Consider the following 130,268-nt stretch of genomic DNA (forward strand, 5'->3'; position numbering starts at 1 on the left):
TGCTGTACTAATTATTGCTTTTTAATGGCAGCTTTTGTTCTAGACTCACCTGAAAACTCAAGCAGAGCTGGTCTCTCACTTAGCTCTCTGCACACCTTTCTCTGCCTTTACACTGCTATCAGTCCCTGCTAGGGAAGGCAGTCTGTAACCTGCAGTCCAAACTTGATGTTGGCCTCATCCCACTCTACTACACTTCCCTCCCTAGTTATTTGTCCCCAATAACTTGGTCCCTCCCTAGTTATTTGTTCCCAATAACTTGGTCCCTCCCTAGTTATTTGTTCCCAATAACTTGGTCCCTCCCTAGTTATTTGTTCCCAATAACTTGGTCCCTCCCTAGTTATTTGTTCCCAATAACTTGGTCCCTCCCTAGTTATTTGTTCCCAATAACTTGGTCCCTCCCTAGTTATTTGTTCCCAATAACTTGGTTCCTTGGTTAATTTTCTCAAATAAATTCCAAGCCCAGTCTAGCCTATTTTCTATACCTCTACCTGCAGTCATGTGTATTGGTAAACTATTGTTTATTTATTCCAATGTTGGCTTAGTTGTTCTCCTTTATAAATATAATGTTCTGTATGACTGATGTTATTCTGTTTAAGGACCTCCATCCAAAATCGTACCTTCTCCTTATTTCTTATACTACAGCCCCACCTTTATCAGCCTTCATGACCTGGATCTCAGCATCACTAGTGAATTTTACTAACACATTTTATTTTCTTCTACAGGATAATTATAGAACTGTAATGGCCCCCATTTTTGCTAATAGTGTGTTTGTACACTGGAAGAGCAAGTATGTTTACTATTGTGCTTTTTTTCCATCTTTTTTGGCAAAGTATATAGATTTCATTGATTATATATTTTTTTTAATTTGGAGTAGTGATAATAATTTGCTAGTAGGCCTCCGGAAAAATATTTGAATAAAACATCTAAATTCCTGAATTTGCTTTCACTATAAACAGTTACAGTATAGTATTCTTAGATATTAAACTTGGAAAATGTCTGTCAAATGAAAAGTTATTTACTACAGTTGCAAGGAAAGCTGTTATCAGTAATAGCTGTTTATGTTACGGTAGCATGCAGATAGTGAGGATTAGTGGGGCTAACCAAAAATGATTTTGATTTTGAAACAGAAATGGTCAGTCTAAAAGTAATGTACAAAAAAAAGGAATACTTAATGGCCAGTGACATTAGAATAAGGAAGAAAACATCAGTATAAACCACTGACTGATAAAGATGAAGAAGATGTTAGCCCCTCTCTGATGGGTGTTAATGATGAAAACAAGTATATTAACTTATACGCTTGACACTCAATTTGTGATATTGTGATAAATAACTGGTGGATTCTGGATGAAGATCCTATAGTATATAAAGTGGTGAGTGCAGCACCCATTATTATAAATAAAAATTGTTACAGCATTAAGAATATTCTGGAAAGACAGAAATGGGAGACAGAAGGAAGTGATTTAAGAATAAGATGAACATACTTATCCAATATGTGCAATCAATTCAGATTTGTAGCAAACATTCCTTCTTTTTTATGTTTGAATACTGGAATAGGTTAGGCTGCACCAAAATATCACAACTGTAGTACTTTTAATGTAATGTATGCTGCTGCGTGTCTAGCATGCTAGCCATTTTAAGTTGGCAGGATTACTAGGAAACTGAATTCAGGAATATATGAACACTGCTATGCAATATAAAAGAAGAGTGGTCAACATTATTTGTATAGACACTTTTAAAATGCACAAGTTTTAAAAGTTTCTATGTATTAAATATTATAGAACCCAATATTAGGGGCAGAAATGCTAAGAACATGTCAGACACCAAGGAATAAGAGTGGCTAATAATGTTAAATGCCACACATTCGGCAAGCTTAAATGACCATATTAATTTTATATGTGTTTTAAATAAACAGAGGCTTGAGACCAAGTACATGAACTGTTTTTCAAGAAGGGACATGACTGGAAGTGTCTTACAATAAGTGATTTTAAAGAATGGATATGAACGGATGTGTTTTAGATTATGTCATTTTTTTACTATTTTATGAGCTGAGTTTTATCTGGTAGTCAGAGTCTTAAGAGTCTGTATGTGAACATATGAAAGTCCTCACCTCTATGTGTAATAAAGTGTTGGTTTAAAGGAAGAATAAAGCGGATTTAAGAGTTTTTCTTGTTTTTATTTTATTTTATTTTTTATTTTACAGTTAAATAACAAATTAATGTACTTATAGCTTTAAAAACAATTCTGACAGGAGAATATTTGAACAAAACAAATGCAATGCAGGTTTTTACTTTCCTGATGTAGAGATACTCATAACTATTTCATTTTAGTTTAAAAACATGCATACAACAGTAGTCTTATTACAGGTTAATTGCCTGAAGCCTATAAGGCATATCCAAACAAGCTGATATCCCTCCCTATTCAGCCTAATATTATTCTCTTGGGAGACATTAACTGTCCCTCCATTAACTAGGAAATACACCAATTCAAAAAATATGTACAAAGATTTTTGTACTTCATTAATCTTAACTCCCCAGACCGACTGGTTCAAGTCCCAACTAGAAGTTCAGAAAGAGTGGTCTTGGTTTACACCATTGTGAACATCCTACGCTCATAGGGTACTGATTATATTGTCAGTCACTCAAATTGTGACTGAACAGCACAATATTGAACCCAAAAGGCTTAAAGAAAGGAACACTGAATGATGCACAGAAAAAAAACATTAAAATAAATAAACACACAAAACACTTATTTTTTGGGAGGGAAGAAGACTCCCTGCATCCCCTATGTGATGGGTGTGCTCCCATATACTCTGCTGATTATATATATCAAATCTGAGATCAAATTACAGTGGGAAAAGGAGAAATACCTCAATCCCTATTGTGCTGTGACCCTGCACAAAGGCAGTACTGTTCCATTCGATCTTATGCTACTGTTACATTCTTCGAGCCTTTTGGGTTTGATATTGTGCTACTTGCTCATTTGAGCACTTAACTATATAAGTGATACTACATCACTGGTCATATCTGACCATCATTTAGTGACACTCACTATGAGGATGAAATCTGGCTTACCACAAAACCCTTTGGTCTTTAGCGAATACTCAAAGATAAACCTAATCCAGTTAACTGATGACCGGATGAAATTTAAGCAATCTTATCACCTTGATGACCCTGTCTGACATGCTGACACATTTGTGGATACTTTCTATGTCCACATCAAAGCATATAATGTGGCATCTCTCCCCATTAGTCATAAATTCTTCCCAAATACCATAGGCTACTACACTATAAACTACTTAAATCCAAAACTAAAAAATTTATTGAAACTTTCCAAATATTTAAACCAGAAAGATATGCTACAGTACTCCTTCTACTACAAGATGGCGACATACACCCCAACCCAGGCCCAGAAAATAATAAAACCACAACACATAAAAATCATACCAAACCCTTCTCTCCCTCTTCCTCCATACCCACTAACCAACTATCCATAGCCCACCTCAATATACGTAGCATCTGTAATAAAATTAGTCTACTCCATGCCCTACTTGAAATACACAACTTTGACATCTTATGCTTAACAGAAACCTGGCTAAAACCTGTAATTAAAGACATTGAGATTACCCCACCTGGTTATAGCATTGTAAGACATGATCGCTCCACCAAGAAAGGTGGAGGAGTAGCAATTATATATAGAACTAACCTAAAACTTACTCTTCTTGACCTTTCCTTCTCCCAAAACTACAATGCTGAAATAATTTGCTCAAAATACAAATCAACAATAGTAAAGCAATAAACATCATCTGTGCATATATCCCCCCAGGAAATAACATCCCTACCCTAGAACACATTCTAGAACATATCTCTAACAAACTTCCTCAAGAAACACTATTTCTTGGGGACTTTAACATCGATTGGATATCATGTAGCAACATTAACCCTACTTCTCATATAAACCTAAATGGTTTTAAACAACTCATTAATGGTCCGACCAGAACCAACAAAAAAACCAAAAAGGAAACCACCTTGGACTGGATCCTTACTAACTCCCCCCTACAAAACTACCAAACTGGCATCCTTCCTGACGACATTAGTGATCACTCCCTCATTTACGTAGTCAGAGCCAAAACTAACCTAAACTTTCCTACCACTCACAAAACACTATACTCCAAAAAAAATTTTATTCCTGAACAGTTTCAAACAGAACTTTCACAATATAACTGGACCCTCTAAAACACCTCACACTTAACAAAGCCGTTGAATACTTCAATTCAGCATTCCTTGCAATCCTAAATCAACATGCCCCAAGTCGCACTACTAGAACAAAGACTAAGACAGCACCCTGGCTAACCTCCAATACTAAGCATAAAATTATTCTCAGAAATAAATCTTGGAATAAATGGCGTTCCTCTAGAAACCCAACAGATCATCAAACCTTTAGAGAGCTCAGAAACAGTACCAAAAAGCTATCATAACAGATAAAAGAATTTTACTTTAAACTACAACAATCCACCAATAAAGAACCAAAAAATTCTGGTCTACTATTAACAATCTAATTACCCCAGGCAAATTAATAACACCCAATCCCCAGGACTTAGACCCGAAGACTCTACTTTAATAGCCAATAATTTCAATACTTTCTTTACTTCATCCATACAAAGTCTTGCTAACCACCTATCTCCTGATACCTCTCAACTGCTCTTAAGTAGCTTCAATGACTCTCTTCCTCTCCTTCAACTACAACCCATACCCACCTCTTATATACAATCTCTATTACACAAACTTAAACCCACTACCCCTCAGCAGACAAGCTTCCTGCTGAATTCCTGCAAGTAGCAGCTAAAGCTATTGCCTATCCTGTCTCTATTCTAATAAACAGATCCATAAAAGAAAGTGCTTTCCCAGCAATTTGGAAAATATCACACATAATACCCTTACACAAAGGAGGCAAATCTACCGACCTTTCTAACTTTCGCCCAATTGCACTGTTATCTCCTCTAGCAAAAATTATGGAAAAATGTATACATAAACAACTACTAAACCATCTCCTCCTTAACAACCTACTAGCTGACACCCAACATGGATTTAGGCCTTCACATAGTACTACCACTGCACTACTCTCTTTCACCAATACCATCAACTGTAACCGTAATAACAACAAACTAACCTCTTCTCTATTTCTAGACCTGTCAAAAGCCTTCGATATGGTAAATCATACACTTCTTCTCCACATACTGAAATCCCTTGCCTTGGATGACTCTTCTTTAACCTGGTTCTCATCATATCTAGATGATCGACATCAAGCAGTACTCTGGAAAAATTCTCTATCTACTCTATTACCCATCTCATTAGGAGTACCACAGGGATCTATACTAGGCCCACTTTTATTCTCCATCTTTATTAATGATCTCCAATCATCTATCCAAAACACTACCTGCATACAATATGCAGATGATTCCACTTTAATCTGTACAGCCTCCTCTCAACCAGAACTCCAATCCCTTACACAAGCTACCTTTTCAACCGTTGAACAATGGTTCTCTAAAAGATGTCTTCTCCTTAACCCCAAGAAAACAAAACTATTACTTTTTTCACCTACACATAAATCTACTCAACTACATTTTACTATCACTGCAAGTGATAACTCTCATATTACTCCTGACTCCACTACAAAACTGCTTGGTGTTACTATTGATAACAATCTTAGCTTTGACCACCACATTAATAACACAATAAAAACAGTTAATAAAAAGATTGGTTCACTATACAGAATAAAACCCTTCCTTACACCTAAGGCATGGACTACTTTAGCACAATCACATCTTATCTCTACCCTTCTGTATGCATCCTCGATCTACACTAATCTATCTAAAGGTAACCTTAGGAAACTGTCTACATCCTACCACAACATAGCTCGATTTGCCACTGCATCTCAATATAGAACTCACCACTGCATAAACTTAAAACTTCTACACTGGCTGGAACTTCCTAACAAGATTATCTATCAACAACTCTTAATAGCACATAAAATTTTATATCAACCCTCAAAAACACCTGCTCTTAGCAACCTCTTGACTCCCTATAATAATTTAAAACAACTACGCTCCTCCCAAAAGCTACAAGTTAACATGACCAGAATTTCAAACTCTGCAGGCAACTGCCTTTTCTCCAACTCAGTTGGCAAAATATGGAATAACCTTCCCTTACATATCTCCTCTCTAGCCACTTTTCCTTGCTTTAAAAAGCAACTTCTTTCACATCTGAATAACTTCTGGCTCTGCTCTTGTACCAATCCAGACTAACCTACTTTCATCTTTCAACTATATTTGCATTTTATTTAACACTCTAAATCTCTCTCTCAAATCATAAATAACATTATGATTCTACTGTTACTAAAAAAAAAAAAAAAAAAAAAAAAATTATTATTTTTATTTTCATGTTTTTAATTACATAATTTGTATTACATAGTTAGTATTATCTATTTGTTATTAGAATAGCATCACCTGACCTGAACTAATTTCCTTGTATTATTGCTCTTTGCCTATATCACAAGTGTCTTTTTTACATGTATTTCTATAAACATGCTTTAATCTGTGGAGCTTTTCTCCCTGGGCCTCCACTGAAAATGGACAATGATCCAGTTGGACTAGCCCGGTCAACAAATGTAAAATAAATAAATAAATAAAAATAAATACAATGCTAAATTCAAGAATAACCCCTAAGGTTGAACCCTAGTATAATAAAAGGAAGAAACTCATAGTCTGTAAAACCAAACCTAATACCACATCATCTAGAGAAAAACTCAAAAAGATCAACAAAAAACTCAGAATAAAAGTCAAATCTTCCAAAAGTAAGTATGAATTGAAAATTGTTTCTTTTGTCAAGGACAACCGCAAGGTCTTTTTCACCTATGTCAGAAACCTTACAGGTAATTCCCATCAAGGGTCTATGTTTAGTCATCAAATGGACTAAACATCGAATGGCTAATCACTGAATGCAAATCAGCAAATGTTCATTCATCATGTTCACTTCATCAAACCTGTGAGATGGAAAAAGTAACTAGTTGGCCAACACTTCCCCATCTCACAAATGGCAGCATTTCAAACCCCCACATGTGGGTCAGACTAATCACCAGGGATATTTTTATTTTAGATCTAAGGACGTTATCATCCCTTTCTACTTTTCCTTCATCAGGCCCATAGCAGAATAAAACAGCCCTTTTGTTATGTACCTGTCCAAGCATAGGTTCAGCTTGAGAGACCACAGTATTTTCACACTTAGATAATCAAAAGCATTACTTCATTGATTTACCCAGACCACCTTAAAGTGCTCTCTCTCTCTCTTTCTGTGTCTTACAGATCTTGAGATGTGACCTCTGGCTAGTCTACAAAGCCTCAAAGGATACACTCCTATTTGATCTCCTGTATACCCACAAAGCTAATAACACTCTCAGTACCCACTCAGGAAATTTTAACTTCCACTGAAAAATAAATAGGACCTATTGATGAGAAAGATTTATTCCCAGAAAATTCTTCTTTTATGGAACAGACTTCTTTGGGATGTAAAGCACTTCCTTCAGGTGTAAAGCAAAGTTTTCCCTTACCCTCTTTAAGCATAGTCTGGATGAATGAATGGGCAAGTGCCAATGCACCCTGGGTCATGTCAATGGGTAGCTATGATTTGGGGTATTGTGGCAAGGCCACTAAGGAACTTCTGGATCCACAGGCTGGTATTGACATACATACCTCTGAACTATATTCTTATTTTCCCTTTAGTACTTGATTCCCCCCTCTTCTGCAATACTTTAGCCTTTGACAACGCCTCAAAATAAATCCTGTTTCTTCTTTCTTAAATCACTTTCTGTCTTATATCTACCATATTTTAAACTACATTTTCATATTATCCCATCCCCTACTATCCCTTTTGAAGAAATGTCTGTCTTTCCTAATACCTTTCATTTTCTACTATCCATTTCTTAAATCCCTCTTTTTTTAACACATAAGTAAGAAAGAGCCAGTGTCTCATTTTTACTTCATTGTCCCTCATATTTATATTAGTCTTTATTGGTGCATGATCTGAAATTCTTATTGGATATATGTCAAAGCTTTTATTTCAATACCCATGCTCATGTGAAATGCAATTTCTATCTAGTCCTAGCGCAGTTTTTGTTCCTAGGGGAATAATATGCAAATTATGTCTGAGCTCCTGCTAATATACTCACCTTTCATTTCAAATATTTTCATATATATCATCATAAATCAGTCACGTTTGTTATTTTCCCCTTCTAGGTCCCCCTAATACATCTTCAGTATTGCAAATCAGATTTCAGTTCACAATCATAAACAATATTTGATATAGAAAATTCATTATTTCCCTGCAAATTCTCTTATGTTCTATAATAGTAGTTTTAAGTGGACTATAAATACATGCCAGTGTAATCCTCCTTCCCTGCCAATAAATATAATTGCCACAAATCTATTTTTGTCTTTCCTCTCCTCTTCTATTACTATTGGAGCTCCTACAATCAGTATTATCATTCCTGTTGCCTTTGTCCATGATATACAACTGAAGATCCATTCTAAAGTCCTTTCTTTACCAGATTCACATGCTCATTTCTATCTAAATGCATCTCCTGTGCTATTTGCACCCTACACTTCATAATATAATTAAGTAGTCTTTGCTTTTTGTATATATTTGCAGTGTCATTGACATTCCATGATAAAACTGAAAAGACAGTTATTCTTTAAAGAAGCTATTACTTTCACATATTCTGCATGACAGTTCTTTAAATCTTTGTTTGCATCTTGCAACTTAAATGCATACTTTAATACACGGTAGACTAATCTTATATGGAGTCACAGCTTCTCATTTCTTTTTGAACCAATGTCACATTTTCCCAGAATTTTTGCTTCAATAAAACATTAAATAAACAAGAAACTAAATACATTTTGAAACCTCCCAATCCATTTTAACTCACAGCAGACACATAAAACTATATATTTGTCCTAAAAAGGGAAGTTACCCCTTACCTGTTCATATACGGGGTATAGCCCTAAATAGACAGCTACGCCCACATACTTTACATATTCTAAAGCTATGTTTAATCAAGCTAAAAAGTGCATGCTATCCCCTTTGCTCCTCCTTACACAGATACAATCTATCCTTGTCCAATCTATCTTTCCCTCCCAGATGTGAAAAACAGCTTGCACTGTCTACCCTTCAACAAATAAACTAAATTATGCACTTTATATTTAATATATGAGTACTAAGGCTGCCAGGATTGCAACTACCTACAAATGTATTTACTTCTCTCAGTATCAAGCTTTCATTTATTTTCACTGAACTGCTTGTCAGTTCCCCTTTAAATACTAATCATGAAGTTTCTTATACAAATGCCTCAGAGAACATTCTTCTATAACTATAGATTAATGTCTACAGCTGCTACCTTTTGTTGATGTAAAAGAAGAACAGCTAATAGCTTTACTTATGCAAGGAATAGCTATTTTTTAAGTAATGGAAAACTTCAATTTTTAATGTTTTCCATTTTCTAGCCTGTTTTATTAAAAAAATCCCTTGCCGGTAGCACAAATTAAAAACATTAATCTATAATGCTACTTATATAAAAACATGGGAATTTATTATATTTTAATACACATAGAACATGATCAGTGCACATTCACTTCTTTTCCCAGCAAGTCAAGATCCCAACATTATATTACTTATATCCAGCATTTATTTTGTTACAGTATAAACCATGGATACATTACAATTAAGAAAAAATACTTTCTTATTTTAATATCAATAGCATAAAACGCAATCACTAATGAGACCTCAATCTCACTTTTAAAATATTTATAGGATCATGGGTTCATAGGTGGTTACTGGGCTATTGACCAGAAGGTCTTTATAAACCTAGCCATGTGTGCCCAATATAATACTAGAGAAACCCAGTACATAGGATCTTGCCTCAACTTGAGATCTTAGTTAACAACGACTGCCCATATCTAGGAGTGTTATAGCAGAAATCCCCGTCAGGAATTTATAGCTTCCCATCCAGTCATCCAGGCTATGCTTAAACCGGGTCATAGAGGGGCTTTGTTTGATGTGAACTGGTAGCCTATTTCAGAGGAGTGGCAACCTCTGAGAGACATATCTTTCTCCAGCAGGTCCTATTTATGCCGCAGGCCAAGTTAAGTTCCTCGGAGTGGGTGACCCTTGTCCCATTTGACTTGCGGATGTGCGGCATTTCCATTAGGTTTGGATCCAAGATTGCTCTTTAGGCCAGGCACAAGTCTCTTCTAAGTAGTCTGCATGCTACTGAGTACAGTGACAGTAACTCCAATCTGTCAATGTATGACATATGTTGGAGATCTTGAATTTTCCTGGTTAGAAATCTCTGAGGTCTGTCAAGTTGCTGTAGGTGCCTGATAAGGTATATACCAAACGGAGCACTGTACTCAACAATTGGCCTGATGAGGTTTGAGTACAGGGGTGTTATGACATCTTTTTTATTTATATCACAGACAAGGTTTAAGTCTTTAGAATGGACAATTCTGGTACTGTTTGTTTTGTTGATATGCAAGAAGTCCATTAGAGTGGGGTCTGACAATGCCCTGTATGCTAGGCATAGATCTCCCCTCAAAAGCCTGTAGGAGACAGTATTGGTTCAAGGGTTTGGAGAGCTCCTATATCCTTATTTATAAGGTCCATAAAAATTCTTTCTATGGTCTTACAGATAAAGCTGGTTAAGCTTATGGATCTGTAGTTCCCAGGGTCTGTTGCTGTACTCAGTTTATGATGGGGGATGATGGTTGCTGTTTTCCATTTAGCACGGACAAAACCAGTACTCAGGCTGTGTTTGAAGAGAGTACCAAATGGAGTTGCTAGCTCATGTTTTAGCCCATTTAAAATGCAACCTGAGATGCCATCTGGTCCCATAGAGGCTGTATTTTTGACCTTGTAGAGAGCATAATGACTTGCTCTTTGAAGATGCAAGGTGGGGGAGATGTAGAAAGAATGCTTTATGGAATGTTTGGAGGGGACGGGGTGGTGAAATTTTCACCAAACTTGTCAGCTAATAGGTTAGCTATTTTCTCAGGATTAATGTGTGTGATCCCATCCACAGGTAGTTCAACACACCTCTGGGTCCTAAATTTTAGTTTATGATTATAGCTGAAGAATGCCTTATGGCTATCCTTAGCTATAGTTGCCAATTTTTTTTTCGAAGTTCTCCTTAGATGATTTTAGAAGTTTTCTTGCTTGTTTGTTCAAGTAGAGGAGGGTGGTCTTCCAGTGATGGGATCTCTCTGTTATTCTTAAACAGCAACTTCTTTCTCCTGTTGTATAACTTATTAATGCTAGATGTCCACCAAGGAGGCTTGTTTTTTTCTTGAGGATCTTGTTTTGATCCTATCAGGTACAGCTGTGGCAATACATCTGTATAAGTGTTTGTACAAGGCATTTGTGTATACCTTAGTATACTTGTCAATGCCATCTGTGGGAACAGGAGCTAGGAAGTTATTTATGGCATCCCTTAGGAGGGTATAATTAGCTTTGGTGGAATGTTTTAGCCTGAGTTCACCTAAGAGTGGTTCAGGTGTTATAACTACTTCAAATGTGATTGATTTGTGATCAGATTTAGCCAGTGAGGGTCCTATACTTATGGTGATTTAACGGCTGGCCATGTTAGTGAGGACCGGGTCAAGAATATTTGTGCCCCTAGTGGGGTTGCATACTATTTGTTCTAGGGCATTAATGTTAAAACAGTCCAGGAACCTGTGTGCGAGCATGTTGGTACTCATATAAGATTCCCAGTCAATGGAGAGATATAGTTAAAATCGCCCATGACTAGAGTGTTTGGTTGTAATTTGATTGAGTCAAGGAGGTCCAAATAAACAGCATGGGTATCTTGGTTCATTGAAGGGGGCCTATAGCTAACGTTGACTTGAAGGGGGCATCTTACCCACAGTTATTTGAACTTGGAGTAAGTCCATGGAGTTTTCCTGTCTAATCAGTCTAGAGGTGTATTTATCTTTGATGACGATAGACACTCCTTCTGTTCTCACATGTTCATTTTGTGGTCTGAAATTGTAGAAGGGATTGTAGCCTTGCAAGGCTGGGGTACTGTCTGCGGCCCTGAACCAAGTTTCTGTGACTGCACAGATTTCAGCAGCCTTTAGGGAGAGGACTCCTTCAGTTTCTGATTTAAACTCCTAGCATTTAGCAGCATAACCTTGAATTTATTTGTGAGTGATATTTTCATGTCAGAAATTTTATTCTTATGACCTTGCCTAAAAAAGGGACTACAGGGGAGGCAAGTGCCTTACCAACATTGTATATATATATATATATATATATATATATATATATATATATATATATATATATGTAGATCTACTTAAATTGATTTAATACCATTTATGTCGATGTGCATAATGTTGAAACAAACTGATCGACATTATACACGTCAACATGATACTATGCATATGCTGAGAATGAATCAGGGCTCATGTAAAACTTAAAAAAAAAACACAAAGTAATCAGCATTTTTTGCAGGAGGGAAAGCCCTCTACACACCACATGTGGGGGCGGTACCCCCCACAACCCTGCCAATTAGATATACTAACTGAGATTGCACAGTCCCCAGAGAAAAGGGTATATTCCCCTACTCAGGCATTGCCAATCTGGCATGTCTCTTGACCGTCTGTTTAGTTGACTAAATTGTATCAAACAGATATCAACCAAAGTAACATTCAACAAAGTTACTAGGACCCATATATACATATATATATATATATATATATATATATATATATATATATATATATATATATATATAAGTAACAGAGATGCAAAGGGCAGTGCCCTGCAAAAATGCTTTAACGGTGCAACAGGTTTCAAAATTTAGCTTTCTGCCTCTTAATTTGCCTATAGTTTTAGGTCTTACAAATAACTCTGTAGAAATTTGAAGGTTTATTACTATAAAACTTTTGGACTGAACATTTCTTAGAGAAGATATATATTTGTCAGCATAAATGCTTTCAGTGACCCCACTGCTGCACCTTATGTTTGTAACTAACATACACAGTCATATTTAAACACATTAAATTTCAATATGAATTTCACAATGGTCATTACGTGCTTGATAAAACACTTAAGAATCAGTAAAATCAGTACTGATGTCTGTGTATAGAAAAGAGTGTAAAGTGATCTCAAGACTATCAAGTGGAATATTTGAATTTTTTTGTCATCTGTCTCTAACAGAATGTGTGTACCTCACTGTGAAAGACAAAGTAATTTACATTTAATCATGTGATACCTGCACAATTGAAAATGTCTGTAGTGTAATAGATAATACTTTGTCAGTTGTAAACCAGGGTTACTGTGGTCTAGAGTCTAACTTCTCCAACATACAGACCCTGGAATTAAAATAAACTAGAATAAAAAGTTTGTGTAGAGCAGACTGGAGATCTTATATGGAAGTTGTAAGCATCACGCCTGTATCTAAATCAACTGTTTCTGTGTTATTTTTCTGCTTATTTACACCCAGTTCTCATTGCTTTGGGCGTGAGCAGATTGACTGGTGAATTAACAGTCACACATGCACTCATAGCTGCTCAGCGTCGGTAGTGATTTCCTTCAGAGTTTTCAGGAGTTGTGAATTATCCATGGGGAACTTAATGATTCAGTGCATCTTGTTTTGCAAAGAACTAATGATTTGCTGTTGTTTAAGTAAATGGGTAGGCTATCAGATATTAATTCATTGGCCCCAATTTGTCAGAGGTGATATTTTACGTGTTTATTGTAGCTATTAGGACAGGCACATTATAATAAAGACAGAAGGGTAAAAAGTTTATTAAGCAACGTTTTCTTCTTCATGTGTGGCTATGTTTTGAATTGACTCTAGCTAAGTGAACTATTAAATTATTATTTCTAGTATTTAAACCATGATTTACTAAACCATCTCCAAGTGTTGCAGAAAAAAACTCATCCTTAGTGCATTTATATACCAATATTAAACCAGCCCTTAATAGCCTATGAGCTTTTAAAAACAATGATAAGTTTTCTAGTCTGTTAATGCATGATAAGGGTTCACATCCAATTGTATATTTGGTAAATGTTCTTTGAATGTGCTTAAGCTTACCTAGCAGTGAGATCTGCAACACAAAAAGGAAACCACAATATTCCATCATGGGGTAAATACTGGCAGAAAATAACTTAACCATAACACACTTATCCCTAGAAGTGAAGGTCCTAAAATATTCTTTATTAGTCTGTAACATTTCCTAACAACACAATTCATGCAGAAATCAAAAAGATGACAAAAGATGAATAAACAATTACACCTAAACAAATAGAATTTTCCAGGGCATATGGATAACAATTACCGGTAACACTAAAGTGCACAACAGAACATTTGCTGTTGTTAAATTTCATACTCTTTTGCTGTACCCATGTGGATAACTTATCCAGATAATTTAGCAAACACTGCCGACTCATTAAATCATCCATAAATTTAGTCAAATAATTCTGTTTAAATGTTGAACAATCCCACATAAGCAACATACAGAGCAGATGCCCAAAAACCAACCCCTGGGAAATTCCACATTCAATGGACAGATCTTTTGAAAGTTTATTCTTAGTCGTAAATCTTTTTTAACCCATTTCATTAGAAGCACATTCATATTTGTCCTACTCAGAATATCAGTGAAAACAGAATGTGGAACTGAATAAAAGACCTTAGCCAGACCCAAATAAAGCACATCAATAGCACCTTTGTCTAACTTGTTTATTATATTCTTGTCCAGATTCACCAGTCTTCCAGATATAAATCCATCTTGGTATATATATATCACTACAGAAACTAAATATATGCTTAAATGATAAGCTTAATTTCCTCTCAAAACACTTCCCTAGGATATCTGTCAAACTAATTGATCTGTAATCAAACAATAGTATAACCAATGTGATGTTCTTTACATTTTGGAACAACAATGATCTCCTTCCACATTTTTGGAACAAAACCTTCAGATAAAAATTTCTGAAACAAATAAACCAAACAAGGGTATAAAGAATGACTTATACCTCTCAGAAATAATGTTTCGGGTCATCTGGTCCAGCTACTGAGTTCTTTTTAATACAATCTGATGATAGTTTTATATAGTCTTCCATTAGTGGAGGACAGCTACACACTACCTAGTAAATTTGGCAGAAAATATGAGTGTTTACTATTTATAGAAGATCTACCCCTAAAAAAAATCAACAAATCGGCCATAATCTCAGGGTCAGTTATATACCCAGAACCTTCTGCTACTACCCAACTTGAGACATCATCCAAACCATAGCCTTGTAGATGTCTTTTTTATTATCCAATACATTAGTGGCCAACATTGTTTCATAGACAGTCCTATGTTCATTAACTAATCTTGTAAAATATTTCTTATAGTTTTTGTAAACAGACTTATTTGTCACTGCTGGATGAGCACTAACATGCTTAAACAATTTCCTGTTTTTTTCTTTTGTCTGATTCAATTTTCTCCTCAACTTTGAAGATCTAAAATTCTTCCTTCCTGTAGACATACATGCTGGAATTAAACAATCAGATTGTCTTTTTCACTATGAGAAATATCCCAGTTTTCACAAAGAGTTCTACCTTTCATCTCCGAGTCCCAGTTCCATTGTAGAAGTTCAGTTGTAACAACTGCAAACTCTTATCTATAGATTTTTTTGCCTCTACTCTTTCATTAAGTTTTGGTAAATTAAAATCAATAATTAAAAAAAAATGACACACACATGCTCTGAGTACCCAACCTCTGGAGATGTTCTACAATATTTATTCCTTAATTTATTACAGAGCCAGACTACATCCAGTATCTTACCACCCCAAGTTTTCTCAGTGAAAATCTGAGTATTCCCTAGAGATACTCCTGCTCAGCATCTTATTTTCCAATTTACAAGATGATAAAGATATTGACCAATCAATACTAGAAACATTAAGTCACTAGCAATTATATCAAAGTTCTTCTCAAAACAAATAATTATTTGTTGACTCAACAAAACATCAAATTCTTTAGGTAAATGCATTGAATGATAAAAAGGGCCACATTCTTTCTTCCACCTTCATTGCTTAATTTCACAGACATAAATTAAGACTTCTTATCACGTGAAACTAATACAAAAGAAAACTTTAATGGACACTCCTCTCCTTTAATTAAGCCTGCAAGTATGATATCCAGCAAGCCCTCAGATATTCAGTGGGGTATTACCAAAACATGTTTCAGTTATAAACAGAATTTCAAAAGAATTATTTTCTAAATAAGTCTCCTAGTCAGCTAATTTGTTATTAAGTCTAAATGCATTAGTTATCACACATTTAAGGAGTTCCATTTCCCATCTGCATTAGTCACATCCTCCACCTAAAGCAGATTTAACCAATTTGGTTAAATAAGTACATAGCACACAACTGCCCGAATGACTCAAGTACAACAAGTCATTAGTAAATAACAATATTTGCTATAAAATTTTTACTAAAGTTGAACAGATTTCACATACTGCTTCAAGGATTCTGTTCTAATAAAACTGGTAAATGCTCTATCTTTTAAGTGCATTTTACCTTTAAATCTATGAGCTAGAAAAATGCAACAAAAGGCCAACTTAAATTCATAAATTTTATTTCAAATATGCCAGCCACAGTTTTCTAAAAAATTGACTCACTTGACCAAATTGCATCATTAGACCTATTAGACCAAATTATACAATAGCCACCTGCAACATGTCATGGGTGGCTATTACATAATCTTTTTATACTATCCCACATATCACCCAATGTTCAGCCTCTCAAATAAGAGACTATCTACTGTCTTTGAACACTAGGCAGAATATTCTTAACACCTCTTAACAAGGAATCTTCTATAATTAGGATTTATTTATCTCTCAGTACCAAGGAGTTTATACATAAATTACTACCATGATCACTTGAATGTACTCCAACAGACAAATCATTGGTTAGGTTGATGGAGTTACCACCAAGAACACTATTATTTTTGTTGTTATTTACTAACTGGAAATCATCCATTTTATCTTCCTCACATAAGATGCATGTGCTATTTAAGTTCATAGGTATGTACTAGGCTAATGATCATGGAGCCTTTACAAGCCTAGCCCATGGGATTACTCTGGCATCATGCCACCCAACCTTAGTTCCCAGTGCCTCTGTTGAGTAGAGCCACTGGAGTGATCCCCAGGGTGAATTTTCTATTTCCCATACACTCATCAATATTTCTCTTGAAGAGGGCCAATGAGGAGCTCCGCTTGACATTATGGGAAGTCTATTTCATAACATGGGCAGTCTCTGGGTTATGATCCTGTCCCTCCAGCTTGTTCTGTTGATTGTGGTAATGAGGTTGAGGTCTCTGGAGCGTGTATTGCGGAGAGATTGGGATTTCTTTAGTTGTAGCATTTCTAACAGAGCTGTGTCAGACATGGCTTTGTAAGTCAAGCAGACATCACCTCTAAGTAGGTGATATGAGACAGAGAATAGGTGGAGTTTTTTGAGTCTATCTGTATAGGACAAGTGTTTAAGGCCTAGGATCCTCTTTGTGAGGTACTTTTGCACCTTCTCCAGTTGTTGCAGGTGTCTAGTGAGGTACATGCCAAATGGGGCATTGTACTCGATGATTGGCCTAATGAGGGAAGAGTAGAGGGAGACAATGACCTCTTTCTTCCTGGATGCAAAACCCTTAGTAATGAGATGTGTCACATAGAAGGACTTTCTGACCACAGTAGCAATGTGGTGGTCAAAAGAGAGGCTGCTGTCAACCTGTGTTCCCAGATCTCTTATTATGCCTTCTGTGTTCAGTGGACTACCATTGATGTGGTAATTCATGGGAACCAGGTTTTTCCCAAAGGGGATGACGACACCTTTTTTGGCATTGAGCATAAAGCTATGGTTCTGACACCAGTCGTTGGTCTCAGTGAGATCTTTCTGTAGGATGTCAACATCACTTGGGGAGTTAATTATGGCTCCCAACTTGCAATCATCTGTGAACTTTGTCAGCCAGAGTCCATTTGTGTTGGCCTGCACTTCAGAGAAGTAGATACCAAACAGGAGAGGACACAGGGCCGAACCCTGTGGGACTCCACTTGTTGACTGGTCAGCAGTCTGACTTGGAGTCAGCTACTTTCACACTGTGGGCTCTATCTGTGAGCCAGTTTGGAACCCACCTAGTGATATAGGGGTTGATGCCTAGCTTAGTGAGTTTTTCTATGATTCCTGAGTGGGGAATGGTATCAAAGGCCTTGGACAGATCAAGGTAGGCTGTATGAACCACATTGCCTTCATCCACAGCTCCCCTGACTGACTCAAAGAAGTCAACCAGGTTGAGCAGGCATGATCTACTCTTCATAAAACCAAAATGTGTGGCATCCAGAGTTTGGAGATTCCCTATATCTTTGTTTATTAGATCCATGATGATGCATTACATAGCTTTGCATATCAGACTTGTCAGGCTAATGGGGCGATAGTTCCCAGGGTCTGTAGTCACTCCTCCTGTGTGGAGAGGGGTGACTGCAGCAGTGTATCATTCAGTAGGGACAAAGCCTGAGGTGAGGCTGTGATTGAATGGGGCACACAGGTGAGGTGCCAGTTCACTCTGTAGTTCATGTAGAACACAGCCAGGGATATTGTCAGGTCCCATTGAAACTGTATTATTGGCATTGGAAAGTGTTGTTTTAACCTGTGCAGCAGTAATACTGGGTGCCTGGCAATCTACTGGTATTGTGATCAGTAGGGGGGAGAGAGGGGTAAAGTTGGCACTGAATCTGTTGGCCAGTATATTGGCAATATCTGTTGGCTTGGTATAGGAGGTGCCATTGTGCAACAGCTCTGAGCAAATGTGCCGTGGAAATTCTTTACGCAACTATAGAAGACCTTGTGGTTGTCTTTACTATCTACTGCAATTCTGTTTTCATAGCTAGCTTTAGAGGATTTGATGAGGGATCTCAAGTTTTTGTTGAGGCTGATAAGGGAGTTTTTCCAGTCTTGGGGCTTCACCTTATTTCGCATCAGTTTCCTCCTTAGGAGGAAGTTAACATCAGTTTTATTAGAGCTAACCTTGCAAACATTGCTTTCATTCAAAACAACAATTACATCATCTAACACCTTACTTGAAATAAGTGAATCATTACTAATTTATCTCCATGCAGTGTTCACCATAAAAGCTGCAGAGTTCTACCGTATCGCTGGCAATACCTGTAGTCTGAGCAACATTATCTGACAAAACAAGAACTTATGATCATAATCCCAAATTCTGACTGAGTAGAGATATGAATAACCTTATTACAACTGTGCTTAGAAGTTTGAGTAACATTATTTTTCAAAATCTTAACAACAGGAAATATGCTTTACCCTTTTTACATACCCAGTAAATGTTTTATAAATTATCTCCACATGACACAGAAGCACTGTATATTGTAAGTCAGGCATGCTATGACACCAATTAAGTAGAAACACCAAAGTGTGTGGGTGTTACGGCATTACAAGGAACTTGCATACAAATGCCAAACCTCACAAAAGCATGCCACTTTCCGCAGATGTACAATTCTGTAAATGTCCAATCAAATCTCTAAATGGGCTTGCACAATGGAGTGCATCTATTTTATTTTACATTTTTCACAGATTATCAGTTTGACCAGTCATGTAGTAAAAAAAAAATAATTTTGTATTACTATTCATAATATTTTCTGTTGCTTCCCACTTTTATCTTACATTTTAAAAAATATACACTTAAACAGGTATCATTTTAGCTCTTGCCTTCTTGAAGAATAAAAATTTGTTTTAGACAAATGAATGTATCACCAGGCAAGTTATATATAAGTTATTTTAAAGACAGTATTTTAGATAAATGTCGATATATTCTGACAGTAGTAAGCCCTAATGTTTTTGACAATTTTTTTTAGAAAAAATCTATTTAGATATTACAAAGAATATGCTTTACTATGCCCTTGATTCTGACTTAAAAAAAAAACATTCATACAAGTCTGCAAATCTAAAAACTCAGGACTTTGCCAGATCACATCACTGTAAGTTTATGTCAAAGTGTTTCTCATTGCAATACCTGTCAAACATTCATTAAAAAACACGTTGGGGTAAAATATAGATCCTTTCCAGACCATACCCACATTTTTAGTGCCACCCTACAGTGTTCAGATTTTTAAGCAACTATGGGCAAAATAGAATATCCAAGCATTTCAACATCATCACCACCCCTGCAACATAATTGAAACATCACATTTTTAAACAAACAAGCGAACAGGTAAAAAAATATATTCTGTAACTGGCAACTTACCTACTGGTTTTCATTGCACTGGTGGTCGAATTACTTTAGTGTGAGAATTTAACGTTGCTGTGAGTTTTTCAACAATGTATTGTATTGTTCGAGCTGGTGGTGTGCTTTTTGTGTTTTTTCCCCTTTTCTTCACTGTGGTGTGATAATGGTATGCATAATTTTGGGTTGCATGGGAGCTTGCCCCTGAAAAATTTGTGTTTTTTAGTTTTTTTTACCTCACCATTTTCGGAATTTAATTTTCAATAATCGGTGAGCTGAAAAAAGATCATCAATGGCTTTAAACTGTGACTGTCTGAACCCCTTTCATAGCAGTACTTGTAAGAATTAATTCAAGTTTTTCTGGCCACTAAATGGAAATTGCTTTAAGTTTTGAGGATACCATTGTACTGAGAGGAGTACATTTTTTGGCAGAACGTTATTTGATTTTTTCCCCTTAATTTATTTGTTGTTTATTTATTTGTGGATAGGTGAACTTGACCACCAAACTACCTTTTCAGTCATGACCTTAATGAAAAAATAATTAAAGGAAAAGTACATCAATCCTATTAAAATTATGGTAAATAAAGAAAAAGCAGTATTAATGAAATATATGCAAAGCGAATACATAGTACAAAGAAGTGAAAAGCTATCACATACACATCAAGTAATCCAAAGGAAATAAAGTACAGCTCTTCTAGAGCATGTTCAAACAAACATTGACATATAATGTGAAACAATGAATGGAGATAGCAGTTAGTGAAATTGTCATGCTACAAAACTACTACATTCATATTTATTTTACTGTTGTACTGCTGTTTGCTTTGATGTTTCAGTATTTCCAACAGTGTTAATCCAGTTCAAGCAATTCAAGGTGCTAATAGAGCCTTGACTTGAAGACATTCCTCGCAAGTGTACCTCATTACGAGGAACATACCTCATTTGGGGTCTTAAAAAGTTCACATTCCTCGAAGTTCCTCAAAGTTCCACATTGAAAGGCTCTGTCACACATTCAGTGTTAGGAATTTTTTTAAGTGAAATCCATTGTAAATAGAAATGAATTGTATCAATTCATTAAAAGATCTTCCTTATAAGTAAAAGCAGCATATTTTAACCATCCTATGACCTTACTAGTTGAAGTTGTTAGTAAGCCATTAGCATGTGTTCCACATTTTGCTCATTTGTTCCACATTATGAGGGCTAGTGTTCCTCATTTTAGAGATGGAAGGTTGAGAGCTATGCTTGAAGACCGCACACATCATATCTTTGGCACTGACTATGAGAAGCAAACTCATTTGAATGCAAATTATTTGCTTTTAACAAAGGACTGCAGTGAGAATCATGGATTCTGACTTCTAGACACTTTCAATATTGGCAGGCTAGGTGAATCAGAAGCTCTGTGAGAACTGTGTCACCTCATACCAGATATTGAGAGTTATTCATTATCTGCCTGTCTAGGTTACAGTTAAAATAACATTTAATAATGCCAGTTCAAATAATTTCATTTTTCATTGGTGCACTTGCATTTACAAATGTAAAAAGAGTCTGTGAAGGTGAAGACTGTTCTGCCCCTTCACATGCTGCCTTGTGCTTCAGAAAAAACATCTATAAAGCATAAGGGCTCTTCCAGCTCTTGTGTTCTTATATCTAATGTGAAATAAAGGAAGGAATCCAAAAGTAACAAAATGGCACTAAAAAGTGCTTTAGATTTCCTTGTCTGAGAAGTTTCTGGCCTCAGACATTTGCTACTGCTTTCAGTTCTGGATTTTCCCCTCTCCCAAGACATTGCCCAATGGCTCCTCTACCTTCAATCAAATGGCCCATTTGTTCCAGTGGAATATGAGCTGAGCACTCCCAGACTAGGTGAAAGTCCTCCTGTGGCCCACATGTTCTTGGCCAGGATTCCTCATAAACCCTTCTATCCCTGCTAAGGGTTGGGTAGTAGGATGTGAGCCAGCTTGCTGGTTCTGAAAGGTAGCATAACTTCTCCTGCTGGGATAACCCCTTCCCCCACAAGTTTTCCAACCCTGTAATCACTACCTCCTTAGGGGAAGCATGCCTTCACACACCAGTTTCCCCCTTGGCTTGCAAATGTAGTATGGTGGCATGAGTGTGGTTGGCTTGTAATCATATTAGGAAAAAGTTATTTTTCCCTCCAGATGTCACCATTGTGGTAAGCCAGAGATGCTACCCATCCCCCAGGATGGGTGAGACATTAATGGCTACTCAGTCTCATTTTCCTTGGCCAACTCTTACAGTCACCCAAGCAGATATTCGAACATGGGCAGCCTGAGCTGTAATAAGGGCTTTATCCATCTATGCCACAGAACTTTATTTAAGCTCTGAAGTCCTGAGTGAGATGACATAAAGGTGTCATGTCTTGTTTCATCTGAAAAGAAAATGCATAGGACTGATCCAGAAACATATATTCTACTTCAGGAAATCAAATGACTGCTATAAAAGTTTGAGAATAGGGAGGGTCATTATAGGTGGAATAAGTTGGTCATGATTTAATGACCATATGATTAAAAAAAAGCATTCAATATTATAACATTTGTGTAGCATTTCTTGCTTATGGCTGTGGGGCCACTTAACCATGGGAGTGAGTATATTTTAGAGCATGCTAAGAAAAAAGTCTCTAGACCAAGCATAAGAGGTTTCATGATTACTTGGGGAAAGGTAGGGCCCCCAGAAAGTTGCAGTGGGAGAATAGCTTTTTGCACACAACCAAAGACTTTGTAGTAGATGTCTGAAACAATCTGGCTACCTGTGAAGATATCAATAGCTCACTAGTTGTAGCATCCGTCAGATTTAATCTGAAACATCTGTCTTTGTGGCAATTTTAGCATACAGTTGTGAGTATCTCAAGAGTTAGAGCACTCTTCCTTGATGCTGGAAGTACAGAAAGCTGTAGATTTTAATCCCATTTAGGAAATATTTCAGTACTGGTACTGCAATGCATTCCTGAGGTGGCATCTTTCAAATGAGATGTTAAACCATTTCTCATCTGCCTGAGTTGGTCAGGTGGATGTAAAAGACACCATGGCACTTAACAAGAAAGAGTACAGGTTCTTTAAAACAGTTTTATCTATCTATCGCGATATACACATACATATTTGCATCATTAAATAAACACATTACAAAGAAAATACATATTTATATTGGCATATCCAAACGTTTAACCTCACTCTTACTGCCAATACCAAAATTATATATTTTTTAACATATTTCTTCAAAATCTCTGTTACATAACAATCAAAACAGATCTCTTCATTAAAAGGGTGGGGAATTATATTTAGTTTATTCAAAACAATCATAACATAATCACATAACAAAAATACAATAAATGACTTCATTATTATTTCAAATGAACATAACCGCAGACAGCTATAAATGAAAAGACAATTACTGCTGCAAAACAGCGCATCAATTATTATCACCCTATCAAACTTACATAGTCTGCCAAAGTCTACCTTCCCCTCACCGTTTCCCTCTGTAACAATGTACAAACTCATTATACTAATGACTCTATAACTTCATACTTTGAATAACTCCAACAAATTCCATTAAATCCAACAGCTGGCAACCCATAGTTTTATCACTACTAACCCTTCCACTTAGTTGCTCTAACCATAGTACTGCAAATAACCTTCCAGCATTAAATTCTTCCCTACATGTCTATTCCCACCTACTCCTTACATTATTAGACATACTGTGACATCTCCATCTCTTTACCATAGCCCATCCACAAGGATACATTTCTGCAATAACCCACATCCATATTATCTTTGTGTATTTCTAACACTTGCACCACACATTTTACCTATACATTCTCCCACATAACTGGGCTTCTAACTTTTCTGCTCTTCATCAGTCTTAGTGATTCCTTCTCACTTCATTACTTACCACTTAACCCTCCATTACATTCCCTTCACACCCTTTCAGACAACATCCCCCTGCATAATCACTCCCCACTAACTATCCCATTATCAGTCCTGAACTCTTTCATACTTAACTTACCCACTTCTTAAAACCAAAATATCTAACACTAAAACGTAAGAGACAGAATATATCCAGATGCTGAAAAACCTCAGCTTACTCTATTCTCCAGCTACTTTAGCCTCATATAATACTCAAGCACAATATCGAGAGATGTCCACTCATACCTAGGCCTAAGAGTTGTTAGAACTTCTTTCCTTCCAAAACACGCTTCCACGTGCAGCCAAAATGTATATAACCATTTAACCTAAATATCTAGAGCCTCTGCAAAAAAATAGCTGATTTACATGCTTGGCTCTCCCTCCACTCCCCAGATTTTCTTAATTTCAAAGAAAGATGGCTCACAACATTTATATCCAATGAAGAAGTCATACCTTCTGGTTACAGTATGTTTAGACTAGATCAGAAAAGCAGAAAGGCAGGTAGTGTAGACTAGTGCATTGTAACATCCCTAAATTTAACAATTCAGAACTACTAATCAGCCAACATCAGCTAAACCTGAACAAAGCCATACATATTTTTTTCTATTGTAAATGCACATTTATTAATATAAACATTGTACAAAGTTGTAATCTGCATGCATGGCGTACAGTTTTAAGTTACTCTGAAGGCTTTTACAATATAAAATGAATTCCACATTTATCTGGGCACAATCTTTTCATTTCACTTGTTCAAAGTATTATAGTTTAGTTTCTTATCCATTGTTAAGACAATTAAAATAAAACCAATTCTACTGAACTTACAGACATTTATTTATTTTTCTATCTTAGTCTAACACAGCATTAGCACAACTTGTATAACTTCTTATTCCCCCAAAACTATTTACATCAGAACCACATTTCAGTTTACCTAACTAGAATATTTCCAAGATCTTAATTTGGTTATTTTCTGTAATGTCCATTGTATAGCCAGGTCCAAATTACCCACTTTGTATGCACTTGTCTACTAACCCTCTGGTTATATTTCTGCCTGAGCTCCATTTCCTTAATATGTCCCATAATCTCTTACTTTGTCAATTTTGAGAGAATCTTTGGTTCTCCATTCCCTAATGTTTTCATTTTTTGCTAACAGTAACACTGATATTATGCCATTACTGTATGGTGGTAGTATTTTCACACACCAATCTAAGAGCAGTATGTCCTTGTTTAATCTTGGCTCTTCCCCTGTAATTGGATCAGCACATTTTGTATATCTGTCTGTACTGTTGTAGTGCTATACATTCTCAAAACACATGTTCCCAAGTGCCTCTCAGTCCTGTGCTGCATGTTCAATGTAAGTCTTGGGCATTAGAGAACATTTTACTTAAAGAGGATGACTATGCACTTTTTGGCATTTAGCTTGAGGCCATGATTTTAACACCAGGTATCCATCTCAGTGAGACCCTTCTGGAGGATTTCTGTATCAGCCAGAGAGTCAATTATGGCCCCCAGTTTACAGTCGTCTGCGAACTTGGTCAGTCATAGTCCTCCTGTGCTTGCCTGTACCTCTGAGAAGTGTATACCAAACAGGAGGGGTCCCAGGACTGAGCCCTGGGGGATGCCACTTGTAACCAGTTTAGAGTTGAACCTAGAGCCTGTAACTCTCACCGTGTGGGTTCTATCCGTGAGCCAATTGGCAACCCATCTCGTGATGTAGGGGTTTATGTTCAGGCTGGTGAGCTTGTCTATAATACCAGAATGGGGAATGGTGTCAAAAGCCTTTGAAGTTCTAGGTAGGTTGTGTGGACCTCCTTTCTCTCATCTAAAACCTTGGTAATTGCCTCAAAGAAGTCCACCAGGTTTAGGAGGCATGATCTGCCCTTAACAAAGCCAAACTGGGTAGGGTCCAATGTTTGGAGGTTCCCAATGTCTCTGTTAATGAGTTCCATGATGATGCACTCCATAGGCTTGCAGACCAGGCTAGTCAGGCTTATAGGGTGATAGTTCCTGGGGTCCGTTGTGGCTCCCTCTTTGTGGAGCTGGACAACTGTAGCTGTATGCCACTGTATGGGTACGTAGCATGTAGAGAGGCTGAGTTTGAACAGTGTGTTTAGGTGAGGGGTTAGTTCATTTTGGAGCTTGTGTAAGACACAGCCTGGGACACCGTCTGGTCCCATTGTAGCTGTATTTTTGGCTTTGGATAGGGCTGTTTTAACCTGTGTGTCAGTGATTGCTGGGGCTCTACATTCTTCTGGTATGGTTATGGGCCCTTTAGGGGGTGAGAGGGGGGTGAAGATTGCACTAAACCTGTCTGCCAGAATGTTGGCAATATCAGTCGGTTCAGTGTATTTTGTGCCATTCTGCACTAACTCAGAGCAGATCTGAGAGTTTCCACTTAGGTTCTTGACATAGCTAAAGAATGCTTTGTGGTTATCTTTGGAGTCCTTGGCAATTTTTCTTTTGAAACTAGCCTTGGTTGATTTTATGAGGGATCGTAGTTTCTAGCTGATACTGATCAGGGATGTCTTCCCTTCTTGGGATTTTACTCTTTTCTGTGCTAGTTTCCTCCTTCTATTGTATAGCTTGTTTATGGCAGGGGTCCACCAGACTGGTTTCCTTTTGTTGGAGGAGTGAGTCTTGGTTTGCTTGGGATAGCACGATCCATGCATTCTTGCAGGTGCTCATAGAGTGCCTTTGTAAGGGATTCAGCAGCTTGGACAGCATTGTCCTTTAGCATGGGGGCTGTGAACCTTTTCACCTTGGTGTTAAGTAATGTGGTTTGCTTTGAAAAGTTTTTCATGGTGGTTTCCTTGATTGGGGGTGAGGACGGAATGTTGATATCTAGAGTGATTAGTCTATGGTCTGATCTAACCAGTGAGGGGTTGGCCTCTGGTTGAGAACACCGGTCGCCCATGTTGGTGATGACCAGGTCCAATATGTTGTCACCTCTAGTGGGAGTGTTGACCAGTTGATCCAGGGTGTTTGAGTTTATAAATTCTAGGAAGAGTTGGGCAAGGGAGTTAGTACTTGAGTAGTTCTCCCAGTTAATGTTTGGGTAATTGAAATCACCCAATATTTGGGCATTTTGTAGGACCTTCATATTTTCCAGTGCCTCCAGAAAAGAGGAATGGGGGTTCTGGGTCATGGTGGGTGATCTGTAGCAAGCTACAATTTGAATTGCAGTTTTGCCCATTGTTAGTTGCACATGGATGATCTCTGAGGCATTGTGCTGTGCCACTAACCTGGAGGTGTGGGTATCCTTGATGAATATGGATACACCCCCGCCTTTTGTGTTTCGGTCTGGGTTCTGTGGCCGAAAAGTATGGTATGAGTTATAGCCTGGTAGTGCTGGAGTGCTCTCTGGACCCTTAAACCAGGTTTCTGTTACTGCACAGATATCAATGTTCTCCATACTGAGGAGTGCCTCAAGTGCATGCATTTTGAGGTGTAGACTTCTGGTGTTGAGCAGCATTACCCTCAGTTTTTGGTTACTTGTGCTATTTACGGTGGTGGGTTTGTCTTTTGAGCCTTGCCTAAAAAAGGCACTATGGTGGCGGCAAAAGCCTTGGCCACTGTTCGAAAGCCTAAGGGTGAGAGGTGCAAGCCATCTCTTGTGAAGCAATGTGGCTTGTCGAGCATATCATCCCAGGTGGACAGATATTGGATCCCCTTTGAATGACACCAGAAACTTAGCCAATTGTTGAAATTGATAATTTTTCTTTATACTGTGGCATCATTCTTGGTGAGGGCAGGATGCTACTCAGGATCAGGGTCATACCAGCCTGGCCTACATGATCAGAGAGCTCTTCCATGTCTCTTTTCATGTAGTCCAGGGAGGTTCATCTTAGGTCATTCACACCAACACGGACAATAACAGAGTCATATTTGTACTTGTTCTGGAGTGACCTGAGTGCTTGTGTTATGTGGCAGATCCTGGCACCCGACAGGCAGCTAACTGTAACCTTCTCCTTGTCCAGCCAAGTTGGTGGGACGTCAGTGTGCCTGACTATAGAGTCGCCTATTACTAGTGTGTTGGGTATGTTATTTTGCCTTAGGGGCTGTGATTGCATGGCACAATGATTATGTGAAATATGTGTTTTATGGTTTGTGATGGGGTCTGGAGGTTGCTTGGGTGTCTGCTTTGGAGGTCTCTGCTGCTTTTGCAGATTTTTATTTAGCGCCTCTGAGTATGTTTTCATGTATTTATGTCTGTTATTTGCCGGTGTTGGTTTAGTAGGTCTGTGTGAGACTGGTGGTGTGTTGCAAGTATTTTCTTTCTCCTCTTGACTGTCAGTTCCAGTCTTGGGTTGAGAGAGCTTTGCCTCCAGTTTGGCTGTATAATTGCATCTCTCGAATATATTAGTGCTTGGTGGTAGGAGGCGAGGGTTGTCTGTGTACATGAGGCAGTTGTAACATTGCCTCAAAATGCCCAGATTCACCAGTTGGACTGGAGAGTACACATGTTCCTATAGCAATTCCCCATACCGCATCTAAAATTCCCCCATCTCCCAGAAGAAACAGTCGAATCCTCATGTACCTTGGACTCAAGCAGATTTTTAAAAGATCTATCCTTCCTGTAAACAATCACAGGGGCAGACCCCACTCTTTGTGCAATGTGATGATCATATAATAGAATTTCCCAATTACTCCTAAGGATTCCAGCAACTGCCTCAGCATCCAAATTGAAAGTTTTAATGAAACTAAGCTCCCTATTGGGCTGATCTATTTTAGCTTTATGCAAAACCTCCAGTCTCAAATTGTCTCCATCTGACCTGCCCAAGATAGGCTTGTAAATGCCATCTGCCTGCTTTTTTACTACTTCCTTAGCCACCTTACTCACCAGTCTTCTAGGTTATCCCTTCTTTATAAACATTTGGGAAATAAAATCCACCTCTGCCTTGAAGGCATCATCTTCACTCACCATTCTGGCAGCCCTCATGAGCTGCCCCTTAATAATGGACTTTTTTGTGAATAGGGATGCCAACTATCAAAATCCAGATATGAATTTGAAAAGGTTTGTTTACGATGAATTCCTGAAACTAATCTACCTTTTTCTTTATCTATCTTCAGACTCACATCCAAAAAAGTAATGTGTTCCATACTATAATCAAAGGTAAACTTTAAAAATTCTACTGTACCATTGATGTAATCAAAAAAGATTTTTAATAACTCTTCACTGCTATCCCATACAATAAATATGTCATCCAAAAATTGAGTATAACAAGAAATATACCCATAAATCTCACTGTTAAAGACATATTCTTGTTCCCAATGAGATATGACATGATTTGCAAATATGGGGGCACATGCTGCCCCCATAGCTATACCACTGGCTGGCTTGAAATACTGACCCTCAAAATAAATGTAGTTATTCTTTAGGACAAGTTCCATTAGAACTAACAGCATATTGACAGTGTCCTGATCATACATAGTAACTGAATCTCAAGCCAACTCAGGCCAGTCTCGTGGTATGACTGAAAATAAATTACAACCAATGGTAAGCAAAAAAGTTTATTACAAAGTTGGGCCCTGTTTAGTTTTTCCAGAAAATGCCAGGAATCCTTACAAATATACTCAAAGCACACAAACCTTTTTGCAAATGTGAATCTAAAAACCTACTCATAAAGCAGGTCTTTGCCCGCTTACTATCATCTATGGGCCTAAACTTTGGATTGTTCAGCCCTTTGTGAATTTTAGGGATGCCAAATATATTAGATACCATAGGATGGTCATTCCTTATAAATCTGTATTGGTCCTCATTCAACTGACCTTCCAAAACCATGTCCTCTAGCCTCAAATTAATGGTTCGATTCATAATATTAACCTCATCGAGGGAACTTTCCTCATAAACTTCCTCCATTAGTAGGGTGCTCATGGCATTGGAATAATCACTAGCATCCATTATCACTAAGCCATTGCCCTTATTGAGCTTCATGACACGAGTATTCTGATCTTTCACAATTTCCATGAGCAATTGATGCTCATCCTTAGATAAACTGTATTCAGGAATCTTTTTTATATTACTTAACTGCTTCCTAATGTCATTTTCACAAACTTTCTCATAAATACCAATACAATTATTACTTGCTGGGTTAAATGTACTTGGCTTTCTTAATAACAATCGCCCATCATAGTTTTGAACACCACCAAACCACATTTTACAATTAAGCTTTCGCACAAATAATTTACGGTCAATAAGCACTTGTGCCACATTGCCCCTCCAACTTGGAACAAAAGTTAAAACTTTTGAGAGAAAATTAACATGCTCTGGAGTTAAAGACCTGCTGGAATAATTATATATTTTAAAATCACCACTCATATTGGTTATAACATGTGGTACCAAGTATTTTTCATTCAAAAGGGCTATCAAAACATCCAGCTCGTCTTGCTCATTACTAAACTCTATAACAGATACATCACATTGCTGTTCATAGTTACAAACATCCTCACTCAAGCCCACAGAATCTGCATTTCTACATAAAAATCCTGATTCAACATTTTCCTCCCCAATGACCATATCAGGAAACACACATTGATGTTCACTTTCACAAAACCCCTCAGTTAGAATTTCTGTTGCTGCACATTGCTGTTCAAAGTTAGAAAAATTCACACTCAAGCCTTCAAATTCTACATTTCTACATAAAAATCCCGTTTCAACACTTTTCTTCCCAATAACCATATTAGAAAACACACATTGCTGTTCACTTTCACAAAACCCCTCATTTCCAATTCCTGTTACTATACTAGTCATTGAAAGTCTTGTTTGCACATAGCTACCAGTCTCCTGGCTGACACTTTTAGATCTAAAAGTACTTACAGCTGGAAATTCATAATTCACCAACTTCTTCAGTTCCGCCGGCGATAATTCTGACCTGTCTGTGTCTTCGGTCTTGCCCATTGCCTGCTGTACTCCCTCTGTCCGTCCCCCGAAAAATGAGGCTGCTGCTGCTCTCTTTCTCTCAATCGGTTGGAATGCTGGAAATCACCGCCATTCTGTGACTGCTGCCTCATTTCCTGGTCCTGATATGCATTAGGCAATGATGTCACTTCCTCCTCTCTTCCAACCCCCTGATTGGGCCTGACATTGCTGCTACCATGGTTACCGGGTGAATTTGGATACACCCACCCTTTTTGATATTCATTTATGTCCCTTTTTATTTTGTTATATTTTTGGACAAATATTTCTGAGCTGAAATTGTCCACCTTGTTGAAAATGTTGCAGTAATTTGTTTGAAACTGCTCAAAAACAAGTCCTTTTTGATGAACTCATTATTATCTTCCAAAACTTTAGTTAATCCATCCAGTGCTCGTAAATTATATTTTAGCATTATTTTCATTAAGTCCATCCCTACCTTGTCAAAAAAACAAATGCAATTCTTTCAACATATCTGGATTATTTTCAACCCCATTTGGATATTTCCACATTCTCAGACCCCACGGGACTTGCTGCAACTCAGTATTCCTCTCCAAATATGAATTTTCCAGCTGCAGCCTCTTGTAAGCCATTAAGTCTTTTTCCAAAAAACCAAGCCTGTCAGTCAATGATACATGCCTATGTTGCCCAACATTACCAGAGACCGGACGGGGGACATAAATAAACGTCCATTTTCATCTCCTAAATGCTAGATTATGTCAATGCTCTATCACAACTACCTGACTAACCACTCTCTTGTCTATGCTTTCTGCTCACATATTTCTTTATTCTTACTATCACTCAAGACTAGTATACTCTAACTACATCTTGCCCTATAAACTAACTTTCAGGTTCACTTCCTGCACAAATGCCTCCACCCACATCTACCTTGCTAAGATCAAAGCACTACTACTTTGGAACCATTAATACTGAAAACTGCTTTTGACATTCACTGATTGATTTGTAATGCAATTTTTCCTGATTTTAAGATGTGGTTATTATGTAAGATTTTTTTTTTTTTTTGCATGTATGTCTGTAGATAACTATGTAATTTTTCTACCTGGCACATTGTTTGCCTAATCATGCTAGAGCAACTATAATCTGCTTTATAAAGGTTTTTTTTTTTTTGTTATGGAGATTTTCTCTGTGGGTATCAAATGAAAAGGGATCTCGCATGGTCCAGTTGTACAATCCTAGTAAATAATTGCAATAATAAATAAATACTATCAAAAAATAACTGTATCTCAAAATACCCATAATTATACATGCATGCAGTAAGAAGTAAGCTTAGAGCATGTAAATCACAAAACACTTTTTTTTGCAAGGGGGCACCCCCATGTGGATGCTATGTCCCCCACAACCCCAGCTCTTTATGGATACCAACTACAAGGTCTCTCAATAGTGAGAAAAAGGGATATTTTCCATCCCCACTATTATAGTGATCTTTCACCGGGGTAGTTGATTAATCTATCAGTCAAATACAGTTGACTTGACAGAACAGCAGTCAACAGAGCCAAAAACAATATGGAGGCATCCATATACATAAGTGTATATAATGATGTAATGTCTTTGTGCATGTATGTGAGTGTATGTATATGTATATATATATATATATATATATATATATATATATATATATATATATATATATATATATATATATATATAAAGAGAGAGAGATACACACACACACACACACACACACACACAAACACACATATATATAAATATATATAAATATATATATATATATATATATATATATTTATATATAGATATATATTTAGACATGTATATAGATATAGATATAAATATAAACACACACACACACACACACACACACACACACACACACACACACACACACACACACACACACACACACAAACACATGATCACTTGACATTAAGTTTCTTCCACCTTATATGCATCCAAACAAGCATAACAAGTTCTGGTAGAATGTATGCTTGAAATGTACCATAATCAATAAAATCCCTATCAGTTTCAGATGCAGGAACTAATACAGTGTCAGGAAAACTATATTTACCAACTACCTGCCAAAAAGGACCTTGTACAAATCAACAAAAATATATTCAGCACTTTGCATGTAAAGCTTTTTCTTCTTTCGGCTTTACCCGGTTAGGGGTTGCCACAGCGGATCACCTGTCTGCTCATGATTGGCAGTGGAGTTTTACGGTGTCGAGTTGCTAGCCTGATGCCCAACCTTCCACGGAAGGCACACACATGCACGCACTCATGCCTAGGACCAATTTAGAGTATCCAATCCACCTACAGCATGTCTTTGGGATGTGGGAGGAAACTGGAGCACCTGGAGGAAACCCACGTGACCACAGGGAGGACATGCAGACTCCACACAGAAGGTACCCCAGCCACGGATCGAACCGGAGAACCTCTTGCTGTGAGGCAGCTACCGCTGCACCACTAAGGCCACCCCTGCATGCACAGCTTCTGACAAATGTTAATAATAAAATAGCCCTTTCACAGGCAAATTTTTATGCTGTAATTTTCACATGAAATATTTTAAAAATATTTTAAATAATGTCACCCTAAACCATATTACTTTTTATAGTAAAGCATTTAACATTTCTCAGTCTAGCTCAATTTTGTTAATTAGTGACACCCATTTCTGCCTATTCAAGAGCATGAAGTCTGTAGTAGCATTCCAGTGACACAACTTGCTACGTATATTCCTTATGTAAATATTTATGCTCACTCTTCCAACTTTCCAACAATGTTACAATATTCAATAGAAATTATGTAAATAAATTACGTAATAAATGTCTCACGAAAGGATCCTGAGTAAACAAATTATCAGGTCAATATTAGAACATCGAAGTTTCAAAACTTCGAATGTTCTAATATCGAACCCTATTCAGCGAAAGCTGAAAATATCGAAGTAACAGAAAACCGAATTTTTTCCAAGGGAAAGAATTTGGTTGTCCATTTCTGTTGCTTCGGTATTTTCAGCACTGTGGTGGAAAGTTACGGGTCGGGTTCAGGTAAGTGTGCGATTGTGTGGACATGAGGGTTAGGGCGGGTTAGGTGAGTTAGGATTAGGGCGCGGGTTAGGTATGTGTGCGATTGTGTGGACGTGAGGGTTAGGGCGGGTTAGGTGAGTTAGGGTTAGGGAGCAGGTGAGGTGATTGTGCGATAGTGACGGACCTTAGGGTTAGGGTTTGGGTTAAGGTAAGTGGATAGTTAGTGGTGTGTGTATAGTTTAGTGTAGGGTTAGGTGTAAGATTTTAGGTGCATGTGTGTGGATTGCTGTTTGTTTGGTGTGCTTGTGTTGTGTGTATGTGTTTCGAAATAGCAAATCTTTTCCCAAGGAAAAAATTTGCTGTTTTGAATGTTCGATATTATGTGGTTTAGATATTTTAGGTTCGATGAAATAGCATTCGCTATTTTCATCTTTCGATAAAGTGATATAAATGCAAATTATCCACCTGATGTAGGGTGACTTTCCATTCTACCTGCAAGAATTATCCTCAGAAAACCCAAAAACACTCAACAGAAGAAACACTTAACACAACACATACGACCACACCCAGTGGAGCATCAACTACAAATCCCATGAGGCAATACAACACCTTACTTGTACCTCTACACTTTCTGACTGTGTGCCATTGTCTTGAAGCTGTGTCATGAGGATAACAGTTATGGTTTCATCACTGACATCCATTCTGCTATCAACATCAGACTGCTGTGATGCAGCACAGTATGCAAAAGTTTGTGGTGCTGAAATATATTATGATGCAGTCACTGTGACTTTTGACAGTTACATGTGACTTTTTGAAGTAGGGTATCCACATTTACATGCAGTGTATGCAGAGTTGGTGCTTCACCTGACGTTGTCTAATGAGGAAACATTGTAGAATTATATGTACACAGGTACTGTGTCGAGTACGCCTAATTTGAAATTAGCAAAGCCAGACAAACAGTAATGTTCTGCACCTCTCATGTGTGGATATTGTTAGTGTATGAAGGTAATGATGTTAATGCCACCTTGAATGATTCCTGCAGCATCATCATCTGCATCAAAGTCATCGCTCCTTTTAGAAATCATGTACTTCTCATCTGATGTTAAAGCATGGACTGTGGAAGGCCCATCACTAGTTCTGCTATGGGCAATTGCATTCTGCTAAGCCTTTGTGCTGGTACTTCCCAGCACATCATTAGCTCTTTTCATATTCATACACTGTGCCAAGGTGTGGTTCTTTCCTCCTATAGCATGTCAGCCACTACTTGATTCATTTCTTGGCTCTCTTTCTGTCTGCCCCCCCCCCCCTTCTAAAAAATGATTTCCATACGTTTTCAATGCATTCAAGAGGACATAGTTCCCCTAAGGACAGAAGATGTCTGTCTTGTGTCTTTCTTCCTGCTGCTGCAATCAGTTCTGGTCATGCATTTCATTTGGTAATTGAACAGTAGCAGAAGCACAGTGAGGCACTATTTATGAGTTTTAGGTTTGCCTTTCCATTGCAATACTGTCTGTCTTATGCAGGCATATCCTGTATTATGTATGCGAGAAATAGGCCTATAAGGCTTTGTTGGAACGGTGGGGGAAATTGTTTAATAATTAATTTTTCATGTATTTCATTCATCTGTCCAGTGTCTACATTTTAAACTTGCCATTGCTGTAGACTTGTAGTGCCTTAAATCACCTATGATTACTTTACCTTAAATTGCCTTATTAGTAGTGACTAGCTAGCTGTTTGTCTTACTGAGATTGTGTTGTACTTAGTAAATTCTGTGTATGTTTTTTCATTAAGATAATTGAGATTGTTCACCTAGTGACAGTGAGTGGAAGCCTGGCATATATGAGTTGGGAAACACAAATAAAGGGTGCTTAGTATAGTCTTATTGGCCAGAGGGCTTATTTGTCTTTTTTCTTGTACCAAGTGTCTGTATAAATTTGCACATTTGAGTGGAGCTGCTCATTGTGCAGAGGTGATTAGCAGTGCCCTTTATAGGAGCAGACATCTAGAAAGCAATCTTTCCTACAGAATCACATCTGAAACTGTAGGCAGTAACTATGTGAGTTTAGAGCAAATACTTTGCTCACTGAGAAGCTTGGAGCAGTTAGTTTGCACACTGAAGAGTACTGCCCCTTAAATTTTGTGTTATATTGTCTAGTCTACTCCCTAGTCCCAAAAGCAGCCTTAGCTGCCCTCTGTTAACCGCTTGTGCACCACACCATTGTAGCTCACCTAATATAGGACCTGGCATTAAGACGAGGCACCTCCCCAGTTTTTCCATAGCCAGTTTGGTGGGTATAGGTATCTTCAGCATGTTCACTGACAATCATTTAATCCTTAAAAAACAGGTACAGCATGCAAGGGATGTATATAAACAATGTTACTGGTGGCAAAACTCTCGCATACAAGCACACTGAATAACAATCAGGTTGTCAGTAACAAACACGCTACACCCACCATGAATAGTACGCACCTCACACATACAACAACTTATGCTGAACCACTTAAATGCAATCTTTCCAAACCCCAAAGACCTTTCAGACACTCCACCTGCAAAAAATATCCTCGGCAAACCCAAAAACACTCAACAAAAGAAACACTTAACACAACACATACAGCCACACCCAGTGGAGCCTCAACTACAAAGCATAAGAAGCAAGCCAACACACTACAAAGGACTCCAGTCATAGGAGACCATTGTGTGGTATACTGATGCCTCACTCACCAAGCTGAACAAACAGAAAATAATGGAGCATTGCCTATCAGGAGCCAGGAGCTGACAAGTCATTCACACACTCAAGTGACTGCACCACAGGTACCAGTATGACTCAGTCATAGTCTAGGATGAGGTAAATGACCTGAGACATACCTCCCTTGACTATATGAAGAGGGACATTATAGATCTCTCAGACTATGTGTCCCAGGCTGGTATCTGCCTAGCACTGATCAGCATTCTCTCTTCTCCAAGGATGATGCCATAGTATAAACAAAATATGATTGACTTTAATAACTGGCTTAGTTTATGGTGTCATACTAGGGATATACAATATTTGTCAGCATGGGAGGATATGTTTAACAAATCACATTGCTTTGTCAAGGATGGTCTGCACCTGTCCCCTCTAGGCTTTTGAATATTGACTAAAACATTGTCCTCCCCACATAGCCTATTTTAGGCAATGCCAAATACAAGCATTCTAATCATGTGAAAAATTCAAAAAGTTTTTTTTTTTTTTCAATTGGAGAAAGTACCATGCTTCGAAAGGGGAGGTGATTTGGAATCCTCTGTAGGAAGACAGGAATTACATTGGCAGGTACTTTTGAATGCAACTTATCTCCCAGGCATTAATTATAGAATTTCCATTACAAGTTTACTAGCCAACAAAAGGTCAAAGATTTAGATTTTAACTACTCAATGAATATACTAACCATTTTTAACATTACAATATTATTACTTTTAGCAATTTATGTAATTTATGGAAGTGTTTTACTGATTTTAGATGGACTGTTGTTATGTACCATATACTTTTTACATTAAGTTAATACATGTAATGTAGCCATACAAACACTAGACAGCAGTGTGGTCTTCAAGATTTAATAGATGGTGATGGGAGAACTGTTGTTTTAATCTGAAGAAGTCTGCAGTAAGCAAGTGAAACAAATAGCTCATTTTTTCAATAAAAGTCATACCTGGAGCTAGTGGGGATTTGCATTTTTTGTTTTTGATATTTTTACAGTTCTGCAGTTCATTTATTTTTGGTTTAAAGGGGAGGCGATTTGAAATCCTTTGTAGAGAGACAGAAGTTACATTGGCAGGTACTTTTGAATGCTTGTTATTTGGCATTATTGGTACCCTCCCTAACTCTTTAAGTGACCATTTTCCTACCTTTATTATTTAAACTACTCCTCCTATCATAAAAAAATCATTTCAGTAAACATGTCAGGAATCTATCCAACTTCAATCCATCCACTTTTAGCAACACTCTAAAAAGCATCAGTTGGAATATCCTAAAAACTGTCCCACTTGACAATGCCCTACCCTGCTCTATTTCAACACAACTTTCCTGAAAATATTAGACAGCCTTGAACCTCCCAAAAATTAATCACACTTCAAGGTTAATTAAACCAACAAAGGAACAAATGTTACTAAGAGATAAAACCTGGAAACTTTGGAATAAACATAAGAGCAACTTCAATCTAATAAAATTCAAGCAACTTCGTAACCATGTAAAAAAACCTGTAACCCAAGATAAGAAAGCATACTACACTGAGCTCCAAAAAAATCACAAAAACAACCCCAAACAATTCTGGTTCTTCATTACTATTCTTCTTAACTCAGGTACAAAAAAATAATCCTTGCCCCCACCGTGACAAAACACCAGATCAGATAGCAAGTTTAACTCCTACTTTATCGACACTATAGCTAATATTACAACCAATTTCTCAAAACCTCTCCCTGCATTTAACACCCCAGACCAAACTACTATACTGTAACACACTCAATTCCTACCTCCACTCCCTACCACAAACATCACAGATCAATCCACCCTCCCCACTCACACTCAATCCCAGTCCCCAACATCCTCCCTCCTAAACTCTGCCACAAACAATTCCAAGCCCATATTCACACTCTCAACTGTCCCAACCTTTCTTATAAAAAAAAAAAAAAAAAAAAAACTACTTCTAAAACTAAAACCTTGTTCCAGTGTAGCAGACAGTCGACCCACTGAGTATCTAAAAATCGCCGCAGATGCAATTGCTTACCCTGTTAGTATATTTATAAATAGATCCAATCAAGAACCCTTCATTCCCAACCTTTGGAAAAAAAGCATACATTATATCACTCCACAAAGGTGGTTCTTCAACTGATATTTCCATTTTTCTCCCCTTAGCTATTCTATCACCCTTATCTAAACTGTTGGAGAGATGTATACACAAACAATTGCTACATTTCATTCTCAACAATTAAATTCTCTCACAAACACAACATAGTCACAGAACTTCCACTACCCTAATATCCTTTATGGACCAAGTTAATACAGCCCGTGACTCTGGGAAGTTTGTCTCCACTCTATTTATGGACCTATCCAAAGTCTTTGATACTATCTCTCACCCTCTGCTCCTCTCTCAGCTTTCTAACATCGGACTCTCTACCTCATCACTCAACTGGTTCAATGGCTACCTAACAAACAGAGAACATGCTGTAAAATGGCAACAGTCTATCTCCCCCATATATACACAAACCCACTGGGGTCCCACGAAGGCTCTATTCTAGGACCTCTACTTTTCAACATTTTTATCAACAACCTCCATTTAGCATTTCACCAGGGATCTCTTGTACAATATGCAGATGATTTCACTATTATCTGCACTGCAACAGACTTAACTCATCTGCAACACACCACATAATATGTATTCTCTGCCATAGAATTATGGCACCATAACAAAAATCTGCCTCTAAACCCCCATAAAACCAAGCTCATAATTTTCACTCCAAAGAGAAATATTCCCCTCAACAAAACCCAATCTAATATACTCTCCTTGAACAAAACAAAAATTGAAATAGTTACAAATATCAAACTGCTAGGTGTCATAATCAACGAAAGCCATTATTTGATCTACCCATCCAAAATAACATCAGTAAGACCCACAAAAAACTAGGACTTCTTTACAGACATAAACAATTCCTTTCCTTCCCATCAAAACAAGTACTCACGTCCACCTACCTACTTCCTTCGCTGGTCTAGGGTGCTCAACTGCTTAACAACCTCCAATCCTTGCTTAAAGCTAAACTAGAAATGTGCTACAACAAAACAGCCAAATTTACAACAGGTTCTCACCATTCTATCCATCACTGCACACCCCTAAAAACATTAAACTAGCTGTAATTACCCCACTATCTCACATATCTACAACTTGCCACCACTCACCAACTTCTCACAAAAACTCAAGATTTTCTACCCTAAGTTCCTTATTTTCCCATACTAATGGGGTCTTTAATTGCCTTTCTATATACTGGGAATTCTGTAGGACCCCATATTTGCAGGCACTGAGATTCTTGGACATTGTAAATGCAAACACCCTAGAGGTACAAACATACTGGAGTTAGTACTCACAAATATGGGAGAATGCTATACCCTCTCCAAGTGTCATATCCTCTCTGGTAAGATCAGATCACAAAGTGGTCTCCTTTTAAATAAAAATCAGTTCTGTAACCCTAGTGAACCCTGTAGCAGTTAGGAACTATTCCAAGGGAAACTACCATTTATTAAGTGATAACCTCCCAAAACTCCAAACCCCTCCAAACCCAGAGAACACAACAGCCTATGCTGAATTGCAGTACAACCATGAAAGTGGCTGCATAGAGGCTGCAGTACCTACCAGAAATAAATCAAAAACAATCTATAAAAACAAACCACCCTAGTGGAGCCCAACATGAAACAAGAGAAAAAAACTCATCACTAAAATTGGGAAGAGTAAACACCCAAAAAGATAAAAACTCTCATCAAATTAAATAGACAACTAAGGGGACTAACTAGATCCAGTAAAGGCAATTTTGAGGTAAAGATGGTTTTCTAGGCCAAAGAGAACCATAAGACCTTTTTAGCTATGTCAGAAACCTCAAAGGTAGCACACAACAGTGTGTCAAACTGGTTGTCAATGAAGCCACATTCATGGAGCTGGGAGATACAGCAAATTCACAGACAGATACATTCAGCTCCAATTTTACCCCCCCCCCCCACTCACCTCCAGCCACCCAAAAGGAAATACCATTAAACATAACACCTCCAACTATGAATAGAGAGCAGGTTCTAGCTGTGCTGTCTAAGGTCAAGAACGTGGCTTCAATGGGCTTCAGTAATATCCCAGGATTCCTCCTAAATAGCCTGAAATATGACCTGTCAGGGCCACTGGAGTCAGAATTCAAGTATAGCCTCCTAACTGGTTTTGTGCCATGAGAATGGAGGACTGCAATTGTCATATCTCTGCACAATCGCAACCCATCAATGGATCTGGGTAATTATAGTCCCATTGGAATGACAAATCTCATATGCAAAGCCATCCAAAAAAATACATGGAAATTATTAACAATGACACAGGAAACCTTCAGACACTGGACACAACCCAGTTTGGTTTCTTCAAATGCAGGTCATGCCAACTAAACTTGGTGTACTTCATTGAGAAGGTCACCAAGGGAATAGATGACGGCAAAATGGTGCATACTGCCTACCTTGACCTGGCTAAGGCATTTGATACAATACCCCACTCTGGCATTGTAAACAAACTCACAGAATTAGGCATAAATTCCTGTGTAACAGGCTGGAGCGCCATCTGGCTCACAGATAGGGCTCAGAAGGTTAGGACCCGGGAGACCATCTCCACATACAGGCCACTCACTAGCAGTATCCCTCAGGAGTCTGTACAGGTTCCTCTCCTGTTTGGCATCTACTTCTTGGAAATCAATGCAATGTCAAGAGCTTATTGAAAGAAGGAAACCAGTTGGCATAAAAGGAGACCAACTGACATAGTGGTTAAGGTCTTCGTCTCCCATGCGCAAGGTACAAGGTTCAATCCTCAGCCATGAGTGTTATCGCAGACAGGAGAGTGGCACTGAATAGAAAATGAAGACAGTTGACATACCCTCACCCATGTAGAAAATGGGAAAAGGGGATGATGATGATGTCAAGAGGTTCTGGAAAGAAGGAGACCAGTTGGCATAAAAGGAGACCATTTGACATAATAGTTAAGGTCTTCGTCTCCCATGCACAAGGTACAAGGTTCAATCCTTAGGCATGAGTGTTGAAGAAGGCAGGAGAGTGGCAGTGACTAGACAGAGATGGTGACAGTTGACCTGACATGCTGATGCCATGTAGAAAATGGGAAACAAGGGGATGATGATGATGATGATGTCCAGAGCTTCTGGCTGACCAAGTTTGCAGACAATCACAAACTAGGAGCCATCACAGAATCTCCACAATTTACTAACATCTTACATGAAAGTCTAACACAGACAAATGACTGGTGCCAAAGCCAATGCCAAGAAATGCATAATAATATCTTTTGGGAAGTCAACCACAGTGGGAAACTTCCTCATTGATAAACCACCCCTAACAACAGACCCAGTAGTCAGGAACTTGGGGATGCATGTAGATTGTAACCTGGCGTTCGACCAACACGTGTCTAAGGTAGTAAGAAAATCATTCTATATTTGTCAACTTATAAGTAAGGGCATGGCATCTAGGTTCAGGAAGGTCATTGTGTCACTGTATTTGGTCCTCATCAGACCCATCATTCATTATAACACCTCCTTCACTATGTATCTGACCAGGCACATTCAACAACTCGAACATCCACAGGGGTTGCTCACAAAAAGAATACAGGGTGTAAACACAATGTCTTACACAGATTGCCTCAGATTCCTGTTTGCATAGTCTGCTTCCTACAGAATGCTGACATACAAGGCATCCTTGGTTCCCTCTCTGATGGACCTTTTGCATATCTGCAGAACAAACAACAGAACTACTAGATCTAAGGACCTAAACTTTGCTTAAGACATAAATAGGACCTGTTGGAGGGACAGGTATGTATCTCAGAGAATTCCCATTCTCTGGAATAGACTTCCCATCCATGTGAAGCAAGAGCATTTTCCTAACCCTATTCAACTGTAGCCTGGACCAGTGGATGGGAAATTGAAAATTCACCCCTGGTCTGGCTCCTATATCTCTGATGGATGGAGGCAACTATTAAATTATGCCCTAGGTGATATACACTCTTTAAAATAACATTTAAGGCACAATAATGGCTAGGCTTATAAAGGCCCTAGTGGTCATTAGTTTAATATACAGCTATGACCCTATGAACCCACTGTACACATGTAAAAGTAATGTAGCCAGCACTGAATATGGCACTTCATACATAACAAATATTTACAGGTAGAAATGCAGTACTATTACAATAGTTCCTGCCTTACCAGTAAGGCAGAGGTTAATTCTGAAGATGTCACACTAAAATCCACTGATACGTGCCTTTTTTTAAATAATTTTATGCTATTGCCACTGTTTATAAACCTTTTAATTAATTCACACCCTTGTGTAAATGTCGAGCCCAGTGGATTTCAAAATGGCAAACTTTTAAGATTGGTGGAGGTTTGATCATGTTTATGATGTTCTTATGCAAATTAAGCATTGTCATGCTTAGTTCTAGGAATCAAATGAAAGAAGATCTGTGTAGCTGAGTTTGTACAACCGTAAATGTGTTGTACATTGCTCATGCACACCCAAAAGTGATGTCCAAACCTCAGACTCTCTCTGGAATTCTAAAGAGATCAGTTCCTTATAATGTAATCTACGGACTAATTGCGAGTCTTTTATTGAACTGCAGTTTTAAAACCAAAGATAATAATCCAATGACACAAATGATATGAACTGAAATAGATAAAATGAATGAATCCATGCAAGTATGAAATTCGATAATACTGCAACCGATTGCAAAATAATGGAATCAGGAAAGTAATTACAGTTTAATATTTACATAAGTTAATGCATGCTTCACTGTTAGCAATACTGGAAAAATAATTTGTAATTACATGAACTATAATAATTTTGGTAAAAAATGTGCTTCACATGTATGTAAATTATGAAGAGGTGCGGATTATTAATTCACTGCACATTTTAATAACAATTAGAAGGTCAGACTTTACGTCATCGTCTTTATAGTGTGAAACTGAAGTGTATGTTATCAGCACACTGTTTATAGACTTAATGTCATAGCAGTAAATTTAAAAATTCTAGAACCAATACTGTTTTCATAACTTCAGGTAAATGCATCTTCAGACATCAGAACAGATCTCTCTAGGTGAAGTGCAGTGACTTTCCTTAATATAGTGTTTTTCTGTCTTACCTTCAGTTAAAACCAACAACTGATACTTTTGGCCAGTGCACTAAAATCTACATTGCATGTTAGTAAATGCATTCTTAAAATAATTTTGAAAGTTTGAGGTTATATTTATATAAAATGCTACAAACAAAGAATATTTAAACAAGTTCATCGTGCCATGTATTAGCTGCAGTTTTATGAAATCTTCCCATGACACAATTCTTTAACATTTTTGTATGTAAGCATTTGATGGTTCATAGATTCATAGATTCATAGGTGTGTACTAGGCTAATGATCCTGGAGCCTTTACAAGCCCATAGGATTACCCTGGCATCGTGCCACTCGACATTAGTTCCCAGTGCTTCTGTTGAGTAGAGCCACTGGAGTGATCCCTGGGGTGAATTTTCTATTTCCCATCCACTCAGTGAGGTGCTCTGTTTGGCATGTATAGGAAGTCTATTCTATAGCATGGGCAGTCGCTGGGTTATGAACCTGTCCCTCCAGCATGTTCTGTTGATTGTGGAAATGAGGCTGAGGTCTCTGGAGCGTGTGGTGCAGAGGGATTGAGATTTCTTTAGATGTAGCATTTCTAACAGAGTTGGGTCAGACATGGTTTTGTAAGTCAAGCAGAGATAGCCTCTAAGTAGGTGATATGAAACAGAGAATATTTGGAGTTGTTTTGAGTCTGTCCATATAGGACAAGTGTTTAAGGTCTAGGATCATCTTTGTGAGGTACTTTTGCGGCCACTTCAGTTGTTGCAGGTGTCTAGTGAGGTACATGCCAAATGGGGCATTGTACTCGATGACTGACCCAATGAGGGTAGAGTAGAGGGAGACAATGACCTCTTTCTTCCTGGATGCAAAACCCTTAGTAAAGAGTTGTGCCACATAAAAGGACTTTCTGACCACAGTGGCAATGTGGTGGTCAAAAGAGAGGTTGCTGCCAACCTGTGTTCCCAGATCTCTTATAACGCCTTCTGTGTTCAATGGACTACCATTGATGTGGTAATTCATGGGAACTGAGTTTTCCAGAAAGGGGATGATGACAATTTTTTTGGCATTGAGCTTAAGGCAATGGTTCTGACACCAGCCGTTGGTCTCAGTGAGGCCTTTCTGCAGGATGTCAACATCACTTGGGGAGTTAATAATAGCTCCCAACTTGCAATCATCTGCAAACTTTGTCAGCCAGAGTGCCTTCATGTTGGCTTGGAGTTCAGGGAGTAGATACCAAACAGAAGAGGACCCAGAAATGAACCCTGTGGGACTCCACTCATGATTGGTCAGCAGTCTGACTTGGAGTCAGCTACTTTCACAATGTGGGTTCTATCTATGAGCCAGTTTGCAACCCACCTAATGATATAGGGGTTGATGCCTAACTTAGTGAGTTTTTCTATGATTCCTGAGTGGGGAATGGTATCAAAGGCCTTGACCAGATCAAGGTAGGCTGTATGAACAACCTTGCCTTCATCCACAGCTCTGGTGACTGACTCAAAGAAGTCAACCAGGTTGAGCAGGCATGTTCTACCCTTCTCAAAACCAAACTGTGTGGAATCCAGAGTCTGGAGATTCCCTATATCCTTGTTTATTAGATCCATGATGATGTGTTCCATAGCTTTGCATATCAGACTCATCAGGCTAATGGGGCGATATTTCCCAGGGTCTGTAGTCACTCCTCCTTTGTGAAGAGGGATGACTGTAGCAGTGCGCCATTCAGTAGGGACAAAGCCTGTGGTGTGGCTGTGATTGAACAGGGCACACAGGTGAGGTGCCAGTTCACTCTGTAGTTCATGTAGAACACAGCCAAGGATATTGTCAGGTCCCATAGAAGCTGTATTCTTGGCCTTGGACAGTGCTGTTTTAACCTGTGCAGCGGTAATACTGGGTGCCTGGTAATCTACTGGTATTATGATGGGTCCTTTGGGAGGTGAGAGATGGGTAAAGTTGGCACTGAATATGTCGGCCAGAATATTGGCAATATCTGTTGGCGTGGTATAGGAGGTACTATTGTGCAGTAGCTCAGAGTAAATCTGGGTATTGCTGTGGAGATTCTTTACATAACTATAGAAGGCCTTGTGGTTGTCCTTACCATCTGCTTCAATTCTGTTTTCATAGCTAGCTTTAGAGGATTTGATGAGGAATCTCAACTTTTTGTTGAGGCTGATAAGGGAGTTTTTCCAGTCTTGGCACCTCACCTTATTCCTTATCAGTTTCTTCCTTCTGTTGTAGAGTTTGTTTATGGCAGGGGACCACCAGATTGGCTTCCTTTTTTTGGAGGAGAGCATCTTGGTTCTATTGGGTATGGCGAGATCCATGGATTTGTATACATGTCCATACAGTGCATTGGTGTATGATTTGGCGGTCATGCAACTATTCTCTATTTTCATGGGTGCCATGAAGTTAGCCACCTCTGTTTTTAGGAGCACAAAGTTAGCTCTGGAGAAGTTTTTCATGGTGGTTACCTTTGTGGGGGGTGGGAGGGATGTGGATAAGATGATTAGTTTGTGGTCGGATCTAACCAGGGAGGAGTTGACTATTGGTGTAGAGCAGCAGTTACCCATGTTAGTAATGACTACCTCTAGTGGGGGTAAGAATGAGCTGGTCCAGGGGATTGGAATTATTGAATTCCAGGAAATGTTGGGCAAGTGTATTGGTACATGAGTAGTTTTTCCAGTTGATGGAGGGGTAGTTGAAGTCACCCAGTATGAGATTGTTAAGTTAGACCCTAATATTCTCCAGGGTGCTTAGGAATGTGGAGTGTGAGTCTTGGGATATGGTTGGGGACCTATAGCAGGCTATGACCTGAATTGCTGTCTTACCCAATGTTAGCTGCACCTGAAGTATCTCTGATGTGTTATATTGGGCTACCAGTCTGGAGGTGTGTGCATCCTTTATGAATATGGAAACACCACTGCTTTTGGAGCTTCAGTTCACATTCTGGGGCCAAAAGGTGTGGAATGAGTTATAGCCTGGTAGTGCAGGGGTGCTTTCTGCTGCTTTGAACCAGGTGTCTGTTACAAATGTCGATGTTCTCCATTTTAAGGAGTGCTTTGAGCGAGTGTATTTTGAGATTTAGACTTCTAGCATTGAGCTACATGACCCTCAGACTGCATTGTTTGTAGCTGTTACAGTGGTAATTTGGTCTTTGGAACACAGCCTAAAAAAGGCACTATAGGGGTGGCAAGAGCCTTGGCCAGTATCTAGAAGCCCAGAGGTGACAGATACAGGCCATCTCTGGCAAAGCATCGAGGTCTGCCAGTCATGTCATCCCAGGCAGACAGATACTGGATCCCCATGGAATGACACCAGAAAATTAGCCAATTGTTGAAATCAATCATTTTCTGCTTGTACTGTGGTATCATTCTGGGTAATGGTAGGATGCTGCTCAGGGCTAGGGTCATACCCGCCTGGGCTACATAATCCGAGAGCTTCTCCATGTCTCTTTTCATGTAGTACAAGCAGGTACATCTCAGGTCATTCATGCCCACATGTACAATGACAGAATCATATTTGTACCTGTTGTTGAGGGACCTGAGTGCGTGCATTATGTAGCGGATCCTGGCACCTGACAGGCAGCTGACTGTTACTTTCTCCTTATTCAACCTAGTGAGCGGGACATCAGTGTACCTCACTATCGAGTCACCTATGATTAGTGTGTTGGGCATGCTGGTTTTCCATAAGAGCTTTGGTTGAGTGGCACACTGTTTAGGAGAGTTATGTGTCTCATGATTAGTGTTGTGTTGTGGTGGTCGAGTGCATTTATGCCTTAGAGGTGTCTGCTGTTTGGGTAGATTTTTATTGAGAGCCTCCACAAAGGTGGGTAAGTGGCATGTTTTATGTGAAGGGAGTGCTGGTGTGTGTTTTGGAGGGCTATGTGTTCCATGTGGTGTGGTGCAAGTGTTGACATTCTCCTCTTGACCAGCTATTCTGGTCTTGGCTGGAGAGTGCGTGGCTTCCAATTTGGATATATTACTGCATCTCTCGCAAGTCTGAGTGTTGGAAGGTAAGAGGAGAGGGTTGTCAGTGTACATGAAGCAGTTGCTACATTGCCTCAGGATGCCCAAGTTCTCCAGGTTAATAGGAGAAAGCACAGGGAACTGACCTTTAGACATGCCTGGAGGGGTCAGCATTAATAATAAGTATTGGAGCTGTTTCCTTGTAGAACGTTTAGTGCTGGTAGCACTTTTGTGTCCAACAATAATTGCTACAAGAAGTCTGGTAAAGTGCTAGACTAATAAGCTTGTAAAAGTGCAGGAGAGGAGAGAACTAATAGATCAAAGGGAAAAATTGAAGTGCAGACTTTTTGGCACTTCTCAGAAGCTTACAAACAGTCCTGGATACAGCAAATCTGTATCTGGACTAGACTAATTAGAGGAAAGGCAGGAAACAAGTGCAAACCAGAAAGCTGAAAGAGATGGAAAAACTGCCCAAACGGCCAATAAACTACAATTTCTGGGGCAGAAACCATCCTCTTGTGGTAGCTAGGCTACCTAGTGCTTACCACTCCCACTGATAAGCTAGAAGGCTTCCCTCCAACACAGAAAGGCTGGGAGGGACTCAGAAACTTACAAACAGTCCTGGATACAGCAAATCTGTATCTGGACTAGACTAGTTAAAGGAAAGGCAGGAAACAAGCTTAGAACTTTTTTTTTTACAGAAAAGCAGCTAAAACAGCACTAAAAATAATTCAAATGCAGTGCAAGCTAGAACACTTGAGTTGTAGCTATATTAAAGCAAATGCATTTTAAATAAATGCAATTTATTCAAACTGTATTCTGAACTGAATTCAATTATTGTTTTATTCAACTCTGAACACTTAAAAAGTGCCAAAAATATACTTATCAGCTCTATATTTCCAAATTGTTTGAGAAGCACACTCAGTCAGAACACAAGGAGATTCTAGCAATGGTGGATTCTAGCAAAGTGTTTTTTTTCTTCAGTAAAGTGGAAAGGCAGAAAGAAGGAACAGAAGATAATTCAAGGTTAAGAGGAACAGAAGATAATTCAAGGTTAAGAAACTAAATGGGTTGGCCTTCTCAAATGTTCTCTCTGTATTAGGTAGAATGATCTAATGGCACTAGACTGGAAGGAGTGTCCCAGATCAAATTTACAGTAGGGTTGGGCAACTGCAAAGCCACCAAGAATAAGAACAAGAGACCAATAGGGAGTGAGGATGGGAAACAAGGCTACAGCTACTAGCTACACTATTTTAGGCAGAAAACACTACAGAAATGTTTATCACAGAAGGAAAGCAGCAGTGAGCCACTAAATAAAAGTTTTAAACAGATAAAGGAGCAAGGAGACTCTAGAGAATGCTTTTAACTGCAAACAGATCAGTTATATGATACACTCCTATACAGGAAATTAGAACAAACAGATGTTTAACAAATGGAGAAAATTCCCAGTTAATACCTTACACACAGTGAAAATAGCTAGAGAAGATTTACTAACAGTGTGATAATAAAAGCCTTATTTATCAACCCTGTGAGGCAGACAATTTTAGTACAACTGTGCAGATTAGTTTATAGCTATAAAATACAGTAAAAAGTATGCAGCAGATAATAAAAACTGCTATAAATATCTATATATCTGGTATAGCTTCATTATTTCAAAGAAAAGTAATAATTTTGTTAAAACTATTGCCCTGCTGACAAGCTCATCTCTCAGAACCAACTATGTATTTCTTCCTTCCTGTAGGTACTTCTCAAGCTGTGGTTATGTGATGAGTTAATGTCAGAGCACAGCTTCAGTGAGATACCCATCCAAATGGTGCATATTACTGTCCTATTCAGGCATGCTTTCAGCCAGAAGTAATACCATCAAAATGCTTCTGGGAGAGGGCCTTCCTGCAGAAAACCAGTGGATCTTGGACTGGCAATGCAACAGTTAATGAAATACATAAAAATAATTTGAGCTGAATATGGTATGACTCAGATATTTGTCATTATCTCTCTCATTGTCAGTGGTATAGTTGTATGGGTGTGCGTGTGTGTGTGTGTGTGTGTGTGTGTGTGTGTGTGTGTGTGTGTGTGTGTGTGTGTGTGTGTGTGTGTGTATATGTGTATATATGTATATATATATGTATATATATATATATATATATATATATATATATATATATATATATATGAACATCTGGAAAGCTAATATTAATATTTGTTCTTTGTTCTACTGCAGTACTTGTACTAGTTACTGTTGACTTTATTTATAACAATTATCTTCTATATTTTATGCACTTACTCACCTCCTTAGGATGAATCCCCAGAAAACAAAGAATTTCCTACTGATTACCATCTGCTGTTTCACTGGCATTAAGCAGAAGTCACATGCATGTCTCAGTGGGCTTCAAAAAGTTATTAATGAACAATTACTCATTTATTTAATTGAACTTGATAACCATGTAATCAAACTATACCTAGCATTGCATTTCCTTTTCTCAGAAGAGAATCAGTTATTTACCTAATGATGAAACAATATACAGGAAACTGTTTCTAGAATCATTAATTATAGGCCATTATGTTAACATTGGGCAAGTGCAATTAAGTGACATGCTAACAGTTTGAACTGTGTAACCTCAGAATGATGTTTGTTGACTCTAAATGCTTTAACTTTTCCGATAAATCCCTACAGTCATTTTGTTTCCTTAATCATAAGGGCAAACCTAGTTTGAAAGTTGCTTTTTTGCTGCTTGTATATAAGCCTCATGCTTGGGCAAGTCTTGGCTCACTTAATCAGAGGTACTCAGCATTTAGCAACAACACCACAGAATTTAAGGTATTTTGCTTGCATCTTAAGCTATCCTGGGCTTCTCTAAATATGACATACTTTCTGACAGGTAACAGCGGTTTAGATTGAGATGCTGTATTTAACAACAAGTTAAAATATCCACTTATGTTGTAATGACAAGTCCATAAAAAGGGTAAAATGTCTACAGCTAGTGAGGTTTGGATTTTTTGGCCTGAATGCCTTAATAAAAATGTAAAAAAAATAAATAAATCAATTAGTAACTAATAAAAAAAGTCAGGGGCATTCAGAATCCATGTAGCTGAAACACTTGTATGTCCTTAAGGTGTCATTTGCATATTTCCTATTGTCCTCTTTCAAAGGAGGTTTAAGATGAAGTCTCTGATTTACCAGGATCTTTTTGATGAAATATAATACCTGACAGCTCTCTATACTTGTACTAACCATATATCTATATCTATCTATAAAAAATAAAAACAGTTTTTTTTTTTTAAATTTTTGCAGGGGAGCAAGCCACCCTGCAACCCCCAAACCCACTGCTAAATAAATATACCAATCTCCAAGATCACACTACAGAGAGGAAAATGATACATTTCCTGTTCTGCACTGTATGGCGATCTCCATTCAAAACATTCAAAGGTTCCAAACTTCAATCTTATGATCTCGATCATTTGCAGTTCGAGGTTTTGAAACTTTGAGCTTGTGAAGGGAATCCATATCTATATCTATATCTATATATATATATATATATATATATATATATATATATATATATATATATATATATATATATATATATATATATATATATATATATATATATATATATATATATATATATATATATATATATATATATATATATATATATATATATATATATATATATATGAATACACACACACACACACACACACACACACACACACACACAAATTTGAATAATTGTCTGTTGACAGGTGTTATTTTCGTGGAAATGAAGTGTACCTTTGAAACCATGGGCCATGCATTGTTGCTTAACACATTATCATTCACAGACTTTCCCAATAAAGTCATTGTATGGTTTAAAAACTATTTCACCAGAAGTACCTTCAGGATAATAGGAACAAACATGCTATTCAAAACAAGAGAAATATATCTATTTTTCTATACGTCAGTGACTTGCCCTAAAACCTCCCTCATTAAAACACAGTGATTACTCAGTTTGGTAAGTACCACTCATAATGCCAGCAAACCAGACAATGACTTTTGTTTATTGTGGAACTTATGAAGTGCTAATAAACTGATGACAAACACCTCTAAGACCCACATCATGCTGTTTGGCACACCTCAATGCCTCAGAAATGCTACTACTGTCACCATCAGACATCTCCGTAGGGCACTATTGCTAGTTACTACTTCCCAGAAATATTTGGACTTCCCTTAGATCACAAATCAGCCTTTACCATATACACTGAAATAATTTTAACAAAGTCCTATCAGAGCTTAAATTATCATACAAAATCTCAGATTTACTCACACTTGAAGCTAGAAGATAATATAGATTAGAACACACACTCCCTATCACTTCTTGTCTTACCACCAGAATGCAAATTTAGTCCAAGGGAAAGAAAACAAAAGGGTGAGAATTGTTTACCTGGTCAGTCATTGTGAACACCATTGCAATTCTATAATAAAATGTAACTGGCTGCCTGTGACACATTGAGCTTCAGTAGTACTAAATACACTGACCTACAAATTGCTCTGGGTCTGCTGCTGCCCACCCAGTACTTTTTGAGAGACAACAAGCTGTACAAAGTGGTGGTCCACTGTAGATATCTAGAGTTTCCTTCAGATTAGTAATCACAGAAACAGTCTTTTCCAAAATGGCTCCAGCCTACCGGAATGCCACACCAGAGGACATAAAAAAGTGGCCTTAACCTGCCATCATTTAAAAAAAGCCTTAAATTCCATGTAGCCAAGTTACAAACATGTCCTTGCTTCAGAAATGTTAACTAAGTTACATATACTTCTGCTGATATGTCCTCCAATAATGCTGCTTTTTCTGACCGTCTTTATCTGCTGCATGATGCTGGCACTGCATTAAAGATTACTGAGGTAGCAGACTATATTGCTGGATTATGTTACTCACTTTAACTACTGTATAACAGCAGTGCCATTAACTACACCCGCTAACTACAATGGCTGCTGTACCCCAGTACTGTACTCAGTGTTGCCTTCTCATTTCCTTTGTTGTATGTACTTAATGTTAACTTCTTCAGTCATTCTACCATGTGAGACTGGCTTCGCCTGTCATTGTCCTCCATCTGGTTACTTATCTGTCACAGCTCTCATATACATGTAAATAGGTTTTAGTAATAATGTTTGTAGTTGGTTGACCTCCAGCTCCTCATCCAAGGTGTGTGTGTGTGTGTGTGTGTGTGTGTGTGTGTGTGTGCGCGGTGTGTGTGTGTGTGTGTGTGTGTGTGTGTGTGTGTGTGTGTGTGTGTGTGTGTGTGTGTGTGTGTGTGTGTGTGTGTGTGTGTGTGTGTGTGTATATATATATATATATATATATATATATATATATATGCTACTTGCAGTAATGTCTACATTATTCTGCAATGGTTTAAACCCTACTGTGTCATTGCCACAAGTTGTGTGTTGAGACTTCATGCTTGCTGGGATATTATCTGTAAGATATTGTCGTCTAAATATGCCTTACTTGTAATATTGCTCAAAATATGTGATATAGTTGAGATATTGTCACATATATTATTCTACGTTGTATGTTGCTATTGTATCTGCCTTTGGCCAGGGCACTGGCTGAACATCGTCTTTGAATCTATCCACTTACTTGGTTAGCAAACAGAAATAAATAACTAATGTTAAAATATACATTTTTTTCATATTTATCATCTTTCTGGTGGAGCTGTCATACTTGTATTTTATACATTTATTTGTGGGCTCTCATTTTTTCTATTTTTAAGATATTTGCTTTTTTGTTAAAAAATATTAGATACCAACTGAAGAGTCCTTCTGCTGCAAGTCAGAGTTAGTGGTGAGAGATGTGATGACCCACCACTGGACCAGTAATCAAGGAGCCTCAATCCTCACCACTAGCAACAGTGGGGGGATGTTCACTGAGAAGATGACAAATACACATACAGTATTTCCAGATGCAGCTCTCTGCATCAAGTGCAATTGCCCTTAAGAGCACACAGAGACCACAGTCAGTCCGAGGCTGGTTTCTGCCTCTTCCTCCATATCCCCAATATGACTCCCCCTGGCACAGCTATAGAGTTGAGTCCTTAGCCAGGGTTCCAAGCCAAGTCCTCCAACACTCTCTCCATCCAACCAACCAATGCTTTGTGTCCCTGCCCAAGTAGCTGACACACACACTCTTGGAGATTTGTTTTACACACGCATACCTGGGAAAGGCTGGCGCAGGTTTGCTAGCTATGCCTTCTTCTGCCCAGACTGTAAGGTAGTTATCACTGCCACCAGAACCCCTGATCAGCTACTTTAAGGCCCTTAATAAAGGGTATCCAATTTTACTGTGTAATATTAATACTAATACAAATGGTAGTTTGACCAAGAGCAAGGCTATTAGGAGTGACCCACACAGTGTCACCAAATAAATATGGAAGTACTCTCAAAACTTAAATAGCTCTGCACATATCAGCCCACAATGAAATATTTAAATATATTTAATAATAAATAATCAAAGAACAAGACAATACCAAATATATATTCACAGTGACATCAGAGTTCAAAACCATAGGAAATATTAAAAAAAAAATTGCAGAACAGTGTCAAATACATAAAGAAAAATATCTAAACTAAGCTTTACTATATTCCTAGCTGTATCTAAGAGAAATACTATAACCTAAAAACTTGCTAATAGAGCAATGCAGATGTTGTGGTGAATGGGTCTTGTTGCCAGGTCCAAGACAGAATACAGAATGCCCTGTCTCACTAAGAGACTTCTCAAATTAATATCTAAAATATTACTGCTCGGATAGCTTGCAGAATGACATAATTTCTTGTCTTGACTTTTAGTTCCCACATGAAAACCCCACTGCTGGCAGTATTTAGCATCTACCTGTGAAAATATATAGACCTCAGATCTTTGGCAGATGCTGAAAGTCATAAAACAATTTCATTCCTTCATATTTCAAGACTAGTAATTAGTTCACCCTAAAGCCAATACAGAAAGCTTCTCAGCACAGACTCTGATTCTCTAGCTACACTGAAAACTGAAAGATACCATCTTTTATTGCATAGCCTATAAAGTAATTTAATTTCAGCAATTTTTCTAAAATTTGCTGGATTGAAGTTAACCTCCTGTATTCCAGTTTCCACTGTTAAAATATATACATTTAGAGAGTTACAATAGTGCATGTACATTTCTGTTATCTTCCAGTAGGGCACACACTGGATGCATTTCAAATGTAAATACTTTATAAAATACCTTTTCAACTGACATGTGTGTACAGACCAGTTTGATATACATGATATACAGTTCTAATACAGTTGTAACACAACCATCTTATATAAATTATGTTAATATTCACAAATGACATATCATTATTTACAAAATTCTAGATAGCTGTGCTGGCAGTATCTCCCTTCATCACAAGAGACAAAGATGCTGCTACTAAGGTACAGAGAACACATTTTTGAATATGAGACAAATTGATTTTGCCCCTCCTCAAAATTATTCATACATATGTATGCATGTATGGGACATATAATTTGGTTAAAAAGTTATTCCATCAAAGGGGAGAAAGTGATCAGGTTATTTGAGTTAGATCCACCCCCCTGATCTTCCACTGAAGAGCAAAAAAAAAGTGTGTTCACAGCCATTCAGGTCCAATTTCTATGCCTCACCCCTGTCACACCCCTGCCCCTCCTTCTGCGCATTTTATTTAAAAAATAATAATTTCTTCTTTTAAACTGTAACAAACTGCTTTTAAAATATGTTGGAATATAAAAAAATGTAAAAAAATGTACGTTTTTAAAAATTTTTAAATTACAACCTTGATCCTTAATTTCAGGAGTACTACTTTAATTGTAATTTTGAATGATTGTCAATGATTTCTTTAGTGAAGATTTTATGAATATTTAGTTTTTTAGCATGTTTATTAAAGGTTAGATGATTTAATTATGTAAGGGTAGGTCTGAAGCAATGTATTTTAATTCATTTATTATATTGATGTCACAACAGTTAACTGACTAATTGTTTGATTGTGCTTAATCAGTTAACAAGGATATTTCAGGTTCGATATTGGGGCAAAAGGTATTATTGTTCTGAAGACGTCTGCTTGATCAAAGTGCCCCTATATCAAGAGCAGAGCCATGTCTTTCAATCCTTGCCCTCTAAAAATCAGAGCACTTGCTTTGAAAATCATAATAGACAGTCATAAAGAGAAACATTTTCCTATTCTTTAGATTACATATTCACATTCTAATCCCAACTCTTTATATAGGGTAAGTTTAGTTATTTAATAATATGTAGGCCTTTAGTCAGGTCTATGTGTTTGAAGAAATCCAGCAAATCAGGAAGATAGAGCTGGATCAGAGCGAAAAAAATCATAATGCTATATCTAAATCATAGTTGAGAGGTGTACTGGGGGATGGGAGAAGTATGTTGTGGATTTATTCATACAAAAATGGAGCAGACTACCAGGGAAAAGAGAAACTTAATGTTGTTTCTGATGGGATGGAAAGGAAGTAGGAGTGGAGGTGTTGGTTCTACTACTAAGTAATAATCCCACTTTGGTTCATAATCAACAGGATAAGAGCACATGGGACACCAGAACTATGTTGATGGATTAAATTGGAGTAGATTATAAGAAGACTACAGGCATTGTAAGGATGTGACTAAATGTTTTTGTGAGCAGCAAGGGGAACAGAATAACTATGGGAAATGGTTAAAAAGGCAAGTTAAAGGGCTAGAGGTTGGTCTTAGAGGATCACAAAAATCCTCCAAAAAGGAAAGTATCTGCAATGACTCAGTTTGGTAGTAAACATGGCTATCAGGATGAAGGAAAGGTGATATAAGGTAAGAAAATTTTTGAAACTGTATGCAGTTGTTCCAGAAGACCAATACTAATGTAAGAAAAAAAGAAAGAAACAGAGAGCAGGTTAGAAAAGCAATAAAAGGAGGCTTAAAAGCATTTTAGGCATACAAGAGAAAGGAAACAGTTTTAGAGCAGGCAAGGTCACAGGTGCAAATGAAGAAGCCTGGTCCTGGGTGTAGAATGAATTATATGGTCTACCATTCATTAGAGCAAAGTTTGTAGGGTCTTTTCATGGCAGGATGAAAGAAGTGATGGTAGGAGCACTTGAACAAATAGGTTAAAAAGGAAGAAGGAGGAAAATACCAAAAGAAATGAGGGCCCTAAAACAGAACAAAAAATCACAAATTGTACATGGGATTCCTTCCAGGATAATAAGGAGAACAGCAAAGTCTTTGGTGAAGTAATTTACAGAGCTTTTCAGAGATTTCTTTTGGGGAGAAATGATCTGAAAGGACTGAAAACAGCCCACTATGGTCACTCTGTGTAAGGCAGGAAGCTACATATACTGGACAGTTATAGGCTGGTCAATCTTACTTCTGTGGTGGGTATGGTCACGTAAAGTATCCTGAAGAACACACTATTTTTCTGGAAGAAAACAATTCCCATGAAAAACATATTTAAATAGATTTATAACCAATATAACAGAAGCCCTTTGGTGTAGAGTTCCTGGACATTAGCTGTGACAGAAAAGACTAATATAAAATCCTAGGGTGCTAGGATTAAGAAGGATAATATGGATAGGTGGAGAAATGCTAAGGATAGAATCCAGAGAAGATGATGAGAGTGAAGATGGTAGAAGAAGGAAAGATTATTAATACTGTGCCACAAGTTGTCAGTCCTAGGTCCCATTTCATTCAATGTGCATGTTTTAGACTTAACGTTGGGGGTTGAGAGTTGGTGTAATGGTTAAAGCATTTACCTGACAGACACATGGTACAGGGTTTTATTCTCACCTTTGAAAGGGGAAATTGGATAGGGTTTAATGTTCACAAGGGCACCTAGCCTAGTACTTGCGTATGAACCTTTTAATACAGAACAGAATAAACCTGTCTTCAGATGACTGCAAAATATGACCACTGAGGATTGGAAATGGAGCCTCAAAAGAGACTTGGCCAGGCTAGAATCACGGTCAAAATGGTGGCAATTCAGATTTAACTGGCTCAAGTGCAAAGCCTTTCACTTGTGAAAAGCTAGCCCTTTTGATTGTATTATTCTCTAGAGTGAATCTGGCAGTATGAAAAAAGAAGGAATGGTGTGTACTAATCATCAAGGAAATGAGCCACTAAGAGAAATCTGAGATGATTTCAGCTAAGGGTAAATTTAGGAGTGGATAAAAATAGGGGTTGACTTTTGAGAGAAAGAAGTTGCACAGACCTTTTATTTGGCACTAGTAAAGCCATCTATGGGCTACTGAGTGTAGTTATAGAGGGCCTTATAATGAAAGGGGCACATAATTCATTAAAAGGATACAACAAAAGGCAACAAAGAGAACAAGATGTCTACAGGGAAAGTAATATGAAACAAGTGGAAAATCTGGATTGTTTTCAGTGTTGATAAGGAGAGAAACTGAGATATTATGTGGAATCCGCAAAGTCTTCAGTGGAAAATGTGAAGACATAATACTGGACAGAAAGGCCAGACAAGGTGTAATCAGTGACTGAAGGTGATGCGGTTCAAGCTGTACCTAAGGACATTCTTTTTTCATGCAGAGAGAGGCAGACAGTTTCAATTCATTTCCAGAAAAAGAAGTGGGGGGAAACTGCAGCCTAGCTTAATATTGAAGAGGATAGATGATTTGGAGACGGAAGCAAAAGGAGTGGCACATCGCAGCATGTTACCTGCAGCTAAGGATGATGTTGAGTGATTCTTGAGCTTGCTCTAAACACAAAAAATTATTTATGTATTTACAAAATATTCATGCCCATAAATGTATTTGTTTGCTGGTTAGGTGGACTGGTCTATTGACCCTTTTCAGCCACAACCCAAATCCACAATCATTACTCTAAAATTCACTCCTGCATCTGCAACACATCCAGACATCCATTCATCAGTTATTTTTTCACAAAACCTTCCTTTGTATCATGTAATGCCCTTAAAAATAAGTAGTACTTGATTCAGATCTTTAGACTGTATACTATCCATTCTGCAGAGCGTCTTTCAAAAACTATTCCGTTTAGATCCTTTTAATACATTATGTGTGGTATATATCTTTTAAGATAATATTTTAATGCACTTTGTTCGCAAAAATGTTTGCATGCTTTGCAAGATAGTATGTTCATATTATATCCAAAAACTGTACTGTTACGCTTCCTGCATCATTGCTGACACACACTTTAAATTTAAATTGTTCTTCATTTCTCTGCAATCCTATAACATACTACTGCATTCTATTCTAGCTACCTGACATCTTTCAATTAATCCTAAATATAATACCCTTACTATTTGCATATTCACTTTATGAATGTATTTAGCTCTTCACCTTGCCACTACCTTCTAGACACCCTCAAATATATTTATTTATTTCATTAACTTGCTATGTCCCACTGAGAAAAATAGTTTGTTTATTGTGGAGACCTGGAATGAAAAACTGTGTAGTAGACCCCCAAAGACAATATATCATTGTTATTGCATTTTCTAAGTAATGTAATCATCCTAAGCAGCATGTCTTTTAGATGTAAAAGGAAGGATGGACTACCCGAAAACTTCCTCACAGATAGTATCCAGTAGCTAGAACCGAACCTATAGACTCTATATCTCAGAGGTTAGCAGCATTGTGCCAGTAGTCTGTCCATTATTTGTATCATTTAATAATAGCTATTCTTCATTAAACCTTTATATACTCACATGATGCGTCACTACTTTTTCTATTCCTTTCTTTTCATTTTATTTTCCATTCCATAATTATATTTCATTGCACGTTATCTATGAACCTACTAAACTATGTTATACCTACACATTAACCCTTTTGCATTTTCTGTGGAGATAGCATTGTTCTTTTCATCTGCTTCACTGAACTGTCATAGTAACCACTTAACAAAGCTGCAGCTAAGATGCATTTGGTTGTGTATGCTTGGTTTTATTAGTACTGTGTGGTTTGTTCTATACACCACCTACACATGTAACTTTTCTCAGTTTCACCTCTCAAATAAGCTGCTTCGCTGTTGTCACTATGGTAAAAATGACTCGCTTAATAAGTGCTTCAAGAAACGCTGATAGTATTGCTACAGTTTGTTGAAGGTAAATGAAGAACTACGTTCACAAGTAAAACTAAAAGAAACAATTTTAAAAAGTGTTTAGAGATGTGGAGGCTTAAAATTAAAAAAAAATCTCTCTAAGCTGATAATGTTTGCATTTTTTGTCTGAAATAGTCTATACATTTTTTTTCTAATAATCATACTGTTAAAGAGATATCTGCAAATAGATAGCTTCTTGGTATTTTGTTTAAGATCAAGAACAGTTGTACGTTTTATTTTGGCAAACCTTGCTATTTGCCTTTGTGATGCCATTATGTATTTTTATGCTTGCAGATTTCAGAAAAAAAATTTGCATTTTTCAGAAAAGACTTTTTTCTTAATTTGCAGAATTGTACTATGATGTTATCTTTCAGCTGCAAGGCATAGTTATTACTTTAATCACTGTAAGGATGTCATCATAATTTCTATGCAGGACTGAACATCTAGGTTAATGTTTTATTTATGTTGACTACGTCATGGCTTTGGCAGAACTGATTGAAATTTTTACAGGTAAACAGTGTAACACGCCTCACCAAGCACTTGCATTGTGACTATTGTTGTCTGAGGGATTCTCTGGATGGTGTTAAAAACTGTTGAGTTTATGCTGAGGGGCTTCTTTTTCCTGGTGATGATTATGAGTACAAGTTGGTTTCAGGTGTCTGTTTCAGTTTTTTTTTTTATCTTAGCTGTTGTCCTCAACATTTAAAGGAAGAGGTAGACAGGTTGATGCACGTTTCTAGATAGAGGTTATCCTCTTACTATCTTAGAAAGTCTTGGTGAATAAACATTCACAGGGTGGGGTAAAAAATTCATACCCCTCTTAGGGACAGAGGACACACTAGATGAAATACATCCTAGAGATTTGAATGATACCCCCACTAACTTCACCAGTTCTATGGTGATTCCTTTGGATCCACATTCAAAAGAATCAGGAACATTCGACTGAAAAATTGATGCATTTTAAGGGTAATCTAGAATTTCTGACACATCTGGGGGAGATACCAATATTTGTCTATAAAACAGGTAGAAACATTAAAAACATTTTAGAACATCCTAAAAAAAAGACATCCCCAGAAGTACATGTATAGGGATACCAAACACTGTGGCTTTTGTAACCAATGTAACTATATACAATAAAACTATGAGGTTCAGATAGGGGCACCCCACATAGATATCACATTGGAGAGTGGGAATTGTGAAACTAAGGGGATTGTTTACCTTGAGGTCTGTAATGGATGTACCAATTTTTAACATAGGCAAGCAGAAACACAATTATGCAGGAGGCTTTATGAGTATAACTATGCCATTCAAAAGAAAAATACGAATAACTCCCTTTGTAAACATTCTCTAGTATGTCCTATTTTAATAGATTCTACTTTGGTATACATGAGGTAGTACCCCATTTACCTAGAGGAGGAGCTTGGGAAGAAGAACTTGAAAGCACAGAGCTATTCCGTTATTTGAGACTGAATGCAGTTACATTACTTGGTCTCAATGAACACACATCTATAACTCCTATACTTAAGATAAGGGTAGCTAAGCTTTGAAATACAAGTATATTTTTTATTGATGCATTACACAAAATTATCTTCTCAGTAGCACTGTCTAGGTATTTTCCTTACCAATACCAGGTTGCTTTCATGTGATTTTATCATTTGTTTACAGTTTTCAACAGTTTTTAATAGTTTTCTTCATGTACAAACATGCATTATGCTTAGGCCAGTATTTTGTTGGAGTGATTTTAACAGTTTTTTAATAAGTGTTTTTAACACAGATAGGGTAGTAAAACAATTAATTTAAAACACAAGTCATAGAAAATAGTTTGCATTTACTGACAGTTCTAATTTAAGAATTCTGTAATACTTCATTGGAAGTCATTTTTTTATTGGCTGTTTTATATTCAAATGTCTTTATATACATTGATTATGCTTGCAAACACAGTTTTGATTAAGCCCCGAACAGTGGGATAAAATCATTTAACTGTGTTTATTTTTCTTCAATACAAGATTTTTATTTATCAGACTTGAAGTTTCTTGTGTATTATTCCATCACTGATCTATAATACAGTTTGTGCTTGGATTTTCTGCATGTTTAAACTGGAAGATATTATCTTGAAGGGTTTTGTGCTACTCCAGCTACTACAGTTTTTTTTTGCAGTGTGATGCTATCATACGAGCTGAAGTGAGCTACGTTTTCTCTTCGCCTGATGTCACCTGAGGTACTACGTGAGCCTTTTGCTTTTTTGTAGTGTTGGTTTGGCTGCATGGATACATGCTGGTTTTGTATTCCTAGTTATATATCTATATCTATATCTATATCTATATATATATATATATATATATATATATATATATATATATATGTATGTATCTCTCTCTCTCTCTCTCTGTATATATATATATATATGTATATATATATATATATATATATATATATATATATATATATATATATATATATATATATATGGGTGTACTTCACTATATCGAATTACCACAACGTCAAATTCCATTTCATTGAGACCAAGTCATCAAAACTTGACGATATCGAAAAGTCACATCATCGATTCCCTTTTCTTTGAACGTTCTGTTGAAGAACTTTCCATAAAACATTGTGAAATTAAAGAGGTAGTGTTTTAAAAGATGTAACTGTATTTACTATAGCAGTCAGGGACATGAAACTAGTTAACATTGATCACACTGCAGTTTTAAGAGCAGTTCCTGCATTGCTCACATGCTCACAGGTTTTTCATATGCAAAACAGTCTTAAAGACAAATATTATTGCTTTTTAACATTTTGAATGGAGATCGTGGTACAGTGGGGATCAGGAATTTTACCCTTACTGCACTATAGTGCGATCTCAGAGTTGGTATATAATATTTACAGGGGGTGTGGTGCAGGGGGGGTGTTGTAACATCTATATTTGTGTTAAATTGTGTTGAGAAGTTGACATGGTGCTTTGGCTGTAGTGTCCTGTTGGATTTGGAGAGGTATTTTGATGAAACAGGAATCAATGATGTGCATTTTTTTTTACTCAGATGATTTTTATTTCAAATTTGCCGCAAACAATAAATGAAAACATATCACGGTTTACAATCAAGTTAGATAATTATTAACTATATACAACTTTACATTTAGCCTGACATTTTAAAACTTGCGTGATAACAAATTACACAGATATAGTTTAATTAAAGTTAAATAGTACTTGCTTCATGAGAAGGTTAGATCCATTTGTAAAGTATCAATCAAAGTTAGAACTTTTTTCCAAAGGTTTTTAGTTAATGGTCTAGCAAACAGTCTTAATTATTTGGTTTTTCTTTCCATTATGGCTGTCCTTTTCAATAGACATATGAAATCTTCTTTGCTAGGAGCTGTGGTAGAATTCCATCTCTTTGTTATGCATTTCCTAGCTATAGCTAGTATAGTCCAAAGTAAATGAAGGTCAGTCTTATTTGAAGAATAAGCATTATCAGTTATATTCAGTAATAACAAAGCCTTGGTCATGACAAAATTATCTGTATAAATTGCCTGCAAGAAATGGTTAATACTTTCCCAAAAGGGTTTAATTTTTATACAATCGTAGAAAATGTGAGGCCAATCAGCTTTATTATACTGTTGACATCTCCAGCATAATCCATCATTAGAAGGATTGATTTTTTAAACTTTATCAGGGGTTAAAAAGGATCTATGAAGGAATTTCCAGGTAAATATTCTCCAATAATGAGAACAAGAAGTTAATTTTACTGAGAGAAGTAAATTAGATTTATTTTCTGAGGTTAACTGAATCATATATCCTTTAGTAATATATTACCAATATGCTGGTTTAGGTTGTGTTTTGTAATTTTTTATTAGATTATATAAATATGAAGTACCATTTTCCAATTTTATTATTATATAAAATTTCAAACAGTCTGGATATAAAATTTGGTGTATTTGAAAAAGAAGAATTATTTATTATCCTACATAGATCCTTGGAGTACGTCAATATATTCTGAAGCATTAACCATTCATGAGAATTCACTTTGTAAGTTGACATCATATATTGTAAATCCCATACTTGCTGATTTTTTAGACAGTGTAAACAACAGATTAGGTTTTTCTGTTCCCAAGAGAGGAATATATCTCTATGAATTCTATCTGGAAAGTTTTTAGTAATGCTGAAGGGAATTAATGTTGCAAACCAAAGCTTTAAATCCATATTCATGTTTATAAATTTCCTAAAAGAGTCAAATAAATGATTTATTAAATTTGTCCTAGTTAGTTTAGTTATATTGTATTGATAATTTAAGGCCAGTAGGTACCATAATATATTGTCCTTGTCTAGAAAAGTAGAATTTTTAAGTAAATTATTTTCATTTATTATTATAGTTGTATGTAACAATTTCCAGTTAGACATATAATTTGGATTGATCCATTCAACCACAGTTTTAAGTAAAGTTGCTCTTATATAAGATTCGATATCTGGGAAATGTATTCCTCCCTGGTCCCATTGTCTGATATGATGGGTATATGCAATTTTGTTTCTTTTAGGAAACCACAAAAATCTTAGCAATATTGAAGTTATTTTCTTAAGGTGAGTTTTTTCAGGAATTAACAAAGTGGCTTGTACAACATACAAAATTTTAGGGAGAAGAATCATTTGAATTAACTGTAATATATCTTCAAAAACTATAAATAACTTATTATATTTACCCACTAGAGAGTCTATTGTAGCTATGATCCTTGTATAATTAATATTCAATATATCTTGAATATTTTCACACAAGTCTATCCCTAAGTATTTTATTGTTGAGACATGTTCTCCTATGATATGATTCTTATCTATTTGAAAATCCTTTTTTTATTTAATAATAAGTATTTAGACTTTTGTTTATTAAATCGGAGTCCTGAGATCTTATGAAATTTCTTTATCAGATTATCTAATTCAACTAATGTTTCTTTTGAATTTAATAGTGTAAGAAGTATGTCATCAGCAAAGAGCATGATCTTGGAGTTATATTGACCAAATATATTTATTCCTTTTATCTTTGGATTGTTTCATATTAATATTGCCAATAGTTCTATAGCTAATGCAAATAAAATGGGTGATATAGGGCATCCTTGTTTAGTACCTCTCATAACTTGTATAGCTTCTGAGGTAAAGGGTCCTAATTTAACATAGGTTAAATTGTTTTCATAAACCTTTTTAATAAATGTAATGAAGGAGATGGGAAATTTATAAGCTTCTAAGATTTTAATTAAATAATCCCAGTTCAAGGAATCGAAAGCTTTCTCAATATCTAGTCCAATTATTAAGGTTTCTATATTTTCTTTGTTTAAATAATCAATTAATGTCAATATTCTTTTAATGTCATCATGTGGATGTCTATTTTGAATAAACCCAGTTTGGTCATAGTTGATAATTTCATTCATATGATTTATTTATTTTTTTTAACCAATATAGACATAAATATTTTATAATCATTATTTAATAATGAAATTGGCCTATATGAGCTGCATTGACTATCATCCTTGTTTTCTTTTAAAATGGGTATAATTAAGGAGTATCACCATGAAGGAGGAATTAATGCATGAGTTTGAATTTCAATAAATGTTTTATGTAGTAATGAGGTTATATTTTTGGGGAATAGTTTGTAAATTTCTGTGATTAAGCCATCCATTCTGGGAGATTTACTAGTTTTACTTTCTTTTATTGTATCTATGACTTCTTTGTGTGTAATGGATTTTTGTAATTCATTTTGTAAACTTTCAGGGATTGGTTTAATATTTGAAAACACATTTTCTAAAAGGGGATGTCTGGCAAATTATTGTTATTTTTAAAATAATTTTTGAAATGACACTTGAAAGCATCTAGACTATCTCTTATCTCTGAAACTTTCTTACCTTTTTCTTCATGTAGTATATTAACAATAGTATTAGCTTTAGATTTCATTTTAACTTTAACAGATAAGTTATGTAAATGTTTTGGAGAAGTGACATAAGAATTTATTTTTAACCTCTTCATGGCTAAATTAGTTTTGTGATTTAGGATTTTAATATATCTTTTATTTAAGTCTTCTATTGTCTTCTTATTCTCTAATAAATTATGAGATTTTTTAGATTTAAATAATGTGAGATTCCTTTGTAGTTCTTGAAGTTCTGATTCCCATTCCTTGATTTTATTTTTTTACCAAGCAATAGTTTTTCCATAGCTATAAGCTTTTAATGAATCCCATACCATTACTATGTTCGCTTCCGAGCTGTAGTTTACATCTACAAAGAAATTGAGTTCATTCACTAACCATTGCTTAAATTCTTTAATTTTTGTACTATATGAAGGAATTCTAGTAAGAAAAGCAAGTGATTTAACATTTATTTGCACTTTTAGAACTAGGGAATTATGATCTGAGAGGGGATAAGGAATTATTGTAAAGGAAGTAATTTTTATTTGAAGATCCTAGGAAATATATATCTTATCAATTCTGGTTTGGGTACCATATCTATAATCTTGATGGGAGAATATCAAAGAATTACTATCTATGGTGGTGCTGCAGTAGCATTGTCGCCTCGCAGTAAGACGCTGTCTGGTTTGATTCTCAGCTAGAGCATCTTCTGCATGGAGACATGCATGAATGGGCATACCTTCGTTGAAGGTTGTGTGTCAGGGCTGGTAACTCGGCATGTAAAACTCAACTAGCAATCATTAGCGGACCGGAGTTCTGCTGTGGCGACTCCTAACCAGGAAAAGCCGAAAAGACACAACAACAACTATCTATAACATTAAAGGTATCTTTTAATTTTAAGGATTCAGTCCATTTTTTTAGTAATTTTGCAGTAGCTGTTAGACGTGGAGATTTTTTATTAGTAGCTTCAGACATAACTGTAATACAATTAAAGTCCCCCCTATTATTAAATTACCTTTAAATATGCTTGTAATTTGATCTAAATGCTTTTTGACTGTCCCCATCCCAATTCCCGGAAACCAATATAGGTTTACTAGTGTCCACAACCTGTTACTAAACTTCAGAATGAGTATAGCTATAAGGCCCTCATTGTCTATATATTTATATATTATTTCAGGATTTAATAAATTGTTTCTTCATAGAATTATTACCCCCCTCTTCTTTGTTTTAAAATTGGAACATGCTAAGGTCTTGAGCTCACTTGGGTTCCATGTGAAATTATCATTGCTCTTGAAATGTGTTTCATGTAAAAAAAATATTTGTGATCTATTTAAGTTTAGATATCTTAGTAAGTTAGATCTTTTATTTGGACTATTTAGACCATTAATGTTTAACGATAATATAGAAAGGTACATATCAAATTATTTTGAGGAAATATTTAAAGGTGTCATTGACTTTACCTGAAATCATCCCCTCCTTAAAAAATAAAGTATTATTGATTAGTACATAATCAATTATCTCAGTGAAGCATGTTATCACTAAGGTACTCAAGAAGTATATGTCAGGCTCGGTAAAAATAATGAACAATTTAAAAACAAATTAAAAACTAAAATAAATACTAAAGTTAAAGTAATTAGCTCATTAATCCCTAGCCACCATGGAATGAAATACACTCCTAGTCCAACAGATTGAAACATCTGGTGAGCTATCACTCTAACTTCCTTTTCCCATTCCTTTGAGCTCCATATATACTGTAAATAATCAAGAAGTCTAATAAACAACTATTATTGTGATTTAAAAACATTTGGTTGTAGAAGGCATTGTTTAATATGAATTAACTACTATATCATTACCATCTAAACATAGAAAACAAATGCAGTTGAATTATAGTAATTATTAACTTATTCAGCTCATTGTATCAACCTAACTTTCCATATTGGATATGAATTCACTTGTTAAAACACACAGACACTTTAATCCTTAATCACAAGGCTTGCAAGCAATAACAAAAATTAAAAAAGAATATCACATCTTATAATATATAAACATATGCTTTCAAGAACTGTTCATCAGATTTAAAGGAGACCGTATAATTACCTTTTAATCTAAATATACGCTTAATCTTATTACATTTCAGCTAATAGTTATAGTAATGCTTTAGAAAGGCAGTCAAAAAAATGCATATGTTTAAATTATCTAAGTTGTGTAAAGCATAGTAGTTTCTATGAATGTGTTGATCAGGTACTTATATCATTTTAGTTGCTTGGTTTACTTTAATAATGGTTTTGTTAAAATATGGTTCAAACAACAATCAGATTTAATTTTATATTCTCTTGTACAGGGTATAACTAGATAAGGGAAATCTAGCTTCTGTAGGGTACGAGTATACCAACAACCAATCAAAACCTTATCTACTCGTTGTTACGATAACATTAAACTACTCTGCAATTGTAAAGATAGGAGAAAATTTTTTCCCTATCTCATGCAAACTGCAGTCTAAATAGACTTTTATAAAACTTCACAAGCACTTATTTCCCGCTCAAACAGCTGCTGTGAAAATGGAAGAGAGAGAAAGAAAAAAAAAAAAAAGAAAAAAAAAAACCGGCTCAAAACACTGACACTCTCCCTTGCAAGGAGCACACCACCCCTGAACCAAAGACACCAGGGTCAGCTCACTTGTCCATTGTACCTTTAACCCCACTCTCTGCATACTATCTGACCTCATACAACACCAATTCAGTCGACCGACAGTGCTTCTCCAATCTGACCCGACACAACTGTATATCAGTTCCACATAATCTGCAACTACAACCAACAAAAAACGCACCATTCATTATCAATTCAGAAGGCAAAGCAGTACATCACCAGAATTACAATAGTTCCTGGCCTCTATTCCACAGAGAAATCCCACCAGTTATCCCCGACAAGTAGAGATCGCCAGATACTTCAACAAACCCTGCCCAGAAAATCACTCCACTGTCAGCCAACTTCCCAAAATAGGAACAATCGTCAAGCCATTCCAAGTAACAACTATTTCAGTAATGCAGCCTTCTAAGAAACCCAAATCCTACTTTCAGTAACAATTTTTTCCTCTAACTGCAACAATAGTCCCAGTCCTTGCAGCAAGCACACAATGACAGACCAGACAAGATTTCAAATAGGGCATAACCCTGGTGTACAACCTTTCTTCATCAGTGCGTCTAAGGCAAGAAGTGAAAAAAAATGTTTTTCACCATAATACCAACAGCAATGATTACGGCAATTCTCTCCAGAAGCATACACATTGTTTAAGGCCATTGCGAAGACCCCAGCTAATTATCAATGACTGCAATGTATATATTATGCAATAGGCTGTGGGCAGTATAACAAAGGTCAAAATAAATAGGTATACAGTAATTGTCATTTATGCCAGGGAAGGAAGTTGATGTTTTAATACTGTAATGAATATAAATTAATGTGTAGTCTGTGTGTATTTGCAGTTCGTTAGATCACCTTTTCCATACATTACTCTAATGCATCGTCCAAAGGCAGGACATTCATTTTCGCTTAATTCAAATAATTCTATACTGTTCCCGATTGCAGTATGTTAGTTACTAATCAATCTAACATTTTAACACGGAATGAAATTTAGGTAGCATATTTAAAGTGTAAAAACAAAAATAGAGAAAAAAAATAACTGTTTTATATGCTCCTAGACTGACAACCACACACCAGTTTGGAACAATCAAAGCTGAACAATCAAAGCCAATCAGATAAAGCATATATATATATATATATATATATATATATATATATATATATATATATATATATATATATATATATATATATATTTACTCTACCATTACTAAATGATAAGCAAGGTAAACTCCAGATTTATATTATAGACAATTTACTGCATGTAATAACTGCAACTCGAAACGAGTCTCTTTCTTAACATCCTCATTCACATCAGCAATGAGGAAATACCTTCTTGTTACTTTAATTTTAACTGACAGATCTCAATAGCATTTCTCCATTTAAAAATGGGAATGTTTCGTAGCTATGAGGAACATTTCATTAATATAGTCTAAAAAGGCTATAAGTGCTACTGTATGAGACTCAGACTCAGGGGCGGCTCATGGCATCGGGCTGCCGGACTGCAGCCCCTTCAAAATAAAAAATAGAAAGAAAAATAAAAAAAAAAATATTTTTTGAAATTTCGCAGACTTCGCGCATGCGCAGTAGTCCCGACTACTGTCAGTCTATGCGCATGCTCAAGGCAGTCTGGCAGTCCCCATAGGGGGACACAAGGAGACGTCTGTGCACTTTCAAAGTGCACAGACTCGCTAGGATTATGGGTCGCGTCCGGACTGCAAGAGCAGCAGTCAGGACAGTCTCGTCGTCAGGAAGGAGCATTGGGATCTCGTCGGGCTTTGCTTGGGATCTCGCGGGTCTTTGGAGTATTGCGCGGGAAGGATGTACATTAGCTGGATATATTCAGGTAAGTGTATGGTGCTTTTTACCTTTATTTTACAATGTTTATACTGGATTGTGTGTGTATGGTGCTTATGCTTTACTGGAGTTTGTGTATGGTGCTTATGCTTTACTGGAGTTTGTGTATGGTGCTTATGCTTTACGGGAGTTTGTGTGTGTGTGTGTGTGTAAATGCCCCAGGTGCTTATGGTGGTGTGGTAGGGAATACCTCAGGCTTGAACCCTGTTCCCTGTATGCAGGTGTTAAAGACTTGAGTTCCCTACCCACCACCATTTGTAAAAAAATTGCAGATTTTTGCCTCATATTCGATCTGATCTGTTCCTCATAATATCTGTGGTTTGTAAATGTTGCAATGCTTGATATTTGATGGTGTAGTAGTAGCATTGTTGCCTCACAGCTGCAGGTTCTTGGGTTTGATTCTTGGCTGGGTTTCCCTTCTTTGTGGGGTCTGTATCTTCTCCCTGTGTGTTATGTGGGTTTGCTTTTGTGTCCTCCCATGTTACAAAGACATGTCTGCATTATTTCTTCCTGGGCCTCTGCTGAAAATTGTTTATTTGTTCCAAGTCAGACTGTCCTGATTAAAAAATGTTAAATAAAATTGACAGGCATTTGAATTTCAGACTTAAGGGTTTCTGAATGTTTAATTCCTTGCATATTTGATGGTGCAGTGGTAGTATTGTTGCCTCACAGCTATAGGTTTTCTGGTTTGATTCTTGGTTGGGGTGGCTTCTGTGTGGAGTCTGCATCTCCTCCATGTGTTTGTGTGGATTTGCTCTGGTGCCCTGCCATTTTACAAAGACGTGTCTGCAGTTTTAATCCCTGCTGAAAATTGGTTTTGTTCTGTCCGCAGTAAAATTGACAGGCATTTGAATTTCAGACTTCAGGTTTCTAAATGTTTAATTCCTTGCATAATTGATGGTGCAGTGGTAGTATTGTTGCCTCACAGCTATAGGTTTTCTGGTTTGATTCTTGGTTGGGGTGGCTTCTGTGTGGAGTCTGCATCTCCTCCCTGTGTTTGTGTGGATTTGCTCTGGTGCCCTGCCATTTTACAAAGACGTGTCTGCAGTTTTAATCCCTCGTCTCTGCTGAAAATTGTTTTGTTCTGTCCGCAGTAAAATTGACAGGCATTTGAATTTCAGACTTCAGGTTTCTGAATGTTTAATTCCTCGCATAATTGATGGTGCAGTGGTAGTATTGTTGCCTCACAGCTATAGGTTTTCTGGTTTGATTCTTGGTTGGGGTGGCTTCTGTGTGGAGTCTGCATCTCCTGCCTGTGTTTGTGTGGATTTGCTCTGGTGCCCTGCCATTTTACAAAGATGTGTCTGCAGTTTTAATCCTTGCGTCTCTGCTGAAAATTGTTTTTGTTCTGTCCGCAGTAAAATTGACAGGCATTTGAATTTCAGACTTCAGGTTTCTGAATGTTTAATTCCTTGCATAATTGATGGTGCAGTGGTAGTATTGTTGCCTCACAGCTATAGGTTTTCTGGTTTGATTCTTGGTTGGGGTGGCTTCTGTCTGCATCTCCTCCCTGTATTTGTGTGGATTTGCTCTGGTGCCCTGCCATTTTACAAAGACGTGTCTGCAGTATTAATCCCTCGTCTCTGCTGAAAATTGTTTTTGTTCTGTCCGCAGTAAAATTGACCGGCATTTGAATTTCCAACTTCATGTTCTTCAGAATACATAGTAGCACAACCTTTTTTTAGCAATTTTCTAAGTTTATAAGATGAATATTTTAAATTTGTCCCTATTTTTGGGACTGTATTCCCCCATTATTGGCTTCGTCCAGGTTTTTGTGCTAAGGTTGACAGCTATGGCAAGAACTGAATTCACTGAATATGTTTGAGGGCTGTATTCCCTCATTACTGGGTTTGTCCAGGTGTTTTGTACTAAGAGGTTGACAGCTATGGTGAGAACTGAATTCACTAAATGATAGCCATTTAAGTTTCAGTCTTCCTCTCTTTTACAAAGCAGCTGATGTGGCGTAGTGGTATGTTACTCTGACTGTTTTTTGCTCAGGGACCTTGGCAGTAAAATATATGGTGGCAACACAACATTTTATTCTAGCAACTTTATATAGAAAAGCAATACCGCTATGTTTCCAAAGTATCCTTCAGCAAGAGCAATGAAGCACAACAATCCAAAATGAAAACTTCAAGGATACACCACGAGAAGTGAGGATAAAATTCTAACTTTATTCCAAACGACACATGAACAAAAAAAGAGATAAGCGCTTTCGCGTGCACTGTGCACGCTTCATCAGATCTATTGAAACAATAATGAAACGCTTCTTATATAGTAAATAAGAACCAATGAAAAGCAAACCACAATTCAATTAATTATTTAAATTAAATTAAATTAAATTGAAGCTTAACCCATTAACTTGTCAATAACCCAATCATGCTGCTAGCTTCATAAAACCAATGCATAGCATAATGCTCATAATACAACTTCATTTATTATTTCAGCTTGAAAAAACCTGTCCACTAAGTATTTGATTACTCCATTTGTTGCACGACAGCACACAAAAACAAATCAAAACTGTAATTCTCAGACATCATCAGCTGTCAACACATTGAGATCTTAGCAAAAAGAAGTGTGACTTTTAGGATTTGAAATCACTGTAAATCTGTCTAATGCATGCTTCTCTGAGGCAGTTTGTGTCGTTTTAATCTCATGGTGCGCTTGTCTAAAACAACCTTAGCTTCTTCAGTTGGAAGCCTACACTGCTCCAAATAGCGCCAATATATAGAAAATAGCGCCAATATATAAAAAATGTATCAAAATAAATATGCCATGGCAGTGTAAAAAAGAAGAGTATAATTACTGACAGTATGTTGCATGCAGCGTCTTCTTCAGTTTTTAACCGTCAAATGACGAAAAACATGAGACTATATCTGAATTAGTATGATTACACCTCTTAACATTAGGGCATAGCATAAACACTATAAATAATGCCAAATTGTATAAAAATATATGAATCTGATATGTAAATCTAATATATAGACTATATGATGTATATATAAAATATAATATAATACATGTCATCTTAACAACAACTAATAATAATCCATGTGACGGTATCACTAATAAAAATGTATAAAATATATAAAAAATATATGAGATCTAACAAATAAAAATATATATATATAGATATAAAAATGTAAAAAACATGTATATGTATATGTATAAACCATATATGTATATGTATAAAGAAGGACATTATGTATACATATGTATAAATACACGAGTTGTTTGAAGTATTCTAACGATAATGCTGAGATCAGAAAAATTATAACCAAGCATTGGAATATGTTAACCATGATAGAAGAAGTTAGAACTCTAGTGGGTCATAAACCTACCTTTATTTTCAGGACATGTGACAATCTGAAAGATATATTTTTGAAACACCTAAATTACAATATGGGTGATGTTAATGACCCATTACTAGGTACTTTTCCATGCAGTAAATGCAGCATGTGTAAGTTCATTACAACTACACAATGCTACAGACACCCTGAAGGTTTCTTTGAGTTCAAACCAAGAGGGTATAATGATTGTAACAGTGCAAACTTGATCTATATGGCTAATTGTACATCATGCCCAGCCTTTTATATTGGCTTGACTAAAAGAAGATTAAAAGAACGTATTTATAACCACACTTACGATATTCGCAAGAACAATGAATTGAATGCCTTAGCCCGACATATCAATGTAAATTCTACACATGAATTCAGATTCAGAGTCTTGCAAGTATTGAAAATGAACGTCAGAATGGGGGATAATATTAATCATCTAGCTAGACTAGAATTAGATTGGATCCTGAGAACTGGGGCACATACGGAACCTGGGATCAATAATTACATTTCTTTAAAACCTATTTTGGAACAGAGATAGTGTTCTCAGGTTGTCTTCGTTATGTGTTAACTATAAGAAATTTGTTTAGTTTCAACTCTTAACTTTGTATGAGATTTTAGAGTAGCTTACAACATCATAGCAATATCAATAATAATGTATCAAGTTGATCAATGAAATTTATTTATATTATGGTCATCTTTAGTACTAAATATTAAGGGCATAGATCATATTTTTATATATATATTCTTTAAATGTTTATATTATAGTTAGATTGATTTATGGTATTTTATACTTCTATATGTTTCATTATGGAAGTAATGAACACTGAGAGTCTATGTAGAAGGCCATATGAAATAAACCGGAAATGAATATAGAACAGCATTCTCTTATACACTATCTATAAGGCAGTTTCATTTTTCCGTATAGCATCTGAAATAAGAAAGTTATTTCTTACTTCCTTGAGTCGTGATTCTTGTGTTCGATTTATATGTTTTATTTTATTTTATGATAGGCAATGTATCACCTGTTTTTTGGACACACATTGGTTTATGATTGTTCATCTTGTTTTTGATATTATTTTTGATATGTATACCCCCATATTTACATACTTTTATATTTTAGATATTCTTGGAATTGAATTGAGATATTATGGGCCTTGGTGTTAGGCTGTTATGCTTTGTTTTACTTGAATTAAACGGGAAATTCGTTAATTACGCTTTGATCGTGTGTCTGTGCTTTGAACATCATTGTTACTGTTGATAATCAATTATTGTATCACACTATGAATTTCTGTAGTGAAATTTGAGACATTTTAATGCAACATATTTGATTATTATAGTGCACTATTGATGAGTGAGAACAACGGTTTCAGTATACACGAGAACTGAAGAATTAGGTGTATGAAACTCGTGTATTTATACATATGTATACATAATGTCCTTCTTTATACATATACATATATGGTTTATACATATACATATACATGTTTTTTACATTTTTATATCTATATATATATATATTTTTATTTGTTAGATCTCATATATTTTTTATATATTTTATACATTTTTATTAGTGATACCATCACATGGATTATTATTAGTTGTTGTTAAGATGACATGTATTATATTATATTTTATATATACATCATATAGTCTATATATTAGATTTACATATCAGATTCATATATTTTTATACAATTTGGCATTATTTATAGTGTTTATGCTACGCCCTAATGTTAAGAGGTGTAATCATACTAATTCAGATATAGTCTCATGTTTTTTGTCATTTGACGGTTAAAAACTGAAGAAGACGCTGCATGCAACATGCTGTCAGTAATTATACTCTTCTTTTTTACACTGCCATGGCATATTTATTTTGATACATTTTTTATATATTGGCGCTATTTTCTATATATTGGCGCTATTTGGAGCAGTGTAGGCTTCCAACTGAAGAAGCTAAGGTTGTTTTAGACAAGCGCACCATGAGATTAAAACGACACAAACTGCCTCAGAGAAGCATGCATTAGACAGATTTACAGTGATTTCAAATCCTAAAAGTCACACTTCTTTTTGCTAAGATCTCAATGTGTTGACAGCTGATGATGTCTGAGAATTACAGTTTTGGATTTGTTTTTTGTGTGTGCTGTCGTGCAACAAATGGAGTAATCAAATACTTAGTGGACAGGTTTTTTCAAGCTGAAATAATAAATGAAGTTGTATTATGAGCATTATGCTATGCATTGGTTTTATGAAGCTAGCAGCATGATTGGGTTATTGACAAGTTAATGGGTTAAGCTCCAGTTTAATTTAATTTAATTTAAATAATTAATTGAATTGTGGTTTGCTTTTCATTGGTTCTTATTTACTATATAAGAAGCGTTTCATTATTGTTTCAATAGATCTGATGAAGCGTGCACAGTGCACGCGAAAGCGCTTATCTCTTTTTTTGTTCATGTGTCGTTTGGAATAAAGTTAGAATTTTATCCTCACTTCTCATGGTGTATCCTTGAAGTTTTCATTTTGGATTCTAGCAACTTTCCAAGATTATACAAGCAATGTTTAATGTGTCCCTGTTTTTGGGCTTTTGACCCCCCCCCCCAATACATTTTGGCTTTTTCCAGTTTTCTTGAGCTGCGAAGTTGAGATGCAGTTGAGTATTGAGTAGATTTTACAAGGAGCTGAGAGCTGCAGGGGAATAGAAGTTTAGTGCTTTGCCAAGTTAATACTATAACACAACAGGTTGTGTACTTGCTTTTGATGCAGAAGGCTGTGGGTTCTACTCCCACAAGGGGTGGATGCTGCCATACTAAGAATGTTCTCCTTGGTGAAGATACTAACTATGAGTTCATTATCAGTTTGCCATCCATTTCCTCTTGCAATATTATTACTAGCTTATCATTTTTTTAATGTAATATAGGCAATTTATTCCTGAGGGGCAACAGACACTTTATTTTTCGATGAAACCATGAAATATAAAGGTGATTGCTAGCAGCAACCGCTTCATTAGTTACAGATTTCTTTAATGTGGAATTATTTAGATGACTGACTTCAGAGATTGTGCATATTTACTGATAATGGACTGTAGAATTGTGCATATTTACTGATAAAGGTGGACTGTAGAATTGTGCATATTTACTGATAATGGTGGGCTATAGAATTGTGCATATTTACTAATAATGGTGGACTGTGGAATTGTGCATATTTACTAATAATGGTGGACTGTAGAATTGTGTATATTTACTAATAATGGTGGACTGTGGAAGTCTGAGTAGGCTTTTTTATGATAAATGTTCTCAACTGGGCAGTTTTGCCGTTATGGGTGCATATGGTTTGTTTCATTGCTTACTGGAAAAAATGTTCAAAACAAATTTAAAATACCCTCTAACAAGTGTACTGTATTGTACAAGGAATATAATTTTAGTACAACGAGGAAGGTGTATCAAAGAGCACATGTATGTTTCATATGCAAGGGCCTATGATTCGAAAACAGCCCAAAATTAATCTTTATCTGCCACTGGCAAAATGTATTTTCTTTGAATGTGGGGTTCAATGCTGTTTCAATGAATGTGAGTTTCAAGGGCAGAGAAGTTTTAATGCTAAGTTTTCATTGTGAGACTGCATTGCTTTGTTTAACAGATGACTTAGTGTTTGTGCTGTAAAATACAAAATAAAACTTTCAAATGAAGTCCAACTCATCATAGAAGTAAAGCAGTATGCACATTAGTGTTTATGGTAAATGGAGTGAAATAGCCAAGTATAATGGTTCATTGGAATGGCTGCAGAGGCTCCATTCAACCATTATTTTGTCGGGGGGAAGGGCAGCAAACTCAGACAGGCCCAGCTGAACTATACCTCCCAACTGTCCAGATTTTCAAAGAATGAATAGATTTTTGCTTCTTATTTTTGGTTTGTTGTTCATAAAATTTGTAGTTTTAATTCCTAAATGATTTGCCAGAAGTCACTCAATAATAAGTTTCAGACTTCATAACCTTCAGAAAAATGCATGTTAAAGTAAGAGCTGTTCTATCAACTGTCTCAATTTATACAAGAGCAATTTTTAGTACTGTTTATATGTGCCCCCAATATATTTGGCCTTGTTCATATTTACTGCATTAACAGGTTGAGAGGTACATGCAAATAAATTGCTTTATAGAATTAGGCATAGCCAACCTCTCAACTGTCCCCACTTTTTGGCTCAAAATGTTGCTCTTCCCCCTTATAATCCCTCCGCAAAATAGCAATTTTGGAAGAAAACATGGAGGGTTTACAATTAAGAAATAACTGTAATAATCAAAGTTATAGATTACTTGAAATGCATGTAGATTCTTTTATATTTTGTCAGCTGCTCAAGGTAGCAGTACTAATATTAAAGTGTCCCTTCTTTGACAGGTAGCAGCTGTATTGTGTGTCTATTTTATATTTTTGCATCACATTTTTGGTCCATTTTTCATAAAATTGTGTTTCTTGGCAAATTAGTGACAAATCACTAAAGACTGAAGTTAGAAAATGACAGACATTTGAGTTTCAGATTTTATACCCTTCAGAAAATTCATACTAATGCAAGACCTATTCTATTATCTTTCTAAGTTTATTAGAGCAATATTTAAAAATTGTCCTTATTGTTGGGCCTTTGTCCCACTTCTGTGTATGGCTTTGTCCAGATTTCTTGCTCTTGAGGTTGAGAGGTATGACAAATGTGTCAGGGCCATCACAGTCAGCCAGAGAGATTTCAAATTGTGACATGCTTGTTGCACCCCACTCCCCCATGTAGTGACTCTGGATGTGTCCAAGCAAGGCAAGGAGTAGTTGTATCTACCTTGGATGGGGAGGACACACTGCATAAGTACTACAGTGGCTTTTCATCTGTCGTTGATTTTGCAGAATGGTCTGGTTTCTGTCATATTTTTGTACTGTTGATTTATGCTTATTACTCAGATTTATGCTTATTACTCAAAGTGCCTGTTGCTCTGTGTTTTTAAGTAGCAATGCTTTAATGACCATAAGGTAAGCTTGTCTGAGATCGTAAGATGCAAGTAAGCTTTAATAAGCATACTGTTAAAGAATTGCCAACATTGAAAGCCTTTCTGTTGTTGCCATGCAGAGAATACTTGACTAGATAATGTATAAGCCTTGGGTATTAAAGGACAGGATTCCATTATTTTAAAAAGCTCATTACACTTGTTGGAGACTTCCAGTCATCTCTACAGACTTTACCCGTAAACTAAACAGAATGCCAATCATGTGTGGTCCATAACCTATACAGTAATCCTTTAAGCAATGTATCTTGAGCTTGTTTCTTGTTTGCTTTTCATTTTTTACTTTTATCATGTTTTCCCCATGAAACAAGTTGTCAGGCAGCAGGTCATTTTTGGATAAGAAACATTTTTACAAGTGGGGGCATCACATAGATTTCTACTTTCAGCATGTTACTTGGTACTTTAATAAAGCTGAATATATTATAATTAGGACTGCAGTGCAAGGAGAAGTGGTTTGAGTTAAGTGCTTCTGGTTTTTCTTATACTTGATTTTGACTAGCATTCCAGTAATGTATTTAAAAAGTAATTTATTTTTTCATGCCTCACAACCTTTTGTTTCCATCTAGATATTAAGTAAGCTGTCATGCAGCCAATGCATTGAAATATTTTTATTCTTCTACACTTATTTTTGTCTTGATTGGACTTTCATAATGATGGTTTGCCACCCAGGGCAGCGTATTTAATTAAAGTTAGTTTTTTGTGGTTTTGTGCATAGCTCCTCCCCTTTCTGGTTGACCACACCCCCTCCCCTTGACCCCCACCCATTCAGCTGTCTCCTGCAGCCCCCCTGTGATTTGAAGTCACCAGCCGCCACTGCTCAGACTAAAAATAACAATAAGCATTTTAATAAAAGGAAAATTAATTAATTAAATAATAGACATGACACTAGTAGGCTGAAAAACAGTTATAAAACATAATAATTTAACTTTGATATTACTAGATTAAATAAATAGCTATATTAAGTAGTAGAAATATTTAACATTTATTTATTAAAACAAAGGGAAGAAGAGGAACTTAATAGGATGATAAGACATGTATAAATAGTTATAGGAAACATACCTTTTCTTGTATATATCTGCAGTGGTGGTGCTGCGGTAGCATTGTCGCCTCACAGTAAGACGTTGTCCTGTTCGATTCTCAGCTAAAGTGTCTTCTGTGTGGAGCCATGCGTGAATGGGCGTACCTTCGTTGAAGGTTGTGCATCAGGGCTGGCAACTGGTACGTAAAAATCTACTGCCAATCATTAGCGGACTGGAGTTCCGCTGTGGCGACCCCTAACCAGAAAAAGCCGAAAGATACAACAACAACAACCTTTTCTTGTATATATATATATATATATATATATATATATATATATATATATTGTGAATAAATGCATGAGATTTAAGGTATTAATACATAGTGAGACCACTTAGATGCTTTTAATAGTTAGGTTGCAGTTGACACTTTGAGAGATTTCTTAGAAGTTGGTACTTTGGATTTAGTTTTATGTTTCTTTATTTTGACATCAGTCCAGCCATTTTTGTCAGTGGTTCTCTTCAGGGATGGGGATGCCCATTCCATATCTTCAGAAATGGTTATGATGTTATTGTTTTGAATGAAATGCACGGCTTCTTCCAGAGTGTTGAAGGTTCTCATCTCACTTAGGTGCATTATTTTAATTTTTGCAAGAAAGGCTATTTGAGCTTTAATATTATTCTGTTTTAGAGTTTTTATTAGAGGCCATACCTTTTTTCTCTGTTCCAGCACTTTAGTGGAGTAGTCATTGTCAAATCTTATTGTGTTCTGGTTATATTTTATAGGACTTTTCCTCCAAGCTGTTTTTAACACCAGTTTTTTGTCCATAAAAGATAAGAATTTTACTATAATTGATCTTGGTGGTATGATGGATGTTGATGAAGTTGTTGCTGAAGTTCTATTCCCCAGAGCATGATGGGCCCTTTCTATTCCAAAGGAAAAACCTTATTTAAGATTTAGAACCTCTGGTATCCAAGAGTTTAGGAAAGATGTAGTTTCCCCTCCTTCTGTTTTCTCAGGTAAACCAAAAATCCTGATGTTTGACCTTCTTTCTCTATTTTCAAGATCATCTAGTTTGTTAGATAACCAAGTATTTTGCTTCAAGAAAAACTCTATTTGTGTTTCCTCCTCTTTGAACCTTTGATCAATGACAGTCAAAGAAGTTTCAATGTTTGTTAACTTTGACTGGTGTTGCTGAAGTATTTCTTTGAAGACTTATGTTTGCTTCTGTGAGTTCTCTTCTAGGTTCTGTAGATTAATCTTAAAATCATCCATTTTTGTTGATAATTCTTATAATGTAGTAGTCACCAGTTGTAGTTCCTTTTTTAGTGTCAAATCAGCATGAGAATTCTTTAGGTTGCTCGTCTCTTCAGATGTTGTGTATAGACTTCTAAGTAATTTGACAGGAAATTTCTTTTAGAAATCCACCAAAATTTGTATTTAGTTGCTTTAGACTATTAACTAAATATTTGTAGTAATTTTGTTGGTAATAGTTAATTTAATTTCCTGAATTTAGTGCTAATCTATGGAGCTCCAAAAAAATGCTGCTTTTCAGTTAGCCATTCAGGCTCTGCCATGATGTGCATTTTTGATATAGTCAAGTTTTAATGAATTATTTATTTATTTATTTATTTCCAGTTTGATTACCGGGGAAGTCCACTTGGTCAGAGTGACCCGTTTTCAGTGGAAGCCCGGGGAGAAAAGCTCCAAGATACATAATACAGATAAGGTACAGAAATACACGGATGTCAGTCTTACATAATATGGAAACAGTTACAAGTAAGTATCTTGAAAATATGCATAATAAGCAGAAAAGCAATGAGTGTGGACTTATTGTTTATACATTTTCTTTAGTGTGCACACTGAGATATTAGGTGAGAAGATGTTTCACCCTATTAGGTGAGAATTGGTCTCGATGAAATGGATTCAACATTGTGGTAATTTGGTATAATGAAGCAGACCCATATATATATATATATATATATATATATATATATATATATATATGGGATGGCTGGAGTAAGTCAAAATTCAGATGGCTAACTTGTGCATTGTTGACCCACGTTGTTCAACATATGTAAATGGTTGAGAGCTGTCTGAGACTGACAGTCCCTGGGGTAGAAGGATATGACTTTTCCCTGGTGATTATGTGATCGTTAGCATCTATAATTAGCAGGGAGTCTGGGGGTGCATGCTACATGGGGAGTGCAGAGGTGTTCCCGCCTGCAAAAAACACTCATGTTTTATTTGCATGTTCTGATGATTAGCCTTTCAGCATGTGCTGTAGAGTGTTGATGTGTTTTCTTTGGCATAACTGTGTTGACATAAAGCACGTCGACATTTTTGTGGCTCAACTAATAGTAGGATATATATATATATATATATATATATATATATATATATATATATATATATATATATATATATATATATATATTGTGTGTGTGTGTGTGTGTGTGTGTGTGTGTGTGTGTGTGTGTGTGTGTGTGTGTGTTTGGATGTGTGTTTTGACTGGTTTTAGCACTAAATTCTTGTAGAACTCCATACTTACAGAGATTTTACATCCCAGTTCATCTAAAAATCATCTTCTGCTTCTTATCAGGCAACTTGTTCACATAACATGCCACCATTTTTGGAATTTGCTTGTAGTCTTTACTTTTTTCTAACAACTTGTTGCCACACACAGTGCCAAATATCTTGATGAAATTCTGATTTGCCATGTCCATAGGATTTTAATTGTCTGCCTTTCTAGTGAGCATATTGTAGAACAGAGTTAAGCTGGACTGGAAAGACGTACAGGATGTAAAGTCATACATCTTCTATCAGCCAGAGAATGGACCTTCAAGAAGTTCACTAACCTGATGATGAATGTGTTCTCTGATCATCTCAGAAATGAAAGTGCGACGTACAGAGATAGGCTATGAGATCGATCAACAGGCCTATAAGTAATCGGTGCACCTCTATATATGAGAATCACTAACTGCAAACTCCAATACTCTGGCAACACACTGCTTAGCAAAGAGCGAGTTTGAAATGATGCCAGAGAGTTGATGGGTGCCACTCCTGAATGTAGCTTATTTGGACTGTGTGCTTCATCTCATTCAAAATTCTTTTGAGTTTCATCTCTATTTATTTCCTAGTCTCTCTTCTGTTTATTTGCCTTCATCCACACCTATTTTAGTTTTCCTTGTTGGCAGCATGCTTCGTCAAACAGAAAGGTGCATTATTCATGGAAAAGAATGTTACCTGATTTGCAATGAGCTACAGTATTTCTGAGCTTCCTTTCCTCCTTTTCCAAAAAAGTAACTTGCCAATTCCATCTGTATTTGTTATAGTATCTGAACCACTGATTGCGACAATCCCTCATCCCCCCAGCCATCTCCATCCCTAAAGGTACATTGTCTTGTTAGAGGAACTTTGTTGCCTTTTTTGAGGCATTTTAGTGATTTTTGTGTGCACTTTTCTCATCCTTTGTTTATCTGTTACTCTTCTTTAGTTCTTTATGTGCATAATTTGCCCTGCCACTATCTAGCTCATTTTTTTTTTTAGCCAGGCTACTTGCTTTCTTTCCCTACAGTTCTTTTTTCTCCTGATACATGACTATATTTCACTTTGCACCTCTTCATTAATGCAACCCTATACTCTCCCACTCTTCTCAGATCTTTCTGTCTTTCTGTATTCCATTAATCCAATAATTATTTTTAATTGTAGGGCAAAATATTCCTAACTGACTGACATGTAGCTCCTTATAATCCTGGATCTCTGTCCCTGTGGCATATCTCAGGATTATTCCAGGGATCGTAAACCACGCTATGGCCTGATCACTATCATTCAGCAACTCTCTCCACTTAGACATTGTCACGGTCCCTGCATTAGTTGTGACTAGCTCAAGGATAAGTGTCTTCCTTGTTGAGATCTCACTCGATATTAAAATCCAACTTTCAGCAAAATATCTCTTTCCTCTCTTCCTCCCTCCTTCCCTGTGATATAGGCATTTCACAGCTAAGTGCTGTTTGCCTCCTTAAGACCATGCACTAATCCCACTTCTGATCCTGATATAATCCTACTTTCCTACATCTCATGGTCAGTGTACTCTAACAATCCACACTGGAGGTGGACAGTTAAATTCCTCTGGATGCCTGGTCCTTCTCACCATCCGCCCACTCATTGCATGCTTATCTTATCACCGTTACCTTTTTTTCCTACAGCTTATGCTCTGCATAGTGTAGCTATGCACCAGGGACTCCCTGGTTCTGTCTCTGGCTTCAGTACCAACATGTTACTCATCTCTTAGTTTTTTCCATCATTGTATAGCTCTTTTACAGTGACTTTCATGCTCTCATTAAGTATACATTTTAAGGCATGTGCTTTTAAAGTTTTAATTAATGTTGGTATCCTGACTGACAGAACACAGCTGCAGACATTCAGTCCATTAGTCACACACTAGTTCTTACTTCTAGGGCAAAACATTTAGCAGAATTAGCAGTACTGACAAAGTATCTTCTCCAGATACACACACTATCTAAAAATGGGGCTATGGGTGCTACAGTCTGAATTTTTTTTATAATAAAGATGGTGGGTAGTGTCAACAATTCTAGCCTTCTGACCACCACCTTGAATATATCTTTTCTTTATGTGCATTCTAAATCTAAGCATTGTCAAATGCCAGTAAGTTTGCATTCTTGTTCATGTTTCTGTTGCATTTACAATATCTGTATATCCTTGTATAGATGCAGTCCATAACAGATTAATTTTCTATCTTGGCTTCTGGAAGTACAGACTAATAATAATTGTCTTTCAGCTTTTCCCAGTTAAGGGTCGCCACAGCAGAACTCTGGCCCGCTAATGATTGGCAGTGGATTTTTACAGTGCCGAGTTGCCAGCCCGACACCTAACCTTCAAAGAAGGCACACCCATTCATGCACACACCTACCTGCATGTCTTTAATGTCACTCAACTGTGGGGAGGACATGCAGACTCCACACAGAAGGCGCTCCAGCCGAGAATCGAACGGGAGAACCTCTTCCTGTGAGGTGACAATGCTAACCGCTGCACCACTGCGGCTCCAGACTATTTCCCCTATTTACTTCTTCATTTCTTGTGTCTTTTTCTATTTTTTTTTTACTTTTTAACAGGATAGATAGGCTGGTCCACAGACCCTTTTTAGTCATGACTTGAGCCATTTGGCAATAACAAGTGCAGACATAGATAAAATATTGTCAGTTGGCAACAAATATACAGATAGACAAAATATAGTTCTCTTACTAAATACAGTATAATTACTTCATGCATTTGGTTTGAATAAAGTTAGTAGACATAAATACATTACACATATGTAGAGTAAATAAAAGTTGAAAGTATATTTCACAGTGGAAACTATAGTCCATTCAGTGGTAACAGTTATATACACTTGAATTCAGTAAGGCAAGTGCTTGATGTACTAGAAGAAATACAGAAGATAGAATCAGAAATAAAATATTTAAAAAAGATAAGAAGCAGGAAAGAGATGCAGATAGAGAGGATGTTTGATTTCCATTAATTGTTTCTTCTTCTATTGTTCCTCTTACGTTTCCTCTCTTCTCTCAGCAATGATATTACCTCCATTTCCAGTCATTACATTTCAGTTTAACGACACTTTTATTTGACTCTAGTTTTCTAATCAAGCTTTACAGTGGTGACTAATAAATGGTGTAATTGTCTCTTTCCTTGTGTTACACACCCATGGTACTGATAGTATCACCCTTTCCTTGTGTTACACACCCATGGTACTGATGGTATCACTAAGGAGGTATGGTGGTGACTAATAAATGGTGTAATTATCCCTTTCCTTGTATTACACACACATGGTACTGATAGTATCACCCTTTCCTTGTGTTACACACCCATGGTACTGATGGCATCACTCTTTCCTTGTGTTACCCACCCATGGCACTGTTGGTATCACTAAGGAGGTGTGGTGATGACTAATAAATGGTGTAATTGTCTCTATCCTTGTGTTACACACCCATGGTCCTGATGGTCTCACTAAGGAGGTATGTTGGTGACTAATACATGGTGTAATTGTCTCTATCCTTGTATTACACACCCACAGTACTGATGGTATCACTCTTTCCTTGTGTTACACACCCATGGCACTGATGGTATCATTAAGGAGGTATGGTGATGACTAATAAATGCTGTAATTGTTTCTTTCCCTGTGTTACACACCCATGGTACTGATGGTATCACTTTTTCCTTGTGTTACACACCCGTGGCACTGATGGTATCACTAAGGAGGTATGGTGATGACTAATAAATGGTGTAATTGTTTCTATCCTTGTGTTACTCACCCATGGTACTGATGGTATGACTTTTTCCTTGTGTTACACACCCATGGTACTGATGGTATCAGTCTTGCCTTGTGTTACACACACATGACACTGATGGTATCACTTTTGCCAGCGTCACACACCCATGGTACTGATGGTATCAGTCTTGCCTTGTGTTACACACACATGACACTGATGGTATCATTAAGGAGGCATGGTAGTGACTAATAAATGCTGTAATTGTCTCTTTCCTTGTGTTACACACCCATGATACTGATGGTATCACTTGTGCCTTGTGTTACACACCCATGGTACTGATGGTATTACTCTTGCCTTGTGTTACACACCCATGGTACTAATGGTATCACTAAGGAGGTATGGTGGTGACTAATAAATTGTGTAATTGTCTCTATTCTTGTGTTACACACCCATGGCACTGATGGTATCACACTTTCCTTGTGATATACACCCATGGCACTGATGGTATCATTAAGGAGGCATGCTAGTGACTAATAAATGGTGTAATAGTCTCTTTCCTTGTGTTACACACCCATGGTACCTATGGTATCACTCTTTCCTTGTGTTACACACCCATGGTACTAATGGTATCACTCTTGCCTGTGTCACACACCCATGGTACTGATGGTATCACTCATGCCTTGTGTTACACACACATGGTACTGATGGCATCACTCGTGCCTTGTGTTACACACCCATGGTACTGATAGTATCACTAAGGAGGTATGGTGGTGACTAATGAATGGTGTAATTTTCTCTATCCTTGTGTTACACACCCATGGTACTGATGGTATCACTAAGGAGGCATGGTGGTGACTAATAAATGGTGTAATTGTCTTTATCCTTGTGTTACACACCCATGGTACTGATTGTATCACTCTTTCCTTGTGTTACACACCCATGATATTGATCGTATCACTCTTTCCTTGTGCTACACATCCATGGCACTGATGGTATCACTAAGGAGGTATTGTGGTGACTAATAAATGGTGTAATTGTCGCTTTCCTTGTGTTACACACCCACAGTACTGATGGTATCACTCTTTCCTTGTGTTACACACCCATGGTATTGATGTTATCACTAAGGAGGTATGGTGGTGACTAATAAATGGTGTAATTGTCTCTTTCCTTGTGTTACATACCCATGGTACTTATGGTATCACTCTTGCCTTGTGTTGCACACACATGGTGATCCAAAGTGCATCTATCTTGTATGAGTTCAGTAACATACTTTTTAAAAATATTTCCACCAAGCTTCAAGAATCTTACTGTCTCAATCTGCCACTGCATTACTCCGTATTGTGTGCAGAATTCCTGTAGCAGAAGTAACTTGACTTGATTTAAACTCTTGAATTCATTCAGTCATTTTCCACTCATATCTGCAATCTGTTCAGGGCCTTCTAGAGACCTCTGAAATGATTCCTTTGTTTCCCAGAAATATCAGGCTACCCCAGCTCCTCTAAAGAAATGTTGCATGCTCTATAGTATTATATAAAAATGCTAAACAGTGGACTTAAACTGTTCTACATTTAGGGCTATCTTGGAAGTTTCTGCAGAGGACCAAGGCTATTAGTGTTAATGAACTGTTTCCTGTATTCCAGAGTTTTATTCTGTTAGCCTCTGTCTGCTCATTATGTGATTCTGACTAAGTCAACCAGACAGTACTCCAGGCTGAGTCAGAGAAAGGTGCATATGGATTTGTGCTCTGCGGCAGTTAACAAAAATGAATGAATATATAAACAAACAAACACTCAAACTAATCACCTCTAGTGAACCAGTCACATATTTTTCTAGCAGCTGTAATCCCATGTTAAGAAGCTGATGTGATTAAGGGCCTTTGTCATTATGACTGCTTAATAAACAATCACTTGGTGTTTGCAATAACTGCAAAGCAGACACTTTTGGGGTACTGCATACGTTTTAAATATATTGGTGAAGACAGCTACAGTGTGTTGCTGATTCTGCTGCTGTGATAGTTGCAATGTGTTGCTGATTCTGCCACTGTCGTTCTTGTATTCCTTACACCTGTTTCTCCATTATCTGTTATGGCATTACACTCTTTCTTCTTCTTCTTTTGGCTTTTTCCCATTTTGGGGTCGCCACAGCAGATCACCTGTATGCTCATGATTGGCATTGGAGTTTTATGGTGTTGAGTTGCCAGCCCGGTGCCCAACCTTTCACAGAAGGCACACACACGCATACACTCACACCTAGGGCCAATTTAGAGTGTCCAATCCACCTACTGCATGTCTTTGGGATGTGGGAGGAATCCGGAGCACCCGGAGGAAACCCACGCGACCACAGGGAGGACATGCAGACTCCGCACAGAAGGAACCCCAGTTATGGCATTACACTATGAGAACCTAACAACTAAAAGGGACTGAGAATGTAGCAGCGAAGTATTTCCCGGGCCCATTGCCGAGTGTCTTACCAAATTATCCCTTATTTACTGCCTCAGTTAGTAACAGTGTATCAGCTACTGAGTGGAGCCCCTGAGGATGTTAGGCAAATGTTAGCCTTATGTTGGATATGTTATTGCAACTACTTTGTGTTAAAAGAAAATAATCTGTTCTCCCAGTTTGGTTGTGTGTACAAAGGAAAATTACAAAGTGCAGTATCATTTTGTGACAGCGATTTTTCTGAAGTTTTCCAGATGCTTGAAGGAAATCATGGAAGTGAAAAGTATGTTAGTTATTTGAACTTTTGCCCACAAATTACTATCTGGATGTTTGCATGACTTCCATAATCCTATGTGGCCAAGATAAGAAGCTGTTTCTGACTGTGAAATCATTTTGCAGTTTGGATGGATTTGGCAGACAGATATTTTTCCATTGGTATAGTGTATAGCTTCTTGAATTAAATAAGTTTCCTTGAAGCAAACCTTCTCTCAGCCTTTTCTGTTTGACGATCACAATGAATCAGAACAAAACATACCTGGTGCTCTTTCTTCTGTGCTTTGCACATATTAGTATTCAGCAAGTCCCCAAAAAGAAGCCACCCACTCCCAAAAAAGGTAAGACTTTTTAACTATTTAATATGAAGGCACTCCATACTGTTATAAATGATTACTGAATGCTCTGCAACCCAGAACAGTTACATAAGATGCTTTTTGTTTAATAGTCATTATCTTTCAGTCTGTCACTTGCTCCTTACTTGTAATTTAATTTGAAAAATTGCCATTATTCTTGTTTAAATAAAAAAATAGGATTCAGTGTTGTGTGCTATATCAGAGTGCAAGCTGCAAGGTTTATGGCATACTGACTGAAAGTTGTAACATGATTCTGAGAGACCATTAAACTGTGTGTTTTATAAGTTTCTGAGGCAGTGAAACTGCAAGTTGCTGTTACGGTAGCTCTAGGCTTTAAGTGTTTATAAATACACTTGCACAGAAAGTTTGTTTAGAACAAAATGCTCCTTTTAGCCACCTTTAGTACTTATGTAGTTTGTTTGGAAGAAGTATAGAAAGTTCTGTTGAGAGTTAAGTTCCAGTTCTTGCCTTGCTGGTGGTGACTCAATGGTTTTATAACAGGAAATCACATTTGTTTTTTTGCTGCTTGGAGATGCATCAAATACAACTGTCAACTAGTATGCTTAGAACTAAGAGCTGTAATTCAGTTTGAGACATGCCTTTATACAGTTTCAGTTTCCTGTAAAATACCCAGGTTTAATGTGTAGCAGTAAAATAAATGTATTTAAAAATGTACAGTATTTTTTAAGATCTAATAGAAGTAATTACTTATTCTATCTCTCTTCGATGTTGGATAAGTGACACATCAGTGCCATTTACCGTCAAGCTTTTTAATTATATTTTCTTATTATCATGTTACAGTTACATCATTGTTAAGACATGGTTGTCTTATGCCCTTTAAGGCAAATGCTTGGTAGACTGCTTCTGTGTATCTTTTGGAGGTATGTATGTGAGTGCCAATGTATTTCTCTATACACACACACACACACACACACACACACACACACACACACACACACACACATACATATATATATATATATATATATATATATATATGTGTGTGTGTGTGTGGATCTACTTTTAAATCACGAATCCCACAACACCAAACCGCATAATGCCGAAATGAAAATAATGAATACTTACAATTCCGAAGGGCAGATTTTTCTCAGGGCAAGTAAACACATGCCCAAAATGTAATGTAATCACACTGGACTATGTAAAAAACACCTAGGTGGGGGGCTATGTCCCCACACTGCCCAGTATGGGGGCTGTGCCTTCACACCCTCCCTAACTATATAGACCAAATCTGGAATTGCACTACAGTGGGCAAAAGGGCATACTTCCCCATGTTGAAGATACTAGAAGGAACTACATGTTTTTCCTACACAAAAAACCCCCCCAGAAAATTACTGAGAAGATTTTAGAGGCTTGTAAACAGAAACTGTGTCCCTGCTGTATAGCACTATGCTAAGATATTTTACCTTTTTTATATTTTGACAATAATTATTTGGGAAGAACTTGCATTTTCTGTTTGTATTTAATAAATAAGCAATAAAGCTAGACAAAGTTGGCATTATGTGTTAATAACAGCCCGCAGGGCTGTTGTAAGGCACAATGTGACAACACATGAGTAAAGGTGTACACACACACACACACACACACACACACACACGCACGCACGCACGCACGCACACACACAAAATGCTGTGCAGTTGCTTGTTTTAGTGCTGTTTTTTACTAACTGTGTCTCTAAAAGCTGCAGTTAGAAAGAAGAAAAGAAATAGCTGGTCATTGTAATTGCTGTTACTGCTGCTGCAGTTACTTGTGTTTGTGCTGCTATTTTTATTTTATTTTTTATTTTATTTTCCCCATTCACAAACCATGGCTTTAAGAGATGGAGTTATTGAGGAGAAAGAAAATGACAACACTAGTAAAGGACTTCAGGCTCGACGCACAGATTTCATGCTAGATTAAGTGATTTTCCTTTTACTCATCTTTCTCTCTCTCTGTCTCTCTCTCTCTCTCTCTCTCTCTCTCTGTCTCTCTGTCTCTGTCTCTGTCTCTCTCTCTCTCTGTCTCTCTCTCTCTCTGTAGATTTATGCTTCCCTTTAGAATGTTGAATGTCCATTGGGGATTGGTGCTTCTCCAAATCCATTTTCTAAAGGCACATTATGTTATAAGACTGGTGGTCTCTGCTGCATTTTTTTATATTCTACACTGATAGGTGAAGTGGGAATATTTTTTGCACCTGTTTTAATGTAAACGTTTTGCACTAATAAGTTTCACTATCTGAAAATATACTACTCACTGGTGTAAAATTTTCCTCCAACTTGAGAGACTTGAATCCTGTGGAATGTGCTGTGAGATTTTGTTTGGAGAGTACCTGTGTTTGTCCTTTTGTCAAACTGCTACATACTATTTCTGCTGCTGAGGGAATAGTGGCAATTTCCAAATCCATGGCAATGCCAAAGACATTTCCAGCAATGTAATAACTAGCCAGGAGGAATACATTGAGACTTATAGGTAACTATTGAGTGATATGCCCACTGGGAGGGATGGATCTGTAGTGACTGGGCAAGAAGCCAAAGAATCTTCTCAGTCCAGTTAACTAAAAAATCTTAAAAGTCTTCCAGGACATGGAAAGGACTGCATAACAAGTCTATAAAAAAGTAATAAAGACATTGTGAGCCAGTGATACAGTGGAGATACAAGCTCACAATTTCCATAGTTCAGCAATTTTTCCTAGCAAAACAGTAAGACTTCAGTTATGTGATTTAAAATATGTACTGAAATTGCAGTTTGAGCCTGAGGGCCAACATAACTGAAGCAAAATTATAGCAATGTTAGCCATTTCTAAATTTAAAAAGGGCTTGGCTTTTGCCTGCTTCTTATGAAATTGGGTATTTCAAATTGACCCTAAGGATGTTCAAAAATATCTTGCTTTAGATCAGAACTATGCAGTGAAACAATGTTTAAAACTGAACAGTCCAGACTTATAGCAAAACATGTCAAATTCAGGCAATAAACAAAAAGTAACAACTAAAACATACAATGTACTGTTTTAAATGTGGAAAAACTGGTCATTTAGCTAGAATATGCAACAGTAATGGTAATATTTTTATATTTTTGAAAACTGTAACTAGTGAAAAGCATGTTAAAAATGCATGCTAGTGATGGTATTGACTTTATGGAATGTAATAAAACAATTTGTTAGAATAGCTAGAATCATCCTTTTGTGACTGTGTTAATGCAAAGATAATTAAGTGCAATGTTTTAATTAATGGCAGGGAACTGCAGGGACTGCTAGTTTTATGTTGTATGGTCATGCTTATGAAGGCACAGTATGCTTGTAAAAAGAAGACTCCTAAAAAAAAAAAAAAAAGTAAACGATAGTCAAACTGAAATACAGACTGAGTTTAAACAGGATGTTGCTCCTGTTGCTTTAGTTTCCAGTTCAACACATGATATGATAATAAAAAATATTTTCCCTAATTTCAAGATTTGTGAAAACAATGTGAAGACAGGCCACCGTATTAGTGTGGGAAAAGAATCAGCAAGTGAATAAGCTTCCAGATATACCTCGGGTTAACCTGAAAAAGGGCGGGAAGAACCACCAGTCACATTCATAAGAGCAAGTCTAATAAAAATCATGGAATAGTGTTAGAATTAAAGTCCTAAAGGTAGAATAATGTGGCTTAGGATATATGCTGAGAGGAATAAGCTATATCACTTAAACAGATATGTTAATATACAGCTGTGGCACAGCAGCCTGCAAGGGCAAACCAGCAGAAGGTGTTGCAAAGTGTGAAGGAGAAGTGTCATTGCACTCTGAAAGTTTTGTAGAGCAGGAAGTAGATATGACTAGCAGAACTGAAAGGAAGGTAAATCATTCACTAAAAATGTGCAATGTTGGGGAATGAAGTTAGAAAGTATAGAAATACACAACCTGAGCAAAATTCTAAGTTTTTTTGCCAGGCTAAAACAGAAAGTCCCAGTAATTAATATTAAGCAGTGGGTAATTGCTGAGAAATCTTAACAGTAAGAAAGACTTCACTAGCATTGTTGAAGAGGATAAAAGGAGTTCCTAGTTAGAGTTTTAAACCAATTTATGTCAGTGTAAGACAGAAAACTCAAACAAGGGAAGACTCTAGGCAACAGGTAGCTCTAATTAAGGGAAAAAGTAAAGCTGAAGATAAATCATTTGCAAATAGACAGCAAACTAGAGAAGAAAAATAAATTAGCTCTCTCCGAGACAGAGGGAGACAAACATAAAGAAGAAGAAAAGGAAAGGAAAGCGTAGAGTGTAACAAGACACAAGATAACCTGAAAAAAGCCATAATGAGACTTCTGTCGAGCCAAGATACAGGAACCTTAAACAGAAGAATAAGGGTTGTATGCATCAGATTCATAAAGGAAAGGAAGTAGAAAAACATGAATAAAGTAGAAATAGCAAAATGCAGTAAGTTATCGTTCTTAGGGGAAGAGCTAGACATTGAGACCCCAGGGTCTGTGCTAGTAGAAGAGGAAGCAGTGCCTTCTGACTCAGGATAGATTGATCCTGAGAACAATTGTGAGCTGCCTGATTTCCAGGAAAGTCAGATAAACTTTCTAGACATGTGAAAAGCATTTGACACAGTATCCCATCAACAGCTCTTGCAAAGGCTTGCATCTATAAATCTATCCAAACAAACTTTCTCCTGGTTCCATAGCTACCTCTCTGATCGTCAACAGGCTGTCAGATAGCAAAATAATCTTTTATCCCTATTACGAGTAGCTGCAGTTGTCCCACAGGGTTCAGTACTAGGGCCACTCCTTTTCACTATCTTCACAAACAGCCTTCATACTGCTACTAACCTTGCTACAATTATACAATATGCCGATGACTCCACTGTAATCTGTGCTGCCACAATTTCTAGAAAATAGACAAAAATCCTTCTCAGCCATTGAATCCTATCTACACAACTACCAGCTCCTACTAAACCCTAACAAAACCAAATTAATAATTTTAACAACAACCATCATAAATCTAAAAACATCAATCTGCACTTCAAAATATCATCATCCAACAACACTGTAATCACATCAGCCTCTGAAACTAAACTACTAGGTGTTACCATAGATAACGGTTTAAAATTCAACAAGCATGTATCACAAGTTGCCAAAAAAAGCCCACACAAAACTAGGATCTTTCTACAGAATTAAAGCCTATCTCGCCATTAATTCCAAACTATAGCCAGGACCCACCTATTACTACTATAATGTGCACCTCTGCCATTTTCACTAACCTCCAAAAAACAGACTTAATTAATTAAGCTAGAATAATGCTACCACAAAATTGCCAAATTTGTCATAGGCCTACCTCAGACAACTCATCACTGCATTGCTCTCAGACAACTAAAATGGCTTGAACTGCCCAATCTTTTCTACTTGAACCAAGTCAATCAAGCTCACTCTATCATTCATCAACCAAACAAATGCCCATCTCTCCAAACCCTAATAAACACTGAAACAAAAAACAGACCCCTGAGGTCCTCTAACAAACTACTGTTAAAAGTGTCAAAAAACAACAACAACTTTGGGGAAGCACTATAATCACATATCTAAGGCATGGAATAACATCCCACAGACTATTCTGAATACCATCAACAGTACAACCTTTAAAAATATGCTTAGGGATCATCTACATGGCAACTGGTTTCACTCCTGCTCAATACCAGACTGAATACTTTTTTTCCTCACTTCATCCCTCTCTTCTTCCCTGCTCCAGCAAAACATCTTTATTTTTTCTCCTTACTGCTCCAGTCTCCCCGTAACTAAATACTATAATGCCAATATGTTACAATGATGTACTTACATACAAATACTGAAACAATGTATACCAGATGAGTGACAGGGTAGTACCTACTGATTATTTTTTTTCTGTACAAATATATCGACTGCATGTAAATAAGTGATAGCGAGTTTGTGATTAGAGAATCTATGCAGAGTATGGCTGTGCTGACTATAATATCTATCCTTCGATGTATACTAGAGCTAAAATGATGTAATTGCTATACTAATCAAGTAACTTTGTACACTTTGTATACTTTCTTGAAAAGCTACTTGTAAATAATCAAATTTAAAAGTATTTCTGTATGTGGAGCTTTTATCACTGGCGGCTTAGTAGAGTGGTATACTTCAGCACAAGCCCATTCTCCCGATGTCTTCCACCAGCCATTCACAGCAATAAGATGCATGTGTTTTCAGCCTCATAATAGATCATATAACATTATCATTTAGGCATGTCAGCATTGGGTTTTGTTGGTAATCACATTGCTGGGAATGAGAACCACTGTATATCCCAAAATGTGTCCTTCCTGATGCACACTGTATGGATTTGGATGGGACCAGTCGTATGTCTTGAATACATCATGAGATTCCTTAGAGTGGAATGCTGTGGAATGCTGTGGAATGTCATTATACTTCATAAGTGTACTCACCTTGAATACATCATGAGATTCTTTAGAGTGGAATGCTGTGGAATGCTACGGAATGTCATTATACTTCATAAGTGTACTCACCTTGAATACATCATGAGATTTCTTAGAGTGGAATGCTGTGGAATGCTACGGAATGTCATTAAACTTCATAAGTGTACTCACATTGAATACATCATGAGATTCCTTAGAGTGGAATGCTGTGGAATACTACGGAATGTCATTATACTTCATAATTGTACTCACCATGTGCGCAGTGAAGGCAGCAGTATTGCAGACAGTGCTGGGCTTTCCACACTGTTTTCTTCCCTTGGATACAAAAATGTACATTATGGAAGGTATTGGGACTCCTGAACATCACAGCACAGCTGCTACACAGTGCTCCAATCTTTCAAAATTTGGCACATTCAGAGTTGCTTTGGAGTACTGTCCAGGAGAATATGCAAAGCCAGCGGTCAAGTGCACCATACCTTTTCTGACTAGGAGGCAGAACACAGACATGCAATGCAAAGGTCAATGGATGGGAATGATTTTCAAGTATCAATTTACCAGAGAAACCTTTACCTTTCCTTGCTGTATTTTAACCAGTGTGACATTTTAGGGCCCTTTGACTCACCCTAGCCACACTTCTGTTAGCTGGGAGTACCTGTTCTCAGAATGTCTTATGATGTCATCTAAGTAAGTAAAATTATATTTACAATAGGGCCTTAAAAATCAGCCTATTAATCTCTGAAAAGTTGGAACAATACCATGTTTATTTATTTAATTTATTTGACATTTGTCCGACTGGGCTAGTAGCCCATTTTCAGTGGAGGCCCGGGGAGAAAAGCTCCAAGTATATAATATTACAATTGAACACATCAGGTTAACATATATTTCAGTGTAGTTATACACACTAGGTATTATATAAAGTAAACAAAATTTCCATTAATACAATTATTTAAAATGCTTTTAAACAACATCAGGGAAGAAAATAGTTTTTGAGAGGGTCAGATGACCATAGCAGAAGATATACGTTGTTTGTAAGTATTGAGAGTGGTCAAGAAATGGATGGATGATAGGGTAACATTGACTGACTTGTTGGCATAAAGGCAGAAAAAATGAATGGTAGTGTGATTAGTTGTGAGAGCTTGAGGAATATTGTGAAATTAATAAAGAGAGTTGTAAAATGAACAGAAAGCATTGGGGTCTTGAGAGAGGAGTTGTAGAGCATTAGGAAACAAAGAGGGAAGGCAGAGAATGGAGTTTGGTCAGCCTGGGGAAGAGCAGGAACATATCTAGTTGTTTGTGAGAAGTTTTTTGAAAGTGGAGGAGTTGGTTGGGAGAACTATTTGCTGGGGAATAGAGTTCCAGATTGTAGATATTTGTTTGGAGAACAGAGCATCCCTGTGACTATTGTTTGATCTAGTGACCTCAAGTAATAATTTGCTGGCTGAACGGAGAAGTCTAGTGTTTGTTTAGGGTTGTACTAATTTTTTTTAGGACAGGGCAGTTATCTGGTTGGTGTATGAAGGTATGAGCAGTTGTTAGCTGATTGAAGGTTAACAAATTTGGACATTTGACCTAGTTTAGTTGTTGGAGAGCTAGACAATGGTGGGATCTATTGTCTGGTTAGAGGCAAACCGGGATATTTTATTCTGGCAGATCTCTAGTTAATTAAGGTCAGTTTTTCTTAGATTTGTAAAAGTTGGGGAGGTGTATAAGGGTGGATAGAGGATGTATTCTGGCAGTGGCCTGTCTGGAAGTATTGGTGAGGAATGGCTTGGATCTGCACAGAGTCTCTAGTCTGATGTGTGTTGTTTTAATTGTCTGGGCTATGTGTTTGTCATATTTAAGAGTGTTGTTGATAGCTATGCCTAGCAGCTTGGTGTGTTCCACAGGTTCAATTTTGGTGTTGTTGGTGGAGTGGATAATGAAGGGGATGGGAAGCTGAGCTTCTGTTTTGTTACAGAATAGCATCAATTTGCTCTTGTTTGAGTTAAGTATGAGTTGACTGAGAGACAGATATTGTTCTATGTCTGTAAATGCTTTTTGAGTTATTTGTAAGAGTGAAAGAATAGAGTAGGCTGCACAGATGAGAGAAGAATCATCAGCATATTATACAATGGATATTGATTGGATTGCTGAACTGAGGTTGTTAGTAAAAATGGTAAAGAGTAATGGTCCAAGAACTGAACCTTGTGGAACACCTACTGATACTGGTAGTAGAGATGAGATTTATTTTTGCCACTTGACTGCTTGTTGTCATTCAGACAAGTAGCTGTGAAACCATAGGATGGTTGTTTGGGAAAGGTTTAGACAGGCAGGTTTCTTGAGAAGTTGTTGATGTGAAACTGTGTCAAAAGCTTTTGACATGTCAAGGAAGTTAGATGCTACAAATTGTCCTTTGTTTCTAAGCTGATTAACTGTGTCTGTGAAACTAATGAGAGGGATTGTGGTGCTGTGTTTTGGTTTGAACCCATGCTGAGAGTGGGAGAGAAAGCTACTGTCTAGTAGATAGGGAATTAGTTGTGAATGTATGCATTTCTTGAGGATTTTAGCCAGGGATGGAAGTACTGAGATTGGCCTGAGTTAGTTGTGTGGAAATGCCAAGTGTGTGAAGGGAGATAATGTATGAGATTTTTCAAAGTTTGGGGATATAATGTTCTGAGATGGAACAGTTAATTAATAGGGAGATTGGGTATGCAATGGTGTCAGCTGCTAGTTTAAGAAACTCATTTGGGAGTTCATCAGGTGAGAGAGATGCTGGTTTTAGTTTTTTAAGGAGTTTGCTTAAGTAGCTGGTTTGTATAGGTTTGATGGAGAAAGACTTGTGATGGGAAGTAGAGCTAGATAGAACTATTAGAGGGGTGTTGCTGTCATTATTTAGCAATGATAATATTGAACTTATGAAGTGTAAGTTGAATTGGGTGGTGATGGACTTTGCATTGTTAGGGTTGATGGGGTAGGTGTATTACCTTATTTGGGGTTAATAAATTGTGTTATGACACTCCAGAATTTCTGGGGGTTATTTTGATGTTTTTGCTGGATTGTGAAATAGTAATTTTTTTTTTATCAATTCTTATTTGTTTCTGTTTTTTTTTTTTTTTTGACTGAGTTTCTTAACTGTTGATAATTAAGTAGGAATGTTTGTGTTTTGTTGGTTTTGTAGTGTGACCATGCTCGGTCTCTTTGTTTCATGAGCAGTTTGGTTCCTTTTGTTATCCATGGGGTTGGTTTTGATTTTGTATTAGTTTTTTTAAGGGGAGTCAAGTTGTTGAGAATATCCAGAATTTATTGTTAAAGTACTGGACTGCTTCATCTAATTGGAGATGTTTGAGGGGGGATCAGTCACATTTTAGAAAGGTATTAAAAATATCAGTATCAATTTTTTTTGTTATGGACAAGTTTGCATATGATATTTTTCGAGGTGGATACTTTGCTTCTGAGAAAATAGGTGGTCATATGGTCACTGAGAGTATCAGGGAGGCAGCCAGTATGGTGACATAGGAAAGGTCTGTTTGTTAGAGTCCAATCTAGGATAGATTTCCTGTTGCTGAATTTATCCACTCTAGCAGGGAAACAGATTATTTGAGAGAATCCAAAGAGATTAATATATTTGGTTAGGTTTTTGGTGGAACAGGTCAACCTGCTGAGGTTGAAATCTCCTAAGATTATTGTTTCTTGGTTGAAAGTTGATGATGTCCAGTTAATAAGGTTTTATACTGCAAGAGTATTGTTACCAGGGGGAATATATACTGCTATTATGATAATGTTTTTATTGTTGTTTAGCTGTAGGCATGAGATTAGAATTTATGAATTTGTTAGCTCAGGAGGGTATTATTTGTAATCTTTCAAGAGTAAGTGTATCTGTATATAATAGCAGTACAGCCACCATGTTTCTTAGGTCTGTCAAGTCTGTGTCTATTGTAACCCTGGGTTAGGATTTTGCTATTGTTTGTGTGTGGTTTTAACCAGGTTTCAGTTAATACTGCTATGTTTGGGGAGTAGTGGGTTAGGGCGGAGTGGAATTCGTTGATTTTGTTCAGAGTACTTCTTAGGTTGATATTTATTATTTTCAGGCCAGAGCTATTTAAAGTGTATATGAGTAGGTTTTTGGAGTTGTAGCTATTTTCTGGATTGGGGGGTGTAGCTGGGGTTGAGGGCCTAGATTTGGGTGTATGTCACCTACTAGGTTAAATAGAGATAAGTAGCAAGGAAATATATGAGATAGTTTAGATAGTAATTTGAAATATTTGCAAAGGAAGCATGGGCTTGTTGGCGTGGAGTTATATTTTAGGGAAAATAGTTTGGTGGTGGTGTTCCTGTGAAGGTATCATGATATTTCAGTTCTTGTGGGTGAGGAGTTTGCTGGTTTGTTGGTGGTTATTGTTGGAGAGTAGATACGAGTTATATGGAGATCATGGTAGGAGGTAATTAGATAGGTTGTTTTCAGGAGGAAAAGTATTAAAGTATGTAGATGTGCTATGTTAGCAATGGTAGGGGTGCTAGAGTTTGAATTTCAGTGGTCTAGATGTGAATATGGTATTGTCTGGGTCGAAGTGGGTAAGGTGAAATGTGATATGAGAGTGGAGTGGGTAGGTCTGCTTTTGGGTTAGACAGTAGTTTGTTTGATGTTGAGTTGTTTAAAGTTTTGTGAATGTTCAGTGAGATGCGCACTGTATTGGTTGGTTATAATAAAACGGAGGAGAATGAGTTGTGTAATGGTTAAAATATTGGATTAGGAGTTGAATAGATTGTATGGAGTTAATATTGAAATTGAGATGGGTGTGTAGTAGAGGAGGTGTGATTGATTAGCTCAGAATGCTGTGGAGGGGAGTGGGATAATGGGGTAGGGTAGGGGAGTGACCCCGAAGCATAGTGAGGGCAAATGGAGTGGGCAGAACAAGAGAAGACAGAGATGACTCCAGTCAGTGAAAAAAGAAAAATAATCAGGTGAGTGATATATTTTCTGTCAGGTTTAGCAGTGTGGAAATATATACGTGCCAGAGAGAGTGATGGTGTGCCATACTAACTATAATTAAATTAACAATTCACTGTAAGAAGAGAAATTTTAGTGACTGGAAAGGAGAGAGGAAAGTGAGGGAAAGAGTGCAGTTAGAGAAGGGTTTTAGAGCAGAAGTATGTCCTGTTTTCTCATTAAACAGTGACAGTGATTGCCTTGCATACAAGGAACTTTACATGACAGTATGATACCAGAGTCCACATGAAATGTAAAACTTGGTACTTCCATCAAGTCCTAATGACAAGATATGGAGGAAATAAAAAGTCTTACAGGTGTTACTAGCAAAATGGGTTTCTGAACAAGCATGTATGTATACTTAAATCTCTTCTACCCTCTCATGTTTCTCTCCTCCCTGCCCCCCTGTAAAATTGCTTGCCTCAGGGCTAGATGTTCTGTTTGATGTTTCTGTTATATGATTGCCTCCTCTGTAGGCTTCTGATAAACAGGTATTATAAAACACATACATTGCTCAGTTATTACAAGAGTTCCTTTAGTCAGATGAATCCATCTGTTGGCATCTGCAGGACTTCACCTCCATAACCATTAATGTTTCATGCTATATTCACACTCACTAATGGATAACTAGATTTATATGGAAGGGTGAGACATATATAGTGAGAGTCAAAAGTGTAAACAAATGTGTCTTCGTATGTTGACAGTAATGTCATCATCTTTTTTTTTCACTTTCTTAAATTACAAAGCCATACCGTGCATTACAAGTGCAGCACCCTGTATACAATTCATGATATGCTGATAATCATGTTCTTTTTTCCTTTGTCCTTTTTTGTTGGCGTAGCTGAAGCAGTAACTCTTAAAATGATTAATGATCTGAAGGAGGAGATTGGCAAGGTCTGGCAAGAGCTGAGTTTACTTCAGGAAAAGCAAGCATTGCAGACAGGTAAGTAGCTTTTGCATTTACTCTCATTCTGCCAGAATAAACCCATATCAGAAACTTTGCTTTATGGTTAATATTGCATTAATTCATGCTGCATTTAAATTCCAAACTGAATATGCTGGTATATATAAATTAAGTAGTTAATGACATTCTTAGCAAGAAGACTCTAAAACAAGTATGCAAGCATTAATTAGAATAACCACTTACTAGATATGTCATGTGTTTAATAAGAAACAGGGTTATGTATAATACCTGTGGTCTCCTGGCTGTTCCCCTGGCTGTTATGTACTGTAAGCCTTTTGTATTCAAGTCTTATTGCAGTTATGAAAAGGGATTGCCAATATAATAGAAAAAATGCTCAAATGTTTTAGCAATCTAAGTACAAATAAATCTGAAATAATTATGTCAGAAATTTAGTCCTGCTTATTGAATATGTTATTATACCATAGTAAATGCCTTCTCTTTAAAATAAGTGAGCTGTGTTTATACATATTGTTAAAATGCTAGCAAAAGCTAATTTTAAATTGCTGTAATTTCCTACTTATAAAAATGATGACCACTAAGTTCAGTGTCAGCATTTCTTGCAGTCACTGCTTTCACTTATCTGTACTTCTTTTTAGCCATACACATGTACAGATGTGTACAGATTCTATGCATGCATAACAGTTATATATTGTGCAGTATCTGTTAAAGAAACTAAATCATTGCTGTCTAAAGTAAAATCCTCAGGCACTACATTTTCCAAACTTCACCCTACCTTTCTTCATTTGTCAGCCAAACATATTGCAAAAACTCTGACACACATATTCAATTTATCTCTCACAACAGGAATTCTTCCTTCTGACTTTAAGCATTCTGCTATCATCCTTCTTCCAAAGGTAAAAATCTCTCTCCCAACTCAGTCAATTAAAAGCCATATCAGACTTGTGCCCCATATCAAAAATATTTGAAAAAAATACCGTACAAACAACTCTTTGAGCATATTAACAGCTATGATCTTCTCTGCAATCAACAACATGAAGTCAAGAATTATTTTAGATTCATAGGTAAGTGCTAAGCTAGCTTCCTGTATTGGGTCATTTTAAGCCTAGCTAATTTCCCTTTCAGAGGTGAGATTCAAACCCTGTACCTTGTGCCTGTGAGGTAAACATCTTAACCATTATACCAACCCCAATAGTGGTTATAGGTAAGTACTAGGCTATCTTCCCTTGTGGGACATTTTAAGCCTAACCAAGGTTACTTTCAAAGGTGAGAATCAAACCCTGTACTTTTTATCTGTAAGATAAATATGTTAGTCATTATACCAACCCCCAACCCTTATATTAATCCACTCATTTGGTCTGGGAATAGACCTCAAACCTTCAGCACCAAAGGTGAGTTTGCTACCTGCTGAGCCACTGAGACTGTTTAGCAGTCTGCCAGCCCTGCTGTCTGCTGCAGATCATACATACAACAGCATCAATGAAGAACTTACCATGGCAGGAATACTTATAGACCTAACTAGAGTTAGCCACTGACTTGTCCTACTTAAGCTCAAAAGACTAAACTTTCATGACAGTGCAATAATTTGGTCTGAAAAAACATCTTAAAGATAGAACAGTCCAGATATACTACAACAATAACATTTACTAAATGTTTCCACTATTAATACAGGTGTTTCCCTAAGGTTCAGTCCTTGGACCATTCCTTCTCTTGCTATTTATCAGTGACCTAACAATGGGCCTCCGTACCTTAGTATTAATATATATGCAGATGATATATTTCTTCTTGAAACAAATAAAACACATCAATCACTCCAGACACACATGCAATTCAAATTATTTCAACTCCATACATGGCTACAGCAGAATAAACTACTACTTAATACATCAAAAACTAATGTCATGCTTTTTTCTAGTATGAGGACGCTCCCATCTCTACCACAACTAATAATGAAAGACACAAAAGGTAATACTATTCCCAATGTTCAAGAGCAGAAATAGGCTTGACACTGGACCCAATTCTTAATCTCAGCAATCACACCGACAAGATTACTAGTAAAGTTCTTTCACAATTAAAACTGTTTTAGAATTTCTGACTTATTATCCCCAACTACCCAGAAATTCATTGCCAACAATATTCTCCTTCCTAAACTTGAATATGCTGTACCACTGTGCAGCATGCACTCCTCCTATAACTGCCAGAAACTACAGACTGCACAGCTGCCCTAGCTGACCAAAGAAAACACCACTGTGATGTACTTTATAAGATACACTGGCTAACAATTCCAGATACAGACACTCTTCTTCTGGGAGCTCTAATCTTTAAAGTTCTTAAAACAGGATACTGCCCATCTTTCAAAAGGAAATTATCTCTGAGAGACCAAAACTACTCCCTTAGGAACAGCCAGTAAAACACTATTTCTTTTTCAAGACCACGATTCAAACTAGCCATAGGCGGGAAAGCCATCTCAAGAGCAGGACCCACACTTTGAAACCATCTGTAAAATTATATTAAGGGCATTAATACAGTAAAAGCCTATAAAAAAACATTAAAATCCTACTTATGTAGTCAATGAATCTAAATGCTCATGCTTTTGTGATGTTGGTTAATAAACAGAACCTCATTAAATCAGTGTATAGAACTCAATTTAGTAATCTTACGCAAATATTGTGTATATTATCTTCTTTTTGCAATGCTTTAGCATGTTAAGATGTGTACTGTCCTGCAGTCAATAAAGGTGTATATATAACAAAACTCATTAATTTTATGTACATTGTATATATATTACCTTCCTTTTACAATGTTTTAGCATGGTAATATTCTGCATTCTCCAAACTTTCAACAAATTGAAATAAATAAAAAATAAATATAACTCGTATCACAGAACCCATGTAAGGTAAAATATGGAACAACAGTTGCAGGACATGCAATGGTGTCTGGGAAATGAAAATAAGACTGTGAGTTTGGACCCTCCTACTCATTCTATGATGTTAATGACATATTTACGCCCTTTTCCTGCTGTGTGACTTTATGTATATAACTTGATCTGCTGATGTTCTGCCTACTGAATTATTAAATTACATAGACGTGCTCTAAATTAAATCTTGCTAAGAATAATTTGTTGACAATAAAATAATTAGCTAAGATTTGACTCATCTTCCATAACTGATGAAAAAATATTTATTCTCCTCTTTCTTTGTTGCATTATTATGCCTGCTTGTGCAGAGCGTTTGTTGATACTGTAGAAGAGGAGGGAAAGCATTGGTTTTATAAAGCAGAGGACTGAGAAGTGAAATCTTATTAGGGCTCAGGTAGAGATTTCAGAACCCCTAATACGGATCAACAAAGACATTTCACAGTATGCAAGTTGGAAAAAAGGCAAGGGCAATATTTACTGTGGTGATGGAAAAGGTGATAAAGCTAACAAAAATTGAATATAACAAGTACCACTGCTATGTTGTAAGTAAAGATTAGTCTGAATTAGTAGCTTTAGTGGAAAAGCAATGTCTTGGTACTGTGGCAGTTACAGAAACATACTACACAGAAAGCAATGACTAGGATATCACAGTATACATATACATATGCATATAGGTACGTCGAGGTGGATAAACAGGAAGAGGTAATAACCTTAGATTAAATCAAGGGTTCAAAGCAATAGAAAAGAAACTTAAAACAGACACAAAGAGATACTCTGAGCCACATTAGAAACTGAAATTAGAGCACCATGAATTCAGGGGCTATATACAGGAGACTGTGTCAGTGTGTTGATGGCAGTTTAGTCAACTGCTGTTTCAGCAAAAATGTTTTGCGAAAGCACTTTCAGCAATAGTGGAGAACCCCCTTTTTCCTCTATTATTCTCTGACCTCAGAGTAGGTATATTTAAGTTCAGGGGCATGAGGCTGTCTCCCCAGTATGGGGATTTACTCTGAGTTTTGCCAACATAATTCCATATACAGTCATCTTTCTCATTGAGAGGACCAGGAAAGTAACACAATAGATAACATCCTTAGGATGTCCAAGGAATTAGTCCTTCCCACTCATGAGTGACAGCTAAGAAGCAGGGGCATTACATCCATATTATAGCTAAAGGAAGGTTTATGTCTCACCCAGTCTCATCCCATGCAGGCAACAAAGCAATAGGCCAAATCAATAGGATGGGACAGACTCTGACAAGTACTCCTCTCACTCTCTCTCTCTCTCTCTCTCTCTCTCTCTGTTGTAGTTAAGGCTTTGATCTTCCAGTACTGGAAGAACATGCAGGGTTATTTACAACTATATCCACTGGTTTCTACTGGGGATGTTAACAAGGGTTCATCAAAGATTGAAACAATACTAATTTCACAAACTTTAATCATACTTTGACTTAGGAATTGGGTCCATTCCTGTCATGGTATTAGAAACCCAAAAGATTTGGAGAAATTAAAAAAAGAGATGCTAATACTCCTTAGAAAAGAAATACCTTGACTTATCCCCTATAGGAAACAAACAGGCTATTATCCAGTCATTCAACAACTCAAAGTCAGGCTGCTATCATCAAGGGCATACCCCAGGCCTACACAACATTACAATCATCTGAAAAAGGGAAAATATGTTTAATGGGGACTTAAACATGACAGCAGATTAGCAGCTCAGATACAGCCACATCTTCGAGGCATATCATTCCAGATGGTCTACAGGGTGAACACCTGAATTAGTTAACAATGGGCCTGGGAGGGGAGAGAGTGAGAAACATCTTAGGCTTGCTGAGAGAGAATGTCTGGTCTCACACTGGGCAACCTGTAATCAATTTAAACAAGTGGCTATGAAAAACTATAGGCCAACATCAGCATAAGCATAGTGTCTTGGCAATCTAAAGTAAAGATTATGTACTTCATGAGCACATTTTGGACAAAATGGGTCAGTATTTAATAGGAACATTAAGAATAGTCATGACATAAGTGTCCAAGAAAAATGAGGAAGAAATGAAATGTGTGTCAAAACAGTCATTAAAGAAATAGAAAACTTCTGTGTTAAACAATCGCTCAAGTCAAAAAGTAGTTAAGAAGTAAGTAATTTTCAAATGAGAAACTATCATTGGTTAAAGAGAAACACCTAATATTCAGACAGTATGTGGAAAGACAAAATAAGACCAAGAGAAGTACCAAGCAAAAGAAAGGAGGGAGATTCATTAGAACTGCAAATATCCAAAAAGAGGAAAGGATAATAATAATAATAATAATAATAATAATAATAATAATAATAATAAACAATATAATAATATGTGTAGACCCATTAGCTATAAAATAAATAAATAAATAAATAAATAAATAAATAAATAAATAAGGCCACTGAAGCTTAACAAAGTGAAGGGGGGAGTCGCCAAAGATGGACAATGAAAAAGCAAAGCAGTTATTGAAAGACCCATTCTGGTGTTCACAAAGGGAGAGAAAACAAAGTTGTTAAAACCTTTCTGTAGAAGTGCACAGGACAAGGGATTGCCAGTATTATTTTTACAAAAGGAAAAACCTCCAAAATTACTCAAAAACTAAGGAGAGAGAATGCAAGCATCTTAATGGAATCCACAACATTTTTAGAAATGGGAGCAGTGCTTGGTATTCCCCTTCTTTACAATCATTATTGTATGTTTCACTGTCCTACCTTTTCTGCTCATACATCAGGGACAATGGCTTTTAGTTCCATCTTTATTTTACTCGGTTGCAGAATTAATTAAATACACATAATAATAATTTTAAGAAAAATCATATGCCCATTAAACAGCCATTTAAAAAAAAGAAAATTAGTAGTGATATTACAATTAAAACAGCATTTTATAAAACATAAAAACGCAAACAAAAACATATATATATTATGTCTGTTTTATGGGTGTGAGATGTAATTTAATGCATATACTTATGAACACATTTAATCCAGGGAACTCAGTGACATTCAATTTTAATTGCCAACTCAATTCCATATGTCCTAACATGGTATCATAACCAGTTGAACTTCATCCTGACTGACACTGTAAAAATTTATATGTTTTACCTACTTCATTGAGTTTGAATAAGACATTATTTTTTATCCTTTGTTTTGCTAAACTATATTCATCAAGTCTTTAAAAAATGTTACATTATTTTTCCTACCCCAAGTAAGACAGTTAAACAACAACGTTTTGCATTTCCAATGCCTATTTACTGCAAAAGCTTGATTCAGACTTCCATTTGACATTGTGTCAGTACCAGAGGTGTTTCGGTACAGTACTGTACAGATAACTGAGGAGCTAAAAATAGTTACTAATGTTATCTAGTATGGGTTATAACTAAAGAGGAATAAGATAAAAAGATTCAGTTAATGAATAGACTGAGACAGATAATCTAAAATGGAACAAGAATAAGTGTAAAAGTGCAAGTATCAAAAATGAGATACTATGTTAATGCTCTGGAAATGGGGAACCTGATGATGGGACAGTCATAGCCATGGCAAAAACACCCCTGCCAGATTATAAAGATGCAGTAATGAGATATTCAAGTATGATGCAATATTTTTCAAACTATTACAAATCTGTCAGAAATAAATGTGTCACTAAGGAAACTAGAGTTTCAGATTTCTTCAGCATTTAGCCAAAAACATGTCCATAATGTAGTATTTTGATGTGACTAAACCAGCCACATTACAAGAAGATGTAACCCAAAATGGAACTGGTACAGTAATTTTGAAAGAGTATAAGCCAGTTGCCTGTGGGTCAAAAGCATTTGCTGACAGCAAGGAAAATAGACAGAAAAAAGTCCTTTTAGCAATCATATGTAGTGGTGAAAATGTTCAGCATAATATTTATCGAAAAATAAATAAAACCAGAGCATGTCCATAAGATGTTGCATCACATATTTAATTGGTTGTTCCTCAAGGTACTACCCAGATTATAAAAAGAATGCTTTGATAATAAAAAAAAATACCCAAGAGAAAATTGTAAGCCAGAAGAACAGACACATAATGCATATTTTCTGAGTTGCTCATACTTGCCAAAGCAGAAAGATGATCTGCTTGGTAACTGGGTTGTATTGCAATTATCCACAAGAGAGGAGAATTTAAAAGAGTTCTAGAAATATACTGAGGAATATCCAGAAATACATATGCTTAAAATGTTGCTGTAAAAGGTTGACCAGAACAGAAGAATTCTGTTGGGAAATAAATATACCCCAACTTTTCATTTAAATAAAAGATGAATTACATCAAGACTTGCTGGTTAGTGCCAAATCCTGGCCACAGTGGTGCAGTGATTAGCATTGTTGCTTCAAAGCAAGAGGTTCTTCAGTTCGATTCTTGGCTAGGGTGCCTATGGTGTGGAATCTGCACATTTTTCCTGCAGCCGAGTGAGGTTTAAAGACATGCAGGTAGGTGTATGTGTGTGTGTGTGTGTGTTTTGTGAAGGTTGGGCTTGCAACCTGACACCATAAAAACTCCACTGCCAATTAATCTGCAGACTGGTGATCTGCTGTGGCAACTCCTAACCAGGAAAAGCCAAAAGACATTGTTTTTGTATAAGCTGATAGTGCCAAATCAGTTAAAGAAAGAAACCCTGTTAAATATATGTAAGTCATACTTGGGTATAGTCAAGTGTATGTCTTGTCTTTGATTATCTAGGAAGACAGAGAGAGAGGTATAAAGCCTCATTGTATCTAATGCTAACCACAGTAATAACTGAAGAGAAGCATGTAGTTTTTTCAGTTCTGGATAGTTTTTGGAATAAGACTGATTTGTTTCAGCTCAGAAAGAATGTATATATGATCTGTGTTGATTACTATTAAAAAAAATGTAGCAATCAAAAAATTAGTAGATACTATGTGTAAAAAAATGATCAGTGCATTGAGATAAATATTCTTGAGGCATGGTATTCCAGATGGGGTTAGATCAGATGGCAATCTTCAGTTAGATCAGATGGCAGCCTTTTGCTGAGATTAAAAGAAGATTTAAGAAATAAGATATTAAAAGAAGATTTAAGAAATGAGAATATGAGTAGGTTACATCAAGGTTCCAACTGCACAGGGTCTACTGGTCAAGATAAGAGGGCATTACAGACTGGGAAGCATTTAATGAACAAGTCATGGATCATTGACAGCATATGCTACATGGACTGCCAGCATTACTAGAACATAGGAGTACTCCATAGCAAGATGCTGGTGTCTTATCAACTCATCTACTAATAGATTATAGATGAAAAGATTCATCCACTTATTTTTGACTACTGAAAATTAAAGTCCCCATATTCCAAGTTGCAATCATTATACTTCACATATAGGGACATCCCTACCACATATTGTGTGCTTTCTAGTCACTAAGAAAGATAATACTAAGTGTACACATAGTCTACACTTTGTGGTAACCTTTATGAATCTCCCTCAGTGTTTAAAGTTACAAGAAAATCAGTAGCAATACTAAAATTAGGAAGAAGAAGGTGTGAGTTACGCTTGTGTTGTCTATACACTCAGAACAGTGTACACTTAGTGTACACATAGTGTAGGCATTAATGAATCCCAGAGAGATTATTTTGTATAATTATCTTTAATACAACATTACATAAATTGATCAATTTCTTCCTTTCCTTAAACCTTGCTCATCTTCCAAAACATTATTCTCCATTTTTTCTATGTAATTTGCTCCTGTCCTTTTCTAAAGATCCTCCTTCCAGTTCTTTTTCCCTCTGTTACAGTATTCAAAACTTCTTTAACTTCCATTTTCTAGAAATTACTTTTTGGCAGTCACCAGAATTAAATTAACAAGACTTCACTGCGTGTCTGAAATTCAGATCCTGTATACTAGCTCAAAAAACAAATTTCCTTAATTAAACCGATTTGCTTACAAAATATTTCTAACAGAGTACTCTGTAAGGAATTTTTAATGTCTGCCAACTCATTACACTCCCAGAACATATGTTCACGGTTACTTCTTTCTTCTCCATTACACCTCCAACATTTGCCATCTACCTGAGGAAATATTCTTTGGAGTCTGCTTGGGGTATAAAAATACCTATGCTAACATTTCTAAGCAAATATTCCAACTCTTACAGACTTACATATTTGGGAGCCATACATATGTCCTCCCATTTTCTCCTCGTGACTTGCTTATCCAACCTCTCTTCCCAATTGTTTCTAAAATCCTTTGATCGATTCCTATGGTTACTGTGCAATGTTTTATATGCCCCACTAATTATCCATTTTAACAGCAGATTTTGTTATAGACTCAAATAAAAACTCTACCTGAACAGATCTTTCACTTAGGATTCCCCTATCCCTTTCTTTTTACCTATACTCTGATATCAATCCCTGATAGGAAAGGCAGGGTCTAGCCGACAGTCCAAATGTCTTCTTGGGCTTTCATCATTCATTATCTTTCTAGTTATTTGCTCCCAGTACCTTGGTTCCTTTACCAGTTTTCTCCAGAAAATTCCAGTCCCCTCTTGCCTATTTTATATTCCCCTAATTACAATCAACCCTATAGGCAAAATTTCCTTTCTAGTTTCAAGTGCTGGCTTAATTCTTTCAATACTTGCTGCTATTTTATGAATGTACTGTTCTGTATGGCTGTTGTTATTCTCCTTAAGGGTCTGCACCCAAAATCCCACTCAATCCATATTTCTTGAAGTTCCCCCTGCTTCATCATCATCCCTTTCTAATATGAAGTATGGCTTTCTGCGTGTGTTGTGTAGATGTGCCTTAACTGTATAGCTCTAAAATATCCATTCAAATCAGGTAATCTTAAACCACCTTGTTCTATTGGAAGGATCAACTTATCACATTTGACCCTTGCCCTTTTCCCCTCCTCCCAGATAAAATACTTCAACCCTTTATTAATTGCTGTTCACAATTACTACTCCGGTTGATAAAAATATGTCTGACCTGTATATAAAACTAAAGGGACTAAATTATTTTCACTGCTTGTATCTTGCTATCCATATCCAAAAATAAGAGCCTCCAGTTTTACAGTTTTTGTATTATCTTTTGGTTAGTCTCTTCCCATATATTCTTAGCTGCCATAGCAGAATATGTTTAATCCACACTCCTAAATACTTAATTTTATTGTGCCCTTATAAATATAGGTAGGTATTGCTGAACCAATTCATGTGTGGGTACATAGTTAAAGCTATAGCCTTTGTTTTATCTTCATTAATTTAAATATTCCATCCTGAAAGAAACTTGAAACTGTCTCAAAATGTTCCACAACACCAAGATGTCGTTTTCTGGTTTTATTAGGTATTAAATAATGTCGCCTGCAAATAAAGCCAACTTTTCTTGATTACTTTACAAATTATATCCTTTAATTTTTGAGTCCCTTGTTTTCTTTGCCAGTGGCTCTAAATATAACACAAATAACAAAGGGAAAAAAGAACAACCCTTTGTGGTTCCTCTGTTCAAGCATAACTTATCAGAGTGGAATCCTCCCACTTTAATGTTTGCTTCCAATTCCTCATATCTCTTCCTAAGTAATCTTATTACTCTTAAAATACCATCTTACTCTGTCAAATTCTTTCTCTGTATCAAGACCCACCAACAACAGCAGTATTTTCTTACATTCTGCTCCCCTCTGGATCACCTTTGTTCTATTAATATTGTAAAAAGTTTGCTTTCCCTCCACAAAATCACACTGATCAATCCTTATCAATTTTGCTAACACCTTTACCATTCTTTTAGCTATTATGGACATAAACACTTTATAATCATGGTTTAAAAGTGAAATGGGTCTATATGGAGCTAGGCCTGATGGGTCTTTATCATCATTAGGTATTAGAGCCACTACAGCTTTTTCCAGAATGATGGCACTTCCCCTCCTTTTAAAATACTGTTAAAAAAACATCTTCCAAACCTTTCTCACTTTCTTCCCTTCTAGCTTTCAAACTTCCACAGAAATGCCATCTATTCCTGGAGACTTTCCTGTAGATTGATTATACATCACCATTTCTATAATATATTCTCCTATCTTGACTGTTAATTGTCAAGCCTCATCTACCTCTGACACTGGCATACTTAAGTCTTTCATAAATATTTCCATTTGTGCTTTTTCTTGAGTTCCACATTTCTTTGCAAATTTTCATAAAATTGCCAACACATCTCTAATACCTCTACAAGATATCTGGTTATTTTTCTCTTTATAGGCTCCCTAAGTACGGCAACAACCCTTTCTACTTTCTGTTGCCTAAGTCATTGTGGTCTAGAATTATTACAAAAAAAACAGTTGCTTAAAAACAATTTCTCCAAATTCATGCATATTATCCAGATGATCCCTTATTTTCTATTTAGCACTCTACAGTTGCACTTCTTCTTGTACTGTGAGATTCCCCTTGTTTTGCAATACTTTAACCTTTGTCAGTCCTTGTAAATAATTATTGTTGCTTCTTGAAAATACCCCCTTTTTCTTTTATTTCTACCCTATTTTTTTTAAACTCCACTTTCATTTTATCCCACTTACTAGCTATAACGTCTGAAGAAATTTCTATCTTCCCTAATAACTCTCAAATAATTTCCACTACCAATTACTTAAATTCCTCTCTTTTTAACGTGTGTATCGAAGCTATCAATTAAATGTACATGTTCCTGTGAAATATAATTTCTGTCTAGTCTAGCCCAGTTATTGTACCTTGGGGAAAAATATGTAAACTCTCTCTCTAAGTTTTTACTATTGAATTCACATCTTCCATACCAAATATTTTCATGATTTTTTTCAGAAATCTGCCCACTTTTGTTATATTTTCCCTTCTATGTCCCCCCAGATACAGCCTCACTTTGACAAATCAAGTTCAAGTCCTCACCTATAAGTAATATCCCCTGCTGAAAACTGATTATTTCTGTCAAAATTTTCTTAAGCTCCATAATAGCAGTTTTAGGTGAAATATAAATACATGCCAGCATAATCCACCTCCCTTGCCAGTAGCCTCTTACCACCACAAATATTCCATTATTATCCTTTTCCCCCTCTTCTATCACTGTTGGAGTTCCTCTAGCAAGTAGAATAGTCCTTCCAATTTCTTTTGCCCCTGATATTTTTTTGAATATCCATCCAGAAATATTTTATCAAACTCATTTGCTCACATCTTTCTAAATGTGTCACCTATAGCATTGTTATTTGCACTCTACATTTCTTAATATAATTCAGTACTCTTACCTTTTGGTCTATAACTGTGAGGCCATTGACATTCCAAAACAATATGGATCCGCCCTTTTTAATTTCTCCAAATCTTTTGGGTTTCTAACACCATGATGGGAATGGACCCCATTCCTAAGTCAAAGTATGATTAAAGTTTATGAAATTAGTATTGTTTCAGTCTTTGATGTTAGCCAAAAGTGTTCTTTGCAGCACCCACAATGCTATAATGACTCCTTCTGCAATTTGTACAGGGTTAAATGTACTGGTAACATATCTAAATATGATTGCAGATTCTTTTTTATAAGACCTGTTGCTCCTACTAGTATTGGAACTGTCTGTGTATCTTTCTTCGACATTGCTCTCATTTCTGCCTGCAGATCCTGATATTTTATGACTTTGTGTCAATCTGTAGACAAGACACTATGGTCACTGGGTGTGACAATTTCAATGATCAATATTACTTTTGTCTTCTTTTCATGGAGCACAATATCCAGTTTTCTACCATCTATCTTCTGAACTGTTGGTAATGGGTGATCCATATGGATAATGTAGTCATTATGATGAGAAGTTATTATACCCACCTATTATATTTTTTAATTTCTATTTCCTGCTTTTGTATTACATGCACCAAGTAATGTTTGGCAGATTGGTTAATCCTTTATACAGATGTTTCTTGTCATCTCCATTTGAACTCCCCAGAATGCACCCATAATCTATTAACTTAAAACAAACACATAAAGCTATGAAAATCTTGAAATAATGAAGTTTACCCTCCTGATAGGAACAATTCCTAAATCATCTGATGCAACCTCAGGCATTACCTAAACTAAAATTAAGGTTATTAATGCTAATGTCCATGTTATAGCTACTTACACAAATTGCTGTCTGTTCTTGTCTTATCTTTATTTACCTCCCAGATGTGAAAAAAACAGCTTGTGTGCTTTCAGAAAACATTAACTTTTAGCCTTAAGAAAAAGTGCATTGGCTATCTTGAAATAAAACTAAATTATACACTGTTCTAGTAAATGCACTGATGTATTTATGTACCAGAACAACTTCTATCTCTTACTCACTTCCAATAATTTCAAACTTTATTTTTAACTAAGTTGCTTTCTCCTGTACCCTTTAAGTTTATGTGTCTCTCAGCAAACAATGTCCAGAACTCTTGAGATTTACTGCCTGGACCTGTGGTTCCTCCTCAGCGCTTAATCTCCGCACCACAAAACCTTATCAACTATGAAAACTCTAGATTACAAATTCAACCAGAACATCGGAATATGTCCAGCAATATTGTTGAGGGTACCTCTGAGAGAAGAGGAACTTTTGGTCTAAACCATGAAGCTATAAAAATGAGTGAATGGCTACATCTTGACCTGAGTTTTTCCACACATGAGGAGAACACCACTGTAAGCGACAATTATTTTAATAACTTACAGAAATTGGACAGCTTGTTACTAAAAATAAAAAATCTCCAGCTGGATAATTTATATTTTATGGAATGTTTAAAATTGAAATTAGTTCCTAAGGGGCTCCGCATGTGGCATTTCCCCACTGGTTTGGTCAGTAACTCATCTTTTCACTAAGACCTCCTTGCTATGTTTGATCACCATGGCTTTGAATATATGGAGCTGGTGATCAAACACAACCAAGCAAACATCGATACCCTCAGTAGAGAAGCAGACGAACAAAATGATTTCTAGAGATATGCTGCACACATGCAATTTGTTTGAATGTTGTTGTTCTTGTTGTGTCTTTTGGCTTTTCCCGGTTAGGGGTCACCACAGTGGATCTCCGGTCCGCTAATGATTGGCAGTTGATTTTTTACATGCCATGTTGCCAGCCCTGATGCACAACCTTCAACGAAGGTACACCCATTCACGCATGTCTCCATGCAGAAGATGCTCTAGCTGAGAGTTGAACCAGACAGTGTCTTATTGTGAGGCGACAATGCTACTGCAGCACCACCACCGCAGACTACATGCAATTTGTTTGAATACAATTGTGTATTCAAAAGTATCAAAAACCAGATGGAAAGTATAAAAAAATCGAAAATTAAAAAAGATAGAGACAGAACTGAATACGCCAATCACTGTGCTTACCCAGACCCCCCCCCAGGTCATAGGTTTGGGGCAATAAATATAGATCTAATACTGGCAATGTCGGTAATAATGGTGAAAATAACAATTTTTTAGGCCAAGAGGAAGACTTTCCACCTTTGAGGTGCACAGAGTGCCTCAAAGCCAGGAACAATCAAGGACCACCACAACAAGAGGACCCCCATACAAATTGGGGGGGCAGTTACAACCATCGGAGAGGGAACATGAGAGGGAATTACAGAGAGAACAACCATGGATAGAAATGAAACAAGGGTCTGATTGTACCTCCTACCCTGTTATTTATGACAACTCTGGGAAAGATTTCAAAGTGTTTAATTTTTCTAATGTGCCAGTTGATCAGCAGTTGTGTAACATTTTAGCAAAGGGCCTTTCTTTTGTTCCAGATCAACAACTTAATGTTAGTAAGACAATTGTGGATTTAAAGCTATATCTAAGGAAACTGAATTTAAATATTCTTTTTCACAACATTGAATACACGAGGAATCTATATGTTTCCAGTACATATAATCCACCCATAGAACCCTCTTCACAACTATTTGAAAATCTCTGCGAGATTGATTTCCATAATTTAGAAAAGAATGCTTCCAGGCATAATACATAGAATTTATCTAAGGATGAATGTGAGAATTTGAGGACGTTACAGTTTAATAAGTCAATCAGAACTATGAAGCCAGATAAGGGGGGAGGGATAGTTATTATGGACACTGACTTGTACAACTCAAAAATAAAAAAAATTTTGAATACTAAATCTTACAATAAAGTCTCATTGTACAAATTAAATGCTGCACTTAGGAAAATAAAAAATGAATTAAATGACCTTTTTATAGAGGGTAGCATTTCTATAGATGAATTAAACTATATGACTGTATCCCACCCCAGGATTCCCACTATGTTTGGCCTACCAAAAATACATAAAGATCTAAGTAATCCCCCTATGAGGCCCATTGTAGACACATGTGGATCAATTACACAACCTGTGGCAAAATTCTTAGACATTAAACTTAAAGGTTTTTTGTCAGGCGAAAATTGTTTGTGCAAAGATTTGTGGGACTTTCTGACAAGAATAAATTCATTAAACTACAATGAGAATGGGGCGTTCATCGTGATAGATGTAAAATACCTTCATTCTGTCATACCACACATGACAGGCTTGGAATGGTTTTGTGAATATCTTTTAGAAAAAGGAATGCCCCAAAACACTATTAACACCTTTGAACATCTATTAAGTATTGTGTTATACAACAATTTCATTCTGTTCGACAAAGAGTATTTTTTTGCAAATGGAAGGGGTCTCAATGGGCTCAGCTTGTGGGGGAACTTATGCCAACATAGTTATGTTACAATGGGAAATAAAGTTTTTGTTTAATTCACCATACTTTTCTCACTGTAAAAGTTATGAGGTTCTGGATGACATTTTTATTTTTTGGGATGGCCCTAGTGAAATTATAACTGAATTTACTGAATGCATCAATGAGTCTACCACATTCTTAAAGTTCACCCATAGTATTGGGTCTGAAGAAATTTCATATCTCAATGTGAGATTAATTAAAGATAAGGGGTCCAAGGTTTTTATGTCAGAGATTTTTCGGAAACCAACCTACTCTAATAGTTTTTTACATTTTAATAGTTCTCATCCATTTAAACAAAAGAAAGTAGTAGTTAAGGGCCAGTTCATTAGGGCTACATGTAGGGTTTCCATATTTGACAGCTTTCTCAATGAATGTGACCATCTTAAGAATATGTTTCTTAAAAGGGGTACCCTGCCTCTTTGATAAATGAGGTCATGATAGAAGTAGTTAATAAACGTGAAAGTGGCTATTTTCAACCCCTGCTTCATCAATGTCAACAAGAAAGGGGAAGACTAAGTCCTAACCATATGATTAATACTGCTGAAAATGATACACAACTTAGTTATGATGAAAATGGTTTGAATATGCAGAACTGGATTGACCACAATTTTGGTAGTGCATTTATGATGACTTTTAATAGTTGTAGTAAAAGGTGGCTAATATTTTATTTAAGAATTGGGTTGTTTTAGCTAATAATAAAGATACAAGACAAATAGGTCAAACCCTTATTATTGTCTATAAAAAGGTAGATGTTTAAAAAATATCTTAGAGTATACATACACTAGCTCATTAAATGGATGTATGAAGAAATGTGGGTCTTGCCACTTCTGTGCTTATATTCAAGAAGGGTATAGCTTTAATATTAACAATATCATGGTTAAATTAAACAAAAAATGTTCTTGTAATTCCGAAAAAGTAGTGCACTGTGCATTATGTGTTAAATGTCCCTGCTTTTATATAGGAAAAACAGAGAGAAAATTTAAAAATCAGATTTATGAACACCTAAAGGACATCAAAAATAGAAAAGACACAAATGCTTTAGCCAGGCACTGTATGGAATATATTGATCATACATTTAAATTTGTTGTGATAGAAGTCATTTTACCAGATGTAAGGGCTGGACCTTGGACTTGGACACTTCTTCTAGAAAGGCAAGAAGCCTTATGGCAATTAAGAAGCAATGCTCTACAGTGGCCCAGTTTAAATTACTCTTTTCCCTTTCACGTTTCCTTAAATTAAAAGCTTTAGAAAGATGAGCCTAGAAATCTAGTAGAGTAATGTGTCCTTTTGTATATATGTTTTTTATGTATATGTTTTATACACATTGATATACATATATATTATTTTTTAAATTTTTTATGCTTTTATACATTCATTGAGGTATTTCATGAATATTAATTAAATTAATATTGATCTGTTATGATTGGCAGCACATGAGGTGAGGGGGTGTGTTTTTATATTTGGTACCTTATTTAAACTAAAAAGGAACAGGAATGTTCCATTCTGAAGAAGTCTCTGATTTAGCAGGGACAAAAGCTTGCTTTATTGGGGCTACTGTGGATTTTATGTACCTTCCTATGGTTTTTACAGCTTGCATTATGGATTACTACTAATAAATTATTTGTTGAACTTTGGCTGGCTGTGCATTTTGCAATTTCTCCTGCTCTGTGGTGCCTTGTTTTTTCAGTGGGTAAACTGGCTCATATGTAAATAGTCAGCAGCCTTGGTAAAAAATTATGTATTATTAGATAAAATTTTATAGTCTTCATTTCATTTATAGTATTCATGCAATAGGGTAATAGCTGGAGCAGTTTAAGCTATCTATAGCAGTCTTTTTTATAACTAACCTTAGCTAATGAGGAAAATGGGTCAACAGCAAATGATGAAATTGCCAGCTATTCTAAGAGTATTAGAATTTTTGGCACTATTACCTGTATAAAACGTTTGTAAAATTCTATTGGAATGAAGTCTGGACCAGGAGTACTTCTGGGAAAAGGTAGAATTATAACTTATGTAAGCTCAAGAGTTTATAGGGCCATTTAAAGTGAAATCTGTTATTTTCTCTGGCTATGATAAGAAGTCAAGCAAATGGTCATCTTTTTAATATGGTATTTATTTTGTGACATGATGCTGCCAAATGAAGGTGAAAATTTTATTTAAAAATAAATTGAAACATATACAAGAAAAGTGTTAGCTGAAGATGTAATAATAATAATGCAGTAAATTAAACTGCATGTATGAAGTATAACAATGTTATAGTTCTCTGCAAAAATCTATTTCAAGAATGTATATTTTATTTCTGAAAAAAAGTGGGACATAGATATGTTTCTTTAAATATTTGCTGGCCTTAGTCTTGTTCTGAGTGTCGGGATACATTTCTTTAAATATTTGCCAGCCTTATCCTTATCCTGAGTATCAAAATGATAGTCATGCATTTTGATTTCTTGCATGGTACTGCACAGTCTGAAAGTAAGGCTGATAAATCTAGCTGTACAGAACCACATGTTTGAGTCTAATTCTTTCAAAATTTGAATACCAAATGTTATTCTTCAAAGTAGACTGCAGTCCTATCTGTCATCCAGGATCACAGTGACTCTCTGTTATCTGGGGTGAAACTCAGCCCACTTTGTAAATCAGCTTGTAACTCACTCTTCATACCATCTGAGATATGTATATATATATATATATATATATATATATATATATATATATGTATATTTTGGTTCTGGGATCCATGCTTCCAGTTATGTACATATTTGCTGCCTCAGAGTATACATGGATACAGCCTCAGGAATATTTCATGTGAGGTTTAACCAGCATCCTGTGCAGTGGTGCCAGCACCTCATTCATTCTGCATATGCTACCTTTCCTCATGGTATACAACATCATACAGACTTTCTCCACTGCTATGCCTGCACTTAGGTTACCTGATAATGTTATCAAAGACTCTATATAACCTTTCAACCATCAAAATCCTCCCATAATCTAGCAATAATAATAATCACAATTTGTATATCTCAGCAAGAGAATACTGTCAAAGGAGGTGGCTGCATTCCCAAGCAAGAAATAAAACATGGAAGAGATTACACATCACTTGATGCTTTTAGGCCAGAAGATGAACCTGGATGCGGTTGGCAAGGTATTGGGAAGTTCCACTGGGAGTGGAACTACATGAATGCAAAGAGGCTGTGGTGCTGTTGGGTTCTCTATATTTCCAGTACTGTGGTACAAGCTTTATGCTGAAAATAGTTTGTTACCAGACACACCCCAAAAGACAACTGTTCATATATGTTCAGTCCTTTTTGTTACAGCCAGCCTGATGATTTAGGTCTGTAGCCACTCTGTTTTCCTGTGCCACAGATAAAACAAAATAACTGTACCAACTGGTCACCATTTCCTTTTTTGTATGAATTAACTTAGTGTTATTCTTTGCAAGTTGGTAGTTAAACTGAAGTCCCTGCTCTTTCATGTCACTGAGCCACTTGCATAGATTTTCCTGCTTTACATAACAACATTTCATTCCTGATAACTGCTTTCCTTAGAAACACATTTAATAGCAAGTTTCCTGATAACAAATTACTGGCCCAAACACCTGGATTTATTAGAGGCTCTAGCTCTCTTAAATAAGTTCACTTTTTCCCTGAGTGCTGCTGAAGTTTAATTTTCAGTTTGAGATTTGCTATTTGCTCATACAGAATTGAATCATGAAGGACAATATAATTTGTTTAAAAAAATAAAATGCTTGATTGCAACACTTGTAACAGAACATAATATTTGACTTTTGTTCACAGTTTGCTTAAAGGGGATAAACATCTACCAGAAGTGTTTTCTTGCTTTTCCTGAGCTGAAGACATACCATGAGGCCAGTGAGCACTGCATTTCATTAGGTGGCACCCTCAGCATCCCACGAAACATTGAAGAAAATGATTCCCTGTATAAGTATGTGCAGAAATCTGTAGAGAATGTGGCAGAAGTCTGGATCGGTGCGAATGACCTGCTGAATGAAGGAACATGGGCAGATGCAACAGGTAGTACTGTTAGTTTTAAAAACTGGGAGTCTGACATTACTGGTCAACCAGATGGAAAAACCCAAGAAAACTGTGCAGCCTTTTCTGCCACTGCCAATGGAAAATGGTTTGATGCTAACTGCCGTGTACAAAAGCCTTTTGTTTGTGAATTTAATATCGCATAGTGTCCCTGACATTACCTACCACAGAGCTAAAGTAACATTGCATTATTTGCATTAATGTAACTGCTTAAGCCATTAAAGTTTTGGAAGTGAAACAAATGATTTCATGCTGAATATTTACCGAGATGTACAAGTAAATCTATTTCTGTGTCACTCGCTCAGTTTCTTACTCTCTCTATGTTCAGTGGTGTCACTTAGAATTAAATATACTGTTTAAAATGCAAGGAAATAATATATCTGTAGAGAAAGCATATTACAGTGTGACGATTTAATCATTAATTAATTAACTATATAACTCAATCTATTATATTCTGAAATGTATAAAAAACACATTGCAACCCAGTAATTATGCATTCATTTGCCTACCTCCTAAATAAATTAAGCAGACTTATGAACAACAAACATTTTTATGCGTGTTTTGTTTGCTAATTTTTTCTGTTCATTTCATGGTGTGACTACAGTAAACTAAAACATATATAAGATAACTGATATAAAAACATCAAGAACTTGAGAAGTGTTTTTATTGCATACATTTTTGGAATCTAAGAAAGTGTTAACACTAAGGATGTATTATTGTACTCTAGCAGTTTGTCTGCAGACCATATTTTGTTTTTACTTAAAGAAATCAGAGATACTGAAGAGGTTACATTGTTTTAGGACTGGAGTAATACATACTAACATAAAAATCAGTTTAACAGCATAGTGAAGATTATTTAAACTACTCTTTCTTTTTATCAAATATATTTTAAAGAATTTAATCATTGAATTCAAAGTTAAAAATGATTTTACTTTGTTTTTCATAAAAGAAGTCCATCACCAAGGTTGGCCTTAGGCACAGGCAAGTTAGGCAACTGTCAAGGGTATCATTCAGCTAGAGGTGTTTTTTAAAAGTGCACACCATGACTACTCAGTTTGCTGATATTCTGCTCTGATCCACCCACAATCTACACAATGAATCAGGCAACCTCAAGGAGCAGAAAGCCCACAAATTTTGAAGAGTGGAGCAGATGTCATGACCATGATGGAAATTCAGCAGAAATCTATAGCTGGAGGAATTGTGAAGTCATCCATAGAAGCAAAAGAATTTTGTTGCTGGGGAACAGCTCACTCTGCATGGTCTGCATTTTGCTAGGCAAATTGTTTTTAATCTGGCAGGTAACCAGACATTATGAGCAGTACAGAGGACTGGGAACAGTATACACTGATGCCCCAGCTAGACTGTTGTTGATGGGGTATCAAATGTAGGAACACTGCGTACATTTTTACAACAGTCAGATATCTGAGTATACACAGCTGACAAAGTAAATATAATTGTCAGGTATATGGGGCTATCTGTGTGGAGAAAAGTAGTGACCTGGCTGTCATTTGTTCAAGTTAAAAAATAATTATTCTGTCTTTGCATACTAATGCATATTTGTGTGAAGCAAGCTAGAATACTTTAATGGGTCTGGCTTCTGTGTGTTCATTTAAAATAGAGCTGAAATAAAATTGCAATGGATATTATGTATTTATTTAGTGTATAACAGTCAGACGTCTGAGTCATACACAATGGACAAAATAGCTGTAATTGTTGGACAGTGGAGTTGTCTGTGGGTGAAAATGACTGCCAATGTTATCACCTGCTCATGTTAAATATTCATTATTTCAGTCCTCTAGGGCTACTGTTCCTCTGTGTGAAAAATGACTGAATACTATGGTTACTGTTTGTATGAAAATAAGTTAAAATGCATTACTGTGGCCATTATTTTATCACATGCATGTGATGTGTATACAGTCAACAAAGTGGCTATAACTGCTGGGTATGGGGGCAATTTGTAAATGAAAATATCTAAAACTGCTGTGGTTAGTGATTAATCTTGATGTGTCAGACTAGGACACATTTCTATAAAGTAAGCTGTAATTTGAAATACTTTATTGTGGCTCCTTTCTGTTTATTTAAAAAAACTGAAATATGTTACTGTGACCAGTTTTTTTATTTTTTGCTATTGCAATCAGACACCTAGGGTGTACAGAGACAACAAAGTGGCTGCAATAGCTAGCTCCAGTGGGCTGTTTGTTGATATAAATTACTTATCCTGCCATTGTTATTAAGTTAAACAGTCTCAAATCTCAATGTTCTGGACTAGTGTGCATTTGTGTGAAGCAAGATGGAATAAGTTTCCCATTTTTTAAATCAAAGTTAAACATCTGAGGTTTATGTAGTCAGTAAAGTAACTGTAATTGATGATTAGGAGGACATCTTTGGATAGCAGTGACTTAGCCCTATAGTTACTGGATCACAGCTTAACAGACACCAACCTGACCTGGCAGGAGTACTGTTACACAATGTATTGTTTTTGCTGAAAATAATTTGAAATAATTATTGCTATAACTTATGCTGCGGTAGCGTTGTCGCCTCACAGTTAGACGTTGCCCATTCGATTCTCAGAGCGTCTTCTGTGTAGCGACATGCGTGAATGGGCGTTCCTTCGTTGAAGGTTGTGCGTTAGGCCCGGCAAGCCAGTACGTAAAAATCTACTGCCAATCATTAGCGGACCGGAGTTCCACTGTGGCGACCCCTAACCGGGAAAAGCCGAAAGACACAAATTGCTATAACTTATAAATGTGTATGTGAGTAGCAGTGGAAGGGTGTTGTAGTGTATTTAAGAGTAACAAGTTCACCATAATTTCTTTCACTTTGCTTCACAAACATCAATCTTCTCACAATAAATTGCTGTCTTCGGTGGTTTGGGATGGATGTGTATGAAAGCAGTTGATTATTGGCATAGTAGCACAGGAAGTAGTGTTCTCATATATAGTTTTATATATATATATATATATATATATATATATATATATATATATATATATATAAAGAGAGAGAGAGAGTTATTGGCTGTGGTTCCTTCTACATGAAGTCTGCATCTCATCCCTGTCATTTTATGGGTTTTATCCAGCTGCTGTTGTTTCCTTCTACACATCAGACATGCCATAGGTGAACTTGAATTCCTCCGATTTGCCTGTAATTGAGCAGCTGAAATCCCCAATGAAGTTGCAGAATGCTTATTCAAGCCAAAAAATCGATCCAGTAGTCCAAGTGCAAAACACAGCTTTAATAAGTCCACATAAAACTGATAAGGACTTAAGCACAAACTTGGATATATGAATAAATATGCTATGTGCCATTTTTGTAAATACATTAAGGAAGGGGGCACTTTAAACATCAACAATATTAATTTCAAAATTCATCATAGATGTAACTGTAACTCTGAAAGAGTGATTTATTGTGCTGTTTGTAACCAATGTTGCAGTTTTTATATTGGTAAAATTGACAGGAAACTAAAAAATCATATTTATGAGCACATCTATGAGATCAAAACAAAAAAGTTAACCAATGCTTTGAGCAAACACATATTGGACAATGAAGAACATATGTTTAATTTTTTTGTAATAGACAGTATAAAGACAGACATTAGAGGTGGAGCCTGGTCCATACTCTTAGAAAAGAGAGAGCTTTACTGGCAGTTACACTTTGGTGCAGGTAACTGGCCAGGATTAAATGAAAATATTTCAGTCAGCTCCCTTTTAAAGCTCAAAGCATTAGACAGATAAATTACATGGTATTATATATTTTAAAAGTTATTTTTTATAAACACTTTTTAATACTGTAATTTATACATTTTTACATATTTATATTCTGTTTTAATAGTGAACAAACTATTTTATATAACATATTTATTACATACAACTGTTTTACTGCATTTTAATGTTATGTCTTTAAGGGGGGTGTCTTTCATTTCATGATTATGATGCCTTCCACATGTCTTTATAAGGGGGACTTTACAATTTTATTGTATTTGATGAAGTTATAGTGTTTTGGGATGAAAGCGCCTATCTGTTTTATGTGGATTTAATAAAGCTGTGTTTTGTACTTGAACTACTCTTGGATCAATTTTTTGACTTGAATAAGCATTCTGCTACTTCGGTGAGGATTTTAGCTGACCTGTTTTGCACTTGGACTACTCCTGGATCGATTTTTTAGCTTGTGTAAGCATTCTGCAACTTCAGTGGGGATTTCAGCTGCCCTGTTTGGCTTTCTGTTTTTTGAGCTAGTTTTTCTTTGTATTTTTTGTTTTTTCCTGTAAGTAATTGTCCAGTATGTGTGTGTGTGTGTGTGTGTGTGTGTGTGTGTTGGGTCTGTGTGTGTGCACTCAGCACTCCACACAAGCTATATCAACTTTTTGTGAACATCCCTGATATTTGATTGTAAGGAAAGTTAATGAAATAATGAACACAGTGCTGCAGGCATCAAACAAGCATAAGTGACCTTTTGTGTTCACCTGTAAGCAGGGCTGGTGTTTGACTAGGTGTGACCCAGAAGAGAGGTTGAGGAGTTTAAAGAAAACCTGAAAATATACCTGGTCACAAAATATTCATGTCCATGCCTTACAGAGTCAGGTTAATTATTTTAATGCTTCTACAAGTCCCTCAAATCACATCCTCTATTACACAGATAAAATGATTAGTGCAAATAGCTATTATATTTCTCCTACTTTCTTCATTTAACCTCCTTTTTTTCTTCAGCGCACTTTCCTTAAAGTTCCCTCCTGTCTCAACCTTTGCTTATCTTCCCGTCTTGTCTCAGTACATGTTCTATACAATGCTACATTCAAAATTTGTTTACACACGTTAGGTCAGCCTAATATTTGTTGCTTTTTGCTATTTGACTTTGGATATCATACACATTATATGGTTTATTTGTAATTTTCAGAACTGCTATACAAATGTCATATTCAGTCTATCTCTTCTTTACTCAGTTTATTTTACATGTTGCTTTGAATCTATTTATATTATTGCACTCTGTGTCACTATTTTTGTCCTGTTTTGCCTTGTGGCTCAAGTAGTTGCTGAAAAGGGTCCTGTAGCTGCCCATCTCATATGGTTATTAAAAAAGCTATAAAATAAATGGAAAATAACTAGCTAAATAAATGAATAATAGTTATTAAACCTATTTACCTTATTAATGTTAACGTTCTATTTTCATGTCTTTAAAATAACTGTAAAATAGGGTGTGGGGAGACTACAATTAGATTTCCTATGTCATTTTTTTAACTAAATTGTCATTTTCTTTACTGGCAAATATGACTTTTAAAATTAAGATTTTTAACAAGGTGATGCAAATCCAGAATATCATTACCCCAACAGGGATGTATAAAACAAAGCATTCAAGTTCTAGCAATATTTGCACATACTTTTCCATCTGCTGATTCGAGACAATAATAACCTTTCTCATACTCTTTTATTGACCCAGTATTAGGTCCATGACTGTCACTTAGCCACTGATTTCTTTGCAATTGCTTTCCCATAATTAAAGACTCAAATATGATTAAAATAATGTCACCATTTATTTATATAACAAAATGAAAAATCGTATTCTCTTGTTGTCACAATATGGGACTGGCATTTGGCATTCAAATAATAATTTGTAGCTACTGAAAACATTCATAAGGTGGTATTCATTGTCCCAGGATCACTTGTAGGGGCTATTTGCAGACAGTGCGGGTATACTTAAATATAAATGTAGTGAGTGCAATGACTACGACAATGCAAAATCTTTTGAGAAGAAACACCCATTTTCATGAAATGCTGAAAGTTAGTGAAGGTATGTTTTAAGTATTTAGAAATATTACATTAAAATGTAAAGGCTTGGATGACTTCAGAAGTATTCAGAAATTATGGATGAATACGGCTATGTGCAAACACGATAGAAGCATTGACAAATAGTTAAGTAAGCTGGCTAGCAGTGCAGTTATTTATAATAATTTTTAAAAAGAATATAAAGGAGGATATACATTTTCTGTGGGGTATCCCTGTGTAGACATCCCGATTTTTTCATTGAAAGATGTGAAAGGGGAAGATAGGAAAGACTGAAAAATGCGAGGTATAACAAAGAGGAAGCCACAAAAGGGTTTTGCTTCAGGAGGTGGGATAGGACGGATTCTATATTTTTGGAGGGATAGATCCTGTTTTTCAATTTTTTTGTTTATATAAGATGGTAGTCTGGGAAGGAAGTAGGTTAGAGGGTATATGGAAGAAGATTATAAATGGAGAAAGGTTAGGGTCTTCACGGCTAAAACCGGAGCAAAGCCACGCCTCTCGCATCATCAGTAACACCGCCCACCCCAACCCCCTCTCCCGCCAACATACCTCCTATTTTGTGATGTCACAACAGCATCACTCAACGGGAACGCCCTCTTTTTTCGTTCCCGCCGCCTGCTTTTGGCTGATTTACTATGCTTTTCTGTAAAAAAAGCATAGTAAATCAGCCGATTTACAAACTCCGATAGTCTGTTTCCTTTTTGAAACAGAATACCGGAGTTTGTACAGTGTTTTGCGGACTACTGGAGAATCAGTTTGATTTCCTGATATTCTGGAAAAAAACGGAGGGGTGGCAAGCCTAAGAAAGGTGATGAGGACTCATTGCCAGCTCCACTGTGGTCTGCAGGACCTCAAACAGCTTCATAGATTCATAAGTAAGTACTAGCTGCCCTTGTGGGGCATTTTAAGTCTAGCCATTTTCCCTTTTTGTGCTTGAAATAGTCTATCCCATTTGGTTATAGACTGGTCTTTCCCATCCCATTGTTGATAATTATATATTACCCCCAATGAGAACAACTGGGATCACACCGTAGATAATTTGAGAGGACTCATGCATGGGATAAAGCATTTAGGAGCAGCATCTGTCCATTAGTAGTACAGGGAGTATCCCTGGGTAAATATTCTGTTCCCTCTCCATAGATCTGGAAGTTGTACTTGAAAATACACAGAGATGAAATTTGTTTTATGTAAATGGGGAGTCTGTTCCACAGCAGCAGTATCTTCTGCAAAATATACTGGTACCTCCAAACTGTTCTGTTGATATTACAGAAGAGATTTAGATCCCTAGACTGAGCATTTCTGATGCCATTTGACTAGCTGATATGCCAAAAATCCATCAGTAATGGGTCTGATGATACCTTATAGGCTAGACATAGGTCACCTCTTAGTAGTCTGGAGGATACTGAGTATAGAAAAAGGTCTTTAAGTCAGTTCATGTAGGACATGCTGTTTAGGCCTTGCATTTTTTTTGTAATAATGTATCTGTTTGGGCATTCCAGCTGTTGCATGTGTCTGGACAAAGACACATCAAAGGCAGCATAATATTCAATGATTGGCCTAATGAGGGCTGAGTAAATGGGGACAATGACATCCCCAGATCTAGACACAATCCCTTTGATTATAAAAATATAGAAGGACTTTCCTACAACAATAGACACATATTGATCAAAAGTTACTTTACTATCCACATAAGTTCCCAAGTTAACCCTTTTTGGTGTATTGTCAATTTGGTAGTTCCCTGGGGTAGATGGCTGTCCAAAGGATACAATTATGCATTTTTTTGGCATTTGATTTCAGACCATCATTTTGACCTCAGTTATTTATTTGACACAAAGCTTCCTGCAAAATGGCTAGGTCATTTGGGGATTCAAGGACTGCTCCTAGCTTGCAGTCATCTGCAAACTTAGTCAGCCAGAGCCCTTTGGCATTGGCTTTAACTTCAGAAAAACAAATGCCAAACAGGAGAGAACCTAGCACAGAACACAGGGGAACTCCACTGGTGACTAGTCTCTTTGTAGAGGTAACTTTCCCTATTTTGTTTATCCATGTCCTGTGAGCCAGTTGGCAATCCAGTGGATCATACAGGAGTTTTTCCCAGTTAATTTCTCTTTTCTACTATGTCTGAGTGTGGAATTATGTCAATAGCTTTGGCCAGGTTCAGATACGTAGTGTGAATCATTTTGCCTTCATCTATTGCTTTGGTGGCCTTTTCAAATAATTCACCAGTCTGATTAAGCATGACCTGACCTTGACAAATCTAAACTGAGCTGGGTTCAGTGTTTGGAGGTTCTATATTTCATGACTGATTAATTCCATGTTGTCTTTCCATGGCTTTGCATATGAGGCTGGCGGTCCTCCCTTATGCAACATAATGACTGTAGCTGTTCTCCATTTACTTGGTACAAAACCTGTATGGAGGCTGAGATTGAATGGTGCTGGTAAGGATGTGGCTAAATCATGCTTCATGCTATTTAAGATGCATCCAGGGATATTGTCAGGACCTATCCATGCAGTATTTTAGCTTTTTATAGTAGTTTTAGGACTTGGTCTTGTATGATATCTGGAGGTGAGACAGTTTCAGGAATATCTTAAGGGACAGACATAGTGGAAAGATGGGTAAAGTTAGAGCTCAATTTAATCAGCTAGTAAGCTAGCTATATCTTCAGCCTCAGTGTTTCTACTACTTAATGTTTGTGCAATGGAAGACAGTGATGTTGAGGGGAGGAAGATGCAGTAGTTCATTCAGAGCCAACTAGAGCACTGAGTCTCACACCTGCTGAACAAGATTTTGTATGGGCTGAAGTTGCATCTCCACTCTCTGCTCCACCACATCCTTTACCAAGTCCCAAATATCATGAGTTTTATGGCTTACCAGGCTGCACTGTATCAGGGTGCTTACAGGACCAGAGCCACCACACTGACCCTATGAGATCATTCCTAGTTGTGCAGTGGGTGAATGTTCCCTGAGCTGGGAGATACATGGGTGGGCTGCTCCTGGGATCTCTGGACCTGTGTAGAAATGAGCATAAATGTGAGAGAAAGAAAAAGAGATGAAAAGTAATGGATAATGAAAATAAAAAGAAAGAGGGCCTAGAAACATACAAAACCGAGACATCAAATGTACTCAGAATTTGTTGGTAGCTCAGTATATACTTATCAAGTAATTTGTAGGTTTAAGATACTTCCTGCTTTTTGTTACATTTTTTTTCTGGTTCAAGTTTGTCTGATTTGGGGATGGTTACATCTTTCAAACTTAATAGTATTTTAACAGTTATAATGTAACTGCCTGCTTTACTGTATGTATTGAATTGCTTACTGTTTTTTTTTCCCCTGGACATCAGTTAAATTGAGTTTAAGAAAGGCACCTTTTAAATTACGACAACA

The 130,268-nt window shown here is 36.6% G+C and overlaps 1 protein-coding gene across 2 annotated transcripts; it reads left to right on the forward strand.

The window, feature by feature from the left end:
• Positions 1-59,978: 59,978 nt before the first annotated feature.
• Positions 59,979-121,649, forward strand: CLEC3B (C-type lectin domain family 3 member B). 2 transcript variants are annotated; one of them, XM_044066103.1, is made up of 3 exons: positions 59,979-60,062; positions 101,397-101,498; positions 120,850-121,649. In XM_044066103.1, the coding sequence occupies exons 2-3, from the start codon at positions 101,417-101,419 to the stop codon at positions 121,248-121,250; spliced, it is 483 nt and encodes a 160-aa protein (XP_043922038.1). In that variant the 5' UTR covers positions 59,979-60,062; positions 101,397-101,416; the 3' UTR covers positions 121,251-121,649. The 2 variants fall into 2 exon arrangements, with proteins under 2 accessions (XP_043922038.1, XP_043922037.1); XM_044066102.1 differs by lacking the exon at positions 59,979-60,062 and adding an exon at positions 88,901-89,161.
• Positions 121,650-130,268: the final 8,619 nt, after the last annotated feature.

Source organism: Protopterus annectens, chromosome 3.part0 (assembly GCF_019279795.1).
Source record: "Protopterus annectens isolate FY-2018-M chromosome 3.part0, PAN1.0, whole genome shotgun sequence".
Classification (NCBI taxonomy): Eukaryota; Metazoa; Chordata; order Ceratodontiformes; family Protopteridae; genus Protopterus; species Protopterus annectens.

Coding starts and splice junctions, on each gene's coding strand:
- CLEC3B (XM_044066102.1), top strand. CDS start 89,062: ATGAATCAGAACAAAACATACCTGGTGCTCTTTCTTCTGTGCTTTGCA. Junction 89,162..101,396: donor GCCACCCACTCCCAAAAAAG/GTAAGACTTTTT, acceptor TTGTTGGCGTAG/CTGAAGCAGTAACTCTTAAA. Junction 101,499..120,849: donor AAAGCAAGCATTGCAGACAG/GTAAGTAGCTTT, acceptor TTTTGTTCACAG/TTTGCTTAAAGGGGATAAAC.